We start from the raw sequence: 105,315 nt of genomic DNA, 5'->3' as shown, positions 1-105,315 counted from the left end.
AATCATTTATTATGGCTTTCCAGTAGTAACAATAAATATGATATGATGATATGATATGACATGATTAAGCATATATATTTTAAATATGATAGTTTATTTATACATATGGTGATCTCTAAGGTGGATTCCCAACTTGACCATGTCATGCCAACAAATGGAAATGTCAGCCAACTATTTTTATCACATAAATTGCTGTGAAAAGTTGGGGTTCTTTTTACCCAAAATATCATAATTGTATTGAAATAGCCTACTGTTGATTTAATTACCTTGAACAAAATAATTTACAAGAGCCTTGCCTTGTCTCAAAACATATTCTCAAAACCTGTATCGATTCTCATTTGATAGATAAGTCTAGCATTAAAAATGAGAACAGTCTATTATAATTAGTGCAGCGCAACTTTGTTGCTGTACGGGAATCGGCCAAATTTCCACGTTCAAATTGAAGCGCAAATGTTTAGGAAAGTGCTGCGATTACTTTTTGTGCCACCTAGTGGTTAATAGGAGAATAATCAAATGTGCATTTTACGTCGGTGTGCATTTACCCAGTTTTACCCCTAATATTGTATTTTTGTCAGTAATAAATGACCTGTAGAAAATTTATAAATTGCATAATTGTCTAGGTATTATTTAACAATATAAATAATAATTGTTTACTCCATTTTATTGTAGTCTATTTGAGGAATTCATAATTTTAACTGAATGACTGGATGAATACTTACATGCTAAGGTTACCATTGGTCTACGCTTGGTGTCTACTAGTTTGGTTAGTATTCGGTTGAAAACCTTTGGTTTTGTTTCAAACCGTTTTAAAAATAACCACTGGAAATTATAATGTATCCAATGGGTGAAGTCAGGCACACCATGCCTTCATTTCGCCACGCGCGCCACTCTCCAGCTCAGTTTGTGCTGGGAACTCACAGCGACAGGTTGTACGGGCTGCTATGAGGAAGACACACATGGTTCAATTACAAATATTGCGAGCTTGTTAAGACATGTGACTGAGCATTTGAGCTGAACGACAGCGCACAGTATGGTTGAAGACATCGAGACTTCTGGAAAACATCCAGAGATTTAACAGAGGCTTCTGTGTAATCTGGTTAGACAGTAACAAACTTCATTCTTTCCCATTATACCGGAGTCCTAATTATGTTTCTCTTCAGAACTTGGTCAACCGTAAGACTGGTCGCCGTTTTACTGAGTTTGGGGATTCACCAGAGCATCTGGGAAGCAGTAAGTTATCTCCGTGAATCCTTTGCTTTGGATATTTATAACAAATATTGTAATATTTTATTAATATTCTATATTGTTACTGTGCACAGTATACATTGTGCTTTTTAAATTGAGATTCCAGAGTTCCAAAATCTTGGTATTCTGTGCATTGTCATGATTATAGATTTTTTTTAAATCAAGAAGTCATTGAAATATGATTACTGTGGCCAGTAGATTCTGTTGTTGGGCTATAGCATAAACAAATAATATTTCTAAATATCAGAAATGAAATGATAGATGTTTAAAGTGTGTTATATGTCCCTGACATTAAAATGTATATTGCTACTGTAGTTGCATAACATGTCCATTGACTTTTTGTTTAATCAACCTTATTGTGGATTAACATATATGTAGGCATAATGTTATACGTTTCTTATACTATATACATCGTTAATCACCTTTTGTGTGACAAATTAATTAAAAAAGTTCAAAAGTATTCCTAATTAATATGAGGTCATTAATGCTCCATGCATAGCTATACAATAATTAACAAATGTTTAATAGCATAACAAACCACAGAATCATGTTGAATTTCCTAAAGTATTTCAGTATTTCTCCAGATTCAGGTGAGATTGCCTTCGGATATATTTGCATATTTATTTTCTGCTGATGTAGACAAAGTATAGTGTATGCTGTTTTAATGACACGTCATACAAGTTAAAAGTGTTTTATACTGGCTCTGATATCAAAGTTTATTAACATTTGCCTCCAGATTCATGTGAGATTTTCTTTGAGAGAGATTTACATATTTATTTGAAAAGGCATGGCACTGCACCACTGAATTAGACAAAGTATGTTGAATGCATGCTGTTTGAGTTGCACGTCATAAAAGGTAAATGTGTTTATAGTAGGCTACCCCTGCTTCCAGATTTATGTGAGATTTTTTTTGAGAAATATAGATATACACAAAATATACATTTATTTAAAAAAGCCATCATACCGAGCTAATGATGCAGATGATAATCCATGCCGTTTGATTTCCACTATTTTCTCTAGGGATCAGTCCAGTGCTATATTTAATGTGCTGATGTGTCGCAGATGTTGATTTGATTAGCCGTACTGACCTGAGATCCCGGTCTCCTTTTAATGATGTTTTGATGACCATTTCCAGTACAGGAACACTGACGTATTTTAACTCGAGTGGCCAATTTAGGTTCCTGTCATGAAAATTAAGCATACAATTTATGTGACTTATGGCCTTAAAAACAAAAAAACAAAAAAAAACAAAATTCTGTTCTGCTAATTCAACGGTATAGATTACCATTCCAGTTTCTGAGGAACACAGGCCACAAAGAAGAGCGCAAATCAGTGTTGTAATTAAATGTAGTTGTTGTTTGGTACTCGCTCTAATGATATGGCTTTCCTTCCCTGAATGGATGTTCATTTCCTATAATAATGATTCCATGTGTTCACGAGCCTCTTCCTCGGGGCCGCTGGATGCTATTTGACTGATAACAGGATCCTTATCGGTCAGTTATTTTTCTTCTTTATTTGTCTTAACATTTCTGATCAGGTCACCAGAGCTTAGTGGAGAGGTTAGAGTGATTGAAGACAACAGCCGTCTATTTATTTAAGATATTTCGATATGCAGCCATAAAGACAGTGAGAACAAAGGGATTTTTAGCTCCTTGTTGCAGTTTTTTTGTGCAATGATATACATTTGATCAGTACATTGTAATGTCACTTTTTGGGAGACATGGGAGACATGGAAGGCATGGTGTGCCTTGAACACCCTTTATCAGCAGATGTGTCATATTTGTGTGTGTCAAACCAAGTGCTTTACTGCCCAGGTGTGTCACCAGTGCTTTTCTCTCACCCATCCTGACAAACAAATTACATTTGTTGTAGTGATGCATAGAGGTCTTTCATTGTTATTATTGTCCACACTGTTTCTGTATGTCCAAGATGAGCCTTGGCCTTGACTTGAGAAAATGCCAGGGAAATTTGTAATGTCTGCTTGGGTTTAATGTAGATTACATGCAATTCTTATACAAGTAGGCCTATAAGAAAAAAGGTTATTATGCATTCAGTGGCGTAACAATTTCACTAACTGCAGCAGTTTATCTTGCCAAATTTTCCCACACAAAACTCCATCAGTCTTTTGAATATTCACTCTCTTATTATAGATACTATATGACACTATATTAATATTTTTTCCCCTAACCTTTGCTTTAAAATTTTTCACAAATACTCAACTACACATATATACAGTGCTGGCCAGCATAATTTGCCCCCTTGGTAAATATGATCAACGATGGCTGTAAAAAATAAATCTGCATTGTTAATTAATAATTAAGCATTAAAGATACAGCAAAGTATCTTAAGATGGACAAAACTCTTAAAGGGGTGGTAAAATGCCATTTTCACAAGATGTAAAATAAATCTCTGATGTCCCCAGAGTGTGTGTGTGAAGTTTTAGCACAAAATATTTTTATATAGCATGTTCAATTTGTCACTTTTTGAGGGTTTGCAAAAACGCACTGTTTTGTGCCTAGCCCTTTAAATGCAAATGAGCTGCTGCATGTGTGTTAGCAGCTGCGATTACCTCACGCAGACACACTAAAATGACAGAAACTGTTCTGCCTTTAATGTTAAAACGGAGTCAGACAAAGATGGAGAGACTCATGAAGAAGTGACAACATGTAGAATGCAACAGGACGTCTCTGAATGGTTAGTTGATGAATTTATGTTGCTGATGTGGAGTTAACGATCTTCAGTTAGCATATTATGTCATATGGTAAACTATAAATCGCTGGCATATTAGGAACTGTTGTGAGATGCACACAGAGTGACTTTCTTTCTACTTTCTTTTCTGCTGTGGGTCTAATTTTCTGCCAGAGGTCCTGGACATCTTGTTCAGATACATTGCATCATGGATTCGATCAAATACCAACAGATAAAAAATCTAAACCTGACAGCCTCTGCTAGAATACTTATAACGGGCCATGTTTGGATCTTCCAACAGGACAGTGATCCAAAAACAGACATCAAAATCAAAACAAAAATGGGTCACTGAGCACAAAACCAAGCATCTGCAATGGCCATCCAAGTCCCCTGACCTGAACCCTAGAAAATGAGTGGGCTGAACTGAAGAGAAGAAGCACCAACACGGATCTGTGAATCTGAAGGATCTGGAGAGATTCTGTGAGGAATGGTCTCTGATCTCTTGTCAGGTGTTCTCATCTCATCAGGCATTATAGAAGAAAACTATTATATTACAAATATAAAATATTTAATAAAAGGGGGCAAATAATTGTTCCCAATGTGTTTGGAGAAAAATACTTCAAAAAAAGGTTAGATTTTTGGGAAAAAATTTTTTAAATAAAAGATCAAAATGATAAACAATGCAGATTTATTTTTTATAGCCATCTTTGATCATATTTACCAAGGGGGCAAATAATTATGACCAGCACTGTACAGACAACCAGTCTCATTTTAAAATAAACTCACTTTAAAATTACTGTGTGGTGTTTCAATGCAAAACCTTGCATTTTATTTCCTACCAATCAAAAGTCAAACTTTACCAAGTACAATTTTTTTTAATGCAAATTATGTTTTTATAGAATGCAAATGTAAAAAACAAAACAAAGGTAAATTGTATACATTCAAAATGATAATTTTCAGTTTTATATCTGAGCAGTAAATCTCAATAGCTTTTTTTAAATAATAATAATAATAAAAAACACCCTACAGTAGTACCAAAATGTTACTCCAGTGCCGTATTCAGCTAATTTCAGAGTAATCGATTAGTTTACCCATGGATACACTTTTGGGGTTTATCGCCAAGAATACACTTTTACTCATTTTTCAGAATACAGGTTTATCATTTACTCACCCTCATGTTGGTTTAAACCCTGTCTTCCATGAAACACAAAAGGATCTAAAATGACAAAAGCAGTGCATTCTAATGTGCGCTGCATTTCAAGAATTCCGAAGCTATATCATTCACATTTAAAAACTGTTGCTAGGTTTGATGTTAATGACATAAAACAAATTTGACACTCATATATCTTGTGATCAACAGTGACACTCTTGAATGTTGCTTTCATTGTGCCTTCAAATGATTGAACTAGGAGTGGAATGGACTACTTTTACTTTGCTTTTTTAATAATTATTGTTTTAAATGATTGACTTTATACTGTACAATAATCTGCATAGACAATTAATCAGAAATGTAGTTATTTTAAAGTGTCAGCCAATAATATTCTTTAAATTATGGTGCGTTAACAGCACTAAAATGCATCCTTATGTTATTATTTAAATTATTTTTCTGCCTTAAGTTTTAGTTTTCTGTCCTGAAGATTCAGATTGACCTTGAGATATGTGAGACTTGTTTGTGTGAGTCTTTCCTTTTGTAGTACTGTAATGCACTGTAACTAAACCAGTGAAAACTTCCCGAACTCATCCACGATCCCTCCTCTCTTATCTCGCCTACCAGCAGGCGACAGAGGTCAATGAAACCCACAGCGCAACCATCTGCTTGGTTTTGAATTCGGAGAGAACATAAGCACTAACAAGCACTCTTAGACAAATAGACAAGCAAACACGCAGACTTTTCTAAACACAAACAGCCTTAAACACACTCACACTAGCGCTCGCACTCACTGCATCAACTTGTGTCCTGATAACATCCATTTCTGCCTACAAGCCCAGTGAAAGGGACATGCCCAACGTCAACCACTGGATAAATAATAGTCAACATAGCTGGAACGTTTACTTTGATTTCCATACTGACGTCATACTATTGATTTGATTCACACATAGATGATGACTGCTATGACACACAGACCCCTGAGGCGTCCCTCTAGAATAAATACAACAATTCACTTTTTCTGGTTTTGTTATGATTCACCATCTCTATTTTCCTTTGGAGATACGTAGGTCTGTTTCAGGAACTTCAGAATCTGTTTCTACTGCTCATTCCACCGTAACCTCAGGCTTAATCGGATCATTAGCATTCACCCACCTCTGACTCTCTCTCATTCCTCTCAGGAATAAGTGGGTGGCCATTACAGGTCTTTTTATGCAGCAAAGAGGTGAAACAGAAACAACTTTTCCTTTTTATGTTGTCGAAAAGACAACATCCCACACATCTTGTTAAATAGTAATTCATTCCCTCTTTATTTCTCTGCATCTCTAATGCCTTTAATTGTAGTAAATGATGGCAAGAGAGGCTCAAATGGGTTCAATGGCTCCTTCAGAGATAATGAGATTTTACAGTCTAATATTGGTGTGTGGCTGGGGCTTATTGACTAGATATTTCAGTCTGAAGTCTCAGTCTAATAAATACTTGGATCCCTTAAATAGATGTGTTTTCAATCTGTTAAACCTCAAAATAACTATTCTCCTTTTGTCAAACGCTGGGGATCTTTCTTCTCACAAATGGAGTTAAACATATGTCCAAGCTGTTAGCAATTAATGTTTTAAATTGAACGATTTTTCCTGATTTTATTGTCAATTTGACTTAATGGCAAGAATTGTGAAATTGCTCACCATCTTTCTGTGATGGGCTCAGCATGTTTATGCGGTTTCTTAAAATGTGCAAGCATTTTGTAATTGAATTTGCCTTCATTCACAGGTGGAAACGATTCACCCAGCATGTGCTCTGGTGGCTGAGCATATGAAGGCTCAAGAGCAATGCATTCACACACAAAGACAAGAGGCCCACAACAGCAACAATATCACTGGTGAGCTCTCCCATCTGAACTACTTCAATCCTTACTACTTTGCATATCTTTATGTTCTTAATGTCTACCCATTTGCTGATTGGTAATAAGACATGCTTTTTAAGATTCTCAGACTAAGAGTATTTCTGATTGGATGGGGTGCTGAAAACTAGGTTTACAATTTTAAGCATTACACTTTCCTATATAGGTCAGGTCAGGCAAGGTAATTATAGGATGCAATCAAGTGTAGAGATTTAGGAGATTAAAGGCAGTTTCTCAAACAGAAGCTGTTCGATTCTGGCTGCTGATGAAGGGTGCGGATCAGCAGATGGGATCAATACAACTCATTTCATTGTACTTTCATTGTCAGTGATCAAAGGATAATGAATCATATTTTAAGCATGATTCCGTTTACTAAGGTTTTGAGATGCATCATACAGTGCTATGCATAAGTTTAGACACCCATGCTAAAGTTGACTAAAAAGAGGAATAAAAAATCATCTTTTGGAAATTGAACTTAATGCCTTAATTTAAAAAAATAGGAAAAATCCAACCTTTAAGGACACCAATTTTCTTTGTGAATGAATAATGTATCGTAAATAAATAAATGTTCTTCCTTAAAATACAGGGTGCATAAGTTTGGACACCCCTATGTTAAATTCCCATAGAGGCAGGCAGATTTTTATTTTTAAAGGCCAGTTACTATATGTATCCAGGATACTCTGCATCCTGATAAAGTTCCCTTGGCCTCTGGAATTAAAATATCCCCACATCATCACACACCCTTCACCATACCTAGAGATTGGCATGGAGTACTTTCCATAAGATCATCTCTCAATGCAAATCAAACCAGCTGTTAGGCTAACTGAAATAAAACCATGCCAATCTCCAGGTATGGTGAAGGGTGTGTGATGATGTGGGGATATTTTAATTCCAGAGGCCAAGGGAACTTTATCAGGATGCAGAGTATCCTATATCCATATAGTAACTGGCCTTTAAAAATAAAAATCTGCCGGCCTCTATGGGAATTTAACATAGGGGTGTCCAAACTTATGCACCCTGTATTTTAAGGAAGAACATTTATTTATTTACGATACATTATTCATTCACAAAGAAAATTGGTGTCCTTAAAGGTTGGATTTTTCCTATTTTTTTAAATTAAGGCATTAAGTTCAATTTCCAAAAGATGATTTTTTATTCCTCTTTTTAGTCAACTTTAGCATGGGTGTCTAAACTTATGCATAGCACTGTATGTGACCCTGGACCACAAAACCAGTCACATGGGTCCAATCATTTAAATTGAGATTTATACATCTAAAAGCTGAATAAATAAGCTTTCCATTGATGTATGGTTTGTTAGGATAGGACAATATCTGATCAAGATACAACTATATGAAAATCTGGAATCTGAGGGTGCAAAAAAAAAAATCGAAACATTGAGGAAATCTCCTTTAAAGTTGTCTATTTATGTTCGCGATTGTGCTGCATTCACTTACAAAAATAAATGTTTTATATATTTACGGTTTGAAATTTACAAAATATCTTCATGGAACATGATCTTTACTTAATTTCCTAATGATTTTTGGCATAAGAGAAAAATGTATCATTTTGACACATACAATGTATTGTTGGCTATTGCCACAAATATACCCGTGCGACATGTGACTGGTTTTGTGGTCCAGGGTCACATATGTAATATTTGTAGACAACATTTTTGTCTTTACCTAACAGCCTAGTCAAGTTTGTGATTAAGGCACTTCATGTATAAACATCATCTTTTGTTTACCGGTAGTATTTTTTTTTAATAAATAGTTTATCAGATAGAAGTTTAGTTTCTGATTTAGCCTATTTTATTCATGTTTTTTAGGTCAACTTAATGACCACTGTCTCCTTGCACTGATTCTACCAGATTTATCTCTTTCAATTAGCCAGCATGTTTTCATTTTTTTCTTTCTTTAAAAAAAAAAATGGTTTTCATTATGTTTCAGCCTCTGTAGGAATGACATGTTGATGAGACAAATCCCTTTCTTAATTTAAGTTAAGTGGAGCAAACATAATATAAACAATTTAAATGGAAATCGTTATGAGTTTCCTAGATAGTACCCTGTCAATAAAAAAAATAATATTTGAAGTCTAAACAACTAAATGTTTACCTAAAAACTCTTTAAACTACATTCTGTGACACAACAATAGTATTTCTAAAATGATTGTGTTTTCTCCTCGCCATGACTCTTTCTGTGAGAAATTCTGCAAGCAGAATACAAATACATGAAACAAGAGGATACAAATGGTGAAATGGTTCCTGTGTTGATACTGGTAGAATATAGCATGTCTTGGAAAGACCTCTGAGCCAATCATTAAGGACCAGAATAACTGTGTGTGTGTGTGTGTGTGTGTGTGTCTGTGTGTGTGTGTGTGTGTGTGTGTGTGTGTGCGTGTGTGTGTGTGCGCGCGTGTGTGTATTCATATAACATATATTTAATTTTATACATTTTTATATCATATTAATAATATTAAGTACCCAATTTCTGTTTAGAGGGCTCTTAAAAGTGTAAAATGGAAAAGTGAAATATTTTTCTTGTCTCTTGCCGGACTGTGCACTTTCTTGTGGTACTATCATCCAATTAGCGTTGTGATTACATAACTTCCTGCAGTGGAGTAATTAATCAAATCTATGGCTCAGGCGATTGGCTCAAAACAAGCTGGGGGATGAGAAAACATCAGGATGAGATAAACATGAATACTAATGGATGGCTTTCTCCAGGTATTATACCTCCCTGGGCAGATATGCCAGTATGGGCGACTTGTTTCCATCTTGACTGAGTTTGTAGAGCATTGGCGAGTGTGGTTCAGACATATTGAGAGGTTTTTAGAAGTCAGTGCCGGAATCAGTGCAGGTGAAAGTGCTGTGCTTGAGTTCTTAATAGGAACCCACGTTGCTCTGCTTCCTGCCCCACATAGACTTTAATTAACATTGAGCTTACAGAGGGGAGGAGGACAGGCGCCATGTCCCTCTTTTGATGTATTACAGAGCGGACTGGGCTTGACACTAAGTTAGAGAAGAAAGAGACCGGTCAGGACTTAATGGCGACTTCTTAAAGGTCAGGTGGGTGTTCAGTTCTATATGTCCCCCTGTATGAAATTACTTTCTATAGAAAATAAAATAGAAGAAAAGAATTAAAAAATGATACCAAGAAAATGTTTGAGAAACTGATTTAGCAGTGTAAAAATACTCAGACCTGTCTAACTAAAGAACCTTAAAGGGTTCTGTCAGGTGCTAAAGAACCCCTTTTAGGGGTTCCCATCATGGGATAATTTTATGGATTTAGTTCCCTTTCAAAGTAGAATTGTGATGCTGAGTCATGGAGTTTATGCTATGGGGAACGGCATCAGCAAGACCGGTGTCCGAAGCACGTGTAACCTCACGCCAATATTTATTGGCGACAACAGTCCATGTCATTACAAGCGAAGCGCACATGAGTTTAAAAGGGTGTCTGCAATACACGTCTTCAGCTTTTATGTCTTCAGGAGCTGCTTGTTTGTATGATTGTCTAAGATCATTGCTTTGCATTCGCGGTAAACCGTTCCGAAAAAAGAGAATCTAGAATTTGCATGGAGCTCCTTTGGCTCTCCAAGGAATAGAAAGCACTCATGCCACTGGGAGTTGAATGTGCTTAGTTTGTTACATTTGCAGTAAAAAGCTCCGCCCTTGCTTGACTGTCTTGAGGGAGGAGATCCCTGTCTCGCCTCTGGTGTTGCATCCCCTGTGAAACCTTGCGGATTGAGCGAGTGTGTTTGGCTCTTTGTCATTGTAGCTTTCTATGGTTTAACCATTAACTATAGTGAGTCCTGGAGAAGTGCCTCTACTCAAGTCAAGCCAAGGTATAAGCTTCCTCCCCTAATTGATCTAGTGTCGTTGTAATGTAGTAGAAGCTCCCCTACTGGGTGGTAGTACTGAAGGTTGTAGTTGAGAAATGCTTCCTTCGGTAGATTGCTCCCTACCAGCCTTATAAATACTGGTAAGAGATGCCTCTCCTATCTGAGGCTATGTTGGGTATTTGGTGTTTTTGGGGCCATATAGGGCTGAGGCCTGGCCCACAAGGGAGGAAGGTGTAACAGCCGAGGCTTCCCTTGCTTTAGAGCATAGAAGCTCTGGGACCTTTTCGTAGTGCACTATATGACTCACATGGGATGCGCCCATCAGGTTGGCACGCTTCTGACTCCGGTTGATAGTCCATAGTGTCAATGTATGCTGTGTCCACTATGTTTGTGCATTCACAGCTTAGTGAGGCAGGCATTACCTCAGCATGGTGTAGTGGGTATTGGTTCCCCATAGTGTCAACTCCATGATGCTGTGTCAAAGTTCCACCTCAAAAGGGAATGTCTCAGGTTGCATCTTGTTACCATGCCTAGGGCTTGACTGCATGTCTCTCCAGACAAAGAGTTGATGATGTGTATTGCAGGAGCCCTTTAATACTCACGGGCACACCGCTTGTGGCATCATGGACTGTTGTCACCAATGAATATTTGTGTGCACGATTAAGCGCAATTAAAATGAAATCGTGCTTAAACCGATTTGGTTTATTGCGATTATGAGATCGCAATGGCTGTGATTATTTTTTTATGCGCAGTTTGTCAGTGACGGATGGCTCTGTGATCAGTAGTAAATGCTGCTCCATCTGAAATCACTGCGCCGCTTATAACATGAATTTGAAAAAGCAAACGCCAAACATCTTTTAAAAAATGAGATGCATTTATGTTTAAATAAACTGTTAAACATGACAGTATTATGCAATCATTTAAGACATTTATCTTATATAGAACCTTTTTGTTATGAAGGATTCTTTTCATTTGAGTCAAGAACCCAGGACGTCTAAATACATTAGAACCCCACTGAACCTTTTTCTTTTTCTAAGAGTTTTGTGACTTTTTGACCTCATTGAATTTCTGAACTGACTTCTATCAATTGTGGCAACAGTCTGTTAATGTTGGCTCAATCAGAAATTATATTTTGAGCCAATGGAAAAAACTGTTGGTGCAATTAAATATTTTGAATTGTAGTAGCAATAATTAATTTTTCACTGTCACAAAAGATAAAATGTATTAAACGGAAATACATTACACACAATACAGACCACGTTGAGTTGACATTTTATTAACACAGCAACTCCAACACAAGATATTTGGTGAAAATATCTTATTTAAATAAAGAAACACTGAAGACATCCGATAATGTGTCTTGAACTCATTCAAAGATACCTACACTTTGTCCTTGGCATATAGAAGACATGTAGAAGCTTTTAAAGACAATTAGGTAATACTTGTTGGTTTGAGTGATTATTTTGTGTATACTAATTTCAAAATGATAATATCAATATATATACTATCACTCAAATCAATATATATATATATATATATATATATATATATATATATATATATATCAAGTCAAGTCAAGTCATCTTTATTTATATAGCGCTTTTTACAATACAGATTGTATCAAAGCAGCTTCACAGTGATAACATGAAAATAATACAAAAAATAATTTCATCATCATCCACCTTTAAGGCAGATCTATAATATTGTTGAATATTGAATGTCCCCAACTAAGCAAGCCAGAAGGTAAGGCAACAGCGGCAAGGAACCAAAACTCCATCAGGTGACAGAAGGGAGAAAAAAACCTTGGGAGAACCCAGGCTCAGTCGGGGGCCAGTTCTCCTCTGGCCAATGAGTAAACAGTGTATGAAGTTCAGAATGAATCAGAGTATTTGTCCAGTTCCGGTTGTTTGAAGTCAGAGTGGAGAGGAGGAGAGACTGGTTGACACTTCAGGTCAGCGGTGTCGTCGTCGTGTCCTGGCGCTGGTCCTTCATCAGATCTGGATACGGCCTGGTTCCAGTGGACAGCGGTAAACCTCGGGATAGACAGAGAGACTAATATTAGCGTAGACGCCGTCCTTCTTATGATGTACCAAGTACATCAGGATTACGGGAAGTGTTCCCGGTCCCGGCTGTTCTAAACTATGCAGCCTAATTATATAAGTCTATAATGTGTTATGTGTATGCTAGGCTGAAGAGATGTGTTTTTAGTCTAGATTTGAACTGACAGAGTGTGTCTGCTTCCCGGACAATGGTAGGAAGACTGTTCCAAAGTTTTGGTGCTAAATAGGAAAAGGATCTACCGCCAGCAGTCGATTTTGATATTCTAGGTATTATTAACTGACCGGAATTTTGAGATCGCAGTAGACGTGAAGGACTATAATGCGTTAAGAGCTCGCTCAAGTACTGCGGAGCTAAACCATTTAGTGCTTTGTAAGTGATCAGCAATATTTTAAAATTTATCCGATGTTTAATAGGCAGCCAATGCAGTGTTGACAGAACAGGGCTAATATGGTCATACTTCCTGGTTCTAGTAAGAACTCGAGCTGCTGCGTTTTGAACTAGCTGTAGTTTGTTTATTAAGCGTGCAGGGCAACCACCCAGTAGAGCATTACAATAATCTAGCCTTGAGGTCATAAACGCATGAACTAATTGTTCTGCATTATTCATTGAGAGCATATGACGTAATTTAGATATATTTTTAAGATGGAAGAAAGCGGTTTTACAGATACTAGACACATGACTTTCAAATGAAAGATTGGTATCAAAGAGCACACCCAGGTTCCTAACCGACGACGAAGACTTAACAGAGCAGCCATCAAGTGTTAGACAGTACTCTAGGTTATTACGTGTGGAAGTTTTTTGTCCAATAATTAGAATCTCTGTTTTTTCTGAATTTAGTAGTAGGAAATTACTAGTCATCCAATTTTTTATATCGGCTATGCATTCCGTTAATTTTGTGAATTCGTAGGTTTCGTTAGGTTTTGAAGAAATATACAGCTGAGTATCGTCGGCATAACAGTGAAAGCTAATTCCATGTTTCCTAATGATATCTCCTAATGGTAGCATATACAGAGTGAACAGCAGCGGTCCTAGTACTGAGCCTTGTGGTACGCCATACTGAACTTGTGATTGATAAGACATATCTTCATTTATTGCTACAAACTGATAACGGTCAGATAAGTATGATTTAAACCATGCTAGTGCAATTCCACTAATGCCAACATAATGTTCGAGTCTATTTAAAAGGATGTTGTGGTCAATGGTGTCAAATGCAGCACTAAGATCCAGTAATACTAATAGAGAGATACAACCACGATCGGATGATAAGAGCAAATCATTTGTGACTCTAACGAGAGCTGTCTCGGTACTATGGTACGGTCTAAATCCGGACTGAAAATCCTCGCAGATATCATTTCTTTCAAGAAAGGAACACAGTTGTGAGGATACTGCTTTTTCTAATATTTTTGACAGAAATGGCAGATTAGAGATCGGCCTGTAATTGACTAGCTTTGTAGGATCAAGTTGCTGTTTTTTAACAAGCGGTTTAATCATAGCTAGCTTAAAGGTTTTTGGTACGTATCCTAGAGACAAAGATGAATTAATGATATTAAGAAGAGGATCTATGACATCTGGAAGCATCTCTTTCAGCAGCTTAGTCGGTATAGGGTCTAACATGCACGTTGTCGATTTAGATGATTTGACGAGTTTGCAAAATTCTTCCTCTCCTATAGCAATGAATGAATCAAATTTTCCCTCAGGGAGACTACAATGCACTTCCTGATGCGATACTGTATTAGACGGTTGCATAGTTATAATTTTGTCCCTGATATTATCGATCTTATAAGTGAAGAAGTTCATAAAGTCATTACTGCTGTGTTGCATGGAAACTTCTGGGCTTGAAGCTTTCTTTTTCGTTAGTTTAGCCACTGTTTCAAATAAATACCTAGGATTATGTTTATTATCTTCTAATAGGGTTGAAAAATAAGCAGATCTAGCAGCTTTTAAAGCCTCTCTGTAAGCAATCGAGCTCTCCTTCCATGAAATCCTAAACACCTCTAGTTTTGTTTTCTTCCAGTTGCGCTCCATTTTTCTGGCTGCTCTCTTAAGGGCCTGAGTGTGCTCGTTGTGCCACGGCGTCGGACTATGTTCTTTAATCTTCTTTAAGCGCAGCGGAGCAACTGTGTCTAAAGTGCTGGAAAAGAGAGAGTTAAAAGTTTCTGTTGCAATATCAAGTTCTTCTAAGCTATCCGGGATGCTGAGATGATGAAACTGATTAGGAAGATTATTGATAAAGCAATCTTTAGTGGCAGAAGTGATCGGTCTAACATATTTATAACACGGAGTCGGCTTTGCAGCCTTGGCTAAATGTAATTTACACGAGACTAGATAGTGATCTGAGATGTCATCGCTCTGTTGCAGTATTTCAACGGCATCAACATCTATTCCATGTGATAGTATTAGATCTAAAGTATGATTACGACAATGAGTCGGTCCTGACACGTGTTGTCTAACTCCAATTGAGTTTATAATGTCTTTAAATGCCAATCCCAATGCATCTTTTTCATTATCTATGTGTATATTAAAGTCACCAACAATTAGTACTTTATCTGCAGCCAATACTAATTCTGATAGAAAGTCCGCAAATTCTTTGATAAAGTCTGTATGGTGCCCTGGTGGCCTGTATACAGTAGCCAGCAGAATTTTCAAACGTGATTTATCGTTTACACTAGATATTTTTACATTAAGCACCAACACTTCAAAAGAATTATATTTACAACTAGATTTCTTAGTGGTTTTGAAAATATTACTATAAATTACAGCAACACCTCCTCCTTTGCGTTTCAGACGAGGTTCATGTTTATAACCGTAATCTTGTGGGGTTGACTCATTTAAAGCAATGTAATCGTTTGGTTTTAGCCAGGTTTCTGTTAAACACAGCACATCTAGGTTATAATCTGTAATCATATCATTAACTATTAGCGCTAACTATATATATATATATTATAAATATATATATATATATATTATATATGCAACAGGCAGTGAACAAGCATACTAGAATTATTAGAATACTTTAAATGTCCTTTTGTTCAATCTGTTAAATAAATACTGTAAAAGTTATGGAAAGATTTCTGATATATTGCTAATGAATTATGTTAAAGGTAATATGAGATTTCAGCTAAATGAATACACACATTTATCCATGATATTATGCTGATTTGTAATTCTGCTACACAGGTAGATTTGATTGAGTTCCAATAATGACAGATTAATAGGCACACATTAATAATATTGATGTATCCAATATGTACCATGTTGGAGCTTCAGATATATATAGTATATACCCAGAACCTTCTGTAACAGCAGAATCTATTTTAAAGAATGTACTTTTTGTACTTTTATAAAGAAGATCTTCATATAATTAATCATGTTACAACTATACTCAAAAAGTCTATGTAAAATTGTCATATTTCATGAGTCATATTTGAAAAATCTCTACTGTCCTGTCATAGACAACACAGGCAGTCAGATGGACTGCCCATAAAAAATAAATGTGTTTTTCCAGTGGTGCATTGATAATACTTACATTTAATGAGGTGGCATCAGGCCTTCAAAGTCTTTCTCATTTCTGTGGGGACAAGCCCAAGATTCCATAAATGTATGTGTATGCCAGAGAGTTTCACACTCATTCACCTATACTTTCCCAGCTCTCACTAAGATGTTCAGTCAAATATGTCTCCATTACTGCAAAGGCTGATTGATGTCAGTGTCAGGTGTTGTTGTAGACTGATTGCAATCCTTCTACTTTAATTTGATCAATAAATAAATAATTTTTAATAATATTCTGTCAGAATTTGTACTCTTTCCAGATTCATTTAGATTTCCAATGAGCTTGACTCTGCTCTCCAATTAAATACATTAAAAGTTTGTCAGCGGGTGTACAGTAGGTCAGTGTTATTTTAGATTTATTTATATACTATTATATAATTTATTAATATTTAAATGAGCTTTTATTTTATTTTGTATTTTTTATTATTATTTTTTTTAATATATCTATTTAGCTTTAGTTTATTTTTATTTTAGTTTTAGTGATTTTAATGTTTGTTTTGGTTTTAGTTCACAATGACAACACTGGTGTATGTGTATATACTGAGTATAGATCTCCGAGCAGTAGAAATTAGATCAGAGGCTTAGACGTGGCAGACATATTTATGACCAAATATGATCCCTGTGGCTCTCATTATGCTCAAAGTCTTTGTCATACATTCAGGTTCGGTTTCCACTGTTCTCTTAGATTCCTCAGACAGATGCTCACCCATGAACAGTGGAGATGCTTCTCTAACCCTTTTTATTCTATACGAGAGAGTGCTGCCCTATGTCTGTCTGTCTGTCTGTCTAACAGAGAATATTCTCAGAATTCTGGAAAGGTTATTACATTATTCATGGGACTTTTTTTCTTAAAACATTTAAGTTGGACCATTAATTTACCATTTAATTTTTTGAAGATTTTAAGTGTTACTACTTGTTTCAGAATGTTCAGAGAACATTAAAATGTAACGATCCCATTGTCATGCTTAGTTTATAGACTTTTGTTTCAAGGACTCGATCTACTAAAAAGAGAAGTTTTTCCTTTGCATCCCTGTTCACACAGATCCATGAAATTTATTAAAAAAATGCTGTATTTACCCGAATACTCGGCAAGATGGGCATTTTGACCTAATTTTGTATGTATTTGACCTTTTAAGTGCAATTTGGTACTCGCGAGCTGTTTGAGAGACTGTCTTATGAGACTGTCTGACTGATCTATAACTGATCTCTCATAAGACCGCCTCTCGCGATTGTCAAAATGCCTGTCTTGCCGAGTATTCAGGTAAATACAGTCAGTTTTGGAACGTAAATATAAGAGAAAATGCATGTTGCGCAACAGTATTTTGGATCCGTGCATTAGTTCTTAAAGTGACAGCAGCCTATAAACCTGCTGCTCCCTGTCATGTTAATCAAAGAACAAAATAGAGAAAATCACTTTATAACAAAATAACTTTAATTGTGGTGTAGTAACTTAGAAACATATTGAAGTTGAAACCACAAGTCTGATCATGCTTCATGCTATTTTAAGGATCTGAAACGCAAGTATCAAACGCTAAACGCAAGTAACTTTGTGGGCGGATCCCGGGCGCTGTTGCTATTATACCGGCGGGATAAATGACTCTTGCGCCCGACACAAATCTAAAATGTGTTGGTCTGAAGTAGCTTCATTATTCATAGGTGTGGTTTGGGCGTAATGTGAAATAAACCAATCAGAGCGTCCTCTCACATTCCCTTTAAGAGTAGGCATGTTCCATGGCGGAGCAAGAGCAGTTCCATGGCGGATTGCTATTATAACGGCGGATTTGCCAGGTGCACGCCAGGAGCGGTTCACAGCCGAGGAGACCTACGTTCTCGTCAGGGCCGTAAAAGACAGAGAAGTGGCATTGGGTATGATGGGAGAAACCCACCCAAATTAGCTTCGTTTCAACAGGCGTATAATAATTTGGGTAAATGTGTAAGCTAGATTTATGCCTATTTTTCACATCTTTATGGACACAACAATGATTTCCCTCGTGTGTTAATATTTTTCCTTGTAATAATGTATGATTTGCAAAAATGAAAACTGCTGCTTCTGTTTAGATTAGAGAATCAAAGTGTATGCGTGTTGTTCACACGCTACATAATGGCCAAGCATGCGCCTTAAAATAGCATTTGAATAACGCGCAACGCACCACTGACTTTATACTAGGTTTTTCCTGGTCAGTGGAATAGTTTTCTGAAACTTTTTTTCGCCTCCTCTTTTCGCTGAACCGCCCCCGGGAGCGCAAGTTCATTCCCTAATTTACCGACGTGCGTCTGTGGAGGAAAAAGTCTGCTGTGCGCGGGTGCAAAATAGGAATGATACATGCGTCGGTGAAGTCAATTGCGCTGGGTGCAAGATAGGGCCCCTAATCTCATTATTCTTTTGTTTTTATTCAGAAGCTATTAGCCTTTATTTTGGGATAATTCCCATTCACATCGCTTTGATCCCAATATACATTTATCCACCTATATAGAAAAACAAAACAAAACTTCTCTTATGAACTTACATGAAATTCTCTTTACAAAATATAAACATTTCTCTGGGTTTCTTGTGTACGGAAGTAATGGAACTGACCATGGAAGTGTAATGGAAGTTCATCATCGGAAGAGACAGGGCAGGTAATGAATGCGTAATATGAGTGTCATGTGCAGCGAATGATCTTAACAGCGAGTCATAACAGCGATCGCGGAAGTGAAAACAGGCAGACAGCACTGGAAGCCGCTAATGCTCATCAGATTAGAAAGGATAATTATGTCTATTAAAAAACAATGCAGTAACCATGTGTAAATATATCAATATTTACAGACGTTCTCAGGCCCCCAAAACACTGTCGTCATGTAAATGAACAGCCAAAATGCATAAAAAGTTTTCAGTTTCAGTTGAAAATTGTGTCGTATAAAATAAATGCCCCCAAGTTTCTGTTTAGAGATTTACGTGCTCATTTGTTGCTATAGTTACCGTTTAGTTCACCTGTGTCTTGTTTAGTTGCTTGTTTTTACCTGTGTGTATATATGTGCCCTCTTTTTGTTCTTGGATTTGTCAGTTGTTGTCTACGGTATGCGCTAGCTGTTTCATTTACTTTGACCTTTTGGGTTATCTTCTTCTGCAAATTGGATCCACTTCTTCCTCTTCCTTTGACTGCAACATGACACCCTTACTGTTAGCAAAATGATAAAATAGGATGTTCTCTTAATGTTTGTGTAACCATTAACCAAGAAAAACTTTTTGGACATTCAGAGACAATTCAGAAATAACATTTACATATAACTTAATGGGAATGGTAGCAAAACATTCTTACTTTTCTTAGAAAATAATTTTGTTAGCTTATATCTATCTGTTTCTACATATGGCAAAAAATATTTCCCAGAACACAATTTTGAGATTACTGTTTTGACAAATATTGTATGTGTCTGCTTATTACTTATTTATTGTTTTGTATCTCAGGGTGTCATACCAACTGGGATGATATTTGGTGCTGGTACAGAGCAGAAGTTGGACAGGTAGTCAATGTCTCCTGTTCCGAAGTGTCTCAGCTGTTTGCAACCAATCATGGTAAGCTACTCTTATCCCAGGCAGCCTTTTTATTATTATTTTCATTATGGCTGTTATCAAATATCAATGAGAAACACATTTTTAGATGAACAAAGCTCATTTTTAAGACTGAATGTTTTGGTTGAATAAAATAACGAGGATTATGTGAATTGGAGCTTTTTATCTGTGCATTATTATGAGTTCCTTAAGAAGTCTGACAAATACATAGACAGCTATGTCATTTTATACCACTGACAAAAAGCTTGCACGGTTCATGCCAGATCATACCCTTTGGTTGGTCTCTTGCATGCACTCAAGCACGACAAACAGTCTTTACGGACACACCAACCCAGGGCAATAAAAGTGACCAGGCAAACATACACAGAGAAACATCATGAGTGCTCTTCAAATTCGTAGCTAGAGCTCTGAATATCCGGATATCATAAACTCTGTTAATAGTTGCTTAGGGACACTGAGTGTATTTGTTTTCATGGGTTTAGTAGATCACAGTTATTTCTCAATATGTCTTAGCAACATGTGAGCAAACAAATTGTACTCATGATGGACTTTAAGTGTTGTCTACAGGAAATTGGTACCAATTTTTTACACATTACAATTAAAAACTTTCATTCCATGTTTCATTCGTGGCAATGTTTCATTCCAGAGATCCTAATCAGTAACAAGATGACAGTTTCCCCCCCCATCCTGAACATAAAACTTTACACAATCACCACCATCTAAAGATATTTGATGGTTAATGTAAGTTATGAGAAGAGGGATTTTAGGTTAATAAGATTTCATGGTGGGCAGGGCTACCCAGAGGACAATAAAGTACACTTTTTTTAATCTTATTTTGTCGTATCTGTAATGCCACACATTTATTTATGATCTAATTGAAAATCAGGGTTTCTAGTTTACACTTGTTTTGTTCAGTTTGACAAAAAGCAAATAAAACTCTCAATTGAAAATAAAAATAAAAGAAACAAAGAAACTTCAAGATGTTTTTAAGGTTGTCTTCATAGTAAGTCAACTAAATTAAACATTCAAAAGCAGAACAAAATATATTTAGTAACATTTTGGCTTATGTCTAAAGACAATATATTTATAACAACCACAACTGAACAGTTTTTTTTGTGTGTTTTTGAGGAAGATGAGAAAAGTGGGAGACTTGATAGTGTTCAGTGTTCAGTTATGCTGGGATTTAGAACACAGCTTCAATACACTGGATACATAAAGAATATGTCTTTGATGCGTTCCTTAAGGACTTAGCATTTAGCATTCTAATATGTGCTATTGCTCGCTAACAGTTTATACTACCTTACATTTCAGTTCTGTGCAGGCATTGTGCGGAAGAACATTGCTTTGGTTGTGCTTTGGTTATGCGCGACTTTTCGGAAGAATATGGTTATCCTACTGCTCGTAAAACATTCACTACTGGGCTTAAGAGACAACCAGTTTAGATGTAAAAGAACCTCAATCTGACTAGCTGAAGGCGTTACTGTAGCTGTAGTATAGGCCTATACCCATTAGACATTGTAGCCTACTTCCTTGAAAATAAATTATAGGACAGAGATACAACAACCATAATGAAATGACCCCTTACAATAGCTGATGCTACAATGAACTCTGTTAGAGAGCTACATATGGCAATTTATCTGTTCAATAAAATACCTTACTCACATGCAAAGTTAAAAAAACGCCATCTCTGTGTTGCATTTACATTTCAAATCTCTCAGTTCTCGTCATCTCAGAAAAGCCAAGCCAATGTTGATTTTTATTTTATTACGAGATCTGTCACATTCTCTTTTTGCAAGCAGACTCTCCTCTGTTCTGCATTTTTCAAAGTAGCTGGGACGACTTTTCTCTATTTACGGATATACTAAGGCCCTGTCCACACGGAGACGCGTTTAGCTGTATACGGACAAATTTTGTGTCGTATTGGCGTTTCGTCCAGACGGATCCGGCGTTTTGAGAGACTGAAACCGCTATTTTTTGAAACCGGGTCCCAAGGTGGATAAATCTGAAAACGACACGCTTGCGTTTTCGTGTGTACAGCCGATCCGTATATTTTGTGAAACGATGATGTCATCACCCCACGTGTCGACTAGTCAGACACTGCTAGTCACGTAACAGCAACAACACCTGCCGACTACATGCTTGTATAATAATATAATATAATGCTGCAGAAGCTACTGAGCCTCTTTTATTACTTTAGGCTATTTATTATTTACTTAAATGTATTTTTATTGTATTTCTTTATATTTTTCTTATGCTATGGTGCTGGTCTGTTGTCTGATTAAGACATTTTGTATGTTGTAGGGATGGGCATTTCGAACTAAAATAATATTCGACGATCACTGGGAATTATTTGATTATTATTAGGCTGTTCAAAAAACGCACATGCTCGCCGGCACAACGGCGCTCGCTCAAATTCCACTCCGACATTACATTTCTCAGTAAACCTGTTGTAGCCATTAAAGAAAATGTATTTAGTTTCATATTTATGTTTAAATAATATGTTATTTTTTTATTTCATCTATGTTGATTTATGAAAGTGAACAGCATGAGTACCTAATCATAAGATGCGCAATATAGCGGGAGACATCATTTTGGTTTTTATACAAAGCTGGTTTGTATAAAGCCTTTATTTAAAGTGAATTTCGTTTTGTATAAATTGTATCTTAATTTTAATCAATGTTTCATCAACCAATTGCCTGGATTTAATAAATAAGAAGCAAATATAGCTGACAATATAATCATAACATGGACGCGCCGGCGCAATATAACTTGCATTGCTCGTGAACTGGAACTCGTCTCATAAATGAACCGAAACTCAGAAATATAAAGAATGCTTGAAATGTCTACTTTTAAACTATTAAAATGTCTCCTTGCTATAGGCTATTTGACTCATTCATTACTTTTGCCGGTTCTTTGTGGCAAGCTTTATGAGTCCGACAACTAATTGAATATCGTGATTCGTGACTCATCCCTATTTTGTACCAGGCCATTTATGGTTGTTATTATTGTTTAATAAAGTTCTTGGTAAAAAAGAAAAGAAGAAGCTACTGTGCCTAATATTATTGTATAGCCTACAGCGCGCAAGGTTTATGCGCATGCTCAAAGTCTTCTTCTCCGTTTTTATTGTATCTATATGGCAGAATTACAGCGCCACACACTGGTCTGGGATGTATACTACATCGTTTTGAGTCGGTTTCAGTGGTTTCGTGTGTACGCAGATATTTCTTGAGACGACGCCGTGTTTACGGAATTCTTTTTTAGAACGAGGCAAAAAAAACATCGGATAGGGAAAGCTCTGGCTTCGTGTGGATGTGGCCTGAGACACACACGGGCGAGTGATGCATGTACGCAATTTCCTGTAAAAACCTTTCTGACAGGTCTAAAATATAAAGACTTATAATAGGGTATGATAGCGAATCAGGACAAAAACTTTACTAAAAAAACATAGCATAGTCTACCTTTAAAATAAAAAAAATTAAGATTTAAACTAGGGATGCACCAAAATTCCAGCCGCTGAAAATGATCGTCTGAATATGGCATTTTCGTTTTTTTTGGCCGAAAGAGAAAAAAAAGGCCAAAATATGAGCCGAAAATAAATGTCCCCCCACCTCTCAGTGTTTAGGTTTCACTCTTTTTGTTACTTTGCGAGTGGCTCCGCTTCCGTTCAGTCAGCCCAAGCAAACGCTCCACTCATGTAACGTTACCGCTACACTCCCTGAAAAGCAAAGTCTGCACAAATAACTTGCCAACATGAAATTTCTCTGTAATAGACTTGTTTCTGTTTGCAATAGCCACACTGCCACACTTGCCACAGATAAATCTGTTAAATCTGATTATTTTGCATAGAACTAAATGAAGAATAATATATTTGTAATATCTTGAGGTCCGAATAAAACACTGAAGACGGTGGTTGTAATAACTCAGTAACGTTTACTGAAAAACTGACAGAGAACAGCCGCATACATACAAACACAGCTCTGCAGCTCACTTCTGAGCTTCCTGATTACACTGAGTCACATGACCTTAAGAACCAATCACATCACAGCATTTCACAACATGAGAACCCCAAACATGAGAAACCCAGTCTATTACAATATTGATATTTAATATTGTTTTTATATATTTTCTATCCAATTTTGGTGTTACTTTAAATACAATTGACCGTTCGCAAAACCCCGCCCTCTAACGGTTCTCGTCCAATCCTAGCTCAGCAACTGTAACTAAGGAGGAGGACTGGCTCCGTCAAACATTCCGATTTCAGCAAGATAGTAAACTTGCTGTATTTTATGATTGTTTGCAACTATTATTAAAAAATAGGCTACATGTGCACACACCGTTTCACGTTTCACTACGGCACTGCGGCCCCTCATCAGTCAGCAAACAAGAGGTAAAAAAGAGAGAAAAAGCACGGACTTACTAATTACGAAACTTTGATGTGGTTGAACAGGTACACAGTCACAAATTCCTCTGGAACTCAAACATTAAGCTTCAAAACAAAGTTCGCGCAGTTGCACAACTATTTACACAAATATATCCTTCTCAGTCGGCTACGCGTTATGAAGAGAACCGCATCGAGAGTTGATGGTTTCAGCGCGTCCTCTGATTGCGGTGTTGTGACTGAAATAACGCGCGCGGGAGCACATGCGCAAAACAGTTTTGTAAAATGATATATGATCAAATAAAAATGATTGATATATAATTTTACAAAACTGTTTTGTGCATGTGCTCCCGTGCGCTATTCTGTCTATACTTTCTGTCCTGCCCTGGAGGATATGTCTGCTGCATTACTCCAAAACCAATCACTAATGGCGCTTTTCCATTACCAGTACCAGCTCGACTCGACTCAGCTCGTCTCAGCTCAGCTCGGCTCGGCTCGCGTTTCGCTCCGTTTTCCATTGCATAGTACTTCCACAATAGTACCTGGTGGTCGTCATAGCGACGCGACACACACCCGCTACCCACACACACAGGACAATGGAGGAAATCGAGTGTATGCTGTTTTACATAATATTAGTAATGGGTATATCACGCAATCTCTGGCAAAACTATTTAAAAATGCCAGGGTTATTCAGGATACTCCGTCTGGCGCGTGCAATGATGGCGCAGTGAATAGTGACGATTCTCGCTGACCAATCAGCAGTCTCCCGTGTGTCACGTCACGTTTTAGTATCGCCTCAGCTCGCCTCGGCTCGCTTAGAACCTCGCCGGAGGTGATACGAAAAAAAGTACCTGGAAGCAGGTACTGGTACAACTTTTACACAGTGGAAAACCAAACAGAGGCGAGTCGAGTCGAGATGAGGCGAGCCAAGGCGAGCTGGTACTGTGCAGTGGAAAAGCGCCATTAATGTATGGATCTCAACCCAGCCATGGTAATGGTTCTCAATTGTTTGACGGGCGTAGTAACAATAACTAAGGGGCGTGGCTTTTGCGAACGGTCAATTGACCCTTTGCAGGGAGCTTGATTGACAGGTGATCTGACCAATCATACTTCGCCATCCGAAGCGACAGTAACTAAGCGACAGTAACTAAGCGACAGTAACTAAGTGGGGCGGGTCTTTGCAAACGGTCAATTGTGGTTATTTTATTTTATTGGCTTGTATTTTGTACTTTGAGATTCAATAAAATTATTGATTTTAATAAACAACTTTCATTTTAAAAGCGAACTAATCCTTTAATTCAATTATACAAGAAAAAAGTAATTTTCGGTTTCAGTTTTCGGCCAAGTGCATCAAGAATTTTAGGTTTTCGGCCCAGAATTTTGATTTATGTATTGGTTGTTTAAACCGAACCATAAGGGAAAACGAATACATTCGGCTTTAAAAAATGTGTATCTCCCATTTCCTATGGTGCACCGAAAAATAAAGTTACACACATTGGCAAATGAAAAACATTTAAAAATCACGAACCTAGAAAAACTACTCCAGGGCTTTTGAGAAATCAATGTGGAGGCTAAAAACTCAACACACTCATGACACAACGGCTCTCTGCATCATGCTGTTTTTCCATCCCCCCACACACCTCTATGAATACATAAGTACACAATGGACCTGAAGATATCTACATTGCTCTGCTCCTAATCTTGCTGAAAATGTGCCAAGGAAATAATAAAAATATTAAAAATCAAAGAGGGTTAAAGCAGGCATAATAGCAGGGGCTGTTAGCGCTGGTTGTTCAATCTCTTCAGTCCCCCTAGGCCAGTGCCTGACATCTCCACCACAGAAAGCAGCAGCGGTCAGGTCCTCACTACTCTCGTCTTCCCCCACTGTGGCTTCTGGGAGAGAGACTTGCCGCACATGATGAACTCTGTTTTATGGTAATGCTAGAAACAGCGGGTGGAAAGAAATCCCATTGGCAAGCTAGCACTGAACCACCCACTTAGCAGGCCTTCAGAATGGCCGAGATAAGTGTAGGTGAGGAGACAGAAGGTCATAGGTTAGCTGTGATGTCAAGTCTTACAGAGTTAACTGAGGCTTAGTCTAAATGAATTACATCATGCATACAGAACTATGAGCTTATTAGTACGCCATTTTATTCACTTTCTATCTTTTCTATCAATCCTCTTGAAGCTTTTCTTTTTTTTCTTGCAAACATTTTTAAAGGGACAGTTCACCCAAAAGAATATAAAATTCCCCCCTCTTTTACTCACCTTCATGCCATCTGTGGTGTATATGATTTTCTTTCTTAATATAAATAAACAAAGGTTTTATCTGTGAGTCTATATAATGCCATTGAATGGTTTAATGTCAGTTGATGTTTGAAAAACCAAACAGCGATTGTGACAGTAATCCATACAACCCCAGTGGATGAATCAATGTCTTCTGAAGCGTAATGATAGCTGTGTAAGAAAGCGTTCATGAGAGGGATGTTGGAAGTTCTCTTGAGAAGTGGCGGTCCTCGTCCTTTGCGTTTCTTCTTGCACAAACTTTTCAACGCGCTTACATCATGTGTCACAATGTCCTTCTCATGAATGCTTATATGAGAGATAGTTTAGAAGTGTTTATTTCTTCAAAATGAGAGTCTTACAGGGCAGTTGGTCCATGTCATATTGTCATATCCTTAATTTAGGATCTTTGAAAGCATAGTTCACAAAATAGCCTAAATAAATGCAAATTTTTATAAATATATATATATATATATATATATACACGGGTTTCTGTGCAACGTCATCACACAGATGCGCGCGCATCTAAGAGGCAGAAAGCAACAGTCTTTACGGCTATATCCAGCAGAAGCAGAGATGAGGCGGAGCTGTTGTGCTGTAAACTAGCCTAAATGCATAGGGTATGTCAGGTTTTTATGATTCGCAAACTTAGTTGGACAATTTCATTCTAGTCAAGTAACTAACGTTTTACATAATGTTATATTAATATGCAAATGAAACACAAGCAAACAGATCCAACTCTGAAATTGCAGTTTATTATTGAGTCAACAAGAATTTACAAACAATGCGAAATCTACGTTAATTACAATGTTCTTTTACAGAACTCGGCATAACATATAGCGGTCTTGCCTCTTGGATGCGCGCGCATCCGGTATTGTTTGTATACAAGAAACCTGTGTATATATAGTATATATTGTTGGTCAACACAATATTTTGTAGTAAAATACAGTATAGTCAAAAATATTGTACCTGTATGGATTAATTAAACTTTACATTTAGAATGCTTAGCAAAACAATCAATTAAATGACTTGCAAGCAAGTTTAGGTCAAATGTTTTCTGAAAAATGTGTTTCGATTATTCCTGCTCTCTTCTACTATGTAAAATAACAATGTTTCTTTCTTTTTTTCAAATGTACCATCAGTCCAAATTTGATCTGCATTGTTTGATTTAACCTTTTGGGCAACAGCAAATCAATATCGCATGCAATGCATTTGTTTGACATTCTTCCATTGTACCTTGGCATGATACATAGAGATGATTAAATTATAACAGAATATTCATTGTTGGGTTATTTAAAGGTGCACTCAGTAATTGCTCACTCATTAAAAAGTCTTATTTTCAAAGAAATAAATTGCCATTTTGAAAAAATATGTTGAAAATCCTTAATGCTCACAAGTTATTAATCACCTCGTGTTTTCTGATGAGTTGAGATTGCATGACCAGCATAATACTTTATTTATTTCACTTCTCTCAGTAACCTCTCTGTAATTGGACACTGTGCTCACTGAATAAATGAATCATGGATGACTGGCATTTCTACAACTTAAACAATGACATAACCTCGTTGTTCACACGGACTCAATGGAATCAGATTTATATGGTTGACCAGGTTTTTACAGTATGCGTCTCCTGGTGGCAGGTTGCCTCACTACTAAGTTCTGTTTTAATACTGGGAACACTGGTTGATAATCCAATCAAAAGTCCCAAAGAACTCCTCATGCTAGTTTATTTTGCAATCAGAGAGAGAACATCTGATTCTCAGTAATGCTCAATGCTCAAATGGACCATTTTGCTCAAATTGACCATCTTCTACCGAAAACTTTATATAACAGAAGAGAGCATTTGTCTTTGGAGCACATGATTAACTCCCTCAGCAAACAGTGTATTAGGGTTTGAGTGTGCTTTAGAACCCAGAAGCTGTAATGTGCAATCACAAGTTTCTCAAGAGAAAGAGGTCTTTGATTAATCGCTTGCATTGAACCATTGAACCATATTCGTTTTTTTTAGCAAATAAATTCTAGTGCTCCCCAACCAATTCGGGTTTAAGTGCTTTGGTCAAAGAGAATGCTGTTTTTCAGAGATGATATTCAGTCAGACAGTCTTGTTTTACTGTGACCTATATAACATACAGTAAAACCCATGTATAAACCTGACTGGTTTGATATATCTATCTGAGCTCTCAATCCACACATCTACATATCATGAAATAAAACAAAAGGTATAGGCAGACTAATAAAAACATAATCCCTTTATATTGTCAAATGCTACAGAGAGGAAGGACATGTGGATTACTGTAGCAGAGACAGTGTCATCCTGGTATTTAAGGTTATTTGAGTTGAGTTTATACAGTAGCTTCATAGAACATTTCATAATGAGGAAAAAATGTAGGACAAATTACACATCTGTTTTATTTTTGCGAATAATTTCACAGAAAAGTACTAGGTGTATCTGTCTAACAGGCAATGTAATGAGCAGCTGTTGGTATTTGGAGTTTTATCAGTTTCTTTTTGCCAAATGATGTATCAAGATGTTGCCTTTACAATTTTGCAAACTGATAATTATGTTTAACATTATTTTAATGCAGGTTTCATACTTAGGAATTGCACCAAGAATGGCTGGACGAAAATCTACCCATCCTATGAGAATGCTTGTGAGATTGTGGAGGACGTGGAATCGGAAACTGAGGTGAAAACTACTATCAATTTCTGAGTGAATTTTTTTTCAGTGAATGTGTTAAAAGAATCTTCACCATAACCATTCTGTATTTGTACTTGTCTCTGTCTTTCTTTCTTTTTTTTTGTAGAAATAAAACAAAAATTCTATGATCTTTTTCCAAAGCGTTCAAAATTAGATGGAGCCTCATGGGCTTAGCTTTGCTTAAGGTCTCCATCAAATATAGTTATATACAGTATGTAGTTATTTTTACCCTAATTTCAGTTTGTGTTCACTGGCACAGAAGCAAGCAGGGGCGTTGTTACGTTTCCAAGATTCTGACCTGGATTTTTCGCCTCGTATTTGCATAATGTTGAGAGTTTGAGAGTAGCTAAAACATTAGCTAAAGGGACTTTGTACTGTCACGGTTTCCTCTGCTCTGCTGTCAGACCCACATTCTGTTACTCGAGCATTTATGCAGATGTCATAGAGAATGAATTGAAAACGCCTGCTCACCTCGTGCCACACATGTTGAGCTCTTTACCACTTTTTCGAAAACATCTCTCACTTTTCTTACTCTCTGGGATAAGAACTTGAAAGATCACTTTGGTTTTGTTAATAGTTGATGGGAGCGAATAAAAAATAATTTACTCGCCTCAAAGCATAAATACAGGGGGGAGAACAAGTATTAGATATACTGCCGATTTTGTAGGTTTTCCTATTTACAAAGCATGTAGAGGTCTGTAATTTTTATCATAGGTACACTTCAACTGTGAGAGACGGAATCTCACAATTCAAAAATCCGGAAAATCACATTGTATGATTTTTAAATAACTAATAAGAATTTTATTGCATGACATAAGTACTGTATTTGATCACCTACCAACCAGGAAGAATTCCGGCTCTCACAGACCTGTAAGTTTTTCTTTAAGAAGCTCTCCTGTTCTCCACTCATTACCTGTATTAACTGCACCTGTTTGAACTCGTTACCTGTATAAAAGACACCTGTCCACACACTCAATCAAACAGACTCCAACCTCTCCACAATGGCCAAGACCAGAAAGCTGTGTAAGGACATCAGGGATAAAATTGTAGGCCTGCACAAGGCTGGTATGGGCTACAGGACAGGCAAGCAGCTTGGTGAGAAGGCAACAACTGTTGGTGCAATTATTAGAAAATGGAAGAAGTTCAAGATGACGGTCAATATCTCTCGGTCTGGGGCACCATGCAAGATCTCACCTTGTGGGGCATCAATGATCATGAGGAAGGTGAGGGATCAGCCCAGAACTACACGGCAGGACCTGGTCAATGACCTGAAGAGAGCTGGTACCACAGTCTCAAAGAAAACCATTAGTAACACATTACGCCGTCATGGATTAAAATCCTGCAGCGCACGCAAGGTCCCCCTGCTCAAGCCAGCGCATGTCCAGGCCCGTCTGAAGTTTGCCAATGACCATCTGGATGATCCAGAGGATGAATTGGGAGAAGGTCATGTGGTCTGATGAGACAAAAATAGAGCTTTTTGGTCTAAACTTCACTCGCCGTGTTTGGAGGAAGAAGAAGGATGAGTACAACCCCAAGAACACCATCCCAACAGTGAAGCATGGAGGTGGAAACATCATTGTTTGGGGATGCTTTTCTGCAAAGGGGACAGGACGACTGCACCATATTGAGGGGAGGATGGATGGGGCCATGTATTGCGAGATCTTGGCCAACAACCTCCTTCCCTCAGTAAGAGCATTGAAGATGGGTCGTGGCTGGGTCTTCTAGCATGACAACGACCCGAAACACACAGCCAGGGCAACTAAGAAGTGGCTCCGTAAGAAGCATCTCAAGGTCCTGGAGTGGCCTAGCCAGTCTCCAGACCTGAACCCAATAGAAAATCTTTGGAGGGAGCTGGAAGTCCGTATTGCCCAGCGACAGCCCCGAAACCTGAAGGATCTGGAGAAGGTCTGTATGGAGGAGTGGGCCAAAATCCCTGCAGCAGTGTGTGCAAACCTGGTCAAGAAATACAGGAAACGTATGATCTCTGTAATTGCAAACAAAGGTTTCTGTATAAAATATTAAGTTATGCCTTTCTGATGTATCAAATACTTAAGTCATGCAATAAAATGCTAATTATTTTTTTTAAATGTGATTTTCTGGATTTTAGAATCCGTCTCTCACAGTTGAAGTGTACCTATGATAAAAATTGCAGACCTCTACATGCTTTGTAGTGGGAAAACCTGCAAAATCGTCAGTGTATCAAATACTTGTTCTTCCCACTGTATCTTCTCTTCTGCCTGATCATTTCTTTATATTATCTTTTTTTTTTCTCCAGAAGACCACAGTGAAATTGTAATGAGAATAGAGACAATACTTTGAATAAAATAGATGAGAGTGTTCCTGTTGTGAACAAACCAATTAACAGTAGTTGAATCAGCCAGACAAGAACATAATCTCTCTCTCTCTCTCTCTCTCTCTCTCTCTCTCTCTCTCTCTCTCTCTCTCTCTCTCTCTCTCTCTCTCTCTCTCTCTCTCTCTCTCTCTCTCTCTCTCTCTCTCTCACATGAGTGCTACATTTCTATAATGACTCATAATGACTTTTAGCTGTGTCTGCATCAGGGGAAGTAGCAATGTGGTTATAGATACACATGAAGTATAGTTAGTTGCATGCTGTAATCCCAGAACAAGCTGACCTGCTTTATGTTGGCTTTGTCTCAAGACAAAAAAAATCCAGGATGCAGAGCTAGGAATGTTTGCATACCATCCTGTTAAGATGCCTTTATCTATTTTTTAATTTTGAAGACAGCATTGTTAGCATTCCCACAGCTGACAAAATTATGTTCTAAGACCATGTAGCTGTATTACAGTATTTATTAATGCTCTTAACATTAAAAACATTATAGGAATGTTACTATTGAATGTTCTGAAACAAGTAGTAACATTTCAAAAACTTTAGATGAGCATCAAACTAAAACGTTTTTCTTTTCTTTTTTAAGAAATATATTTATTTATTTTGCTAACGTTTTGAAAACATTAGGCTATAAAAAACCAGATAACTCTGAACGAAGGCTCTATTAATGTTACTGGAAGAATGTTTGCTCATAACTTTGAGAGAACCTTTCCAGAACGTTAGCCAAAGTTCTGGGAATGTTCTTTGTTAGCTGGGACTATCCCTACGATATCCCTCAATCCTCTGTGTGCAGTTCACAGGTTGGTAGCAAAAATAAAAATGGCCTCCAATAGAGCATTACATTTATTCATAAGTTTCCATTTTTCCATGAACATGTTTAAATCATTTAAAATAATAACGAATGTGACTTTTTTCAATATACCTTTTCCAACATGACTTTATATTTGCTCGACAACGGCATTGAGGTTGTGGCATAAATAACAAACGACTGAATGAAGAAATGTTATTATTTTATCATTCATTTTTAATCAATTTTGCTGCACTCTATAATAGGTTGAATATAACATCTATTATTACATCCATTTTTCATACCTTATAGTGAGACTATTTTCTTCTTTTCTCCATCCAGCCTCATACCCTCCATGATTCATGAAATGTTTAGAATGATTCAAATTGAATTGAAATGATTAGAATTCTTAAAATTGAATTATCAAATTGTCACATTTAGTACAGTGGGAGAGTGTATGTAAGAATAGATTTATGAACAATCTACACAGAAATGTGTGTCAAGAATAAGGCACAATAACAACAAAAATGTGAAACAAAAAGGTTGAAGTGCACCAATTGAATTGAAAAGATATATTTCTCTAAAAAACATTTTTATAATTGTCTTTTTATGTTTTATTTTCCCCCTCTATTCCAGACCACATATTACTCCACTTTCAGGCAGGTGTACACTGCGGGCTACGCTACATCTCTGATTTCCCTCATCTCTGCCATCTTTGTGTTTACAGCCTTCAGGTACTGCAAGAAAACTCACTAAGCTCATGTAACCTCACAAAGATCACTAGCAATTTTAATCCGTGAGAGTTTTGTGACAATTTGTTGAATAATCCGCAAATCAATTTTACTCTGCTCAAAACAGGAAGTTCCACTGCACCAGAAACTACATTCACATCAATCTGTTCGCGTCCTTCATCCTGCGAGCCAGTGCGATCTTCATCAAAGATGCAGTTCTCTTTGCCGACGAGACTCAGGACCACTGCTTCATGTCAACAGTGAGACTCGCCAACTGTCACAGGCTCATGCAGAATTGTTTTGTTTGTTTTATAGACGTCATTCAAAATAATGAGCTAATGCATGCTATTCAACATGTCAATGCTCACGTTCCCCATCAGCCTTGCGGTCAGTGAACAATATTAGGTCACACAACACATGATGCTGCAGCATTCATCTGGAACAGTAGAGCACTTTCAAAGCTTTACACCAGTTTCTGTCAGCATAGTGACACTAACTGCACATTTTTGCATCCATTTTTTCGCCCCTGTCAGTATCAGCCAACTCATCTGTGCCTTTAAGGCACACTTTTCAAGATCTGCCTCCGCTAGAACTGAAACACCTTCTTTGAAGTATAAAAAACACATCTTCATAGCTAACACTCTTCTTCCCCCCTCCTCTGCGATGATATTTGTGCTGTTTCTTATTAGCTAATTCTCATCTCTAACATTATGCTGTGCTGAAATGTCTGAGCACTGCAATAATATCATACTTTAATTTGCAGTGCAGAGGTCTTGAAATTTGCTACATGCTGTGGCAAATTTCTATGGTCTTTTATCTTCAGTGGAAAGATATGTATTCTAAGAATATACAGTACATCTTGACGGTACACTTACAATCTCTAATACTGTCTTCCTCTTCAGACATCTTGCAAGGCAGCGGTGGCTTTCTTCCAGTTCAGTATCCTGGCTAACTATTTTTGGCTGCTGGTAGAGGGGATGTATCTACAGACTCTTCTTGCTCTAACCTTTGTCTCACAGAAGAAGTATTTCTGGTGGTACATTCTTATTGGCTGGGGTAAGTGGGTACTATAGCAGACTTGAGAACATATTGTTATATAATATGATTAAATATTACTACACTACTGGTTAAAAGTTTGGAACAATATAAATTTTTTATGTATTTTAAAAAAGTTTTGGGAAAGTAAGATTTTTAACAAAATTATACTTGTATTAATGGTAGTGTGATGCATCTATTAAAAATAATACACGTGAGACAGCATTTCTGTCTTTTAGCCACAACTTTACTCTGTATTTCTGCAATCTACGCAAATGCGCAGATTAATATTGTAAAAATTTTCTTGTGCGCACAACATCAGGTGAAAACACTAATTAACCCATCAGTAATTACTGACTAACTAACTAATGAACACAAAATAAACTGATCTAGAAACAGTCAGTGTAAACCAACTACAAGTCAAGCAAACACAAACACATAAACCGAGACATAATCCTGACATGGATAGTAAGCTTCTTCTTTCAAAAACATAAAAAAATCTTAAGGATTCTAAACTTTTGACTGGTAGTGTATATTATTCTATTCTATTTATTTATCAAGGATTTGTCGTTGCATGATAGTGTGGCCTTGTGTATTATGTTCCATTGGTGACACCTGTAGGCATCAGATGGAAAAAAAAACCTCTAAACAAGATTTTTTAAATATATATTTTCATATACATATATATACAGCCACCACAGTTGCTCATTACTCTCCCATGATAAATTATATATATGTATTTATGTACCTGTGTATATATATATATATATATATATATATATATATATATATATATATATATGTGATTTTGTGATTGAGATTTCCTGGGAAAATACTGGGATTTCCTATATATATATATATATATATATATATATATATAGGAAATCCCAGTATTTTCCCAGGAAATCTCAATCACAAAATGATTGCTCTTACAGAAGATTTCAAACCTATTCTTGATAACGTTTTAGCAGAGTAACAAAAATGTTTTACAATTTGATGACATTTTGTTTATTACATTGTTCTGTCTGTATCCTGTAGGTCTACCAACACTAATACTGACCATCTGGGTTCTAGCAAGGAATTTTTTTGATAACAGAGGGTAAGTCCAGATTGATCTAAGCTCGTATAGACTTCTTCATTTGATTTGTAGTACTATATATCTTTGCGCTGCATGCATTTCTGCGCTTATTGGGAAAGTGCAGATTCTAAGCAGATGTACTCATATAATCATTGCAGGTGCTGGGATGACACAGATGTTGCTTACTTTTGGTGGATTATCAAAGGACCAATCACAGTATCTCTCCTGGTATGATTCACAGAAAAACACAGCTGATTTGATTTTATATATAAAAAGGCCACATCTGGAATACAGTGGAAGCTGTTGGTTGCAATAGCATTTTTCAAAATATATATTATTAATGTATTTTTCATGTGCCATGATTGTGCACTACAATAAAATGTTTATTATATTATATCAAAATGACACATCACACGTTTTCTTTGCCCGAGTCATCATGATTGTTTCTTTTTGGATACAAGTATCTGTTTTAACACACAGTCTGTTGATGTGTACAGTATATGAGCTTTTTCCTTTATCTTTTATACAGAGATGCATTCTTGCTTCTTTTTTTTCTAGATCAATTTCTTAATCTTCATAAATGTGATCCGGATTCTTGTGCAGAAGCTGAAGTCTCGAGGAATGGGTGGCAATGATACCAACCACTTCATGTAGGCCTGAAATGCACACTCAAAGCAAAGATGTGTCAATGTTTGATTCACAGACAATTGTACAATACTTGTGGATCAGCTGCACACATGCTACTGAAATAGTGTGTTATTGTCTTGTTGAAATTCACAAGATGCAAGTATCACAGTAGGCTGTTTTCAGGCTGCTTTTATTTACAGCCATCACGGTTGCTCATTACTCTCTCATGATAAATTCCCCTCCAAAACGTAATTTAATTGTTTGTTATTAATCTGAAATAATGCTGCTCTTTATGTATACTTGTAGGAGACTGGCCAAGTCTACTCTTTTCCTGATTCCTCTGTTTGGCATGCACTACATGGTATTTGCCTTCCTGCCAGAGCACACTGGAGAAAATGCTCGCCACTTTCTTGAGCTTGGCCTGGGCCCGTTTCAGGTGTGTGTACAATCAACCATCTGTGAAATTCACAGAATACTAATGCTAGGGTGACCAGATTTATCATGGTGAAATACAGGACGGCATGGTCAGCAAAAGAAACCCCTGATTTCGGGATTGCACGCTGTCTGAGAGAGAGCTTCTGGTGCGTGTCATTCAGCGCGATACCACAGTTAGTTTTTTTTTCAAAACCTACTCCACATAATAACTTGATAAACTCTTTTTGAAGATCCTCGTAAATTTACACACACACTTCTTTGACATCTTCGCGTCTGACTTGATCTTCTCCGTGTTCTAAAATCCCGCCTTCACTAACTACAGGTTAATCGATAACGAATTGTGATTGGATGGATGGTAATTTTGTTCTCCAAAATATACTATGACGAGATTGGCTCCAATCACATTCTATTCATTCAAGGCTATTCTCGCGTGACAGAAAACTACTACTCGCTTTTATGATCACCTAGCAAAGACTAGGAATTAAGGAAAGAAATACAGTATAAGAAAAACATGATTTTTTTCATAATAAGTCAGGACAGGACTGAAATACAGGATTGTACCAAAGAAAAAAGGACTTCTGGCCACCCTAACTAATGCTCATCAATTGTGGAATTGTCTGATGTGATGTACAATATGATGTGGTTATATTTATATACGTTATTTGTATATTAAAGTGCACCTAGAATGCTATTTTTAAAGGTTCCCAATAGGTTTACATCCACCCAAGGTCTAAAAACACTTACATTTTCTCACAGTGCCTGAAACGGTTCACTAAAGCAGACGTTTCCAACCCCGATCCTAAAGCCTAATCTGCTCTGATTGGTCAGATGGCCCACTCTGTTGTGATTGGTCTACTGCTGCTGTGTGTTGGAAACTAAATGGCCATTACCATATCTTCATTTCAGCTCTGGAGGCTTCCTCCGCACTTGTAGACGCAGTGATAAAGAACACTAATGATGGCGATGGTTTTACTGTATCAATTTCGAGCCTCAATCCTCATTCTATGGAAGTGCGCGCAAAGTGGATTTGCTTTGGCAGCACAGAAAACAGTGTCTTCTTAACATGTCGACAACACGAACCAAACACTTCTAGGCCTCAGCTACAACTACAGTGTTTGACGGCGGGTCAAAGTAGACGTTTTTCGCTTACAGCCAGTGAAGACAATAGACGAGCATTACACAAAGGTGTTAAAGACCTATGTAGATTTGAACTGAAAGTAAGGCTGGAATTACTGATGACCTGTTTCAGGCAGTTCAGAATCGCTTCTTTCTTTTGGGAGACAATAACTCATGATATAATCAATAACTCACGATAACATTTATCATGCACTTTTGTTCTTTGAAATTTTGCTGACTTTTTGACCACATGCAAGGTAATATCCGAAAAAGCATAATAGGGTCACTTTAACATAATATTATATCATAAATTATATGGTAAAAAATAATAAATATGGGGAATAAATATTTGTAAAAAAAAATATTGAGCTGTTCTGTGATTTGTTAATGCACCCTTACTGACTGTAATTGTGTTTCTGTACATCTCAGGGTTTTGTTGTGGCTCTGTTATACTGTTTTCTCAATGGAGAGGTAAGCCACAAGTTTTTCCTAATTGTAAATGTGTGTAAAACAGGAAACACATGCTGCTTTCAAAAATGCACATTAATATTTTTGCATTTCAGGTACAAGCAGAACTAAAGAAGAGAATGTGGAAGTGGCAGACACAAAATTATTTGAGATACAGTAAGAGAAGACGGACCCTTTTTACTGAGAGCAGCACAATCACACAAATCTCAGTTTTAGAGAAATCCAGCCCTAAGGAGCTGCCCTTAACGGAGTCCCACAACAGTGTGTCGACTGACTGAAAACCAATTCATCTCATTCCCTTTTTCTCTTTCATTAAAACCTCTTAACCAGGGTTCTTCTGCCCTGGTCTTTGAAGTTTTCAAACCTGAACAAACTCACCTGCCTGTAATTTTCCATTAGTCCTGAATATCTTTATTAGCATGTTCAGGTGTGTTTGATTAGGGTTGGAGATAAAGGACAGGAGGGCCAGATTTGAAGAATCCTGCACTATGCCATAAGAGACATGGCACAAATAATTGAAAACGTTCAAATTCATGCAAATTCAAGCATTGTGTTAAGGATATAAATGGTTGCTAAAACAATCCAAAGATATACTTCTGTTTTCTACACATCATCACTGAAACGAGTCAACTCTTTACTGATAAAATTACTATTTATTCATAACCCAAAAGCCCAAATTATATTGGTCAGGTTTTTTTTTTTTTTTTTAAATAGTCAGGTTGGCACTGACTATCAGAACAAATTCCAATACAGGACAGTTCACCAAAAAAAAAACTGTCATTTACTCATTTTGTCATTCCCATCAACTTTTATATGGAAAAGAGCAGCTTAAATGATGATTGTAACTTTGTTAAACGTGTTGCTCTGTAATTTGTATTTATCACTCCGTCGTTTGTCACTGGTCTGCCTTGAAAGTTGAGAGTGCATAATGTATGTTGAATACAGCTAATTGCCTTACAGTAAACAGACCTCATTTTGGATCCTTAACAAAATATAGCTATCAATTTTAAAAAAAGACAGAAAGAAAGAAAGAAGGTATTTTTATATTCATAAAGGCGTTCTTATTCGTAATCTTTCATTTTGTAAATTGCGTTTCAAGGCACTATATTGCACAGTGCGCTGGCCCTGTATGTGTAAAGAATTATAACATTTCTACAGGGCTTACAAAGTATTTTTCTTAAATAGTATTTTCAAAATATTTTATTCATTGTAAATCAAATTGATTTGCTTTAATTAAATCATTAGGAGTCATTGAAAATAAAAAAATACACTAATCAGTCTCTGTACAAAGAGACCTTACAAAGTAGATACAAATTGTAAAGATGATTAATAGTCATAAATAATATGAGTAGTTATGAGTATTATAATGAATAATACTGTTTTGAAAATGGCATATTTAAGAATCCTTTGCAGTGCACACATCTGGAGCACTAGACTGTAAAGTTTCTTGTTTAGTAGAAATGTTATCTGGTTTCAACAGGTTTTGTAGTTGCTAAATGTAATTGTAAATATCCTTGCTGTATGTACAGTAGTAGATTTTATGTGATGTGTACTGTGTTTACTGACATTTGTGCTCAGTTATTTGGTGGTTTGATTATAAACAGTTTTATTAATATTAGTGTTAATTTTCATTAACAATACACACACACACACGTGTATATATTATTATTATTATTTATTTTTTTAAATGTTCATTTTCAGTCTTTTGTGAGCCTGGATACTTGTCATAATTGAACATACTGTATGTCCGATAGGCTGTATAAAGTTTGAATATATAGTTATGTCAGTGCCATAGACATGTGCAATAGTGTTAACTTTTGTTTTTCTATCACAGCATTTATTGTTGCTCAAACATGATTTCAGACAAGAACACATGACAGGGATCATGAATTCAAAACCATCCAATTACAAAAAAGACTGAATCAGAAATAAGCCTGTCACTTTCTGACATTATGGTTATAGCATATGCTATGCTAAAATGTATTTATTCTCTGATTGTTTTTTAATATTGTGTTGTATATTGTCTTTTTCTGGTTGTCAAAATGTTACAGATTCCCATTCACACTTCTGTTGTCTTAAATGTAAGTTGTTGCTACATTCATTAACCTGCCTTAACATATTCGGTTATCAGATGTGTATTAGTTTTGTTAAATGTGTGGAGTAAATATCTTTATTTTGTGCTTTGTGACATTGTCTTGTTATATAATAGACTCCAATTACCATAGTGAGTGGTCATGGAACTTTGATTTGAAAATAGTTTGTATTTTCTAGGCCCCAAAACGTCTTTGTAAATGAATGGCCAAAATGCATATAAAAAGTTTTCCGTTTTAGTTGAAAACATTATCGTGTAAACGCCTCCTTAAATTGCAACATTTTTGCAGCATTTCTATTATAATTGATCAAAGCAGGTGCACTGTCTTTTTCCACAATGGTGACATTGTATAAAACAATTCTGAATCATCTTAAAGACACATTAATACATTTTAACATCTACATTTACTGCCTTCAACATATTTACTGGTGTCTTTATGGATCGGGATTATTAATTGCCACCGGAACTTTACTTGTCAAAAACATTTAATGATGTTTCAAAATCAATAGTCTATAATATACAAAAAATGTACCAAACATACATCCAATAACATACATCCAATATGACATAAAATATGCACAATGAAAAACAAAAACTCTCCACGAAAGCAAGTTTAGCTGCATTTAACATAATCTAGAACATTCAAATGAATCTACTGTCATTACAAGTCTCCCAAAACACTTTAATATTAGTATTCTAAATACTGTATTCTTCTTTTCTGTGATATGCTTGAGTTTAAAGTATAAACACTCAAAAGTATCCACAGATTGTGTGAAGTGACTATACCCTCCACTAAAAATCAAATATCTTAAAACAACATTTTATTTATTACATCTAAATCCATAGCTTATTCTACGCACAGTATTAGTTATCATACATTTTCACAGAATTTAAATTTACAAGAAAGAAAAAAAGTCAATAATTTCTGCGTAAAACCCCACACACTTGTATTTCTATACCCGTGTAACGCTGACAGTTTACTTAATTTCCCATCAGCCCGTTTTTAATGTATATTCTGGTCATCAGGAGTGGGAATTGCAGGCACATATACTGAAAGGTCAATATATTCTGTTGAATGTTGTAAAGAGGTAAAAAGTGTGCTGATTTTCTAGTTCTGGGTAAGTTTAGAATCTGTGCCAGCACTGCAATCCCACTACTTTGAACGAGAGGTATTAGAGAGCTCGAGACATAACTTTAGAGTAAAGTATGACATTTAAAATGGTCTTAATTTATTATACAAAAAATCACTGTAATAATTAACAGGATATATTAAAACTAGTCATGATGTGTTTTCAAGAAAGTGCACATGCTTGTTGGCCCTATAAGACTCACTTATTTTTTGTCATTATGGTATTTTTTCTTGAAACAACAATATTGCTGTACATCATAAGAAACCCACTTTCTTTGTATGCTTTAGCAGCCACTAGATCACAGGAAATGCATGCATCGTTTAAGAGGAATAGGCAGCGATGCTGAGAACTACACATTTAAACAACATGATCAGCTCTTTACTTAGTAACAATTCAACTGGAAAAAAGTCGAAATGCCAAATTCTCAATTTTTAAATAAAACTTCTGCATACATTCTGTGAAATGACAGGTACATGCTATTTAGTTGTTGTTATTTTTTACATTTACACTAAAAAGTATTGCAAATCATTTCTCTGCTTTAAAGTGTCCACAATACAGTATTGCTGTCTGAAGCTTGTTTACTCAATGTGACACAGAACAGAGTGTAATGCTAACACACACTGATCATGTCACTGAATAGGCCTACACTATGTAACTTTTTAGTAAATAGCCTACATAAATTCCTTCTTCGAAAACGTGTTTCGTCTGACAATGATTCACTATGGTAATATTATAAGTGCTTATATTTTATCATCGCCGACAGTCTGTCGGGATGGATCTCGCGTGAAATTGCGTTGTATCGCTCGCTCGTGCGGGCCTCGTCATAATCCGTAAATTGAGAAAAGTTGCTCCAGCTCATTTGATGCATTTACGGTGAGAGAGTGGCATAGGTTAGTTGCCACAGCGAGTCTAGACATGTTGATATGGAGCATGCTAACCTTGAAACCTCCGAGAATAACCCAACGCTGAACAGAGGAGTCTGTTGGCTAAACGAGACAGAGCTCTAAAAAAAACAAGAATCAACACTATGGCTTGGCTGTTCAGAGATGGAACAAAACTGGGGGATTAGAAAGTTTGTAAAACTGACTCGGATAAGGTATTTATCAACAGGTAAGATATTTTATAGAACATTCATTGTAATTTGTAAAGCATTAGGCGTTATGACGGGACATATTCATCCGCACAGTCACGCAGAGCCGGAGCACAACCAAAACAATGTTCTTCCGCAAAATGCATGCAGTTTTGTTAAGTTACATAGTGTACATTTAATCGTTATACAGCGTTTTAAAGTGAATGCAAAGAATGTTCATAATTAAGAATTATTAGTAAACCGTTTATTATTGGCTACTCTCAATTCTTTGTCAAAAGCTAAATTAAATTGGAATCATTCCATCTTGGAAAAAGTTGGATACATGATCTCAATAACTGATCCTAGAACTAAATTATGCCAGTTTAAATTTCAACCAATCACATTAAAAAATAATAATAATTGAACACTGAAATTTCCACTTAAATTCAAATTCTCAATTATTATAATCTATAATACAGTGTAATGTTATATATAAATAAATATTCATCATATAAAATATTACATTATTTTTGACCTTGTGTGCATTTTTGTTATGCAGTTATCATTTGAAAAACAAGGCATTTGTTTTGTGATAGATCGGTTTAAACGTTAATATAAATGCTTCACAAAGGGAGAATATATAAATGTAAACCGTTTCTTAAATTGGGAAGAAAAACTGTAAAGTATCATGAATGATCATGTAGCTTATGCAAGATGTTTGTTGCTTTCCCATTCCCTAAATCAGCTTTTCTCAGTTTTTGGAATTGTTTTTTCATATCAAATTACTTTTATTTTTTAGCATTACAAAAAGAAAATTGATGGCCCATAGATAGTTATGCCAAAGGGGAAAAACTATATCTTAAAATCTCAAAAGGCCTCTTGGTTTGCAGAAGCATAATAAAAAGACTTTCACAAAATGTGATGCAGTTATGTGTTGTTGTTGCAAAACCAAACAATTGTCTCTTTTGTGCAAAAAAAGGCACTTTGAAAAAGAAAAATCTTCATAAGCAGTGACATCAGTTGCAAAGAATTGCAAACTACGGCAAATGACGTCTTAAGGGGTAAAATATCCAAAAATTAATCTTTGGAATCTTAAAAGTGCTCTATTTGTAAATGCGTTCAATGAAATGAGTATAAAGATTCATAATTCTTAGCTGCTCATGGAAAACATTGTGGCATGAGCTTTTTTGCATTGTTATATTCCAATTGACATTTTTTGTATAGCGGCTGTTTAAAAAAATAGAAACACATGAAGTACTAGAGAAATCTACTCAAGAAAACAAGTTGACAATTTAAGTTACTGTTTTAAGAAAGTTTTAAATGCTAGTTCTGTTTTGCGGACGTTAGTTTTGGAAATGTGTCACATGACTGTGTAAAATATATCAACACTGCCCAAGAAGTGTGCGTCCACAATGCATGTCAACCAAATAATGTGTGTCATTGTTTGTCTTTAAACTTGATTTTCCTGCAGTCCTTCATTCTACAATTACAACTTATGAAAATATTTACATTTTAAATTAAATTTAGGAACTGGTAATCATTTACTGATTAAGCTCCCGTGGGAAATATGTGGTTTCTTCCCCTTCAAAAATGACTTTTTCATCTTGCGCATCCCGATGACGCCGGAAACTGTCGTCATCCTGTTCAAGTGCTTCATATTTTGACGATGAAATATTGAGAGTCTCAAACTGTCACGAATCTTCACAGACAGAGAAAAGAAAGCATGAGAGACTCTTGTAATGTTGATATGTACAAATATATCCACCTTGTTCAAGACCTTCAGCTTGCTGGATGGAAACACTTGCTATGGATTCTTTACCTCCTCTTGGCCTGCAATTCCTTTCAGTTCAGATCAAATCCAATACGTCCACGTGTCCATGTTTGCTTGGCTCACAATAGATCATTGGCTAGATAGCAAAAGCCTGTCATCTATGGACGGTTGACAGATATTACAGCTTCAACCGACACAACACAGACTTTAAAGAAGATGAAACAGGACTTGGATGTTGACGGATTATTGAGAGCCGTAGTTTTGAGGAGTTTGGTCTTCAGTCTGTTCCTCTGAGCGCTCATGTGGCTGGTGTTTCCGCCTGCAGGCTGGACATGCGTATCTGCGAGCTGCTCTTGCTGAGGATTGAGAGCTGCGTGCCTCCATTCACACCACTGCTGGCCAGGGACGGATGCCTGTGCTTCATGTCCACGGCGAAATACCGGTTCACCGTCCAGCTGCGCCATTTTCGCTTGATTTCTGACTGCACCTTTGGGGGGAAACTTCACTGGGTTATATCAAACTGACTGGATCCTACAGGAGGACATCTGCAGATCTCTTTCCATGCTGGTCATGGACAAGCCTGAATTTTAAATCATCTGGTTAATAATTTACACGTAAAGGCTGGTATAATGAGCACTGCAATGTGAAAGGGCCTCCAGAGACATTTCTTTATGCAAACAGAATCTTTATTAAAATTTACAACATATCTGATTAAAAAAATTCAAAAATAATCATTTTATAATAAAATTGTGATTAATCGCATCCAAAATAAAAGTTTGTGTTTACATAATATATGTGTGTGTACTGTGTATAATTATTTTGTATATATAAATCCACACACATGCATGTATATATTTCAGAAAAATTTGTTATTTATATTTATATATAAATGATGTATAAATATATATATGCAGTATATACATGCAAATATGTCTTAAATATATAGACTACATGCATATGTGTGTATTTATATATACAAAATCATTATACATGGTACACACATATATTATGTGAACACAAACTTTTATTTTGGATGTGATTAATCGCTGCCCAGCTGTAAATAAAATATTTTAATTCACTCTAAAAATGCTGAGTTGTCAACCGATGTTTGGATCAAATATGGACAAATCCAACCATTGCGTTTAAAATTTAAATTTAAAACATTTAAAAACATGGGTTGAAACAACCCATGTTTTAGAGTATGCAATTAAAATATACATTTATGCATTTCACAGATGCTTTTATCCGAATAAGCTTACAACAGAGAGGACAATATTGTACTTATTTTTGTAATCTATTTCTCACTTACAATACTTAGAACATTTTGGAGTGTTTTCTAATCTATTTGGATTTTTTTTTTTTTTTTTTTTCAATAGGAATCCATTAGTAATTGTGTTAACTGGAATTTCCCCCCATGCTAAATCAGAAAGGACATGCTGCCAACAGTATCAGTTAGTGTGACAATAACAAGACTTCTTTCAAATCACAGACATTATTTTGTTTTTCAGTAGCATTTGTAAAGGACTTACCTCTCCATTGAGAAAGCAGTAAAGAACAGCTACAACAAAGCCCTGAAAAGAAAAGTTGTTTAGCTTAAGTAAGGAATAATTGACCATGGGCCGTTGAATTACCAGAAAAAATAACGTAGAATAAAAAAGCAACTTAAACCAATAAAATTCTTTGAAGTTTAGTTGCGCAAAAGTTGCAATTATTATAATCTTGTTTAAGCTAATAATATATTTTCAGATAAAATAAAGTGGAAAATTTTATACTTTTTTCAGTTCATACTTAATGTTAACCAACAGACCATATACTACAGCGTACAGAATATACATGAAATGAATTGTCGGTCAGTGCAAGTATTTGAAATTTCATATCTGAGAGAGCAAAAAAAGGGGGGGGGGGGGGGGGGGGGTATACCTGAAAAGAACCAAGACCAAGTTCAAACACGAGTCTTTCTCTCTTGCTGACATCTTCTGGTGTGAGCGCAAATATGGTATAGTGGATTCCAAATAGAGGAATGAGGAGAAGAGTGGAGCGGGCCAGACGCCTGTCAATCACACAACACACCAATCATGTGACTCCACAACTCAATAGAATGGTGCTAAACTTAAGAATGTAAATATATAAAATCAGTATGTATATTACTAACAGATAAATGCTGGACTCATTCCCTCCAATATCTGGAGACTGCAGCTTCTGCACCAGGATTATAATGATGCCAATAAAGAGTATAAAGTTGATCTGAGGGTAAAAAAAAAGACAAGAGATATGGTGTATATTTAGTTATGTCCTGCTGAATCAATACACTAATACAGTAGCTTAATATTAAAGTCTCTTGAGAGGGAATATTCACTAGCCGTACCATGATGGAGGCAAGAACAGGACCCTTGATCACCCACCAGATGGCAGCATTGTCATTAATATCCCAGCAACTGCAGGCAAAGTTAGATATTTAGCCAATTTGATCAGTTTTTACCCCATTTATTTATTTATTAAATAACATTAATATATATATGATAAATAAATCATTCATCTTACCCAATGTTATCAAAATGAGCTCTTAAGACAGCCCAGACAGCCACACATATTGTTGGAGTACCTGAGAAAACATGGGCAAACGAAAAAAAACTTAGGCTAATTTCACTTACAAACACTTGTACGTATGTGTTAAAAGGTGTAATTTTGGGTCGTACCCCATCCAATAATGGTGTACCAGTAGAAGTATCTTTTCTCTGGAAAGAATGTCTCAACGAGCAGAGTAAAGAGATACAATCCCTCGATGAACAGCCAGAAGTAGTTTGACAAAACACAATAATGAAAAAATACCATCACCGCCTTACACTCCACCTGCAGAAAGAAAAACTTGGGGTGAATAGCGCATCATCAAAATTAATTTTACATACCGGTATTCTCACTGTAGTTCCACCACGCCATTGACGGAAACATTTCCGTCATTTGTGAGAAAACGCTCCCCCGCGCTTTCCATGTTTTCAGCGTTATACGGCAGGGGGCGCTATTACACTTCTGTTCTGAATGAGTACTGAATTTCCTGATAAAAAAACAAAAACACATGCGAAGTGCGAAGAAGATGCAGAAACGAGCGATATCATGTGTAATCATATGCATATGAAAAATAACTCAATCACCTAACAGCATATCAATCAAAACTGTCTAATTAATGAATGAAAGTGAATGAAATATCGACCCAGGACGAGATAGGACTGTGCAAGCAGTAGGTATGGACTCGATATACTCCAGCTGTGTTTTGATCATCGTTCTTAATCCGATCTGGATGTAGCTAGTCTTTGACAAAAACGATTTTTTCATGAATATGAGAAATGTCTTTCTCATTCAAGTGTTGATCAATTCAGGAAGCTAGACTATAATATATAAGCAGATCTTTGTTCTTTCTTTTGATATATTGCATAGCTATCAGATATTCATCTGGGGGCAGAATACACAGCTAAGTATTTTTTGTGAAAATGGTAAAGATTTTGTGGGGGAAAGAGTTAAAGAATTGGGGTGAGTAAATAAATGTTAATTTTCGAGTAAACTATCCCTTTAAAATCAGAAGAGTTGCACAGGGAAAGTTTCCTTGGGAAGCATTCAAAGCACATTTAGCTATAGTTGGCCATGCAAAAAGCAACTTTGGGGTGACTACAGAGACCTCATTATCTGAAGCAAATTAAAGCACATAACAGCAACACAAACGTGTCATTCTGAGACTAATTCCTTCCACAAAGAAATGACATGGGCAACCCGGGATGTTAATGGGCCCATCACCATGACTGATTGGGTATTTGTGTGCGATGTAAAGGGGAGAGAGACTGAGACTCACGGTGTGTGTAAAGCAATGGCTGCTGTCCTCCTCTGCATATAAAATGCCGTCTTTAATGAAGACTGAGACGGCCCTCAGGATGAAGGACACAAACAAGTTCATATGAATGAAATTCCTGGTGCAATGTAGCTTCCTGTGGGTAAAATCGAAATAAAGAAATATTACATTCAAATTTAATAAAACCCATCCTTCATGTACACTGCCATTCAAAAGTTTGGGATTGGCAAGGTTTTTTAATGTTTTTGAAAGAACTTGTGCTCACCATGTCTGTTTTTATGGCTGTTAAAAAATGTACTAAGTCTACAATTTTGCATAACTTGTATGCTATTTAAATACATTTTAAAATGTATCATTTATTCATTTGATGGCAAAGCTGAATTGTCAGCATGCTCCAGTCTTCAATAATATAATCCTTCAGAAATCATTCTAATATGCTCATTTGGTGCTCAAGAAACATTTTATTATTATTATTGTCCATTTTGAAAACAGATATAGCCTACTGCTTAATATCTTTTTGTAAAAAAAAAAAAGATAATTATTTTTTCAGGATTCTTTGATATAAAGAAAGTTAAAAGAACAGAATGTATTTGAAATAGAAGACTATACATTTAATTAGCTAAATATGATTTTTTTAAACAAACAAAAAACTGACTTCAAACTTTTGAATGTATATTAAGTGCATCTCAATATCGTACCATGACATACATTGAAATACTCAAAAAAAATCTGCATACTAATTAGATTCTAATTTCAGGGGCTTAGTTTATTAAATCATTATGGCCAATTTTTTTTTATTTATAATTGTGTATCAAAATGCCTGTTAGTGAAACCACTCTATTACCGAGTTGCAGGTGTTTTTCAAAGCACGTCACTAAGACATGTTTCTTCTGAGATTGAGAATAGAACAAAAGCTCATGACCTCTTTCTGACCTCTCACCTGAACCTGCAGAGAATGACCATAGCCGTGGTGAGAGACACCAGCGAAGTGCTGTAGCCCACAGTGTACAGAGCTTTTACAGACACATAGTACATGTCCTGCAAACAAAGAGTAGAAATACTGTCAGGTAATTCAAACCTGATACAGTAAATAATAAAGCCCAGCTCTAATGAATACACTTTACACTAAACACAGAAATAATTCTTTAGAGATTTCTGAGGGGATAAAGAAGAAGTATAAAGCAGGAAACATGAAGGGTGCTTACTGGAGCTGTTCCATTTTCATTAAAAGGGCAAACATCAACGTAGTGAGGGAGCATCTCCGACCAGCCGTACTCCGTGCAGTTACGACTCACTTTTCCAAACTCTACAAAAGGTGCAAAAAAAATAAATTTCTTTGAGAAAATGAGACCAAATAATAAATCAACTAAACATAAACAAGCAGTGTTGTTATGGTTAACTAAAATTATTAAAAATTGTTTTCATTAATCGACGCTCAAATAAATATAGATGAAAAACTTAAACCCAAATTAGTAATGTTGCCTGCAGTGTAAAACCAAATAAGTAAAAATAAATAAATAATAGAAGTAATCAGTTACATACAAATTTTAAGTTAAGAAATTAAAAGTTTAACAGAACTGGCAGAATTTTATTTTGTACTTAAATATTTGAGTAAGCGAATTCATACCGTTAATCTCAATTTAAATATTTTTTATAAAAATATTTCCAAAGTGTGACTATGTGGTTGCTAAAGTATTCTGAGCGGTTTGTAGAGCATTAGTTACCAGTGTGTTTTTTGGGTGGTTCCTAACTAAGTCAAAAGAGGCCAACCCCCGTCTTTATGATAATCCGGCTCTCTAAGGGCTGATTCCCTTTCCCTCTATTTTATTTCCCAGTCTTTATGTATATAAGTCTTTTTAAGTATATATTACTTAAAAGCACACCTCTTTTTAGTAAGCCCCAGAATTTGAGGTTTCATTCATGCTCACCATCATTTTCTTCATTCATGACCTCAAATAGCTCAGGACAGGGCATCCAGACCACTTGTCCAATTGTTGCTGGCTGCCAGCAAGTAAGGTTGTCCCACATCCATCGGCAGCCTAGAGGATTAAAAAAGAAGACATGGAGTATCATAACTAGTTGAAATCTCTGGTAACTCTGCTTCTGAACCAGTTTTTATTGGGGTATTTACGGGACCTGAGAATAGAACAGCCTAGTTTAAGATATATTTAGGCGTGCTACTTGACAGCCATTCTTAAGAAAATCAGCGCAAATGACAAGCAACAAAAATAGACTTCCATCTGCTCCAGTAAGGAAATAGATTGTAGGAATTCAATCAAAACAATGCCACAGCATTTTAGCATGCATGCAATAAAAATATGGTGTATTTAAGGTCTATTATATTGAAGAAAATGCTCAAATTCAGTAAATACCGTACAAAATAGAGTTGTTTTTCGATACTTAAATTAATATAAATATTTTTTTTCAAATTAAATGTTCGAATAATCAGAAACTTCGCCATGTTTGATCTTTGTTATTTTTCTTTTTTCTCTCTTTCTTTACACAGGTAAAGGTATCAACATCGCTCTGTGATGCGTTTTTTATTGTGTGTTTGTGTATATGAGCACGCAGAATATCTTATTTATTTATCCCTTTATCTATTCATATTTTTTTAAATAAATCCCTCTTGACTGAGGGGGAAAAAGGAGTTTTGAACTAACCATGTGATGCTAAAGCATCTTATCGTCTCCACCAAGGATTAATAGTAGTGTGTGTGTGTGTGTGTGTGTGTGTGTGTGTGTGTGTGTGTGCGCGCGCTGCTGATCTTGATTTGCACGGACAGGACAGCATCTGCCAGCTGTGTTTTTCCTCTGCTGCAAATATTAGAATGTTTTCACAGTGCTTTCAAAATATTACCCAGACATTCTTGCATAGACTTAATTAAAATCTAGTCACTTTACAGTTATTTACAGTATTGGAAATGTTCTGTTTCCATTCCATTTGCATCCGTACATTCTTATTAGTAAAGCTTACACACAACAGCCTTCACTGCAGCCTAATAAACTGACCAAGTGTTTACACTAAATTACATGCATAAATTTAAACAACGTGAGCTTGACATTTGCTTCTTGGTGGTCTGCGTAAATGTCAAACATTTATAATAACAAAAGGCCAAGCAAGTGTTTCTCAAGCCAAGCACTCAAACATTTAGTTTCATGAATTATAACAGTCTGCAACAAAGGTGCCCGGCAATACTTGCAGAATCAGTTGAGTTTATTTCTTCTTCTTTTTTTTTTGGTAGTTCCATAAAAGGAAAATTCTAGAATGTCAAGGATGGAATTTTCTATTCCAAAGCCTTTAGCGTTCCTTTCATTTAAAACACGGGTCTTCGATCTTTTTCAAGCATATGACCTTTAGTTGCAGCGGATCTCAACCTTCCTGACTCCGAGGGCCTTCATTGTAAAAGATGATATTTGAATATATTTCTGATATTTCTACTGAATAAACTTACTCAACTTTTTATTTACAATATTTAAATATGCATATAAAAGTTATATATTATATTTATAATACTTATATTAAGTATTGAAAACATTCTTAATTCCGGAGGTTTATTACCAATGAATTTACATGACTTTTCTAGTAATTTGTGATTATAGTTTTTTTTTTTTTTTACTTTTCCAATTTCTACCTGATAATATTCAGAACATAACTTAACATAACTTGAAAAATAATATTCATTATAAAAATGTCCTTGACTTTTTAACATTTTATTTTTTATATGAATATTTTCCAGGTCTAGAAATTACAAGTTGTTGAGGGAATGAATTAAAATGAGAAATATGACATCCTTTTTAGCATGTTTAGTCTAATTTTAAATAATTTTAAGCTATCTTGCGACCACATTTACCATGCTGATTACCAGTGGGTCTCGGCCCTATGGTTGAGAATCACTGAATGGATAGAAAGATCAAACCCTGTGAGATATTATATACAGCTGGGTTGCACTGTAATTATCCAGATGCATAACATGTGCCGCCTTTCATATTGTATGTCTATACTTTATCATAAATTTACATTGCAGAGCCATTGAAATAATTAGTTTAGCTATTGTCATAAAATTTACATTGCAGAGCCATTAAAATAATTAGTTTAGCTATTGAAGTTAACTATTAACTAATTAAAAATAAGATTGGGTTTAATGCGTAATTATATTTTTTGAAAATTGTTTGAGACAAATAATTGATGGACCCCCAGCACTATCATCTGATTGCTTAAAGCAAATTGACGTGTATCACTCAAGAGCTGGCACCGAGAAGCCATTAAAGACCGATAACTGTCAAACACTCTTTATTGTGTGTCACGTTAGGTATTTATACAGTATCAATCTCATTTTCTTTGTAGCAGTGCCAAACACAGACCCAAATGAGGAGCTTGTACTTGAGCAAGCTTTAGAAACTGGATAAAGCCCATATAAAATGGCTGAATGAAAGAAATCGATGAAAAACGGCCCAACATTATATATTCAAATGTCGTGTTGTTTAGTTGGCCATAAGCATAATAGCACAGTCCAAAGACAGTATGAAAAGTGAAGAGTTTGCTGTAAGATAGCTACTGCTGGGATATTATCCAACAAACATATATATTATTATTATTATAGTTTGAGAAATGAAACATTATATCCATGATAACTTAAACGAGGAAAGTTCAATTCTTTGGGGGATGCAAGGAGGACAATTTATTCCATGAAAACATTGCAACGCTCACACAAAATGACAAATCATGATTCCTCTCCTGAGGGCAGCCTTAATTACTTGTGTAAATTAGACACAGATGCATGATTAGATAAAAGACAGGGCTGTTTGTCTCCAGAATCTTCCAGAAACGCAACACATCGCAGGCATTCCACATTGTAGGTGAATTTTTGGCTATGAAATATATGATTCAAAGGTCCAATCAGTGCGCATTTTAAGCAGCTTAAAATAGGTAAAGTAAGTTAAGGCAAAATAATGGGATAAAGAGGAAGCGATGTAAATAAGCTTGTAGCCCATACAATCCACTGACAGTTGCAAATAGTCTCGTGCATTGTGTGCTTTCTGTATTTATTTGCTCTACGTCTCAGCACTCCGTTCAGCTTATAGCCTAAAAAGGCGGGCAGCTCTAGTTACGTATTAACACATGAGTCCATTCCCTAAGGACAGCTCCTTGTCAAATCAAAATGTCAGTATCTCATTACTGTCTGTGATTGTGACTGCCCAAAGGATTATGATCAATGCCACATGCAGACAGCACCGGAGGGGAGTCAGAATCAGTTCTGGAAGAGCTCTGAGCTTATGATCTTCCCCCCATTTCCCGCGAAACGACCGTCACAGTGTCTTCAATTCTTCAGCTTATAGTCTGACAGCATTAGGTTTAATTCTGTCACCCATTTATTTCAGATCACTTGTGAAATACCTCATCTAAACTGAAACTCGTTTTAAAACTTATTTAAAGCGTTTCTTGTTATAGCTGTGAATAACTGCAAGTATATTTAGAGCAGTTTCGGGTATATCTATTGCTTCCATTTACAGCTAAACGCTAATAGCTTTGCACTGCACATAACAGAAACATGCAACATTATGTGTGGCTCTTAAATTGAAAAATGTGTGGATCGAATACACACACAGTCTGACAAATGATAGCACCACCTCCACATAACCAAGGCACACACGGACTCACATATTTGTTTGTTTTTCGATCATGGTGAGGATTGTTGGTGACTGGGTGAGTTCCTGAGACACATTTGTTTCTAGCCTGAACTATTGCTAAGCAAAAGCACATACACAGACTGTACACTTACCTAATTCAGGTTCACTGCTGGGATCCATGGCCATCCTTTCCATGCACTTCTCTTTCTCTAACTGAATGACACAGTCTGGATGCATGCAGTAGATCTGAAAGATGTTTCAAACACAAGAAATGTGAGTAAGTAAAATGTAAGACACAGTAGCTGTTCAGTGCGTACTTTTTAATGGTCCCATAAGCACTTATTTAAAAAAAAAGTCCCTACTCGGAGAGTATGCAATTTCAGATGTAGTTTTACAGTATGGTTCCGTTCTCGCATGGGGACTGCCGAGAAATACTGTTGTGATTTGTGAGTTTGAAAAATGGATTAGTTTGCTTATAGAATGGGGTTGTCACTCTCATAAATAACTGAATTGTGTGAGAACATAAAGGTTGGCACTCACAGGACTGACAACTGTATTCTGCTGCTTGTTTAGGCTCTTCGAGAGCATAAATGTGACCCTGGAACACAAAACCAGTCACATGGGTCAATTTTTTTTTTTTTTGAGATTTATACATAACATGAAAGCTGAACAAATTTCATTGATGTTGTATGGTTTGGTAGGATATGAGATACAACTATTTGGAATCTGAGGGAGCAAAAAAATCGAAACATTGAGAAAATCTCCTTTAAAGTTGTCCATTTATGTTCACGATTGTGCTGCATTATATATTTACGGTAGAAAATTTACTAAATATCTTCATGGAACATGATCTTTACTTAATATCGTAATGATTTTTGGCCTAAAAGAAAAATCGATAATTTTGACCCATGGCTATTACCACAAATATAACCGTGCGAGTCAACTTGTGACTGGTTTTGTGATCCAGGGTCACAATCTACATTTTGTAGCAAGGAAGATGATCTCCTAAACAGTCCCATTTATTATGTTATTTAAAAATTGTTAAATGCACATTTAAATTATAATTTTGCCTGGCAATTGCTCACTTTCCCTTGTCAAATGAACTTAATAAATGCTTAAGGATTCTGACAGTGTTGGATTGTAGTTTGATGAGCTCTAAATTAGACTTGACAGCCGAGGCATTTCGACAACATTACACCTCTATTATGTCATGAGAGAGTTGTGACTTAGAAACTTGTAACACTTAAAAACGGTGAGATTTTATAACACAATCACAGATATGGCATTGTTTATTTGTATTTATTATTATTTTTTGCACAGTGGCACAAATATTACAATAAAAGAAAATAGGAACATGCAAATATAAATGTCTTTAAAATATTATCTGGACAAAAAAGACTTTATTATTTATTTAAATAAAATAATAATTAATTAGTCATTTTAATAAATTAATTTGTTATTTATCTCACAATGTCTGACCAGTGTAAAAGAAAAGCATAATAGCAATAATCTAAAACTTTTTTAAAATCTTTTTTTTTTCTGAATTTTTCCACAGAGCAACATTTCATCTGCCAGGAGTTCTTGTATCCTGTGATACATCAGAACTGACAGCGTACAAGGTTACTAAATAAACAATGACAGCTGCCCAACAGCAGCCAAACACAATGAGACTTTCAAGGAACAATTAATAAAATTCAATAAAATGATTCCATTCTAAATTAGCATACGTTTAAACATGCCTTCAAAATTCCAGACAATAAACATCATTCTACTCTAGGAGTTAAATGCATTTATGAGACATCATTCATTATAAACATGTTTTAGATCTTTTAGAAGAGCTCAGAGGGAAAAAAAATACATTAATTGCAAAGCTTTGAATGTAAGTATTAAGTATATAAGTGAATATTATTAAAAACAATACTATGTATATATACATAACCTGCTTCCCACTCATAGCAGTTCTTGAATATTGCTTATCTTAAAGTTAAACAGTTTTCAAATAGAGACAATAGTACACACACCCACACACAGCACACAAGACATGAAACATCTTTAGCCCATGGTCGAATTAAATTCTGAACCAATCCAAACGTGTGTTCCTTCGTATCCCTCCCACTCATTGTAAGCTTTAAGAAATGTCTCCTTCCTGCATCATGTATATACCAGGCCATTCATTTTATATCTTTGTAGGAAAACAAAATTGAGTATTGTTCCACAGTATGCTACATAGTTTTCTTCTCACAGGAGGTAGTGTTCTCCATCCAGCTGAACATTTGCAACATAATATACAAATACATTTTGACTATACTGTCAGTTAGAGTGCATGCATCTTACGCACACATGTATCCAAACTTTGCTGATGGATATGTGTGCAGTGTTGTTTGTTGTTGTCAACTAGGGTTACACTTGTGTGTTTACACTCGTAGTTAAGGCCTATGTGTTTAGAATTGTTTATGTATTAGAGGTATTGTTTGACAACCCTTTAAGCAAACTTTGGGTCACGCTGTAGTTTAGGGTCCAATTCTCACTATTAACTAACTATTAACTATGACTTTTGGCTCAAGAATTTGCCTCCTAATTACTGCTTATTAATAGTTAGTAAGGCAGTAGTTAAGTTTAGGTATTGGGTAGGGTTAAGTGATGTAGAATATGGTCATGCAGAATTAGGCAATAATATGTGCTTTATAAGTACTAATAAACAGTTAATATCCTATGCACGCTAATAAGCAACTAGTTAATAGTGAGAACTGGACCCTAAACTAAAGTGTTACTGAAATTTGAGATAACATTGAAGGGGACATTTAAGCAAAAATCAGAGGTGGGGACTCTAGTTATGACTAGTTCAGACTCCACGACTTTAAACATTGGCAGATCGCTGTTCTGTTCAGACTACATGACTGGCTGTCTGTAATCTGGAGTCCTTGAAGTCACACTACATGCCACTACGTAAATGAACCGCAACAGGGGGTCAACACACTACACGAGCTGACAATAACTCTGTCACTCTACGACTCTATCCGGTCCCAAAACCACATTTTGTCACGAAAACACAAGCGAGAAGTGGAACGCGAAACAGAAGTTATTTATTTGAAAATGGACATCGGGAAGACATAAGCGCTGCAAGCTGTTTGCGCGATGACCTGTTCTTAAAAATGCGGGGGAAAAAACTAAACAAAAAAAAAATATATATATAGGTGAAAGAATGGATCGGCAGACGCAGGCAGCAGGGATTGTCTGTGCTACAGAGAAAGTTTGAGGTGAGTATGTTTATAATGAGTAGCTGAAAAGTAGTTGCCTGCTCGTGTTGTGGTTTGGCATGTTGCTGCTGCTGTTTTTCTTCTGGTGACCTCAACCCATGCCTTTCTCTCTCATTGGCTGTAGATCGTCGCAACAATTAAAAGGGGTGGTTGATTATGATTTCACTTTTCTAACTTTAGTTAGTGTATAATGGATTTCCACCGGGCTACGAGGGCAGAAGAAGCCGCGGCGCTGGATCCTCCGGGTGAAGGTAGAGAGAAGGCGGAGCCGGTCTCTAACCCCTCCGCGAGATCCATTTGCGATCCCCACAATACCAGCTTCAGTGCTGCCTCGGCAACAACGGGCCGGCTTGAACGCGAGCTTGAACACCCTCCTCAGAAAGTGACAGGCGGAAACGGAGCGTGCAATGCGATAGTAACTCGCAATGCTCATAGTCCTCGAGCGCTGACAGATCATGCTCCGTTCCAAAAACAACAACACATAAATCGTGTGTGAAGAAACGAGAAAGAAATCTTAAAGAAAGAATCGTTTCTCGTAAAGAAACAAGAGCAGGGAGGAACACACGATCTAACGTTTGTTTGTTCGCCATAATATCTATGCTTGTGACTGATATAGTGACAGACAACAATAAAAAAGACATACATTATGAACACAGAGCGCTTGCTAAGGCACAGAAGCGAACGCCGGTCAGACCGGATGTGCTTATCCTTTCCTGGTCGTGACGTCACCCGTCCGTAACGCTCACTCTCACCATTGGACTGGCTGACACAAGTGCTTCAGACGCAATCACTCAGGGACGTTCCCAAAGCGTCATCGACGCAGCGCGAGTTCCCTCGAAACGGAACTAATCACTTTTGAAACCCTCCATATTACTGCTGATTTAAACCCCTGAGATTGTAGTTAGTGGGATAACTGGTCTCAGAGCACCATGCTCCTTGTGTGTTGCCTTGAAAACATGAGCAAAATTTAATAAACTTGAGCACCTGCATTAATATTCATGAGGACTGTGTAAGTTCTCACCCTGGCTGCAACACAGAGCTGATTTCCATCATAAAGAGACTACGTAATTCACTCCTACATCATGACAGCAACATAAAAAAAATCACACACACACAAAAAAAGCAAATCCTTAGAACTAGTTTATTCCCAGTATGTTTCTTTTTTTCCTCCTGCTCTTTTTGCTGTCAATCTATATTTTTTCTTTCCCTTTTTGTCCCCTCTATCCTTCACTAAAATGATGAGCACATTCATTTATGGAGCTGCAATGTGTTTTTGGTTTGGCAGTGACTTGGAAGGTCTGAAATTTATTGTTCTGTTGTGTGTTCTTCAGTATAGCTATCACTGCCTGGGAGTGTCACTGTAACGGTCACCAGCTGGAGTGCCCTTGAGAGCCACCAGAGGGCACTCCACACCGGACTTTCATGTTCACTCACAGACTACATCTCCCATCATTCTCTGCCTGGACTCATCAGCACTCATTATCACATTCACCTGTATCTCATCTTCTTGTTTAGTTCACCCCATATAAGCCTGGTTCACCCCATCACTCACTGCGAAGTTTTGTATGTTGTCACACTGCATTTCCGAGCGTTTCTCCTGGTTTTCATGTCTCTTGGTTTTTTGGATTTCTTGCCTGTTCCGTGGATTACTCTTTTGCCTCTGACCCCTGCCTGTTTTGTTTGTTTCTTTGTTTGGACTGCCTACCTGTGTTTGACATCTTGCCTGTTATTTGGACTACCCCTTAAATAAACTGCATTTGGATTCTCCACCTTCCTGTCTTGGAGCAGTTCATGACAGAAAACTTCGCCAAATATGGATCCAGCAGTTGAGCTAGTCTGCATGCGCCAAGGTAACCGCACCCTTGAAGAGCACATTCCTATTTTTCTGGACATTGCTAATGCTTCTAAACTGCCAGATTGTGCTCTCATAGACTTTTTCTGTTATGGGCTTAACCATCCGCTCAAGGGAAAGTTAATTAATGATGCACCTCGAAGGTCGTTCAGTGACTTTTTGGATTACGCCCTGCTTTTGTGTGGTTCCTCCTTCACTGTTGGGGAGGTTAAGAAGGGCATGTTCCCTAAACGTTTTTTGGTGAGAGGCATCACACTCCAAGATCCAGTGGCCACGGAGCTTGGCCAGCGTTTTCCATCTGTGCCCACTCTAATTTTGGCAACTCCAGTGCTCACACCGCTCGCAAGCACATTCATGCTGGAGCCTCATCCTGTCATGGCCACTGCTGAGCTTCACGTCACTTCTGCCGATCCAGAGACTGTTCACGTCACTTCTGCCGATCCAGAGACTGTTCACGTCACTTCTGCCGATCCAGAGACTGTTCACGTCACTTCTGCCGATCCAGAGACTGTTCACGTCACTTCTGCCGATCCAGAGACTGTTCACGTCACTTCTGCCGATCCAGAGACTGTTCACGTCACTTCTGCCGATCCAGAGACTGTTCACGTCACTTCTGCCGATCCAGAGACTGTTCACGTCACTTCTGCCGATCCAGAGACTGTTCACGTCACTTCTGCCGATCCAGAGACTGTTCACGTCACTTCTGCCGATCCAGAGACTGTTCACGTCACTTCTGCCGATCCAGAGACTGTTCACGTCACTTCTGCCGATCCAGAGACTGTTCACGTCACTTCTGCCGATCCAGAGACTGTTCACGTCAGTCCTGCCCAGCCAGAGCCAGAGCTTCACGTCACGTCTGCCCAGCCAGAGCCAGAGCTTCACGTCACGTCTGCCCAGCCAGAGCCAGAGCTTCACGTCACGTCTGCCCAGCCAGAGCCAGAGCTTCACGTCACGTCTGCCCAGCCAGAGCCAGAGCCAGAGCTTCACGTCACGTCTGCCCAGCCAGAGCCAGAGCTTCACGTCACGTCTGCCCAGCCAGAGCCAGAGCTTCACGTCACGTCTGCCCAGCCAGAGCCAGAGCTTCACGTCACGTCTGCCCAGCCAGAGGCCGTTCAAGAGTCTCGTCCCACCAAGACTGCCCTTACGCCTGTGTCTTCGGACAAGATGGCCGACTCCACGCCTGTGTCTTCGGACAAGATGGCCGACTCCACGCCTGTGTCTTCGGACAAGATGGCCGACTCCACGCCTGTGTCTTCGGACAAGATGGCCGACTCCACGCCTGTGTCTTCGAACAAGATGGCCGACTCCACGCCTGTGTCTTCGGACAAGATGGCCGACTCCACGCCTGTGTCTTCGGACAAGCGATCATCTCCGCCGTGGCCGCCCGAAGGGTCTTCTCCGCCCTGGCCGCCCGAAGGGTCTTCTCCGCCCTGGCCGCCCGAAGGGTCTTTTCCGCCCTGGCCGCCCGAAGGGTCTTCTCCGCCCTGGTCGCCTGCACAGCCTGATCCGCCCTGGTCGCCTGCACAGCCTGATCCGCCCTGGTCGCCTGCACAGCCTGATCCGCCCTGGTCGCCTGCACAGCCTGATCCGCCCTGGTCGCCTGCACAGCCTGATCCGCCCTGGTCGCCTGCACAGCCTGATCCGCCCTGGTCGCCTGCACAGCCTGATCCGCCCTGGTCGCCTGCACAGCCTGATCCGCCCTGGTCGCCTGCACAGCCTGGTCCGCCCTGGTCGCCTGCACAGCCTGGTCCGCCCTGGTCGCCTGCACAGCCTGGTCCGCCCTGGTCGCCTGCACAGCCTGGTCCGCCCTGGTCGTCTGCTCCGCCTGTCTTGCCGCAGTCTCCAGGCCCTATTCCGCTCCACGGGCCTGGCCCTCCATCCCGCCCCCGGGTCCGCCTCCGCTCCACCTCCCTCCTGATCAATTTTAGAGCGTCTGGAAGCCGCTCCTTAAAGGGGGGGCTATGTAACGGTCACCAGCTGGAGTGCCCTTGAGAGCCACCAGAGGGCACTCCACACCGGACTTTCATGTTCACTCACAGACTACATCTCCCATCATTCTCTGCCTGGACTCATCAGCACTCATTATCACATTCACCTGTATCTCATCTTCTTGTTTAGTTCACCCCATATAAGCCTGGTTCACCCCATCACTCACTGCGAAGTTTTGTATGTTGTCACACTGCATTTCCGAGCGTTTCTCCTGGTTTTCATGTCTCTTGGTTTTTTGGATTTCTTGCCTGTTCCGTGGATTACTCTTTTGCCTCTGACCCCTGCCTGTTTTGTTTGTTTCTTTGTTTGGACTGCCTACCTGTGTTTGACATCTTGCCTGTTATTTGGACTACCCCTTAAATAAACTGCATTTGGATTCTCCACCTTCCTGTCTTGGAGCAGTTCATGACAGTCACATAGCAATAAATAAATTAAATATTTTCTATAGTTTATAGTTTTATTTATAGTTGTTTCTGCATATTACGGGTTGACAGGAGGTGTTTTAACACACATACTTCAGCTTTAATGAAACAGCACATGTTGTTTTATGCTGAAAATAGGGAAATAGGAGAAAAGAGGAGACACTCAATGCAAGTTTTATTTGTTTTTCTCCTATAACAATAATCCCATACATTGTATCACTTCAGTAATCCCCAGATTAACTGGAATTGGAAGGACTGTATTGTGGGTTTAGTTCAGTCTGTAGGGAAACTCTTTTCTTTTAAGCTTAGATTACCATGAGTATTACTGTAACACAAACAAGGGAATCAAAATCAAAACTAAACCATCTAAATCTGTATTTTAGAATTTTGTGGGATAACAAATTATATGTATGGGGGTAAGTGTTATTAATTCGTAGTTAGGCATATACCAGTTATAAATTACTTTCTATTATAAAATAATAAATACTTTATATATGAATATGTAATGGCTTAGATTTAGCTATATATAGGCAAAATCATATTCATATTAATGACTTGGATACCCTATTGTGCATTTTCTTTTATTTGTAGTAATTTTAATGTGTTGTATATGGTATTGCGCTCCACCTTTGCTCAATTGTCGTTTATAGCATTTTATATTTGTCTTTACACGTTTCTTAATGAAACTGAAGGTTAATTTTGCCTTTATTTTTGCATGATTTTGACTTTCTTTCATAAAAAGTCACTGGCAGATATTTGAAAGCAGTTTTTGTCAACAGAAGTAAAAAGTGTTATCCTGTAATGGTCATTTTTAAAACTGCTAACTGAGACAGAACAGGAGTGTAACCTTTTGCAAATGTTCCATTGCAATGCCACTGCCAGTTTGCAGTGTTAACATACAGTGAAATAAAACAGCATGGCCTTTGTTGCTTGAAGTACTCACTGTACCATAACTGTTTTGGCTCTTGGACAGTTTACATTTGGCCTGTCTGGTGCCAATGATCATTGGATGCCAGGAAGCATCTAAGTGCCAGTGTGCGTGTGACGTAAATTGCCCTTGGACGTTTGTTTCTCCTCAGCTGGAGGCACAGACAGTAGACCAAAGAGAGAATGGTTCTTCATGTAAACCAAGATGGCACTTCTCCCCTCAGTTACAAGAGGATACCATGTGTATGAAACGAGCAGTCATCCAGGAAACAATAAAGGCAGCTATTTGACAGATTGCATGTGGATTATTTACAGAAAGTAATAACAAGAGAAAGAGGATGAAAAAGGATGTGCAGGGGTCTCCTTTTCTCCCCCCAGACCCCACCCTGCTATAAATTTCTCTCACGCTCAGTCTCTCTCTTCCTCCTTCTCCCACACAGTCTCTATTCTGCTCTTCAGAATATTTCTTCTCTGAAGCCTTGTATATCTCTTAGGCTAGTCAGTCTTTATTTTACAATTAGGAATGTTTTGTGCTTTTCAATTCCGTCGTGTTTGCTTTCATGCAATTCAGATCTATTAATTTAATGAATCTGCCTTGTTTATATATATATATATATAATAAAATATGCACATAGCTTACCAAAGGGATAAGGATGAGTGCTAAAAACAGGTGCTGACATTTTCTCACTGTGGAAGCCATTTTGTCTGAAGCACTGATGCTATTATATCCGCCGATCAGCAGCAGCAGAGGGGGACAACTAAGCGCTGGATGGTAAACAGGTTCACTGGAAAACTGCTGCAGTTCTTCAAATCATCATCAGATCTGAAAAAAAAGTGAGAATTTAGTTTTTGCTTAATCCAGTTGAGGCATTCATTCAAACTGACAAAATGTCAAACATCAAGAGCTCTGTAACCTTACGGGGACCTCACTTTTCCTCACTAGTGAAAGTGAGTTCAGACTCTGCTAACCAAGACACGGTGAAGAAATGCTATCAAGCTAAAAAGTAAGAGCAGCTTTGGGTGTTTCTGCAACAATGGAAATTTTTATGTTTTTCATTTGAACAGATTTCAATTTGAAGGAAATTAAAATAGTCTAAGAAGCTTTTTTCCATGCCATTTAGTCTCATTTATCTTCAAATGCCATTTATATATAGGCTTTTGTTTTACACTACCTGTATTTTAAGACACAAACTTTCAAAAGGTCAAGATAATCCATCATAAAAGTAATACATTTAAAAAATATATTATAATCCAAACATCAAGTAAACCAATTCTACAGAATTTCTCTATTTCAGTTAATATCAATTTACAAAAAAATAAAACTGTCCTTCAGTTGCATAATTTCCTTCACAATTAACAGTTTTGCAAATAATAACCAAATTACAAAGGAGACAAAAGTATTAGTGAAGTACCTCATGTGCAAATCTTCATTCATACCTTTCCGTACCATCTTACGCCCCACTGAGGTTTAGGAACGGGTTGGACCTACGTGCTTACTTTTTATATGTTTAGATATGAATATAAATTCACACTAAATCCCCACCTTGTGAAATAGTTATGTTTTCTCAGATTGGGTTGGTTTCAACAACTAGTCTTTAGATATATATTACACCATACTTGCAACCAACTACACTGACCGCATACAGTATATATGTGAACTGTGGAGCGGAAAAGATGGGATGTGATTGTTGTTAAGTTGTTTATCCAAAAGGCCTGTATCATAAAGTACAGCCTTATGACGCAACTCAGACAACTACACGGTATTGCTTAGGGGTAATTGCTGATTCAATTCTGTTCAGCACAGCACCAAACTCATGAAGGTATAGGGTGAGGAAGGAGCTGTAGGAGAGACATCGGTACACTCAGATGGGAGAATGGAAGATGCAGTATAAAGAGAGCATAAGTGTGATGGATGGATACATAGCTGAATGGAGGGCTGAAGGGAGATAGGGAGGAACAGCTGCTCTGGAAACTGCTCTTGCTGTAATTAGTGGGTATAATGAAGCTGACTGGCTGAGAACTCCCCCAGCGATGCCTCAAGATCACACTGAGACATTCTAGACTAGGAGGTTTGCAAAAACAAACATGCATGCATGCACAAAAAAGTGACATTTATAGTACGTTTTCGATAACAGAACAACTTAGGCTCGAAAAAAAGAAAAACTTGGGTTTTACCCCATTCATTCAGTAAAGTCATTACAAAAATCCAACGTAACGTCAAAACATCCAAAGAAATATAGGTGGGGTAAAACATGTCTTTTTACAATAAATGTCATCTAGGAATGTGTGTGTGTGCAAGTGTATGTCCGTGCTTGTGTTTCCACTGCCTTTGAAGTGTGACTACGGGATTCAGTAGGTGATAGTATGGCAGTATTTGCACATGTGTGTGAGTGTCAACATTCCAGAATGTGTGTTCAAGCTATCAGAGGCCACAGAAAGGCTGCATGTCTAAACTCTATCCCTTTGCACACTCCCGAGGGCACATTTACCACAGCAATTCTTCTCCACAAAAGGGCATGCCTTCACAATTAGATACAATTAATTTAACTGACAAGACAACATATGGGAGGTTCATCTCTATCTATCTATCTATCTATCTATCTATCTATCTATCTATCTATCTATCTATCTATCTATCTATCTATCTATCTATCTATCTATCTATCTATCTATCTATCTATCATCTATCTATCTATCTATCTATCTATCTATCTATCTATCTATCTATCTATCTATCTATCATCTCTCTATCTATCTATCTATCTATCTATCTATCTATCTATCTATCTATCTATCTATCTATCTATCTATCTATCTATCTATCTATCTATCTATCTATCTATCTATCTATCTATCTATCTATCTATCTATCTATCTATCTATCTCTACATACATATTCAGTTGCATTGCAATTATTATTATTTTTAACAAAATATTGTGTTGCTGTTTAGAGGTCAAACACTGTTACTGACAGCTTGGCTAGCTGAAGGACATACTTCAGGGACAGGTGGCACTTCATAGCCTAGAGTTTGTGACAGATTTAGTGCCATGCCTCAAGCTTTTTTCCCCCTGGCTTTCAGGTCTATGACATCCAATGCAATTTCACTCAGTTCTGGGCCAAAATGTGATTTATATTCACATACCATTGCAGAAGTAAAGACAATTGGTTTTGTATATATGTTAATAATCTTGACATTGTCAATCTGATTTGGTACACATTCTGCTTTGAAATTATTTTGAATATATCGAATACAATATTGAATACAATATCATGCCAAAAAAAATGGGGTTGGTTATATTTATTTCTTTATTGAAATTGGTATCTTATGCTCACCACTGCAGTAAAACAGTAATATTGTGAAATAATATTTCAATTTAAAAGAACTGTTTTCTACTTGAACGTTATTTGTTCTCAGCATCGTTAATCCAGTCTTTAGTGTCACTTGATCCTTCAAAAAATCATTATAATATGCTGATTTGTTGCTCAAGAATAATTTCTTATTATTATCAATGTTGGGAAAAAAAACTACTTTTCAACGTACTTAGTATTTACGAAGAAACTATGATGCGTTTATTTCAGGATTTTTCAATGAATAGAAAGTTTTATCTATAAACACAATGAGTACACAATTATTTGTACTAAATATCATGCCGGTGTAAACAAAAACAAGTCATCCAGCTCTCCCCAAGCACCTGCGGCCAGTAGTCCGGCTACCAGACTCCAAATGACTTTGCAGGGGTAATAAGGCATGTCAGTCTGACCAGCTGACAACCATGGTTTTTACTCCCCACAATAATATCTATCAAACGCACCCACAGCGCAAAGACACCACAATGTTACAATGTTACAATATTACTGTATAGCTGTATTAGATCTGCCTTGCTCCACTTTTGGTCATTGGAAGCTAAAATAATTTGTCACGCTATACCACTCACAATATGTCCAGACAGGTCATTCTGTTTACAAGGTAAAGATTTAGTGTGTCGAAAGAAAGAAAGAAAGAAAGAAAGAAAGAAAGAAAGAAAGAAAGAAAGAAAGAAAGAAAGAAAGAAAGAAAGAAAGAAAGAAAGAAAGAAAGAAAGAAAGAATATGAAAGAAAGAATATGAAAGAAAAAAATATGAAAGAAAGAATATGAAAGAAAGAATATGAAAGAAAGAATGAATATGAAAGAAAGAATATGAAAGAAAGGGGATATGCAGTGGATTTATTCATTTTCATCCATGGATTAAATGTGTCGCACATGCATAAGATGGATCTCTGGCCTCGTTTCTGCACTGAATATTCCTCATAAATCTTATTAGAGTGTGTTAATGCCACATTAGGCTGACCAATCGGGAACTAAGACACTAAAGTCTGCGCAGCTATATTTAGATTGTCAATTGTTGTTTGAAAATGAACCATTAGCATATTTCTTTCTTTAAATCATTGAGCGAATGCATGGCGTAAACCAGGAATTAGGGAATTTTGAGTTTCTCTTTCTTCCTTTATCCTTTTTTCTCAGAACTAATCAGAAGGGATTGCATGGGGTGACTTCAATTATGTGCCATGAGCCCCCAGGTAACGGAGTGATTTGTTATTATCAAAGCAGCACTGTAGTGTAAGTGTGTATGTGCACAAATCATTTAAACAAGTGTCAGCTGCATGCTGACAACAGGCTGGCAAAATGGGAATGTAGAATTTATGTCCAATGTCAAAAAATGCTGAACACACAAAAAAAAGTGAGGTCAACAAAGCTGGCCTGTCAAAAGAGTGAACTAAATGTGTGTGTGTGTGTGTGTGTGTGTGTGTGTGTGTGTGTGTGTGTGTGTGTGTGTGTGTGTGTGTGTGTGTGTGTGTGTGTGTGTGTAAGTGCATTTATGCTCAGTTCTGATAGTGTGTGGCTGTATATGAGATGCACACACTACAATACACACTAATAGCAAATCAGCAGAGACTAATCATACTGGTGTCTGACCTGACCTCACCCACGTATGTATTTTCATATTTACATATGTTTGTTCAGAATGTACTACTTTTTTGAGCAAATTTTTATGATGAACATGCACAAAGAAGCACTGATTAAAAAGATAACTAATGCATGCAGTGTTTCATAAAGTAATAGGCCTTTTTTATTGAGGAGTATATATGCAGAAAATATAGACCAATCTTTTATGTAGTGTAAAAGTGATGCCATAATCGATTACAATTTCAATTTGTCTTAAATGTCACATTGACTGTAGCTCAGAAAGCCCTGCTGTGCTAAGATCCTGCCTCTTTTTGGGACGTGTTGAACTGAATTCTCAATATCAAACACATATAAACATGTTCATCTTCAATTCTCATATCATTAGAAGTGAGTGGTTGTAACTGAACACCACATGTGGTGTAATTTTGAATGGTGCACTAGCAGAGGCACACAGAACTACACCGAGTGTAAAATTGTAACAGTTCTTTTGCACATGTATGCAACGTATTAACTTCTGCTTCAGAAGACATCCAAGACAAACAAGACTGGAAATTAATCCCGATGTAACAGTTATAGAGGCTCTAGAGACTAATCTCCTATTCACTCCAGCCAATTAAAGGTTTGTTTATGATGAGCTAATTAAAAATTCCGATCAACACATAATGATAACATTATTTTAACTGTGATAAGGACTTAAAAGACAGCTAAAAACTTTATTTTAAAAAGTTGTCCATGTGTAAAAGGTGACTTTACACACAATGGAAAATTAATTCTGACACAAAAAGAGAAAGTATATAATAGTAGTAATAATATAATAATAATAATAATGTGGAAGAGGATTTAGGGAAAATATATTTAGCCTAAATATAATTGTAAAACAGGGAATAAGCAATGGAGTAAGAACAATAAACACAAGACACATCTTAATGTTTTAAATAGCTATGTTTAGATATTTTACTGGAAAAATGCAAAAATACTGTGTTTTTTTTGGCTGGGTTTGCAGCGAGTAATGCATAATTATAAAGGCAAAATACATAAATTCAACACATTAATGCAATTTAATATTTCAAGTGTTGTGGGCATGTACTACCAATTTCTGCAATATCTGCATTAGGCTATGAGATGCACATAAACTATGCCTATATATTACGCTATAAATTGGATGGCATAATCATCACACTGTAGTTTGGGTGTGGCATGGGTAAAGTAAGGCTTCAACATTTAAAATTCATGTAGAATGAATGTAATCAAAGTCTTGGAATGCATTGACTAACAATTACGTGAAAAAGAAATCATCACAATACGGTGGACGAATTCTGTGTTTAACTGTATTGCTTATAATGACGCTTTAAGTTGTGATATACAGGCTCTCTTACTATTAGCCTACTAACGTGCTTAAATAACAACATGCAGCTGCAGCTCATGACAGTGATGTGTCCTAAACGGTGCTATGTTGGAAGCTGATTTTTCTTTTTCTTGTTGTGCTTTCAACGCTTGCATTGCACTAAAACGGTAAATATTCCTATAAACAATTCGTGCAAAACGCAGAACTCCCAGCTGGCTACTTGAAATATACAGTAAACCACAGACCGTCTTCAAACCACTCTCCAACCAACCCAATTAAATAGCATTTCGACCACAAATTCCATAGTAAAATGCATAATATAAAAACTGACATATGAAATGGCTGTATTTCTTCCATAATTCTTCCATTCGAGAGCTATTGATCCGTGTAGCCATTCCATTTCATTAGCCAGACAACCAGAAAAGGAATGGAATGCATTTCAATAGAAAATTTACTATACGGAGACTGCAGGAATGGATAGCAGGCTATACAATGAATCATGAATCTTACCGTTCCAGTAGGCAGTAGGTCTAGCAAAAGGACGTAACGCGATGCAGAATGCAGAGTGTCTCGCGCTGTCAGTTACAGGCGTTGTAACTGCTGCGGCGCGCGTTGGTGCACACACATTCCCAGACGCCCCGAAAAACTTCTGCGGACAAGTAGTATCTCTCTCTCTCTTTCTCGCTCTCTCTCTCTCTCTTTAGCATAAACGAGGGAAAAGTTGCCTCTTTTACAGACGTCTAGCCAAATTATGCAACGAATGAAAAAGAAAGCATATAGGCCTACATAGAAAAGTCAAGGTTTAAAGTAGGCTAAGGGATGTTGTCTGGATAACTCGCTGTATTGTGTTGTAACACTGCCGGGCGGTAATCCGCGCAGACTCACAATGATCCCTGATATGCGCTGCGCATTTTGATGAACCCCTCAAACACCCCAACTAACTCTCTCTCTCTCTCTCTCTCTCTCTCTCTCTCTCTCTCTCTCTCTCTCTCTCTCTCTCTCTCTCTCTCGTGTTTTAAGACTGTCCACGTAGTCGACGTTTACACGCACAGGCTTAGCCAGGCAGGTTATATAGTTCAATAGTTCAGTAGGCTATATAGTTCAAGTCAGAAGATGAGAACAGTTCGAAGACTTGAACACGTTCGCGTGAGGAGGTAACCATAGCAACCATCGCGGGATTCGCGGTGGAACGCTTTCTTTTGCATCGGGCGGTGCTGACCTAACGTTCTGTAATTATTTATAAGTTTATTAAAAGTAAACCTCTTACAATTACAAACAGCCTACATCACCAAAGGTTTAGTGTGGAGTATTTAAAAAATGTTGTGATTTAGTATTTTGTTTAAAAATAACAATACCGCATTAACCGTTGTTCTGTAGGCTACACACGGAGGATTTCACTATTCAGCTCATGCTTGACCCATATCCGGAGACAGCTGCGCTGCAGTGGGTGCAACTCCTCCAGAAAACACCTCAGGACCCTGGACAGCGGCCGGTGAAACATTTAATCGATCATGTTACGTCACCCACAGCGTTGGAGGAACCAGTGGTTAATAAAATTCCCAACATTTCAACAAAAGTACAGTATGTTGCAAGTTACTGTCCAAGACTTCCGGATTCAGCGCAAACAAGATGCAGCTACAGTAACACTACACACACACACACACACACACACACACACACACACACACACACACACACACACACACACACACACACACACACACACACACACACACACACACACACGTTTTATAATCACGTATTTAAAATAATGTAAAGACCAAACGTCTTCAACTCAAAATTATTTAGGCCTAGTAAATTCAAAGTTACCAAAAATATTCAAACAGATTGTAGTTTGTAACTTTAGCACCTTTTCTATTATAAAAGAAAATCAAGGTTACAAATAAACTTCTTTTAGGTTATTGTGGAGTTTCATGTAAGTTCATGTAAGATTTTTAGAGTGCAATCAGCACCTGGAAGTCTATATTTAAATAATCAGATATACTTTAATAAGAAGGAAAGAGAAGGTACAAAAAATGTAGGACAAAAATTACAGTGGAAAGACAAAAAAAAAAAAAAACACTGGTAAAGCTCTTTGCACTTGGATTTGACACCATTCTCTAGCCTATGTATCCATCTCTATTTTTCATGAGTGTCCCCTTCTGTCTTGTCCTCCTACACAGACACTGGCAGCCAACTGATGAGTCAATCTCCTGCAGTTGCTTTAGTACAAATATGAGACACAAGTGAAGTCATGGCACATAGCAAAAAAGAAATGGACTCTTCAGTGCAGATGAAGCTATTCTCTTCTGCCTCTCAGAGTGACATAGGGATGCCCAGTCTGCTCTGAGAGGGTGAATGTCTGAACAGAACCAACAACGCAGCCGCCAATTCCTGGGAAGCTGTCTCTGCCTCTTAGAGTGACAGCCGCTCAGTTTGGAGAGTGCAACATTTTCTGTCACCCTCTAACAGCTTATATTGTTAATCTTAGTTGATCAACATTAGCCATTAGCCAGCATGACTCATTAAGTGCCCTCATCTAAAATAGTTTTTGCCAGAATTAGCACCAGTATCATATTTTCTCCCCTCAACACATAACACAAGTCACTGTAAAGAGTAATAACCTGTAAAAAGTGATAACCTGGAATTGTTCATTCTTAAGGAGCAACTTTATCTGATCTAACCATTTTAGTTATTTTTATTAGTGTAACCAATAACCATTCTTTTAGCATTTATTTAGTCTTTCCCCTGATGTAATGTGATCAGGCCTGACATAAAATATTTTATTGAACATTGATGTTATTCATCACTTGTGTATTTGTTTTATTACAGTATTATTATTATTTATTGCCTACTACGTAACTTTTTTACACCATTTCAAATCCATGCTGCAAAAATCTTAACATCGGTTACTAGAAGTTAGCAGTAGCCTTTTAATATGACATTTCATAACTTCAATTTTTCATTCCAACATTTCATTCCTCAGCTATTACATGTATGTGCATTTGCTCCTTTTATTCTCACCTTAAATTCCTTCAATTGTATATTTGCCCAAATTGTATATTTGTATATTTGCCCCCCAACCTCTCTCTCTCTCTCTTTTCCTTCACTCAATGTCTTTCATAATGCGCTGCGGGGATGCTTTCTGAAAATGCAAATCTGCAATGTGGATGTCTCTCTATGATGCCTCATTGAGAGGTGTGAAATATTATGATACCATGTGTGGTTACCACGGTAACAGGCATTTTGGATTTGAAGAAGCAACGTTAGCCGAGCAGTGTGGGAAAAGGAGAGGGGCTGAGAGACAAGCAGTGTGTGTGTGTGTGTGTGTGTGTGTGTGTGTGTGTGTGTGTGTGTGTGTGTGTGTGTGTGTGTGTGTGTGTGTGTGTGTGTGTGTGTGCCTGTGTGTGTAATCTTTGAGTGTATGAAAGCAATGGGAGTAATCAAAAGAGAGCGCTGATGGGTTCACACAGAAAGCATGTTTAAGTATTTTGCCTTCATGACCCTAAAAAGAACAAGATGTCCTCAGATGAACACAATATGTTACATTACTAACCTTCATGGCTGTTCTTTTTAATGTGTGATGCTGTCAGGCAGCAGCTGTTTGAGCAAAAGTATTTTCTAGTTTGATAGCTGGTGGCTAGAGTTCATTCAGGCCCTGTTTCTTGGCCCTTAAGCAGCCTTTGATTCCTCGTAAGGCCCCTCAGGCTTTGAAGTTCACTCAAGATCCAAATGGATTTGAAGTGGACACTACTTCAGCAGGGCAATCTTTAAGAGTGGCAGTGGCCAAATGGCCTATGTCTTATTGGTACTTCGTATCTCTTTCTCTCTCTTTATAATGTCACAGTTGAGCACTGTTGTGTTTGAATTTTGCTTTTAAAAGACGATTTATGGTTGTGAACGCTAATGTTTAAACACATATTGCTCAAGGGTTTGTTTCATAAACTTAGACTCGTGAAATTTCAGTGAATGCCAGTAAGTGATGCAAGTAAATGTCCACTAGCATTGCTACAGGTTTTCTGAAATTAATAAACAACACAAATGAAATCATTATATATATACTATATATAACACTGGTGAAAGGCTCCTTTTCAAGTAAATGTGTGCACTGAGGGTATATGCATTTACTGGACCTCAACAATAAAATTAAATGCATTGATTATACAGCTGCAGTCATAAATTTGCATACAAAATCTGCAAAATTGTAACAATTTTATAACAATTGTAAAATAATTTAAAACTTTTGTTTAAAGTATTTTGTTTAAATTAATAATAGATAGATAGGCCTACTGATTCTGCAAGCTGAATGTAGCCTCAAGCCGTGTGTCCACCAAAGCGTTTTTTCACGCGGCTGGCTTTATTTTTCTATTGTTGTCAATGGGAACGCCGCATTTTTAGAACGCCAGGAGCGCAACGAGGCGCTGAGCGAGTATTTAACGCTCAAGTGCTGAGCGCTCGGCGTTTTTTACAGGTCGCCGAGAGTTGAAGAATGTTCAACTTTAGGTAAAACTCCGCGCTCATCACTGTCACTTTTTACCCAACCCACCAATCACAGTGGAGGAGGGGCGGGACTAATACTACACCGATCAACGGATATTCTGTGAATAGCAACAAAGCGTCTCAACTGAAAAAAAAACTGCGCTGCCAAAACGCTCTCAAGCGCCCGCAGCTCGGCGTTTTCAGCAGAGCGCCTAGCGTTTTCAGGTGGCTAAAAACGCTTTGGTGGACACACGGCCTCAGCGCCTCGTTACGCTCATGGCGTTTTAAAAACGCGGCGCTCCCATTGAAAACAATTGAAAAAACACGCCAGCCGTGTGAAAAAACGCTTTGGTGGACACACGGCCTAACCACATTATGTTACAATACATATATTAAAATATTATTTGCTGGATGAGCAGAGCAGACATTTACAATAGTTTTCAATTGAAGTGACCGTTATCTTACTAAATTAAATCGTTTTTATTTCTTTAAAGAAAGCAAAACGACACCCTTACGATGAGATATCGCGAGACAGATTTTCACCTCAACGAGAAATGAGTTCTGTAGTGATTAATTTACACTAAAACAAAAGATAACATGTACTCCGAAAATATTATTTTTGTCTCACATTTCATTTTGAACTCAGACAAGTTCAGTGCCAACTTACAGTTAGTTATTTTTTTTTGTAAGGCTGCATAATCTCGGCTGCCACGTCATCAAGCGCCGCCAAAGGACGTCTCAATTTAAAGGATCCTTGGAAGGCAGTCTTAATTTCACGTCCTTCATTCTGCTAAATTTGAAGGATGCATCAAGTATATCCTTCGTATCCTTCAATCAGACCACAGACGGAAATACTCCTCTATCTTCACTAGTTTCTGTAGATAGAGGTTGCTCAGGGAGAAAACCATATGTAGCGTACAGAGACTAATTCTGTTGAAACATGCAAAAATAATAATCTTAGTTCTCAGAGACTATATGTGTTGTCATGGAAACAGATTCCGCCCTTAAAGGGATAGTTCTACTAAAAGAATTTCGGCCGTGCGTAAGTTGACTTACGCCAAAAGAGTAACCCGACGATGTGTGACGTAGGATGTAGGAGTAGCGTAAGCTTTGGCGCCTCTCGCGGTTCAAACAAACAGGGCTGGTCAACCGCGTTCACCATTACGTTGTGCGTCAAGTTCAAGGGTTACTCTTTTGGCGTAAGTCGCCTTGCGTATGGCCGTCTGCTGGAAGCTAGTTATTTTAGTCGATAAAGTTTTAGATATGAATATTTTTCTTACACGAACCCATCGCTTTGCTTCAGGAGGCCTTTATTAACCCTCGCAGAGCAGTTTTGAGCACTTTTATCACGGACGGATGCAATTTGATGGAGTTCCAAAAAAAGATACCCATTGACTCTCACTATAAAGCTTGAAAGAGCCAGGACATTTTTTTTTATAGAACTCTGTTTAAAGCAAGTCATTTAAAAAAAAGTCGTGCTAACAAATGACACTGCGGTGGCTGTTGCAGACTATTTAAATCTAGCGGGTTTGGTGTGTCGTGTGCAAATCCAATGACGCTATATTGACGATTCTCTCTTACCAATCAGTGATCTGCAGTGGTCACATTGATTTTAGTATCGGTATCCCCCAAAAGTGAGCCGTACCGAGCCGTACCATGCAGTGGAAAAGCGCCATTATTATTTAGTTAGAGAATTGGAAGTATTGTTTAATTTTGCTTTTTGCTACTGTCTTCTTTATTTTTCTGTGTTAATAAAACAGTTAGAAAAAAAATATCAAAAAGCCTATCATTCATGACCTTGTTTATTCTCTTTCTTGGAAGACCATGTTTGTCTGCGTGCTTCTGGAGCAGCTCGACTCAATGCAAATCTCTACATGGGGTCCTTGTGCCACTCTGCCCAGTCTCCTCAATTAAGTCTCAAATCCGTAGCATCATCATGGAGACCAATGCAAGAAATATAGAGCCTGTAAGATATTCTGTCAGGCCCGCATATATTCATCTGACTCTAAACAGCAGAGTGGGAATAAATGCCTTCTGTTTTGTCTCTAAATAATGAGAATGATTTTCTTTTTAAATGTTAATTGGGAAAACAAGAACAACTATTAATACCTTTCACATCCCACTTTTTTCATTTCTGCAACAACATACATAGGAAAGAATATCCTGGATGAATCATCTAGCCAGAAATAATTACAAGACCAGTAAGGACCTGAGAAAGAGAAGAGAGAATGCAAGTGTGCATTTTAGAGGTGGGCAGGATGCATGTCAGCAGGAAAGAGATTAGACGGAAACACCTGACATCGGTCCACAAAGAAACTCTATTTTTATTCTTTCTTAAAGATATTTAATCTGTAATATTACTACCAATATCGGCTCAAAAATATGAAACATTTGATGGATAAATAACTGTTGAAAATGATAATTTGGTTTATGGTAAAATACAACCCTTAAACTAAATTTACAATACATTTTACTTAACTCAAAAGGATGTTTGAAAAATATCTGTATTGATTGTTACTGAAACCATTAGTTTTTCTTTAGGAGAATGTCGAATTGTGCATGAATATAAAGACATGAACATGGTGAATTGTGTATTAAATTATTACTGATGTGATATTTATTGAGTGATACAAATTATTCCTGCTATCTCCTGCTGTATATTTAGGGGGGTTCTAGGTACAGTAGATCGTAAAAGGATTATCGGTAGCTAACACTTTACAATACGGGTGCACTAATCTGCATTAATTCATGCTCTAATGCACAGATAATCGTGTTAATGTATGACTCATGAAGAACTAAACCGTTAATTAATGATTACTGCATCAGCAACTAAAGGTTCTAAATGATTAATAGATTAAGTAATATATGATTTGTTATTAATTAAATGTGTCATAATGTATTAATTCCTTAATAACTTATTTTATTAAAGAAAAGTGTAAATTAATGCGTTAATTACCACAGTTTGTCAAAAGCAATGTATTTCAACTTCCAGTTGTCTGCTTTAATTAATCATTAACTAATAATTTGCAAATGTATCATTATGTTATGACTTTACTTGTTGAGGCACATGACTATTAACTAATTGTTAAGTAATATGCCATTTATGGGTTTTGACAGTTTGCACATGCATTGAATGCAATGTCAGAGATTGTGTTTGAAGGATGGGTGAGTTGGGCTGCACACAAATATCAGCACACCAGAATCTGAACTCCTGACCGCTGTTACACTGTGTTTACACTGGACGAGACCAGCTGTCTACACTGGACATGAAAGACCATTGCAAGTCCATTTGTCCTTCGTAACAGAACAAGCACAAGAGCTCTTCAGAAAGTACGTCAGAACGTAGTGTGCGTCAGAAATAGAGTGTGGCATCAGTTTACTTTCGGGGTTTTGTCGAGTAGTGTCGCGCAGCTCGCGCCGGATCCAGTGTAGTATCACTGACTATAATGGACATTCTATTGTCTTTGTCCAGTCTAGACACAGTGTTATGAAATAGCAGTTCTCGAGCGCATTTTTTCAGTGTTCCACGAACTCAAGCTTAACCTGACATAGTCCTGTGCCATGAACAACAAGGTTTATCGAACTCTTGGTTGTACATGGTTGAAAAATGAAATCTATGGCTTAGTGTGGATGTCAAAACCAAAATGGCATATACTTAACAATTAGTTAATAGTCATGTGCCTCAGACAGTGTTAGCCTCAACAAGTAAAGTTACTTCAACAATAAAAGCAATGCATATTAGTATTGTAAAGTGTTACCGGATTATCATTTACCCATTCCAAACCTGTATGCATTTTTGTTATCATGACAAGGGGGAAACCTTTCTGCATAAACATAAATGGTTACACTTTATTTGGTAACAGTTTAGCTTTACAGTAAATTGTAAGTTGATTTTGTTTTTTTGGGGTGTACTAGAATCTGTTTTAATGTTTGATTGTTCAAAAAACACATTATTTTTCACATATTTTAAATTTATAGCACCTCTCTCCCCAGTCACGCTGAGTTCGAAATACGAAATGTGCTGTATTGGCACCGCTTCGAGAAATGTTCGAGAAATGTCATGACCCTCCATAACTGCGCGTTCTTCTCTAAAGTAATTTTATTGGTGGACCCTTGTGTGATGACTTACAATGTGCTTTTATTACTGTAAAAAGGGTTACATGAAAGTAAATATATTGCTCAAAAACGTCTATTGATGAAGTCGATTGTTTGTATTGACCATGGTTAATTGACCCTTAAACTGATGCAATTTATCATTCTCTTGAAGTCCAACCAATAGCCATACACACACACACACACAAACACACATACTGTACACATACACCCAATTACATTAGTGAGGCCACTGTGACCTTCTCACATACATACATACAAGTAATTGCTTCTTTAGAGGAAGACAGAAATATTTTCATCTGTATCTCTTCCTGTTTTTCTTCCCTCTCTGCCAACCCCTCATTTTGATTAAAATTAAGCCTCCCAATCCCCATAGAAACTCAGCTTTACAAATACAGACAATATCTTATTTCACTTGTCCCTGAAAAAAATGATCATGGGGTGATGATCTTGGAGGAATGCCAGGGCATGTTTTGTATCTGAGAGATTGAACAATACCACTCTGACCCACCAGACCTCAGCTTGTCAAAGCAAAGGCCGTTTAGAACGATTGAGCTTCCATCCTAATGTCTGCGTGACAGTCTGATGAACTGTGATGCAGAAATGAACAGTGAGTGAAAATAAAGTAGAAAATTAAACAAAGGAAGAAGGGCAGTAGATGGCACCATCATTTTTTTTTTTGTATAAATCACACTAATTTAGTGAGAAATGGTCTATTTAGAGAGGTGTCTGAATGGACTAACTGTTTTGACAGCAACATTGCAAATGAGGGTGAAAGAAAGGACAATTGCGTAATGCCATTGAGACTGGAAAAATAGGAAAATATTTTGCTTCTTGGATATTGATGACTAACAAATCATCATATTTTAATTTCTTCTGTATTTTTATGGTATCCTGTAGTTATCAATACACATTTTATCTGAAGTGAGATACACTAGATTGCCGCAGCTGGCTCAAGGGCACAAATTGGATGTATAGGTCAAAAATGGAATCAGCAATAAGCTCCTGAGGATGTGTGAAGTATAATTCAGAACCATAGAATTACCATAGAAGTTACCCTAGAATAAGGCTATGTTCAAATATTAGATGTGGTATATGATCGTAGTATAGTTAAGTCTTTATTTATTCTGCAGAACACACACATATATATATTAGAATGAAGTTCCAACTGTTTTGTGTCTGTACAATGAAAGTGAGGGTACGTTTACAAGACAACGATATGCTCAAAACGGAGAAGTTTTTCCTTTGAGTTTTCCGCGTATAGTCGATCCCCATTCACACGGATTCGCGAAAACGACTAAAAACTTTGATTCTGCTGCCCGGCCATTAGATGGTGATGAAACACTGGGTGAACGCGTAATACGCATGTGGCATGACGTCATCGTCTTCAGAGATTCGCATTTTTGTCGTTTACACAGAGACCGTTTTCAAAACCTTGTAATTTGAAACCCGTTTTCAAAAGTTTGAGTTTTCAGGCACCCAAAGCGCCGTTGTAGTGTAATTGAACGGCCAAAACGCATTAAAAGTTTTCTGTTTTTAGTTAAACGGTGTCTTGCAAACATTAATAATGATCCAACAAGCAAAATAACAGAAGATAGTAGCAACACATTCACAGACGAGACCGGACAAACACTGAGTTAAGATGAGGAACTTAAATACACATGGTGATGAACTAAATGACGAACAGCTGTGATGAAGATTAGTGGCGGGAAACTCAAATAAAGGAACACATGTGACTAATGAATACAAAATGCACAATGTCAGTATTCAATATTCATTTTCATTATGCAGCACATTATGTGTGTAATGCAGAACTGCGTTTTGTGTAGAAATCTCAGGCGAAATCCCAGCCTTTATCAGAAAATAATCACTGTAATTGTGTCGTAATTGTATACTGTCAGACTGAGAAATGTGTACAGTGCTATTTTGAATAACAGAGGTCTTTTTCTTCTCAGGACCAAATGCCACATCAATGTTCTCTTACGTAGAGTTCTCTCCTACTGCGTCGAATCGACGCTGCGGGAAAGATATTTCTTTGTCGAGATTGAAGCCCAAAAATTAATCCTTAATTTTGTAATATGTAAAACGCTTTTCTGTAGCATACAACCCTAGGCGGAGCAATACAGCTCGCCCATTGGCTGCTCCGCCAGAAAAGCACAGCCTATGCGAGGCCAGTGACGCTGACCAATGAGGGCGCTTCGCGCCCTTCTGCGTCATCTCCCGCCGAAACAGGCGTGGCCTAGGTCTATAAATACCAAGCATAGCTGCTTCCACTCCGATTTTCTTTACTTCACGAAGCTACACGCATCGTTGGACCGGATTCGAGCCACCACAGCCGTCTGACACAGCACCTCAGCAGGACGAGCCCTTACCTGAAGCCGCTGGTCATCGCCGCCTTCAGCCGCCGTTCCCTGCTGCGCTTCTCCGGCGTGGAATATCCTTTCAGTCTTTGTGTGTGTTTTGTGTGTGTGTTCGCCTACTGCGTCACACATTTTTTCCTCACAAAAGAGCACGAGTGTCTTTTTAAAGATGTCTCGCGTTTCCTGCGGCTCCTGCCGAGCCGCGCTCATCGACGGGGACCACCACGAACTATGTGTTTCCTGCTTGGGCGAGGAACATGCAGCTATCGCTCTCGGTGATGGCGGCTGCCATCACTGCGACATGATGCCAATCGCGACTCTGCGGACTCGCCTGGCATCTTTCGCTGAAGCTGCTCAACCGCCCCCTGTAGCGCCGCGCCTTAAGAAGCGCCGCGCTCAGCGGGTCCCGGAACCTCCCTCCACGAGGAGCTCGCCGCCGCCGCTAACTCCTCTCAACGTTTCGCTCGAGTCGCTCACCGACGGACAACAGCCGCAGCACGCCGCTTTGTCCGTTATGGAGGACGACCAGCAAGCTGTATCTGAGGGGGATGACGACTGCTGTTCGCTTCTCGCTTCGGAGAGCGAGGGATGGGCGAGCTCTGTGGATCTCCCCTCCCCCGCCGTTCCGGAACGTCGAGGAGGGAAGATCAGCATCGAGACAGAGCTGATGCGTCTGCTCACACAGGCCGTGTCGAGCCTCGGCCTCGAGTGGTCGACGCCCGAACAACCTGCACTCAACCGGCTGGATGGCCGCTTCCTCGCTGGAGACCGCGCCGCGCCCCCCTCCAGACACGCACCATTTCTTCCTGAGCTTCACGAAGAGGTAGCGAAATCGTGGAAGGCGCCTTTTTCAGCCAGAGTGCGTACTTCTGCCTCGCCAGCATTCTCCGTAGTGGACGGTGCTCGAGACAGAGGCTACCACGCTCTCCCTCCGGTCGAGGAGGCCGTAGCGACTCACCTTTGCCCACCCTCTGCTGGACGGCGGGCTAAGGGAGTCCTACCATCGAAAGCTTGCCGCACATCGTCAGCTCTGAACGGCCGCGTGTATTCCGCCGCCGGACAAGCTGCATCGGCGCTGCACACCATGGCGGTGCTCCAAATCCACCAGGCTAACCTCCTCTGCAAGCTAGACGAGGAAGGCCCGGGCGCGATCAGTGTTCCGGACTTACGTAGCGCCACAGACCTAGCTCTTCGCGCTACAAAGTCCGCCGCACACGCCATCGGCAGGATTATGGCCTCAGCTACTGTTTCCGAGAGACATTTGTGGCTGACTCTCTCTGAAATGGCGGAGTCGGAGCGCTCTGCGTTCCTCGACGCTCCCATTTCAACGACGGGCCTCTTCGGATCCTCCGTGAAGGACTTCGCGGACCGATTCGCCGAGGTACAGAAAACTTCGCAGGCCATGAGACATTTTCTGCCAAAGCGCTCCAGTTCCGTAACAGGCCGCCCTAAACAGCCGCCTGCCCGAACTCAGCAGCGCCCCGCGCCCGCCGCACCGGCCCAGCAGCAACAGGCCCGAGAGAGACCACGGTCTCGCTCCGCCGGACGCCGCCCGCCACCGCGTGGTCCTCGGCCCAAGATTTCACTCAAGCCCGAGGCCTCGGCGCCATCCTAGCCCTGCTAGGAAAAAGACGGTGTTCGGGTCCCGCTGCGGCCGGACTTCCACCAAAGATTTTCGCTTGTACAGCCCTAAGTTCCGTGTTTGTACCAGTGTATTTAGCAGCCAACAAACCGGCCGTAAAGCCCTTTTGCCTGCACACAAACGCCGTTTTCACGGCGACCCAGATAAATCTAAAAAAGAGTTTAATTTCTGGTGTTCCGGCCAAGGCCGATGGTGTAATGTGTGTAACTGCAATGCCCACCCAGTGCCCATTCATTCACACAAGCACAGCCCCGTTCAACACAGGGTTTGCACACATAAAATCGGCTCATGCCGATTGTGCTTTGCATGTAGTGAGCGTGCCCACTATCCAGTGCCCACAACCACTACACACTGCACGTTCCGCGGTTTCTGTAAAAACGAAACTAACGAACGGTCAGTCAGTACACAAACACAATGTCCCCGGTGTTATAAATGTGCCCGCCACCAAGCGCCCACGTTTATTCACAAACATATCGAGCCCTACGGGACTCGTCCCGCGTGCTCTCTCTCGACACAGAGAGCCGAGCGCGCGCGGGATGCATACTGTGTTAAACATGCCCCCCGCCTCACACGCCACGGCGTCCATGTCACAGCACACGGTTGCTCTCGTGTCGCCGCCATTTCGCGACCAGGGCCCAGATTACATTCAACCCCTAGTCACACGTGCAGATGCATGGGAAAGACTTCCCGGGGTCTCAGAATGGGTGCTAGAGACTATAAAAAGAGGCTATTCGCTACAGTTTCATCGACGCCCTCCCCGTTTCACGGAGAAAGTCGAAACAACGGTAAAAACAGAAGTAGCACATCTACTTCGAGCCGAAATAGCGAAGCTATTGAGCAAAGGGGCCATAGAGCCTTTATCTCAAGCTCAGAGCGAAGGGGGTCTGTACAGCAGATATTTTCTGGTACCGAAAAAAGACGGGGGTCTCAGACCCATTTTAGATCTCAGGCATCTGAACAAAGCGCTGACAAAGCGAAAGTTCAGAATGCTCACGACCAGAGCCATCCTCGCGCAGGTTCGCCGAGGAGACTGGTTTATGGCAATAGATCTGAAAGACGCGTATTTTCACATACAAATTGCGTCACGTCACAGGCGATTTTTGAGATTCGCCTTCGAGGGCCAGGCATATCAGTACACAGTCCTGCCATTCGGCCTGTCTCTAGCACCTCGTACATTTACAGTGTGCATGGACGCGGCGCTGGCACCCCTGAGACTCCGCGGCATTCGAATTCTGAATTATTTGGACGATTGGCTGATTCTAGCTCAATCACCTTCAGAACTCATCCGCCACAAGACCCTAATTCTCGATCACCTCGAGTGCTTGGGTCTGAGAGTCAATTGGGAGAAAAGTTCACTGTTTCCCAGTCAAAGGATCTCCTTTTTAGGACTGGAGCTGAACTCGCTGTCTATGACAGCTCGACTGTCATCACAACGCAGGCGAAATTCCCTGCGGATGGCGAAATCCTTCCGCAGCGGCCACATAGTGCCGCTCAAGAGATTTCAGAAAATGCTAGGCCTCATGGCCGCAGCATCGACAGCTCTACAGTTGGGCCTGCTGCGCATGCGCCCACTGCAGTTCTGGCTAAAAGCGCGTGTACCGCGCCGAGCATGGGTCCACGGTCGTTATCGCCTCAAGGTCAATCAGGAATGCGTTTCAGCCCTGACACCATGGAGAGCGTCAGACTGGTACCGGTCAGGTGTAAGCCTGGGGACTTCTTCGAGCCTGAAGGTGGTGTCCACGGACGCGTCCACCTCAGGCTGGGGAGCACTGCTCGAAGGCAGACCGTTTTTTGGCCAATGGGCAAAACGAGTCGAACTACCGCACATAAACTGCCTAGAAATGATGGCAGTGGACTTAGCGCTGAGGCGCTTCTGTCCTCGGATAAAAGGACACCACGTCCTAGTCCGTTCGGACAACACGTCGGTAGTAGCCTATATAAACCGCCAGGGTGGCGTGAGATCCCGAAACCTTTACAGGCTGACGGAACGCATACTGGTATGGGCCCAGCACAACCTGCGCTCGCTGAGAGCGATCCATGTGCCTGGTCGCCTGAATGTAGGACCAGACAGACTCTCACGGAACAATGTTCCGACAGGAGAATGGTCCCTACACACACAGACAGTGCGTCTGCTGTGGAAAACGTTCGGCAGAGCGGAGATAGACCTGTTTGCAAACCAGGAAAACGCTCACTGCCCGGAATTCTTTTCAAAGAGCACGAACGCGCTCGCCAGAGTCTGGCCCCGCCGTCCGCTCTATGCTTTTCCCCCTGTCTCGCTCCTGCCCCAAGTGCTCGAGCGAATCAGGAAAAGCGGATGCTCAGTGCTTCTTGTAGCACCATACTGGACGAATCAACCCTGGTTCCCAGTCTTGATGCAGCTCAAGAGTACTGCTCCGTGGCCGATCCCGGTGAGGAGGGATCTCCTCTCGCAGGCCAGGGGCTCGATTTTGCATCCTCACCCAGAGCTATGGTCCCTTAATGTGTGGGCCATAAACGGGTACCCGCTAAACTCCCAAGAGGAGTGTTAGACACGATCGAGCAGGCTAGGGCCCCGTCTACTAGACGGCTCTACGCTTCCAAATGGTCGGTGTTCTCTGACTGGTGTTCAGACCAAGGTCTATCACCTCTTCAGTGCGGTGAAACGGAGGTTCTCTCCTTCCTGCAGGAGCTGTTGGATAAGGGTAGGACCCCATCCACGCTCAAAGTCTATGTGGCAGCCATATCAGCGTTCGTCAATCCGACGCTTGGCCATGCACTGGGCAGAAACGACCTGGTGGTACGTTTCCTTAGAGGAGCCAGAAGGTTAAATCCTCCAAGGCCTCCCTCAGTCCCCGTTTGGGACCTTTCTACAGTGTTGAACGCTATGAAAGGGGCCCCTTTCGAGCCTATTCACTCAGTTGACATGAAACATCTGTCTCTCAAGACCATGTTTCTTTTGGCTCTCGCTTCAGTGAAGCGTGTGGGGGATCTGCAAGCGCTCTCAGTAAGAGCCTCTTGTATGGAGTTCGGGCCCAACGACTCTATAGTCGTGTTGAAACCGAAGCACGGGTATGTACCTAAGTCCCTCAACACACCGTTCAGGGCTCAGGTCATCTCCCTGTCGGCTCTGCCGGCCTCTGAGGACGGAAATAGCTTTCTTTGCCCGGTCAGGGCATTAAGAGCTTACGTGTCCCGCTCCGCTGTTTTTCGACAGACGGAGCAGCTCTTCGTTTCGTTCAGTGGGCGCTCTAAAGGGCGTGCTGCGACGAAACAGAGCCTATCTCGATGGGTAGTGGATGCCATTGCGCTAGCCTACGCATCTAGAGGTTTGGAATGCCCCCTGGGCATCAGAGCACATTCTACGAGAGGCATGGCCTCGTCGTGGGCTTGGTATAGCGGAATCTCTTTGCATGATATTTGTATGGCGGCAGGCTGGGCCTCCCCGTCTACATTTATAAGGTTCTATAACCTAGAGGTTCCCGCGTTGCAGGCTAAACTGCTCTCGGTCTAAGACCAGGTATAGTGTTCCTGCCCCGCACTGCGGCCCAGGTCACTAATGTTTAAGCATCACTCACCGACAATGTGTCCCATGAGCATGCTATTTACCCCCCCCCCATATATATCTATTATTTACATATATATGTTATTATGCCCCTAGGGGCCCTATTATAAAGGGATGATGCTATCCTAGCCGCTCTCCCTGTATACTCTTGGTGTAGGCTCTGGCATGCCGGGGCGCGTGCGCGCGCCCTCGGGTGTCTGGGTCGGTCCAAGAGCACGCACGGCGTCTTACAGGGGTTCCCGCAGCGTCGATTCGACGCAGTAGGAGAGAACTCTACGTAAGAGAACGTACTCGGTTACTAACGTAACCTCGGTTCTCTCTAGGAGAGGGAACGAGTACTGCGTCTCATGCCGTGCATGCCCACGATGTGTCGCTTCTGTGACAAAAATCGGAGTGGAAGCAGCTATGCTTGGTATTTATAGACCTAGGCCACGCCTGTTTCGGCGGGAGATGACGCAGAAGGGCGCGAAGCGCCCTCATTGGTCAGCGTCACTGGCCTCGCATAGGCTGTGCTTTTCTGGCGGAGCAGCCAATGGGCGAGCTGTATTGCTCCGCCTAGGGTTGTATGCTACAGAAAAGCGTTTTACATATTACAAAATTAAGGATTAATTTTTGGGCTTCAATCTCGACAAAGAAATATCTTTCCCGCAGCGTCGATTCGACGCAGTACTCGTTCCCTCTCCTAGAGAGAACCGAGGTTACGTTAGTAACCGAGTACGTTATTGCACATTAAACCCTGTGTAAACAAAAAAATTTACATTTGGTGGCATCTGCACATACCCGGTAAAATTGTTTTTCAAATTGCCATTAAAGGGGGGGTACAATGGTGTTTCATGTATTCAGAGTTGTTTACAGTGTTAAAGAGATGGATTCTCATGCTAATAATGGCCAAAGTTTGAAAAGTTATTTTGAACGAATAACAGAGCATTTCTGTGCTGAAAATCATACTTCCGGGTTGCAACACGTGTCGGCTGGTTTTTTTCTATCGTAGATCTAATGACGTAGACCAGAGTGGAACTCCTTATATGAGCATTGCTCTCGGAAAAGCGCGTTCACGCACACGTCTACCAGAGGAGAGAAAGACCGCGCTCATCATCGACGCGCTACTACCGGAAATCATCATCAGCAGCGCTAAATAGGAATGATTGATGTCAAGAATGTCTCCAAAAAAGTGTGTTTTGGGATGTGAGGGAAAGTTTACCTTGTTCAGCTTCCCAAAGAACCCAGTGTTACTGGAACAGTGGATGCAGTTTGTATTTCCGGGACAGCAAAGGAGTGTGGCAAGTGCGGTTTTGTGTTCTGGTCATTTCAGTGACGAATGTTTTATTAACAAGGCCCAGGCCGTCGCTGGATTTGCAAACCGGTTGCAATTAAAACCTGGCGCGGTCCCAGTGATAAAACACCCCATTCATGTAAGTACAACGGTATCACGCGCTCCCGCTTGACTCTATAGCTCCGCCCACGCCCAGAATCAAGGACCTCGGCTTTTTCCGGATAGAATCGGAAAGCTGTATTTTTATTTTATAAATATGATGAAACTAAAGACTTTTTGGAGATATGAAGGACGCACTATTACTCTATAGGTACTCAAGATTAACATGAGATTGACTGAAACTAAGTATTTTACCCCCCCTTTAACATGCACTGCTGGAGAAGACAGGAAAATATTCCATTGCTTGAGATTTTCAGAGACCACTTTTATTTCCTAATTTGGATTTTCCAGTAGAGAAAGCACTGCAGCTGTGTCCAATTATTGGTACATTTGTGCTTACAGGAGGTTGTTTATTGTCTTGTACATTGTTAGGGTCATGTACGGGTAATAAAAACAAATGCATTTATTACGAAGTTCATGGGGAGAGACAAAGGATTGTTCGGAAGCTTATAAGCAGTGTTGTAACCCGATTGCTTTAATTCTGCTGTACTTTATTGTGAGGCTGTTGTGGTCTCATTATCCAGTTCTTTGAACACAACACAAAATTCATTTCCTCTCTGGGATTTTGGAGAACTCATTCAGGTCTCCCTTATAGAAACAAAAAAGGTCAAACACGTAGGAATGCATATTTGAGGAAAATTGGTAATAGATTAGAGTGTGTAGTAGATCACAGATGCTGCAGATCTTTCAGTGACCTAAAATACAGAGAAACGCTCATCCAATCAAAGGGACATTAGGATGTAATTTCCCTGTGCGCTGAAGATCAACTCTATGAGATTTGCCATGCGTATACAAAAGGAAATGATAATCAATTTCTCTGTTAAAATATAAATTATTATATGGGGATTTCAAAGGCTAAAGCAACAAGCACCAAATAGCATTACGATGAATAATAAGATGTTGAGGATCAGAAGATGCTGCATAGTGAATGCTCAAGATTTTTCCATGTTGTTGCCATGGAGATGTTCCTTGAACACCTTTCTTAGACTGTATATTGATTAGTTGCCCTATCGATGCCCTTGTCGCAATGTGAATAGGACGTTTTTTCTTGCACCATTCTATAATTATTGGTGCATAATTCAATATTGAAGAATAGTGTGGCATATAACCATGGTTTAAGAATAGCCTACTATACTAAATTAATCTTTAAGACAGCAGGCTGACTGTCAGTGTTGTTTTGGCAAGCTCAGGGCAGCAGAGTGAAACGCGTTTCTGGTAGTTTAAATAATATCAGAACAAGAGGAGGGCAGTAATTATTTTGTCTTCGTTGTGGTGAGTGACTGTTGATTGTAACCTACTGTATTTCTCGAGGATAAATGGGATATAAATACACAGTAAGTGGCTGTATGTTTGCGTTTATAAACATAAGGGCACACAGGGCAGTGGACTTGAGACAGTGGACAAAATCTGCACAACGGTCAGACGGTCTAGCACATTTACATTAAAAACAATGGAAGAGTATATGCGAGCAGTGGAGTGAAAGAAATGAAAGGTCTAGAGACGTGGTTGATTTGAGTAAATTTGAATTTCTTTTAACTTGAGCACTGCATTCTTAGATGCAGAATGGGCGAGATGCTGCAAATCACGAGATGCGAGCATAACAGTCAAACATATCTGTATCTATAGTGCATGTTTACATAGAAAAACAATGGAAAAGTAGCACAGTTCCATGTAGGCTAAAATACGCAACACGCAAGCAGTGAAACGGAAAAAAAAACTTTATTGAGCAACCGCGTGTTCTGTGTGAACGTCCCATAAAGGAACGTCCCCACCGAGGTAGGCCTAACTTTAAAATATAGCCATAACGATAAAGATATATCTTTAAAAACTTTCTAAATTTAACCCTTAAATGCATGAATGTTTCGCCAATCATTACATATTCGGGTCTTTATCGACCCGGTCGGATCTAGGCTATAAGGATAGATCTTTACCTGTCACGATAATAGCCTATAGTCAAGTCAAGTCAAGTCAAGTCAAGTCTAGAATATTTGTATAGCGCTTTTCACAATACAGATTGTATCAAAGCAGCTTCATAGTATTAAATTAAAATAATAATAAAACGTCCATGTTTGGTGATGCTAATCAATATTATTATTGATTAATTAAATTGAATATCCCCAACTGAGCAAGCCAAAGGCAACAGGCTATAACTATTAATACAACTACAACTATAGGCTAAACTCTCCTTATATTAGAGTAACAATTACAGAAGAATAAAATACAGCATATTTTGTTACCTTTTGGAGACTGAAAGGGTTCCGTTGGAGCAGATGTTTTATACCATCACTGTACAAATTTGTACGATTTTTGCTAAATCGCTTACGAGTTGGCCAATTGTATGAATTTGTACGAATGACCCTGACCCCGCCCCTATAAAACTACCCATCAGGACTCGTATGAATTCGTACGAATTGGTCGTGAGATAGCGTTCAGAGCTCAAATTCCGCATGTCTGGCTCATTTTCGCAATCTCAAACATATTCTCAAAACTATAATTTTCACCATCTTAAAAATCAATATTTTTGATCGCTGACAGCTTCTTCACTAGATCCACTATCAGCTGACAGTGACACTATTGGATTGCGTTTAGTACTGGCTCTGCAGTAAATCGCTGAGCCATTGATGATACTTCCTATTCTTTTGTTTTCTGCCTTCTGTAACTAGTGGAACGTGAAAAATGAAACGTCACTTCATCATTGTGTATCATCAGACATTGTTGCCTTGTGTAATAAATGTGAATTGCACTTATTCAGTCATCAAAGATTCAATTATTGTTGTGCAGAAAAAATATAATTACACTGTTACACATAACACTGTTACATAACGGGTCGTTATAAATGGACTGCATTTATATATATATATATATATATATATATATATACTATTCTTTTATAATTGTATTATTTAGTTTTTTGTTATATTGTTAATAATTAATTGATTGAGGAATTCTAAGATGGTTGATATCTAACTTGATATCATTTTTGATATAACAAAACTTGAATGATTTTTTTTTCATGCTGATGAACAATAAAAACTCTGACAGCCAATCACAATCTTGTTTCAAAGAGCTTGTGCATTTAAAGCTGCAGAACGCTTATAATAAATAGAACGATATTGCGCACTGGTGTGGGTTGGGTGTGGATGCTATTGTTATTGTTATATTAATATTTATCATTCTTGGTGTGAATAATTCACTAAAATCCTACGAAAAAAAAAAGTGTTTTACACATTTTTCCTGCCTTCAAACTCTGCTCTCAGATCTTCCAGAGATCATTTTAACTGTGAAGATCATTTTGTGAACACTTGTGATTCCATGTGACACAGTCCATTTACTAATTAGCCAGTAATTGACCTTAGTCTTACAATAGTGCCCCCATTACTTGGGCCCCACATCAGGGACAGGGGGGTGTTAAGGGTTACAGAGGATATCTGCACTGGCAGAGGAGGCACTGCCATTTGGATAATTGCTGTCAAATCTAATTAAAGTTTCTCGTTTGGATGATGTAGAACCACACAAAGGATTTCGTAACTACTTCAGTTCTTTTGCACACTTAAACACTTTTCTCTTACACTTACACGCAAAGTAAGTTTGTTTGTGTGGTGTATTCTTTGAATTTCTTCGATCAGAGGAAAGAGTTGAGGAAAATGCATTGCATTGGAGTGAATCTATTTATTATAATAGACAAGAAAAACAGTAGGTCCATTAAAGGGCTGAATACAGCTATCACTATCCATTTGAATTAGAGAATTAACGTGATTACTATGCGCATTAGAGTTTCCTTGCAGAGAAGCTTAGAATTTATTTAGATACATGGACCCTTGACTTGACAACACTGACTGAAAGTCTCACAAAAGAAGAAGAAAAAAAATCAGGGAATTTGATATTCTACTGAAAAGGTCAGGAAATGAATTTTGATTGACTGAAAGGGTATCAACTCTCTGGTTGTCTATTTACATAGTACAATCAGGTTAACAACTACAGACAGCTGTCATTGTGTACTCTTAACAATATTTTTTTCAGGAATTTCCATTCACCTGAAATGTATAATGAAGTAATTAGTAGGTAGAATTATGAGACTCAGACAATGATATCTGTGTAATTGTATGAAGCATTTAGAAAGGTTAAAGCACAATTGTGTCAGTGAGACTAATAGAAACACTGTAGCTCTCTATTATAGAAATTAACTCTTCTTGTTAATGACTGTTTTAATCTTTTTTTTCTTCTTTTTTTTATGTGAAAGGGGTAGAGCCATTTGTGAAATACTAAAGCCATATAATCATGTTATTTTTAACTGTACCAGTCTAAACATTCACACCTACATATTTTCCATGAAGTCAAAAAGAGTGGGGTGCATATTATTTTAATAGAAACCGATGACCAGGAATGTGGTAATTGAGAAACTGATGAGTGTGAATGTGACAGAGCCAAGAAGACAAAAATAAAGCGTCTAACAACACGATGTGTCATCTGTATCACGTACTGCATGTTCCTGTGGACACAGACATGTCCTCTTGCCATCAGAAAATTGTTGCCATTAACAATGTGTTGCCCTGAGCAACACTGGCAAGTGAACTCGGCCCATTTATCTAGTCTCCTGAGACAATGCAGCAATGAGATGTGTTAAGTCGTGTGTTACGAGAGCGAGGACATGGCAAGTTTCCCTGTTACAGAATCAGGGGTGAATATAGAGAGACATTTACATTTTAGACATTAATATTACACTAGAAAACAAATTCAATGAGTTCAAATACAAGAGTTAATGTCTAGAAATAAAGACGTTTAATATGCAATTGAATTTAGCCAACTGTATTTCTTTTTCATAATTTGAACTAAGACCAGGTGAGGAACTAATGAGTAACTATGGAAACTAATAATAACTAGGAACACTGCGAACACAGGAACAGGGAAAATGAAACTCATTTTCACATTGAAACTCACCAATTTCTCTATGCAATGCAAAACATATTTTAGAGATGAAGGCATTGGGCCCTATTTTAAGGATCCGAAACGCAAGTATCAAACGCAAAACGCAAGTTACTTTGTGGGCGGATCTCGGGCACTGTTGCTATTATACCGGCGGGATAAATGACTCTTGCGCCCGACGCAAATCTAAAATGGGTTGGTCTGAAGTAGCTACATTACTCATAGGTGTGGTTTGGGCGTAACGTATAATAAACTAATCTGAGTGTCATCTCACATTCCCTTTAAGAGCAGGCGCGCTTCTTCCATGGTGGATTGCTATTATAACGGTGGGTTTGCAGCCAGGCGCACACAACTTACATGATGGTAAAGGTGATTTAGCAGTCTTCAGAATTTTGTTTCCTAGTCCTTGACGGACAACCCACTTTGTCAGATGTCCTTATATACCTATGTGTCTTGTTGATCAAACAGGTTTGATCCGTCATTACTACAATTACCCTGAATAATTAGGGTAAATGTGTAAGCTTTATGCCTATCTTCATTGACACCACAATGATTTCCCTCGTGTGGTAATATTTTTCCTTGTAATTGTGTATGGTTTGCAAAAATGGGAACTGCTGCATCTGTGTAGATGAGAGAAGCAAAGTGTATGCGCATTGTGCACGCGCTACATTATGGCCAAGCATGCGTCCTTAAAATAGCATCTGAATAACGCAATTGTTTTCTGAAACGGCAAAATAGCACCAGGGAACGTTTGCACCGGAACACGCCTACTCTTTTCGCGGAACTCAGGAAGGACTGAGGTGTGAGCCTCACTAGGATGCAACCTTCCGTTTGAGAAGTACTCATTTTATGTTTTATTTGTTTCATCCTTCTGCTGTGGATCATTCATGATATTCAGTGCAACAGTCATCGAATAAAAGTTTGGGATGGAAATACAAACAGATACAACAGCTACATGACATAAGACAAAAAATCAACAAAGGAACAAAAAGTCCCAAACTTGTTTAGAAAATGGCAGGAGAGAGCTTTAGTTGTATTGTGAGTCCTTATGTCAGGTCCAGACAGCTTAAATCTTAAAATGCAGCTCATTATACACTCAAGCTTACCACAGGATTGAAAGAAAAAATGAAGCGTCAAAAGTAAAGTGTGGAGAGAATGGGATGGAAACATATAAAGTGATGAAAAACAACTAGTGAGGGAAAGAAAGTTATAAAGGGTAGAAAGGAATGCTCGACAGACACACACACAGTGTGACAGTGATGTGAAGTTATTGCTCAGTCTCATTGTGAATTGTATTGGTCATGCCTCATAATTCACTTCGGCCTGTCTAAAGCCCAGCAGAGTCAGAGGCAACTTAATAGATTCAGGGCAGCAGAGAAGGCGCCATTCATCTTCACAGATTACCAACGAGAACATTGCACGTACACGTCCTCTTCCTTCTCCGCACTGCTCAACAAATGGAAGTATTTTCTTACAGTTTAATAGGCATACTAAAAACAACAGAGCAATGGAAATGTTGACAGCACCAAACACAAGTATTCTGTAAAAAGTAAAAAGATTTAATTTTATTTTGTTTCGTTTCATTATTTAATTTTATTAGGCTATAGTGTTTTGGGTAACACTTTTATCAGGTTTGGGGGTGATGAAAAGAGCTTTTATTAGTTATAAAAATAAAACAAAATACAAACAAAAACTACCCCGAGGGGGGAAACATGACCGGCGACTTGTCTTGACTTGACTTGGCTTGGGGAAACACACAAGAGGAGACATTCAACTGGTTAACATGCGACGGCGATCTGGGACAGGACTGCAAACACAAGGAGAATAAATAGGGAGCAAAAAAGGGAGGTAATGAGGGTGGACAGGTTGGGCAAATGTTACAAATAAGTTATGTAAAGGATTTTTTTTCCCTAAACCTGACTAGCGTCTGCAAATCGACACTTAATTGTCTTCAAATTGACACCCATAGCATCTTCCAATCGTTATTTATACACACACATGAACACAAAGTCACGAGTTGACATAAAAAGACACAAATACATTCAGCCTAAGTACAGAACGTCTTAGTACATTGTGTTTCAGAGTGTTAGCTTTGTTAGGCCTGAAAAGTAGTGTAAGGTTAGATGTTAGTTAATATTAGTTTTACTATTTTATCTATTAAAAATCCACCACATTACCATTGGCTCATTGACCCCCTGGAGGTACAGTATGACCTCCAGAAGCTAAAAGGCCACTATCACCGCACCCATAAGTATAGGGTAAGTTAAGTTATTATTATTATTAATTATAAGTTATAATTAATTATTAATATTTCCCTTTTGAGCTGATTTGCTAAATGAGAATTGGACCGTAAACTAAAGTGTGACTGTAAAGTGTGTTTTTTTTTTTCTTCAAATAAGTGATGTGTTCTGACGCCGTTAGCCAATTCACATGGCAGGGAAAATAAGAAGATTCTTCTGAAACATGTCACGGTATCCATGAAATCTAGTCGCTATTACTGAGCTATCACCACTCAGTTCAGCTCCGGTGTTTATAAAACACTGTCTAAATATTTTAGCTGGTGTGAGAGGAGGCTTATGGTTACCAGGGAAAAATCTATGTGGGTTTACATTGGACATTTTATCTTAATTGCTCTACAAAAAGCTAAAATCAATCTCACCATTTGTGTATGTTTTTGCTACTCCTGTGACACTTTGTTCACACTGTCAACTGGAGGTCATTAGGTCACTGTACTGTTGATTGCTGAACATAATTGGTGGACTGTCACTGTATAACTGGACATAGCTTTTCCACAAAGGAGATGTATTCAAATAGCATACATCTGACCAGATGCTGAGATGCTGACCATTACTATTATGAATTGCCATTTCTATTTTATTGCTGTATGTGGACAAACATAATACTGTATAGAGCAGCGTAATCACTTACTGTATATTATGTATACTGTATAAGTAAATAATATTGTCTCATACATATTATCGTCTACGTTTTGTCTACATTCAACCTGTACATGCTTCCAATGAGCCAAATAATGAGAAAGAACCAAATTGCTTACCACAGCTATGCAGACGACACACAGATCTACTTAGCCCTTTCGCCTAACAATTACAGCCCCATTGACTCCCTGTTCCAATGCATTGATGTAGTAAACAGTTGGATGTGACAAAACTTTCTTCAGTTAAACAAAGACAAAACTGAAGTCATTGCGTTTGGAAACAAAGATGAAGTTCTAGAGGTCAAACAACTAAAAATCAAGTCAGGAATCTTGGTGTGTCTCTAGAGTCAGACCTTAGCTTCAGTAGTCATGTCAAAGCAATAACTAAATCAGATACTGTCATCTGAAAAATATTGCAAGAATTAGATGCTTTGTTTCCAGTCAAGACTTAGATAAACTTGTGCACGCTTTCATCACCAGCAGGGGGGATTGTTGTAATGGACTCCTCACTGGCCTTCCCAAAAAGACCATAAGACAGTTGCAGCTCGTACAGAATGCTGCCGCCAGGATCCTGAGCAGAACCAGAAAATATGAACATATCACACCAGTCCTCAGGTCTTTACACTGGCTCACAGTCACATTTAGGATTGATTTTAAAGTATTATCACTGGTATATAAATCATTTAATGGCCTAGGACCTCAATACATTGCAGATATGCTCACTGAATATAAACCCAACAGATCACTCAGACCATTAGGATCACATCAGCTAGAAATACCAAGGGTTCACTCAAAGCAAGGAGAGTCCGCTTTTAGCTATTATGCCAGCCGCAGCTGCAGCTTCCAGAAGAGATCAGGTGTGCTCCTACAGTAGCCACATTCAAATCCAGACTCAAAACGCATCTGTTTAGCTTTGCATTTACTAAATGAGCACTGTGCCAATGTTCGTCCGACGGTTTACAATTTCTCGTGCTTAACATACATGACATTGTGTCTTATGTTAGAAACAGCCACCTCTCATTAAAATTAATTAAAATTAATGACTTCCTATTGCTTTGTCAGTGCTAGTTGTTGTCATTAGGAACACGCCTTTGTTTATTAGGGTAGTGTAAGGTAATCTAGTAAAAACACAAACTTTTTTTGTTTATTGGGTTTGCTGTATCTTGGGATGTCACCAGTCCTCCGAGACCTCTGTTAATTGAGAGTCTGATGTTTAATACTTATTTTTATACATTTCACAAATTACTAATGGAGGAAGGTTGGTAATTACCACAATTGGATTTAGTGTAACATTGAAGAAAGAAGATAACAATCTCACAGCATCAGAATATGTTTATTTATGTTTAATAAGGTTATACCAGCGGCTCCCAAAAGACCATTAAACCCTCAGTTTCAGTCTAACAATTAATTTTCTCTCTTTTCAAGAAAGCATATTTTTTTCATCCCATAATTGTGCCTCTTCGCTCTCTCTTTATCTCTTTGTTCCTCTTCCCATGCCCTTGAAACCACTCATAATGCTGTAATTGACCACGCATAATCAGGGGAGCTGTAGTCCCTCATATACACAGCACATTAACTCCACTGAAAAGATTATTGGAAGGAGAAGAAAAAGGATGATTAGAAAGATTTTACTGGATGGGCAGAAATAAGGGGAGGTTGAATGAAAAAGGTGGGAGAGTGGCCTGTAGAATCCCATCTAATAAACACACACAAACACACTCTAATGAGGCAGTATCCGATGCGTGCCGGTTGGTTATGGGTCAACATCAGTTTGCATACATTCCACCAGTCTACACACTACATGAGTGCCCAAAAAGGCCAGAAATGAATAGCTCCATTTACAGTAAGACAAAGACATGAAGGACAACACTTATATCCCTTTTATACCAGGGGCCCAATGTTGTGTAGAGTAATCGTTTATTTTCATGCTACAATTAACGCCTCTCATTTGCTGCCTAAAGTTCATGGTGAGTTTCTAGAATAATGGATTTCAATGTTATTTACCAGGTACAAATTAAAGAGATTTAGGCAGTAATTTGTGGATAGAGGAATGCACATATAAACAAATGCAGATAAAAGTGTCAGAGATAAGCTGTTTGTGCACATACTCCAATGTGTCAAGATTATAGTATACAGTAGACAGTAGACTGTCCATAAATAAAGTGGTGTTGAGGATATACAGTAGGGGAGCCTTGCCATTTAAAATTCAAATAAAAAAAACATTGTGATTACATGTAATGTGGGATGTTTCAGAAATGAGGGAGAGTTAGATTCAAACACACACAAAAAAGACATTTGTTATAGAAACATAACAAAATTAAATCCAGGCACAAGGACACTTAGGCAAAAACAGAGTAAATACAGACACAGGGCAGGGCAAGGCAAGCAAAACAGAACTTAACACAACACAACACACATAAACATCCATAAAAGACCCTGAACAAGGGAAACACCGTGGTATATAAATACACAGGATTACCAAAGGGACAGGTTAACAAAGAATAGGTGTGGGAAATAAACCGCTATGGAAACTAACAAGAGTTACTATGGAAACAAGCAAGGCAGCTAAGGAAACAAACTAAACACATGAAGTTAACACAGGGAACAATATGAATAAAAATACATAGAAAAGAGTTCTTTAGCACAAAACAAAGGGAAACAGACAAAGATTGCGTTATTTGCCCATCATCCACATTTATCACGCAACCTAACTATTATAGAGGGAGCATATTGCTACCACCTCTAAACTGCCGACTCTCAGAAATAACAGACAAAATGAGGCGCTGGACTCAAGCAGCGTAATTGCCCATCTTTTTCTCCTTCTGCCCATATGAAATATGAAGGTTACTGAAACTGCCTCTGTCCTTCCTCCAGATCCTCTGATTATGTGCCACCATGGAGGCACATCAATAACAACTTAATACTCCTAGAACTAGCCAGACGACAAATTATAATTGTATGTGCGGTTTGCCAAATACACCTCATAATCATATTGTCCTTCCTGCCCTAGGAAGGGCATCAGGTAGAAGAATGGGATGCGGCCGTGTTAGATCCCAGTTCTACACCTGCAACTCCCAATGCACCAGAGAGTACCATATCATCTCCATAGTACAAACTTTCTGAAGACAATAAGGGAGTGACTATTATATTCCCTCTACCTCATCTACAACAGTCTAGCTCACTGCTAACTGACTTACGGAAGCCTCAACATATTCAAAGACACAACAGACACAACAGGTTGGGGCACTAACAGTGAAATCCTGCTCCCTATCTTTGTGGCACCTTTCCCCAAATAGGACACACTCCGTAACGAAAAGTGGGTCACAAAAGTGAGCACACCAACTTTACTTAAACTTTATTAAAAGTACTAAAAGTGAGTGTGATTATGGGTAGTGATGCCCCAGTGTCCAACTGAGGCCAGGAACAGGGTCAGAAGGGGGGAATGTAGGACCACAACTGCGTCGGAATAGCTCAAATGCCACTGACTTAACCTTTACCTCTTTGAACTTCTGGACCACTGCCTCGAAAGCAGTGCCCAAAATAACCAGTATGCATCACCGTGCCATCCAGGAGAAAAGCTCTATCTGTCTCATTGAGCCCTGAGAGGTTAAGCCAAAAATGCTTCTTCGTAGCATGGTAGCAAGTGAGCGACCGATGGAATGGGCCGACTGCTTGGTGGCACGGAAGGAAAGATTGGTGCGGCAGAGCTCCAGGACTGTGTCTGGGGATAATCCCTCACCACAATCGAGGTCATTTAATAAGTCAGCTTGGTAGGCTTGCAACACTGCCATGGTGTGGAAAGCCACACCAGCCTGGCCCACCACAATATACGCCTTGCCAATGAGCTTGGATGTCACCTGGCATGGCTTCGATGGCAGGGCTGGAGCCTTCCATGAGGATGCCGCTGTGGGAATAGGATAGTTTGCAAGCAACTTCTTAACCTGGGTCATCTCCACACATCCGTGTTCATCGAGCCCCTTAATGTTGGCATAACTGTTCATCACAGGGGCATTAACATGGCTCGAAAACGGGTTCTCCCACTATCTCACCACCTCAGTGAGGAGATAGGGCAGGAAAGAAAGGCTCACTGGAGTGGGACGCTTATGACCCGTGAGGAATCGCTCATTCAACCTGCTTTGGCCAGATTCAGTGTCCAATCTAACTTCAGCTTAGCTTTGGCTCAGGTCATTTAGTTGACCAGCTCCTCGTATGTGGGGGTAAGGGAGGAGACATTCACCTCACCTCACCTCAACTCACATCAAATCTAGGTCCTCAGAATTAGATCAGGCCAATAACATGCTCTCCGCCATATCGGAAGAAGCTGCCAAGCAGGGCTCAGCCTGGGAGCTGAAGATCTAGCGGGCAAATCCTGAGAAAGGGTTAAAGCTGTCTCAAGTTCATCCGCTAGCTCTATCTGTGACCCCCACAATTGCAGTCACTGGGCTGCCTTAGCAGCAGCAGGACCGATTCACTTGGTGTAGATTCCTGCCTTCAATCCCATTTAAAAAGAGCCAGGAAGGAGTGGAGCTTCCTCATTCCATCATCTGGGGACATATTTCTTAAACTTTGACTTACTTTGACAGAATACAGTGATCACACACACAGACAAACAAACCGCTTGCTGAAGAGGAAGCTAATGACGTTCCTTTTAGGCACCCTTATAGACCTTATGCGCCAGAGAAACAAGGGCGCAGCCATCTTTAGAATATTGTCTTTGAACTTCCATTTTGCGGTCGCTCTGTGTATTTCAATGGGATTGCTGTCCAGAAGTAACTAGCTTTTAAAGTGGATTTACTTAATGTAAAGTTAACGAAAGTTATCACGAGGATTGTAATGTTTGAAGCAGATGTCTTAACAAATGTCAGTAGACCGGGAAGATTTTAAAACGAGCCGTTCATTCATAAATACGCAAGATCGCTGTGAAAATACAGACCGGAAGTCAAAAAACAACGAGCGCAATGCAGAAAAGGGCGGGGCTATATAAGGTCTATACACTGGGCCTGTGATGTCACCTGACTGCGGTAGCCAATAAAAACATGCTTCAGATAACGGTCCAAGAGGAGCATTCCCACAGCGTCAACTCCATGCCAACTCCAGTGTAGGGAACCGAAATGAGTTCTCTTTCGTGTCTCTTTGTGCTTAAATGCTTCTTGACGATGATAGGGCAGGTGAAGTGTTCAGATACAGCCTCTTTGACCGTGAAAGGGCAGATCGAGAGTTCAGAAGTGGGCTATGTCGCCTCGAGAGAAGCTGTAGGGATGGCTGTTGCGATTATGGGGAGAACAGTCGACAGTGGGAAGACCTCCAGGACCAACGGCTTGGGACCACCGAACTTAGAAGTGCTAAGACTACCAGACTTCGAAACACTGAACCTGGGAGTACTGAGATCACTGGACTTGGGACCACCAGAGAGGAAAGCACTGGGACCACCGGTCTTGAGACCATCAGGCTTGAGAGCACTGAGACCACCGGAAAAGCAATCAGAGCTGCTAGTACTGACATCAGCGGTGGGTCCGAATCCTTTGCTGCTGGTAACAATGGTCTTGGCTTCCCCTTCTGTGTTGGTGCATGCCCCAGGACCACCGAGATTGAGTGTGCTGAGACCGTCAGGCTTGAGAGTTCCTTCTGTTTAACTATTGTTCATCTTTGTTTGGAACCATTTTCATTGGCAGAGAAAAAAAATTGACAAAATAATAGGCTATATTGGGTGTAACAATAGAACCTTTTTGTTTATTAAATGATTGTATAAAAGCAGTGCTTACAACTGAATTTAGAGTAAACTCTGAACCAAAGAACTCTTGCTTGTGTTATATTGCCTAAATAGATAATGACATGTGTATGAGTCCAACAATAGTAGAAGCTTGTATTTCCACTTTTGAAGCCCTTCAAATTTTGAAGCCAGCCATTGAAATAATATATTGGTTTTTTTTTTACTATTTTGAGTCAGTCTAAGTACTAGGGTTTTGCACAGCTTGTCACATGGGTAAAGGCCTCCTGCTCAGAGGCCATATGTATGGCTCTGGAGCGTGGTAGAGTGCTCACTGTTGGTGGTATTGTTTGAATCCTAACTGGATGAGGGGAGACCAAAGCAAGATGAAATTAAAATCTATACTGTACTGATATCAGTAACTTCATAAAGTATACCTCACTCTCATTCACTCAATTGCTCAGTGCATAGATCACCATGGCAACTTCAGAAATGTTGGCCTGTCTCAGCTGTTGTGAATGTGAACAGAATGCTCTAAAATTGAGCACTCATGATATAGCTGTTCTTTACATCTGATACCAACCTTACCTCTTTTTTATGATTTATACTCCAGTCAGTCCTGGTAAGCATGAAATAAACGTTTTCTACAGCATTTGATGTTCCCAGAGACTTCATAAGGAGTGCCCTTTTTAAAATATCAACATACGAATGTATAATTGAATTTACTTATACAAGCTTCTGTTTTGCTTACTATGTTCATCATCATCATCATTGGTCGGGTATGGAGCTCGACAATATATTTCCACAATTCTCTATTCTTGGTGATGCTGATGATCACTTTTGCTTCCTCTTCCCTTTCGACATGGGTGAGTGACGACTGCTGTTCGCTGCTGGGAGAGCTATTTGATGCCTGGCTTTTTTACTTTTGTTGTACTCGTCGATATAGCTCCAGATTTTTGGTCTGAAAGTTAGGCGAGGGGCTCCTCGCTTGATCTTATCTCTGGCTTCTGAGTGATAGATAGCGTAGATATGGGCTGGTTCGTTTTCTTCCATGCGAAGACAGTGGCCCACGAACTCTTGCTGTCGCTTGCAGATGGCCATGCTGACTGGACGTTGTTTGGTCTGTAGAGTTCCTTGTTTGTCATATGGGCGTCTGCTGCTGTCACTATAAAATCACAATAAAAATGTCCAATCTCTGTAAAGTCAACATGACTTTAAAAAATGGATTCTATTTACTATCTTAAGACAAATCATGATTGATTGATGATTGATTGATTGATTGATTGATTGATTGATTGATTGATTGATTGATTGATTGATTGATTGATTGATTGATTCCACTGGAGGCAAGATGTAGAGAACCCAAATGCAATATTTAATTATAAAACAAAGGCTGGAAACTCAAAACAAAGACAAGAACCTCAACATGAAACATTCAATACTAGACAAAGCCACAGGGCAAACATGAGGGCTTAAATATACAAGACTAACAACAAGACAAGGGACACCTGTAAACAATTAAACAATGAACCAATGACAACATGATACAACAGACAAGGGAAAACATGGCAGGATCACATGACTAGAACTGGGGATCACATGACAGACAAGAACCAGGAATAAAACTCAAATCGTGACACAGGGGCTGGGTCCCAATTCGCCTACTTATACTACGACCTAAAAGTATGTACTCTTTTTGTGAAGAAAAAGTATATACTTTTGAGTGTGTAGCAAAAAAGTAGGCAAGCTTTGAGACATACTACTTCGTCATCTTTAACGGACAGATCTGTCGCGTGCATCCTGTCACTGTAAACTGCCCTGTCAATCATCTTGTCACAGTTAAAATCCTCCATTCAATCTAATTTAATTTCCTATCATTTCGGAGAGAAATGTAGTAGCACGTTCATCTGCCAGTCGTGGGAATTTCATGCGGAGACTCTCCTCATGTGTTTGGAATTTGAATATAATGATGCATTTAAAAGTTAATGGCTAAACGTGTCTTTACAAAAGTTCACAATGCTGCTGCAGATGCAATATAATGTGGACAACATTGAATAAATCAATTTTAGTCAGGTTAGATACTGATAATTAATCACTCAAACCCCTTTATCCAAACCTCTCTATATAATGCCGGACTCGCGCGTCCTCCATGTCTGTAGTTTTTTTTAACACTTTTCACTAGTGTTTGTAGTTCTATCCGAATCCTCAACCCAACGCGCGATGGGTTATGGGCAATATTAGCCATTAGAGTGTTCATCGTTCTGCACTTCGGATTCTGACCGGAAATAGTAGACCATCCGGGTATCTTTGGAACACTTATTTCAACATACTACGATTTGGGACGTACTAATTCTACTTTCGAAAACTATTTAGGACGGATAGTATGCGAATTGGGACGCAGCTATGGTCTTATTGGTATATTATTCATCAGTGCATGTTATTCCAAAGAGAGAGAAAAAAATAACATGAACATATGAACATGATATTTAGAGGTATTGAGCACTCCAACACAACAGCAGGAAACAGACAAAATCTCTGATCAGGTCTCTTGACTGGCAATCATGCTTGAAATGTAGAAACTGTAAAGTGCCTCAAGGGAGGAATTATGTGAAAGTGACTCCACATTTCAGTCTAGTTGAGATGTCCTCAGAGGTTGGTGAATTTAATTGCACTTTTGCACATGCACAAATGACTCCTTGTCCAAAGTAATTTGAAAATTCTGTGTTGTGGTATAGCTTAGCCCTGTTCTTGTCTTGTTTTAGCATCATAATTAAAAATTCATGACAAATACAAATAATTGTTTTAAATCTTTAGTTATGAGTTTAGAGAGCAAATGCTGTAAACACTCATTGTGCTTTTAGCCATAGTGTTAGTGTGCCATCATTTTGCCCTTTGCCCTGCATCTCCAAGGTGCCCCTCTCAAACTGCCAGTCACTAGCAGGAGAGGCCAGGTAGGGCACTTTAGCAGTCAGACCCCCTTGCTCAACGGCAGCTGATCATGTCAGCAGCAGCATGCTAAAACACAAGCACAACAGAGGACAAGGAAGGGAGAGAGAGGAAAATAAAAATGAAATTAGAGGTCCTGATAAATTCCACCCACACCCACAAAAATTTTTTTTATTTCAAACAAATGCAAAAGCAATGCATTTCTTTCAGTGCATTACATGCGTTACATCAATCACGCTTAATATCGCACCTTATAAAAAAAATGATGCATGTTTGCAACACTGTGATAAATAAACAAATACAAATTTAAAGAAAAAAATGCTGCACTCATTAGAAACCTATCATACATGAATACAATGCAGGCTCTAACAAATAATTTTCACTGTGTCCTTTATTTGATTTAATTAAAACCAAACCATATTTTCTCCAAATAGCAGCATTAAATTTAAACTCAGGACAAGGATACTTTACTTTTTCTTTAAAAAAATAGTGTTTTAGATATATTTTGTTGACTGTATTTTACTTGATTAGTTTTGACTAATATAATTATTATTAATGACTATTACTGTATAATATAATGGGTGAATGGGTGAAATACATTAGGACAATGCAAAGACATACTGCCCTCTAGTGTTACTTTTGGTAATATTTGACTCCTGGTAAGAGAAAAAAACTGAAATGTGTAATTTTGTCTGTTAAAGTACGTTATCATGTCATCATATCCAAGCTTAATAAGCAAACGCAGTCACTATTAATTATACATTTAACATTTTGGTGATTATATTGGCTCCATTCTATGTATTTATAGGTTTGTATGTAGCCTCCATGTGTATGGATGCATGTATACCGGTACTTCTTCTTCCTAGGGTATGTCCCGTGCAGGTGCGGGGTCCGCTTGTCGACAAGCCTTTCTCCACTTTCTCTGGTCCAAGGCATCCTTGGAGGCGGCATCGAATTATTTCATGTCTTCCTTGATTTGGTCCATCCACCTCTTTTTCGGTCTTCCACGTGGCCTTTTCCCCTCAGGGCTGAGCCGCAGTGCTCTTCTCGCCACTGACTCTTCGTCACTTCGGATCACATGGCCATACCATCGGAGGCGGGCTTCTCGCATCTTCTCTGTGATTGGTGCTACTCCCATGATCTTCATGACATCCTCATGCGTAACGTGGTCCAGTCGGGTCGGTCCCAATGTCCATCTGAGCATACGCATCTCCATCGTGTGGAGGGCCTGTTCGTATTTGGTGGTTGCAGGCCAGCATTCTGCTCCATAGAGGCTGACTGGGCGGACTACCGTCTTGTAAACCTTTGCCTTGAGGTGGATGGGCATGCGTTGATCACAGACGACACCTGGCGCCACTTCATCCAGGCAGCGTTAACTCTTGCTCTGGTGTCTGGAAGGCTGTCACCATGTCGAGAGGGTGGAGCCAAGGTACTTGAACTCCTCCACTTTCTTCAGGTCCTTCCCATTGATGGTGATTGTGCCGTCGGTTTGGGCGCCACCTTCCATGTATTCCGTTTCATCCAGGTTGAGCTTGAGGCCGCTTTCGCCAAGGTGGTCGTTCCACTGCTGCACTTGGACGTTGAGTTCCTGGCGGGTCTCTTTGGCGAGGAAGACGTCGTCAGCGTACAGCAGCGTCCATGGGTGGTTTGTTTGGATGTCGGCTGTTACTGGGGGTTGGAACTCTTTGGAGATTCCGAAAAAGTAGTCGCGCCATAGCTGGAGAATGGCTGGTGGGTCCTTCAGCTGACGTTGGTTGACGTCCTTGATGGTGGCTACTTGGGCGATGGCTTGTGTAGACAGGTGACAGGAGCTGGCTAGGTGGTAGATATTGTTTTCCCCCTCTGATGTGTCCAGCTCGTTGTACAGCTCGTCGAGGCACTGTAGGTTAAGGCGTACATCGAGGATGAGTGGTCAATGTCGGGGACCAATGTTGTCTGATGGGATCACCCTGGTGTCAAGGGTGAGCTTGAGGTCACGGCGACGGAGCATCCAGTAGTCGATCTGTGTCACGATTCCACCGCTGTTGCCAAGTGGGTGGGCCTCTTCTTGAAAAACATATTGGCGAGGTCGTGGGCGTCGGCGCAGTCCAGGATGTGGCGGCCATCATCGTTGCGGGTACCAGGCCCCCGTCCACCATGTACTTGTTCGTAGCCATGTCTTGCTGAGCCTATGTGCCCAGTCAGGTCTCCACCAATGAACAAATACTCCTCTGGTTCCACAATCGCAGATGTGCATCCAGGTTTTCCCAGAATTCATCCTTGTCCTCGTCGGTGCAGCCAGTTTGGGGGGCGTAGCAGCAGACCACACGGATCGTTATTGAGCCAGAGACAATCTTGATCGAAATAATGCGGTCTGAGATGTTCGAGACATCGGTAATCTGGTTCCGGAATTGCTGATTGACGGCCACTGCGACTCCATTTAGCTTCGGGTTGATACCATAGTAGATGAGTTTGTATCCTTCGCCGATGTCCTTGGCTTTTGCACCCTGCCATTTCGTCTCTTGTATCCATGCGATGTCGATGCGACGGTTCTTGAGGACGTCAGCCAGTTCGCGGCTACGTGCGGTCAGTGTGCCGATCGTGGCCAACCTGATCTGTTGGACTAGCTTCTTTAGCCTGCCCCGTCCATGGGCAGGGAGCCCTTGCTCACTTCCCACGCCATCCAGGCGAAGACGGCGCACATCGCCTACGGGGAACGCCCTAGCTTGATCGGGTACTCTGATGCAACCAAAATCACCCAGCCGATGTGTCGCTCAATCTGTCGCTGAGACCAGAGCCATCGTCAGCCGAGTGCCGAAGCCCTAGTTTCCAGCCGCCGCCGCGTGGAGGAGATGCATGTATACATACCATCATTGTTTATTTAATTATTTATTATTGGTGATTTTATTGGCTCCAATTCATTCATTCATTCATTCATTCATTCATTCATTCATTCATTCATTCATTCATTCATTCATTCGTTCATTCATTCATTCATTCATTCATTCATTTGTTCATTCATTAATTTTTTT

General features: G+C 38.9%; 2 protein-coding genes across 2 annotated transcripts; one reads left to right on the top strand and one right to left on the bottom strand.

Moving 5' to 3' along the window:
- Positions 1-898: 898 nt before the first annotated feature.
- ghrhrb (growth hormone releasing hormone receptor b) lies at positions 899-40,210 on the top strand. The gene is made up of 13 exons (XM_079627990.1): positions 899-1,230; positions 6,848-6,956; positions 19,870-19,977; positions 29,221-29,321; positions 33,107-33,204; positions 33,329-33,461; positions 34,104-34,257; positions 35,275-35,335; positions 35,473-35,542; positions 35,873-35,964; positions 36,248-36,377; positions 37,922-37,963; positions 38,056-40,210. The coding sequence occupies exons 1-13, from the start codon at positions 1,147-1,149 to the stop codon at positions 38,236-38,238; spliced, it is 1,365 nt and encodes a 454-aa protein (XP_079484116.1). The 5' UTR covers positions 899-1,146; the 3' UTR covers positions 38,239-40,210.
- A 3,973-nt stretch (positions 40,211-44,183) lies between these two features.
- On the bottom strand, positions 44,184-69,009 carry adcyap1r1b (adenylate cyclase activating polypeptide 1b (pituitary) receptor type I). The gene is made up of 14 exons (XM_079627991.1): positions 68,737-69,009; positions 62,575-62,757; positions 53,640-53,733; positions 49,789-49,899; positions 49,066-49,166; positions 48,801-48,898; positions 47,864-47,996; positions 46,719-46,872; positions 46,564-46,624; positions 46,388-46,457; positions 46,175-46,266; positions 45,943-46,072; positions 45,552-45,593; positions 44,184-44,509 (listed from the first exon to the last, which is right to left on the bottom strand). The coding sequence occupies exons 2-14, from the start codon at positions 62,632-62,634 to the stop codon at positions 44,321-44,323; spliced, it is 1,335 nt and encodes a 444-aa protein (XP_079484117.1). The 5' UTR covers positions 62,635-62,757; positions 68,737-69,009; the 3' UTR covers positions 44,184-44,320.
- Positions 69,010-105,315: the final 36,306 nt, after the last annotated feature.

This window comes from Phoxinus phoxinus (assembly GCF_949152265.1).
Source record: "Phoxinus phoxinus genome assembly, chromosome: 11".
In the NCBI taxonomy this organism is placed as follows: Eukaryota; Metazoa; Chordata; class Actinopteri; order Cypriniformes; family Leuciscidae; genus Phoxinus; species Phoxinus phoxinus.
This window is presented reverse-complemented; position numbering and strand designations above follow the sequence as displayed.

Bases quoted from the DNA above. Each gene is read 5' to 3' on its own strand.
- ghrhrb (XM_079627990.1), top strand. From the start codon at position 1,147: ATGTTTCTCTTCAGAACTTGGTCAACCGTAAGACTGGTCGCCGTTTTA. The intron at 34,258-35,274 runs GTAAGTGGGTAC...TGTATCCTGTAG, and splicing joins GTACATTCTTATTGGCTGGG to GTCTACCAACACTAATACTG. The intron at 36,378-37,921 runs GTGTGTGTACAA...TGTACATCTCAG, and splicing joins TTGGCCTGGGCCCGTTTCAG to GGTTTTGTTGTGGCTCTGTT.
- adcyap1r1b (XM_079627991.1), bottom strand. From the start codon at position 62,634: ATGGCTTCCACAGTGAGAAAATGTCAGCACCTGTTTTTAGCACTCATC. The intron at 49,900-53,639 runs GTAAGTGTACAG...TTAATCCTCTAG, and splicing joins CAGCAGTGAACCTGAATTAG to GCTGCCGATGGATGTGGGAC. The intron at 46,458-46,563 runs GTAAGATGAATG...CTTTGCCTGCAG, and splicing joins GCTCATTTTGATAACATTGG to TTGCTGGGATATTAATGACA.